General features: G+C 40.5%; 1 protein-coding gene across 1 annotated transcript; it reads left to right on the top strand.

Moving 5' to 3' along the window:
• Nucleotides 1–42,829: 42,829 nt before the first annotated feature.
• Nucleotides 42,830–108,431, top strand: IL6R (interleukin 6 receptor). The gene is made up of 10 exons (XM_007481993.3): nt 42,830–43,611; nt 68,083–68,331; nt 71,050–71,173; nt 76,034–76,209; nt 77,109–77,275; nt 78,695–78,833; nt 91,182–91,228; nt 95,624–95,699; nt 101,324–101,414; nt 107,567–108,431. The coding sequence occupies exons 1-10, from the start codon at nt 43,527–43,529 to the stop codon at nt 107,814–107,816; spliced, it is 1,404 nt and encodes a 467-aa protein (XP_007482055.1). The 5' UTR covers nt 42,830–43,526; the 3' UTR covers nt 107,817–108,431.
• Nucleotides 108,432–134,766: the final 26,335 nt, after the last annotated feature.

Below are 134,766 nucleotides of genomic sequence, written 5' to 3'. Positions count from 1 at the left end.
GTTGAGGAAATGGAGGCAAATAGGGTTAAGTGACTTGCTTGGGGTCACACAGCTAATAAGTATAAGAGGTCAAATTTGAACTTAGGTCTTCTTGACTCTAAGGCAAGGACTCGTTGTTGCTTGCCTTTTTAGGCACCTACAGGGCAAAGCTATGGGCTCCAGGGCCTTTAGTTAAGTAGAGCCCTGAGTCAGCACAGTCTTTTCTTCATTTCCCACCAACTACACTGTTTTTCAATTTCTTTTAGGAGTCTTAAATCACTCCACTTCAGCAGGTACCTCCTCTCTTTCCTTTCATCTCCTTTTGTGTGTTGTCTTCACTGTTAGATTGTAAACTTCCTGAGAGTGAGTACTGTATTTTTATTAATCTGTGTATCCCCAGCACTTAACACAGTGTCTAGTGCATAGTGAAATGCTATTTCTTCCTTTTTTGAATTTATTTGTATTATCTCTGTGCCAATACCTGATTGATTTTTGTAAAAGTTTTATGTGTTGCTAAGAAATATACATATTCTTTCATATTTCCATTTAGAAGATGTCATAATTTATTTATTCTAGTTTTTCTAGTGATTCATTTAATTTCCCTTTTGTTTATCTTTTCTGTTAGATTTGTCTAAAACTGAAAGAGGGAAATTAAAATCTCCTGCCAATAATTTTCTACTATTTTTTGTAAACAATGTATTAATTAATTAATTAAATTATGAATTTAGATACTAAGGTACTTAGAGCATATAAGTTTAGAATTATATTGCTATTGATTTATTGTCTATAGTTCCTTGTGCTTTAAAATTTTACCACTTTCTACTTATTTTTATTTCTCCTTTTCTCTCTATTTTCCCTATACATGGTAGACCCTTATCCCACAATATTTCTGCCCCCCAAATGAAAAGAAACTCTAAAGTTAATTTAATCCATTTCCTTCATCTTAATAGAGAAAGAAACTGAATTTAAATGACTAATAAAATAATAGGTAGGAAAGTAGCAGAGGTGGGACAGGGACTCAGAACCTTTTCAGATTTTTCCTTTGAATCACATTGCCTCTCCACACACACACACACACACACACACACACACACACACACACACCTTCTTTCTCAATGTGACAAATGGATCTTTCCCTCTAACATACATTCTCCTACCTCAGTATAGACTCTTTCTCACCTCAGACTTCCTATTATTCCTCTGCACCTGTCTCTTTCATCCTTATCTCTACTGATGGACCCTCTTCCTTGGAGGTCCATGGCCAGAGCCAAAAGGGAAGTGGAGGCCCTGGCCCTCACTGCTTCCCCTTTCTCCTCATCAACAAAGATTAGGCAATATTAGTCTCCCAGAAGTCCTCAGGCCAGAGCCTTGATGGGGCCATGCAGTAGCTCTGGTTCATATTATTTACTTCTCAGCTCTCCTAGTAACCCTGGAAGAAGCTGCTGCTGGATTGAGCAATCAATTTGTTTTCTTCTTCCTAGCTCTGAGCTCCAAATGTTCCCAGGACCCTTCTCCTCTGTGTAAGGGCCAGGGCAGACTATTCTATGAGTTGAGGACTCAGTTCAGGCTGGATCCTCAGTCCCATTTTCTTTTCCCTTTGATTTTATTCAATTAGTAAGAGGCTTTCCCCCCCTTCTTCTCCAAGTCCTCCCCCCAAAAAATTTGAAAGAAAAACAAATTCCTTCTCACAAATATTCGTAATCAATGAAAACAAATTCCAGCTCTGGCCATTTTACTTCTGTATCTTGAAGTCATCACATCTCTGTCAGGAAGTGGGTAGCTTGCCTCACATTAATCCTCTGGAATTGTGGGTGGTTATTGCCTTGATCAGAGTCTCAAGTCTTTCTAAGTTGTTTGTCTTTATGATGTTGTATATAAATTGTTCTCTGGACTCTGCTCACTTTATTTGGTCTTGCTTTAAGCAAATCTTCCCAGGTTTCTCTGAAACCACTCCCTTCAACATTTCTTGCTCTCCTTTTTTTAAAAATTGCCAAGTATTTATTTTTTTCTCCCTCATATCTACCCATTTCTCACTGAAAAAGAAAAGAAGAAAAATAAAACTCTTGTAATAGATTGGCAGCCAAACAAAGCAAATTTTCCTATTGGCCATGTGCAAGAATTCATGCCTCATTCTCTTTGTTAGGAGGTGAATAGCACTGTCTATCACTGGTACTCTCCAATCACAATCAATCATTGTGTTGATCAGAATTCTTAAGTTGTTCCCTTAATCATTTCTTATGGTACAATGGGTCTTATGATTCCATTACATTCATATACCATTTGTTCAGCCATTCCCCAACTGATGAGCACCCCTTTGTTTCCAATTCTTTACCAGAATAAAAAAAAACTGTTATAAATACATAGCTTGGGAATAGATAGGTGACTCAGTAGAGAGAGAACTAGGCACACACACACACACACACACACACCTCAGACATATACCAGCTATGTGACCCTGGGCAAATCACTTACCTCCAATTACTTAGCCCTTACCACTTTTCTGCCTCAGAACTAATGTGTCAATTCTAAGACAGAAGGTAAGGTTTTTTAAAAAATAAAAAATAAATATATACATGGCCTGCCTCCTCTTCGCTCCATCCTACTCCTTTTGCCTGACATGTTCTTCCTACCCCTTTTAATTTGGGGGCTTTCTGTTGATTGAGTTGGGGGATGTCTCCCCAAGCTTGGGACGACTTCCCTCAGGGGAATGGGCAGATGGGAATAATGAGTTTCAATGTCCATGAAGGGAGTTGAAGCAGGTGCTGTGGGATACATCAAAGGTCATCTATTGCATCCTGGGTCATGGCCGGTCATCCTGACTTTTAATTTTGTCTTGCCACTGGACTTTAATGACTGGAAGAGAGAGTGAAGCTGACAACTTTGTACAACTCTGCGTCACTTAAATCCGATTCATACACAAATCAATGACACCAAGATGTCTTTGAAAACAAAGGATGAACATTTCCTATTCACCCTTTATCTAGCTTGTTTGAACATAACTATTTTCCCCATTAGATAGTGGAACTGCTCCTTGGTATCCCCTTGGTAAGGGCAGGAATTTATCTTTTATCTTTAGTAGGTGTTTAATAAAACGTATTGACTGCCTGATTGACTAATTATCCTTTAGAACCCAATTCCAAGAAGCCATCTCCTCCTATGGAAAACTTCTTTGATTTTCCTAAACTTCACCTGTTCTAGACCAGTATAGTTGGTCAAATGTGACCTAAGATTCTCCCAATTTTCACCCCCAGCATTTTTGGTGGCCCTTGAGTTTCCTTTCAAGAACAGGAGCTTTACCAATATAAAATTTTGTTTTGCTTGACTCTACATGTTTGTAATGGGTTTAGTTTTCTTGCTTCGGAGGGGACAAAGAGGAGGGAGAGAATTTGGACTTCAATAGCAAATCAAATTTTAAAAAATAGAAGTCTTCCTTTAGGAAGTGGGGCTAAGGAACAGGACAAGTCTGTTTCCCGCTCTCCACTTTCTCCCATTTAATATGGAGTCATTAGATTAAAAAAAAAAACAAAACCTCTTACCTTCTCTCTTAGAATTAATACTATGCATTGGTTCTAAGGCAGAAGAGTGGCAAAGGCTAGGCAATAGGGGTTAAGTGACTTATCTAGGGTCACACAGCTAGGAAGTATCTGAGGTCAAATTTGAACCTAGGACCTCCCATCTCTAGACCTGGCTCTTAATCCACTGAGCCACCTGGCTGCCCTTGAATCATTAGATTTTAGAGACAGAATTAGAAATTCTCTCCTTTCTCTGACTCTAAGAATTCCGTGGTTGATGTCTGCTGTGGTGTGAGCACTTATTCCCAGGTACCCAAGAAGGAGGATCTGGCTGAGTGGTGGGAGAACTTCCTCAGAAGGGGTTGCCAGTTGGTGTTTCATACCAGAAAGCTTGGATGGCTTTGTCCTAAACTCCCAGCTTCAGCATAGATGGGAATCTGCAGTTCTAAAGAGATTGCTGGGTGAATTATGTCACTCTTCCCACCCCATTCCCACCCTTCCTTCCCTTGTGGCATTCACTGCTACAAACCAGATTCCTAACTTGGCTTGTTTCTCAACTTGTTTATGTCAAAATCTACAGAAGAGGGTGCAGGAAAGGGGTGGGGGAGCAGCGACAGGGCTCGACATCGTTAGGGGGAAGCTGGATTGGAAAGTCCCTGGGAGCTCCAGGTAGTTTTGCTAACCCAACTTCCCTCTGTCTGTCTAACTGACTGTGTGAAGACTCTGGAGGTAAGAGTTTGGTTTTTCTATTAATGAGGAAATGAAATTCCATTCCCCGCCCCAAAGTCAATGCAACTCAATTTGATTCTCTAAGCATCATTTCATTGACTCAATACAGAATAACATAAATGCTGTGCTAGGCATTATATCATCGAATCAGAGTTTTAGTCACAAAGGATCTCCATGGTCTCTGGTCCAACCCACATCTGAAAAGGAATCCAGTTGACATTTGGTCATGCAGTCTCTGCTGCTTGGAACATGTTGCTAAGTTGTTTTTAGTCATGCCTGACTCTTCATGACTCCAGTTGGGTTTTCTTGGCAAAGATACTGGAGTAGTTTGCCATTTCCTTCTCCAGAGTCCCCATCTTACAGTTGAAGAAATGGAGGTAAAGAGAGGTTAAGTGACTTGTCCAGGATCACGCAGTAAGTGTCTGAGGCTGGATTTAAACTCAGATCCTTCTGATTCCAGGTCTAGCACTCTATCCACTGAGCTACCTAACTGCCTGCCTGACACACAGTAAAAGTTTAATAAATATTTTATCTAAGAACATTTGGAATATTTCTGATGAATAGGAACCCATTACCAACCAAAGCAGTCCATTCCACTTTTGGGCAATTCGATTTTTAAGAAGTTTCTCCTGACCTCAAGCCAGAATTTTCCTCTAATAAATTTCCATCTCTTACTCTTGGTTCTGCCTTTTGTGGCCAAAAAGAAACAGTGTAAAGCCTCTTCCATATGGTAGCCTTTATTATGTTCCCTATTTAATTTTCTCTTTGTTAGGCTAAACATTCATAGTTCCTTTAACTTATGTCCTTCACTCTCCTGGTTGTCTTTTTCTATACTCTAAAACTCAGAAGGTCCTTAAATTATGGTGCTCAGAAATGAATACAATAATCCACCTGTCTAAAGTACAGTGGAACTTTTAAAAAACTTTTTTTCTAGAAGCCATGCTTCTCTATCTCTGCCTCTGTATCTCTCTCCTAGGAAAAAAAGAAAGAAAAAAGAAGAATAAGAAGATAACAGGAAGACACAATGTGATTCATCGCTACCTCCAATAATGTGAGCAATCTCAAGGAAAGTTGTACCAACATATTTGGAAGATCTCCACGTAGGATGGATGGAAAGGTGTCTGTTCACAAAAATCCTACAAGGGACTCTCTCTCTCTCTCTCTCTCTCTCTCTCTCTCTCTCTCTCTCTCTCTCTCTCTCAGAGAAAGTAACAAGGACTAGGCAATCAAGATTAAGTGACTTGCCCAGAAGAATCTGAGGCTAGATTTGAACCCAGGTCCTCCTGACTCTGGGTCTGACTATCCAGTGTGTCCTGTAACTGCCCTTTAAATGAAATATTTCTAAAGAACAGTGTCTATGCACAAACAAACAAACAAAAATTTGACATTTCTATGGATTTGATATTTCTTCATGTGGATACTCTTTCTGGAGATCAACCTTCTCATCTTGTGGAACTGTTATAAACAGATACCCTTCCACATATCATCCATGGAGATCTTCCAAATATGTAGGCAGAACTTTCCTTGAGATTAGTGGCATTATGGGAGATGAATCACAATGTGTCTGCCTGTTATCTTTCTTTCTGACTACCTGACTTGTTCATTACCTTCCCAATCATAAAATTCTCATGATAGCTTTTATGTGTATAATACTTCCTCATTGCTAAAATGCTTTAGCCTGACTATACCTATCATGCATCTCTTCATTGACTTCTTTGAAGGTTGTGACCTTCTGTTACTCAAACTCATATATCAATGCCTGAAGAGTCATTGTTAAAAAAGATAATTTTTTTTTTGCATCAGGGAGAAGTTTTGGAACATTAAAAAACGTGACAATTTCCCAAATGCAATGTAGCCTTCTTTTCCTCCCCCTATTCACTTCTGATCCCAATTCATTGCCCATCTTCAGGATCCTTCTTCTTCATTTACTTTATGTCTTAGCAACAACTCTGAAACAGAAAGACTAATCGAACAACTAACTACCTAATCTTTCTTTTTTCTTTTTTTTCTTTTCTTCTTTTTTCTTTTTTCTTTTTTCTTTCTTTCTTTCTTTCTTTCTTTCTTTCTTTCTTTCTTTCTTTCTTTCTTTCTTTCTTTCTTTCTTTCTTTCTTTCTTTCTTTCTTTCTTTCTCTCTCTCTCTCTCCCTCTCTTTCTTTCTTTCTTTCTCTCTCTCTCTCTCTCTCTTCTTTCTTTCTTTCTTTCTTTCTTTCTTTCTTTCTTTCTTTCTTTCTTTCTTTCTTTCTTCCTGCCTGCCTGCCTGCCTGCCTGCCTGCCTGCCTGCCTGCCTGCCTTCCCTTACTTTCCATCTTAGAATCAATACTGTATAGTGGTTCCAAGGCAGAAGAGCAGTAAGAGCTGTGTGATGGGGGTTTAAGTGACTTGCCCAGGGTCACACAGCTAGGAAGTATCTGAGGCCAGATTTGAACCCAGGTCCAGGCCTGGTGCTCTATTCACTGTGCCAACTAACTGCCCCTTGTATTAGAGGGTTGGTTTGGATATAATGGAAGAAAAGTAGATGATAAATGTCCAGAAGATAGAAGGAGGGTGAGATGGATTCCCCCCTTCAGTCTTCCTCAAATATGTCTCCCCACTAACCCTGCCTTTACTCCCTCTAATAACTGATTTTAGTGGGTGAACCTCTTCCCCTGGGGAAAGAAAGAGAAATCAGCTCTCTCCCTCTTTCAGTATGACAAAGAAGTCAATTTAGGATAACTGACAACTTTATTCTAACAAATTGTGATTAGGGGTAAAATGAGCAGGATGTCTGCAGGTTGGATTTTATAGGAAAGAGGGTAAAGGAAGTCCCTGTCTGTCTAAAATATCTTTCTACCTCCCTCCAAAGTTGAGAGACTCGGGCTTGCCAGCCTGGTCTCTGAGAGGTTCAGGGTTTGTCCCTCCTGGTCTATCCCAGCCAAGTCAATGTCCAGACCCAGGATGTCACAAGACCTGTGTGAGATCTTCTGATGCTGTTCTTATTCTTCTCAGGTTCTGCCGCAATTCTTGGTATTGGGGGTGGTGATGGTGATTAGGTTCATTGAGGGATTTGAATAGCTCAGGAGAGAAATCTCTGATCAGACAGTCACCTTGGTTGTCTCCCCTTGGAATCTCCTCTTCTCTCAAGCTTCCCAACCTTCTCAATCATTCCCCGCTGTGGATGAACCTTTGCCTGTCTTCCAGGCTGTCCTTCAAAGTCTCTGGATCATTCCTCGGTCACACCCTTCAGTACCCTTCTAAGACACGTGTACTGTAAATTAAACATACTGGGAATGGTCTTCTGAGCAAAATGGACTTTATTATGAATTTGCAAGTCCCACAAATCAGTGATCTGCAGATACACCCAGTATGGAAATATCGTTTTCCTTTCCACAGGTCTGAGACCCTGAACTTATCAACCAATCAAAAAAAATCAATTTTTACTTTATTCTAGACATTCAGATCACCCAAATTCACCCCAGACGGGGTCAGTCAAGCTGAATCTTCTTTCCCCTGGTGGGGCATCTCGAAGATAAGGCAGCCTGGCCTCTCTGTAAGGTAGATTACATAGCCTCAGTTTCATATGTGATGATAAAAAGACAACCCCAGTCATCTGTAGCTAAATGAGATATCATAAATCCACACCCTCAGCAGCATCTGGACCCATTCCAGGATGCTAAAGGCACGTGTCAACTCCCCTTGGCAAGGCTACTTTGCATTTTCATTTTATTCCACTACAATTGTTGATTACTGACTCATACATGGTTATTTGATTGGCTAATATCTGGAATGATTACTAATTATTAAATCTATAGTTACAATTTATCACTGAAATGATGAATATCTAATGGGATTACATGCAGTAGGAATAAAGCTATAAAAAGGCATTAAACAATGAAGTTGCTTAATTAAATCATCCTTTACATTTCTGATGGACCAGCTCTGTGGAATGCTCAACAGATGGGAAATGGAGCTATTAGGGTGTCGGGATAAGAGAATCTCAGACTCAAAAAGAACTTCCTGCCTGAGACAAGGAGCCCCCTCTCCCCCCATTCTTGCTTTTGTAGGGTTGAAATGCTGGTGCCTTCCCAATATTGATTCTCTCTCTTGATGTTATTCTCTGATAATTGTCTCCAATTTAGTCTGTACATGTCTTGTTTGTACATAGTTGTTTTCATGTTGTATCTTCTATGAGGTTGTGAGCTCTTTGAGAGTAGACTATTTTTTATCTCTCTTTGTATCCCCCAAGGTTAGCAAAGTTCCTGGCACACAGTAGATACTTATACTTATTGATTGACCAACTAAAGAATAAATCAATACCAGGGAAGCTGGGTGGCTCAGTGGATTGAGAGTCAGGCCTACAGATGGGAGGTCTTAGGTTCAAATCTGGCCTCAGACCTTCCTAGCTGTGTGACCCTGGGCAAGTCACTTAACCTCCATTGCCTACCCCTGATTGCTCTTCTGCCTTAGAACCAATACACAGTATTGATTCTAAAATGGAAGGAAAGGGTTAAAAAAAAAGAATGAATAGAAGGAAATGAATAGGCTCTTTTTGGGGGAGTAACTTATGTATCAGGTTAAATTATTCTTATTTTTTTTAGTTGATGGAAATGTTTTCTGTTCTGTTTGTATTTCCTTGGCTTTTGACATTTAGAAGAAGTTACTATAATAATAGCAAACATTAGGGGCAGGTAGGTAGCACAGTGGAAAGAACACAAGGCCTGGAGTCAGGAGGACAAGAGTTCAAATTTGGCCTCAGACACTTCCTAACTGTGTGAGATTAGTAGGAGCTAGTGAAGTAGCTCAGTGGATTGAGTCAGCCTTAGGGGAGTCCTGGGTTCAAATTTGTCCTCAGACATTTATCAACAGTGTGACTCTGGGCAAGTCATTTAACCTCCATTGCCTAGTTCTTACCTGTCTTCTGCCTTGGAACCAATATATAGTACTGATTCTAAGGCGGAAAGTAAGGATTTTTAAAAAAGAGAGATTAGGTAGTAATGTTGGATAGACTCTCTACCAAAGTCCTTGTTGTAGGCTGGAGATACTCAGTTCTTAGAATCTGTAATCTTAGAATTCTAGGGCAGACAGTTTTCATCAAGCCTAATCAGCAAATGCTTATCAAATATATGCACTGGGCAAGGACTTGTGCTACTCATTGGGCATATAGAGATAACGATACCTTCCAATAAACTATAAATCTACTTGGAAAGCATATAATGTACACAATGAATCAAATATAATGTAGGGACTCTTGGGGGCAAAGGTGAGAACAAAGGAAGAATTGCTCTAAGAAAATCTGAGGGGGCAGGAATCCAGAAGGATAGGGTAGTTAGTTAGTAAGCAGGAAAATTTGGACTTAAGATCAACCAATCAACATTTATTTATTTATTTATTTATTCATTCATTCATTCATTCATTCATTTATTTATTTATTCATTCCTCTATTTATTTATTTATCTATTCATCCATTTATTTATTTATTTTGATTAAAAGAGATTTTCTTTTCCCAATTAGATGTAATAACAGTTTTCCACATATATTTCCTGAAATGATAAGATACAAATTGTCTCCTTCCCTCCCCCTTCCCTGAGATGAGAAGCAGTTTGATCTAGGTTATACATGTATTAGCATGCAAAACATGCTTCCACATTGGTCATTCCAATCAACATTTATTAAGCCCCCACTCTATGCCAGGCACAGTGCTGGCTGTTGGGGATGATATAAAACTCAAAATGAAATAGTTTCTGTCCTCAGTGAGTTGACATTCTATCGGGGAAGACAACATGTACACAGAGAAATGTGGACAAAATGCCCATATATATTCTCTGTCTTCTTGCCAAAGGACATGTCCCACCAAAAGGGGTCCAAGCACATATGACTGGGTCCTTAGGAAGTACTCTAATTCACCCTCCTAATGTTAAATTTATGGTTGGACCTGAATATTTAATTGGTGATCTCCAGGGATTTAATTTCTAAATCCCAAAATGAATTACTCAAGTAAATGGAATTTATGGTAGTTTATTTTTTACAATAGATGGAAGATATTAAGGAAGAGAGAAAAGGGGAGAGAGAGAGGAAGAAAGCTCTGGCTTCCTCTGAGTCAGGTAGAAATTCTAAGGCACCAGTTGGGGAAAGGAGTCTCAAGACAATGGGCCTTTCTTGAAGGTTCACACCTCCAGAAAGGACAAGGAAAGAAGTCAGTCTTTACACTCCTACAGGAGCTCCTCCAGGGGTCCAGTTCCACAGCCAAGTGTCTTCACTCCAAGTCTGAGTGTCTATCTTCCAGTCTTTCCTCAAGTGTCTGTCTTCCCTCCAGCTTCAAGTGACTGTTCTTCACTCCAAGCTGGAGTGACTATCCTCCAGCCCAACTCTGAGTGACTGATTAATCTCCTCCTGCTCAAGTGACTCTTCCAGTTCAACTACAAGTGACTGATGAATGAATCTCTGTGTGTATCTGTTTTCACTATTTAAAGACCTTTTTCTCTTGTGTCACTTTCCCTAAATTTTTCATCTACCAATCACAGCAGATGCTCCTCTCCAGGACTGCCCACTCTTTCACATGTGGGTCACAGGTCTCCCACTCAATGTATGAAATGGGTGTTTATACTTTTTGTGGTTAGTTCACACCTTTTTGTAGTTAGTTCATACCTTTTTGTGGTTAAAATGGGTAGATCTACTTTAAATACTGGGTTTACACTTTGGGGATTAAAATCTAAAAATAGACAGGGGATTACAATTTAATCTTCACAATAAAGGAAGAGCTAAGTAGCTTCACTGTTACAATCAGGGGAGAGCTAAATCCAATCTTCATATTAATTATATAAAATGAATATTAGGCAATTTGTGGTGGGGGTGGGATTGGGGGGACGTTGAAAAAAAATCAGTGCTAATAATATACTCTGCAATATATGTTCAAGTTTGCCAAACAATATTCTTTTATATTTCCAAGCGTTTTCTACTTCAGAAAGAGAGAGATATTCAAATTGGTGTATGTTTCCCATCTGATGTGATTCTTTGCTCTGTGAAGATTTTGGGTAACCTTTGTGGGAATCTAGAATAAAGAAAAGATCATAATATGTTAAAATACAGTTTGGAGTTAACATTCCAGAAGAGTCACCATTCAATTCCTTCCTGAAGCATGTGCCCTTAAGAATTCCTTAAACCTTGAATTTCAAGAGACAGACATTGTCCTTATGTGGGTCTTGGCACCAATCACTCCAGGTGTTAGGGAGGCAATTGTACCTACCCTTGAGACACCATTTAAGTTTGCTTATCCCTTTGTTCCATTTCACAGAAAGGTCCTAGCCTTTCTTCTTCCTTATTATCTATAAAGAAAGATCTGGAAAGGATTTTAGGCTAGAAAAATAGTACTTGTTAGTGTTTCTAGAGAAATTAAAATGGAGGTTTTAAAATACGATTCCATAGAAAGCACTAGGAGAAATAAGGAGAAAATGTCATCTGGAGGTCAAGAGATGCTTAGGTTTGAATTCTGTCTCTGATGCTTGGAAGCTGAGTGATGCAAGGTGAATGATTTTATCTTTCTCAATTTCTTCATCTGTAAAAGAGGGAGCAAGATGAGTCAACTCAGCAACATCCAGGACAATGTGAGTTCCTCGTTCAGCCACGCCTGACTTATTGACTCATTGTGACATCCTGGACTGTACTATCTAGGGGCTTTTCTTGTGCTTTTTTTTTTTACTTCTCCTTAGTGACTTGCCTAAGGTATCACAGCTAGGAAGTGTCCAAGGCTGGATTTGAACTTTGGTCTCCCTGAATCCAGGCCCAATGCTCTTAATCATTGAACCACAGATACCTCTAATGGAACTGATTCCTTGTCAGAGACGCATTGCTAATGTCACAACAAATACCTGACCTGTGTTACTGTTGTTAATAAGGTTTTAACTTCATTAAGGTAGCATCACATCTTAAGTAGATGAGAGGGAGAGAGAGACAGAGAGACAGAGAGAGAGAGACAGAGACAGAGACAGAGACAAGAGAGACAGAGACAGAGAGAGACAGAGAGAGAGACAGAGAGAGGAGAGACAGAGACAGAGAGAGACAGAGAGACAGAGAGAGGAGAGGCAGGAGTCATCTGTGTACAAGTAATAAATGAGGTCAAGGTTAACAAAGGAGAATGGACCCAGGACAGAATTTTGGGGACATCCATGATTAAGTGGAATAGAGAACAATAAGCTAGCAAAAGGGATGCAAGAGGGGCAGCTGAGTTGCTCAGTGGATAGAGTCAGGCCTGGAGTCAGGAGGATCAGGATTGAAATCTGACCTCAGATACTTCTTACCTATGTGGGGGCAAGTCACTTAACCCCCATTGCCCAGTCCTTACTGATCTTCTGCCTTGGATCAGAACAGAAGATAGGGGTTAAAAAAAGAGAGAGAGACCCAAGAAAGAGCAGCCAGACAAGGAGGAGGAAAACCAGAAGGGTTTGGGGTCTGGGAAACAAAAGGAGGAGAAAATAAGCAGGAAGAGGGGAAGGTGAACAATGTCAAGTGCTAGCTTAGATCAATAGGGATGAAGACTGAGTAGAAATTTTAGGATTCAGCAGTTGCTAAAGGTCATTGGCAAATTTTCATAAGAACAATTTCAGTAGAATGATGGCAGGAGAAATTCTATTGCAAGATGTCAAACAGTAAATGGTGTTGAGGAAAGAGGCAACAAGTGGAGACAACTTTTTTTTACTTTCAGCAGCAAGAACAGAAGAGATTATGACTGGTAGTTTGAAGGGATTGGAGATTTAAAGAATTTTTTTTTTTAACTAAAGATAGAAAGGAAAGAGCAGTAGATTTGAATTCATAGAAGATGGGGTCAAATTCCAGGGGATTCTGCCATTTATTACCTGTGTAAATTACATAATCTCTCTGGAATTCAGTTTCCTCATCTGTAAAATGGAATAGGACTTAATGGCATCTATGGTCTTCTTTATCTCTAAACTGATCTGACGAATACATTCATAGGCAGGGAAGGAGGGAGAGACAGAAGCTAAGGGGATAAGGGAAGGAACAACATCTAGGGCAATGATAGCAACCTTTTAGAGATGGAGTGCCATGCCCCACCCCCACCCCACCCCCAAGACGGAGCTCCATGCCCACTCCTCCCACTTTGCCCCTCTGTCCCATCTCTTACCCTAGAGAGGGGAGGAAAGAAGAGCTTTCATTGGGCTACTAGGCAGTGGGGTGGGTGAAGTGAGGAATGTCTTCAGGTTCATGGAGAGGGGGAGGAGAACAGCTCCACCCTGAGTCCCTCTGGCTTTCCAGTAATGAACTCTGGCAGGTGACTGCAGATATGCCCACAGAGAGGGCTCTGCATACCCTTTTTAATATTTGTGCCATAGGTTCACCATCACTGTTCTAGGGTAAGTTCCTGGAGGAGACAGAAGGGAATGAGATCATGGATGACCGGGGATGGGGGGAGATTAGCCTTAGTAAAGTTGAGGGATGACAAAAGAGAAGTGTTTGAAGTAAGAAGGAAGGGAGATTAAGATGCCCCTCATGAATTTAGTCTTTTTATTAGAGTTGGAATTGAAATCACCTTCTGAAGGAGGGGATTTGGGGGGAAAGTTAGGGACTGAAGAGGAGAGAATTTTTGGAACAGTTGTTGTGGGGACCATGAAAATGATGATGTTTCTCTTTCTCCCTCCCTCTCTTTCTCTGTCTCTCTCTCTCTCTGTCCCCCTTTCTGTCCTTCTCTTCCTCCCCCTTTTTTTAGTGTATGTCTCTCTCTACCATTCTGTCTTTCTGCCTCTATCTCTCTCTGACTCTGTCTCTATCTCTCTCCCCTCCTTTCCATCTCTCTGCCATTTTGTGTCTGTGTCTGTCTCTCTCCTCAAGGCAGCAGTGGAAGATGAAGAAAAGGATTGCTATAGCAGCACTGGCAAAGATGTGGCACACATGCAGAGTCGGCACTCCAGGAGCTGCTCCATTCCTGCCCTTGCCAGTTCCTGAGGACATTTTATGCATGCCCTGCCCCTCTGTCCAGCTGCCCCAAAGCAGCACTTTCTTCCTCAACTCTCTCTGGTAATCCTTGGGTTTACAGACAGTTTGAATTTGCCCTCCAGGCACTCAGACTTGGAAAAGGTTCCTCAACAGGCACCATGTAGCAATGAGCTCTCAATTTAGATTACACAGTATACGTTTGTAGTGGATCTATTCAGAATAGTTTCCTGTCTTTCTTCAGTAGCATTTGGCTGGCTCAGGAAAAGGAGGGGCAGAAAGCAGATGCTAGGGGTGACTTGGGGTGAGGGTTGGGAGGGTGGGAACAGAGGAAGATAAAAAAAAGCAAGGATTCAAGGTTGGACACAACTACAGGATTGAACTTGAAGGGTGAGACCAGAAGCCGGCACAAGAGAAGTGGAACCGGACAAGAGAGAGGGATTATGGGACAAAGATCTTGAGTGGACAAAAAGCTGGTTTTGGAGGTTTGAGACCAGAGACTGGAATGAATGGTATACTTGTGTATACTTGCTACTTGTGGATCAGCCTACTATGTTTGGAGTGGCTCATCACCAGAAGGGTGATATGTAGGTGAGTAGGTGGTAAGAAATTTTTTTTGGCTATAGAAGCTTAAGGAGATAATCTACTAAAGTAAAACATAATGACTAATATTGTTGATCTAAGACCATGACAACAAAATTGTATATGTGTGATTTAATAATAGCTAGCATTTATATAAGGATAACTAGGTGGTATAGTGGATAGAGCACTGGGCCTGGAGGTAAGAAGCCTCATCTTCCTGAGTTCAAATCCAACCTCAGATTACTTACTAGCTATGTGATCCCTTAACCCTGTTTGCCTCAGTTTCCTCATCTGTAAAATGAGCTGGAGAAGGAAACAACAAACCATTTCAATATCTCTGCCAGATACTCAAATGAAAAATGACTAAATAACAAAGGTGTTTATATGGCACTTTAGGATTTGCAAAGCTTTATACATACCTTAACACATCTAATCCTCCCAGAATAGCCCTTAGACATAGGCACTATTATTTCTCCCATTTTACATATGAGAAAACTGAGACCTTGTGAAGAGAAGTGATTTGCCTAGGGTCACAGAGGCAGCAAGTGTTCAAAGCTGAATCTGAATTCAGGACTTCCTAATTCTTATTCCAGCACTTTATCCATGGAGCCATCTACTGCTTTCAACTATTTCTCACATGGCATAGTTTTGAATACAGCTGTGCCAGCTTCGTCTGGACATACTCCAACTTGTAATATCTTCCCTAATTGTTGTGTGAAAAACTGAACAGATGTGGTCTGACTAGGGCAGTGATAAAGTGACTTGCCCAGGGTCATACACTAATAGTGAGGGGTAGAAAAACCAGGATTGAAATTTGAGTCCTCTGACTGCAAATCTAACTCTCTTTCCCCTGTACTAAAATGCCCGAATTTCTAAAACCCAAGGTAGTCAGTGAGTTCCTTGTGACATTGGTCTTTTTAGGCAATTTCTTCCACTTCCACTTCCTTTCTTTCTTATAATCATTTTTGCTTGGGTAGTTAGAATTTCAGCTTTGAGAACATCCTAACTCCATTGAACTGATGTTCCTTAAGGAGCTAGATCCTGTTTATCCATTTTAAGACTTCTCAAAATATTTCTCAGGTACTCAAAGATGCTTTTACCTTTTTTATTTTAGACCCTTACCTTCTATTCTAGAATCTTTACTCTTTTGGTTCCATGGCAGAAGAGTGATAAGGGCTAGGCAATGGGGGTTAAGTAACTTGCCCACAGCCACAGAGCTAGGATGTGCCTGAGGCCAGATTTGAACTTCTCATCTCTGTTTGGTTTTGAGGAGAGAGACAGAGAGATAGACACAGCTGCACGGAAAGGCACAGAGACAAGAAAGGCAGAGAAAGAGAAACAGAGAGCCAGAGAGAGAAGGAAACACACACACACACACACACACACACACACACACACACACACAGAGAGAGAGAGAGAGAGAGAGAGAGAGAGAGAGAGAGAGAGAGAACTAGAGAGAGAAGAAGAAAAGACAGAAAAATAGGAAGAGAGAGAAATAAAAACAGAATGAGAAAAAGACTGAAATAAAGGACAGAGTGGGAGGTGGGTGAGTCAGGGAGACACAGAGACATGGAAATGGAGACTGAGACTGAGAGCTCTGGTGAATGTTTGCAGGCAGTGACTCCCTTTATCTCTGTTTCTGTATCTGAACCAGCTTCTCAAGATGCTTCTAGAACTCATCAGCCATTACTAGTTGATCATTTCATACTCTCATCATGATATCACTTTGGTTTTTTGCCTCTAATTGCAGGATCATACATCTAAAATAAGAGGGGACCTCCGGGACCATCAGGTTCAAATCCCTCATTTTGGAAATGAATGTTTTGGTTGAGTTGGCTCAGGGAGGTAGATGAAATTGACTCAGGATGGTTAGATAAATTTGCCCAGAACAGTAACCTCTGCCTCCATAGCCCAGACTCTTTTCATTTCTCTCTGGGACTTCTGCCCCTTCTTTTTGAGACTTTCTACATTGGCGTGTCTTTGTAATTTAGAGTTATATCCAGAGGGGACCTCAAAGGAAATCTAGACCAGTTCTCCTATATTACAGGTAAGAAGGCTGAGGACGAAGAAGGTGAAGGTCACATATGTGGTAATTAGCAGAGGTAGCATTTGAACCCACAACCTCTGACTTCTAGGACCAGTGCCCTTTCCACCAGACTATGCTGAATCTTTATGGCAAAAACAAACAAACAAACCACAACCACCTCTCCCCTAAAAAACAAAAACAAAACTCTAAGGTTTCTTCTTCCTTCATTTAGGAATAGATCTCTTAACACTACATTGTTCCTTTGATCTCCCTTAGTTCTTTGATTAAGGTTTCAAAGTATCTTCATTAGATCTTGAGCTCCTCCAGGGCAGGGAGTATTTTTGGTTTCCTTTTGTATCCCCAGTTCTTAACACAGTGCCTGGTGCATAGTAGGTGCTTAATACATGTTTATTGATTGATATCTTTAAATAATTTTTGTTTAAAGTTGTGTTTGACATTCTGCAACTCCATTTGGGGGTTTCTTAGCAAAGATCCTAAAATGGTTTGCCATTTCCTTCTCCAGCTTATTTGATGGATGAGGAAACTGAGGCAAATAAAGTTAAGTGACTTACCCAGGGTCACTCAGCTACTAAATTTCTCAGTCCATATTTGAACTCAGGAGGATGTGTCTTCCTGATTCCAGGTTTGGAACGTTCTTTCTTTCTTCCAAAGTACTTTGAAAGAATTTTTTTAAAGAGATGAGACATATACATTAGATTTATTAAATTAGTACATAATTATAAGACATACAATCCATGTATATGCACATTACAATGCTTAAATATGAAGTGTTGAGGCAGCTCGGTGGTGCTGTGGATTGAGAGCCAGGCCCAGAGATGAAGGTCTTGGGTTCAAATCTGGCCTTCCTAGCTGTGTGACCCTGGGCAAGTCACTTAAAACCTATTGCCTACCTCTGCTTTGGAACCAATACACAGCATTAATTCTAAGATGGAAGGAAAGGGTTTAAAAATAAATAAACAAATACTATGTATCTCAGTAAAAATAAATAAAAAGAAAAAATAAAAAGCTTTAATAGCTTAATTTAGCAAGGAACCACAGCCTAGTAAGCTTTCCTGATATCTGATTGCAGTTCTATTGGGAAGGTTAATCATTTCTTCACTTAAGGCCCTGTGCCTTTAGGATGACTACTGTTCTGAGACAACATTGCCCAGAACCCCTCCTGGGAAACAGCAAAGCAGACCAAAGAGCTTGTGAAATCTAGCTCCTGTTGCCCTTTCTGGTAAGCAGTAATGGCAGGGATGATTGGCCCAAGGGGCGTCAGTTCAGACAGATGTGGGATTACAGTTAGCAGGCAGAAGCATTTTAGAGACTTGAACCTAATTAACCAAATGCAATAATCTTTTAGGGCAACTCCTTTAAGCTAAGTCGGTGGTTTTCACTGGGAGAGATCATAACTCACATTCATTTTGTAGATTCTCAAAGTGGTCTGTGGACTCCTGGGGGGCCAAGGGTCCCTAAGACACCTTCAGGGGATCAGCAAGATGAGAATTTTTCCTCATAATACAAAGATATTTATTTGGTCAAGCCTGACTCTTTGGGACCCCATTTGGGGTTATCTTGGCAAAGATGCTAGAGTGGTTTGTCATCTTAGGCAAATACATGTAAAGGTTAAAATTAATGGTTAGATAATGATTATATGAAATTATGTGGTCACCAGTATTTATTATATCTTGAGTCAAAATTTTATTTACAAATATTTACAAATAGAGAGAAAACAACAAAGAAGAGAAATGTGAGGGAGATAGAGAAGTTATCTATCCTACCAACCTAAATGTTTTTGCCTCTGGGTCTGATTAATCCAGGCAGAGATTAATTAGCTCTCAACCAGAAAGGGTGGTAGTGAGTAACCACACAGACTCCACCAAGGTGGAAGCTAGTCTTTCCAGAAGCTAGGAAAGGGTCAGCCTTTTACTCACCCAACAAAGTAATCCAAGAGTCAGAGTCCAAGTAAAAGTCGAGCTCTGAGCCCACAATCCAAGCAGAAGTCTCCAGCAAAGCTCCCTAGAAGACCAAGACTATCTCCAGAAGACAATTTCTTCAGACTATCTTCTCAAAGACAATCTGCCCTCAAGAAGTTCAGGGCTTGCTTTTTATGGTGACTTCTCCCTTCTCCTTTTCACAGGGGCCAATCACATTTTCCAAATTGTCTAGCACTGCCCAGGGGGAGCAATATCTGTAGGATCAACTTCTCACCTTCTGAAGGTTAAATTCTCATCAAAAAGGTTCACAGTTTCCTGATTTGGTTGAATTTCTAAGAGTGTGAATTCTCTAAGTACCTTGCTAGCTTCTCACCTAGTACTAAGTAGGGTTTTTAATCTTTTGTTGATTCAATTCAAAAGTAGACAAGGGGGAGTTAATCCTGTCTTCACTCTAGTGAGGTACTAAATAGGGGCACTTAAGTTAATGTTAACTCAGTATAGAAAACAGAGTAAAGATTTCTCTTTCATACAGAAAATACTTTACTACTTATTACTTACATCCAGCTCATCTTGTAGGTGAGGAGACTGAGGCAAACAGGGTTAAGTGACTTGCCCAGAGTCACCCAGCTAGTAAATTTCTGAGGCTAAAATTTGAACTCAGGTTTTCCTGTCTCCAGGTCTGGTGCTCTATCCACTGGGCCACTATATAGTTATTTTTTTTAATCCATTCCCTTCCATCTCAGAATCAATACTGCATTTCATTTCCAAGGCAGAAGAGTGGTAAGGGCTAGGCAATAGGGGTTAAGTGACTTGCCCAGGGTCACACAGCTAGGAAGTGTCTAATCCATATTTGAACCCAGGACCTTCCATCTCTTGGCTTATCTCTTTATCCACTAAGCCACCTAGCTGCTCTAATTCAGGTATTTATGGAGTGAGTGCTTTTTTAAAAAATTATCAACAGTGTTTTTATTTATACCTACAAAAGAAAACAAGATGGCATCAAAAGACAATTTATAAACCAAGAATAGCAACATAGCCACATGGGTCAAGGCACTATATTAGGTGCTGAGGAGGATATAAAGCAAATACTATATATAGGTCTTTACTCTAAAGGACCTTATAGGGTGAGTAGGGAAAACAAGATGTGCATAATACAAATGCAGGGATCCAACCAACCTTCCTGCCAAAGTCATCTCTCTTACCCATTGTCCTGGTCGTGGCATTCCTCTGCCCAGAAACTTCCAATGGCATTCTATTGACTGCCATATAGAATTCAAACTCCTTCACCTCTAATTTAAGACAATACAACAAGGACAGTGAGGTGGCTCAGTAGATAGAGAGCCATTTCTGGGGCTGAGAGGACCAAGTTCAAACCTGCCATGACACACTTCCTAGCAGTGTGAGCAAGCCACTTAATCCCATTTGCTTAGACTTTGCCCTTCTGTCTTAGAGTTGTTACTAAGACAGAGTTTTGTTTTTTCTTAAGATACTACATTATCTTGATCTACTTTCCAGCTATATCTCTCAGGAATTGTGGCTACAAATTCTAAGTGCCAGTCTCTAAGTCCAGATGGTTCTTTGGCTCCTGAATATGTCCCGTATTCACCCAGATTCATGTCTTCTTCAAACTGTTTCCTAGAATATCTTACTTTCCTATATTCCTTTAAAGTTTGAATGCTACATCTCCTAAGGACACCTCTCATAACTTCTATTCTTGTTGTTGAGTCTTTTTCAGTCATGTCCAATTCAACCCCATTTGGGGTTCTCTCTTTTTTAAACCCTCACCTTCCATCTCAGAATCTATACTGTGTATTGGTTCCATGGCAGAAGAGTGGTAAGGGCTAGGCAATGGGGGTCAAATGACTTGCCCAGGGTCACACAGCTAGGAAGTGTCTGAGGCCAAATTTGAACTTAGGACCTCCTGTCTCTAGGCCTGGCTCTCAATACACTGAGATACCCAGCTGCCCCCTGCCCCATTTGAGGTTTTCTTTCTTTTTTTATTTAATTAGTGAATTTAGAATATTTTTCCATGATTACATTTTTCATGCTCTTTCCCTTCTTTCCCTCCCCTCCCCACTAGCTGATGTGCAATTCTACTGGGTTTTACACGTGTCATTGATCAAGACCTATTTCCCTATTATTGATAATTGCACCAGGGTGATCATTTAGAGTCTACATCCCCAATCATATCCCCATTGACTCATGTGGCCATTTGAGGGTTTCTTGACAGAGACACTGGGATAGTTTGTCATTCCTTTCTCTAGCTCATTTTTCAGATGAGGAAACTAAAGCCAACATGGTTAAGTGACTTGCCCAGGGTCACTCAGTAAGTATCTGAGGCCAGATTTGAACTCAAGAAAATGAATCTTCCCGATGTCAGGGCCAGTGTTCTATCCACTGAGCTATCTAGCTGCTCTAATACCTCTAGCAGTCTCCTATTGCCTCCAGGACCACACTTAAATTCCTCCATTTGGCTTTCCAGTCTTCTTCCTTTATTCCTCTTGCCTTATGCTGCTAACTAATGACAGGCACCAGCCCCTTCCACTCTTCCCACAAGACAGTCCATCTCCAGACACTGAGCACTTTCATGTGTTGGTCCTCCACGTGGGAAATGTTTTCTTTCCTAGCCTCCCAGCCTATACTGGTCCTGATAAATGACTAGGGTCTATTCTAATCATTCTGATTCCCTATTGCTTAGAATCAATGGAGAAACAGCCTTTTCTGAACCTGACAGAGGTTGTATTCTGGGCAGTTTTATTTTCCTTTCTTGCTGGGTAGAACCCATAACAATTTCTATAATTAGCAGTTCTATAAGTAGTAACTTTCCTGGGAATCTGAGAGGGGGGATAGAATGAAGGCCATTAGGCAGCCAGCCTCAGAGTAATGAGACCCAATGCAAACTATGATGTCAGGTAAAGGGGTAGCATTGTTTAGGTCCCTGTGGCCTCGGTCAGCTGGTGCCTAGTGAACATGGTGTTCTTCACTTCCCTGCCCCATGGCTGCCCTGGACAACCAAGAACAGCTGCTGGCTGAGGGAAATTAGATCACTGACCACTGATAGGTGACTATCACACACCTCCTAGAGATTCAGCATGTATTCTCTGTGCCCTGCTACCCCCACCTCCATTTCTCTCCAATGCTAACTGCTAATAGCAATTCCACCTCTAACAACCATTATATCATGTTTCTCAATATGTAAAAATTAAATTTAGTCTCTAGTAATAAAATATTATATTTTAAAAGGTTTATTAAGGATTATTAGAAATCAAGGAATAAAGAAAATATGCCATTAATAAAAACATGTGCCTAGGGCTGATTAGCCCATTCAAAGCTTACTTACTACATCTTGCAAATGGCCGTGCAAAGCGCTTGTGAGGTAGAGGGCCAGTTAAATACTCATTGTGATCTCCCCCAGGTGGAGACTCAGGTGAGATTATAGGGAATTCTGGGAAATACCAAGGACTTCTGGGGATTGAAGTCAAATCTCCATTTTACATTCCTCCCTGAGGCCCAAGGAAGACTAGTCTCTCCACTGGGTCTTGTAAACATACCAACTTTGAAATTACAATAATTTGAGGATAAGAGGGAAAGAGAACAAGACCAATAATTGCTAGACACATTGACAAAAAGCCAGTTAGGGGTCAGTTGCCTTTGGCATGAAAGTATACATACAAATAAATGTTCAATCAACCACACCCAAAGTTCATTCTTAATATTCTCTTGCAGCTTGTGGTCTGTGCAGGCATCTTCATGGTGTCTTCTCCAAACAGTTCACTTTCTGGATTCGGAGAGGTATCATGTTTCTTAACCTAAAATTTCTCTCTCAAGGAATTTAAACTTTGCAATTTAAAATAATAATAATTTTACAAATACAAATATATATTTTCTACATTTTTAAACCCTTATCTTCCATTTTAGAATCAATACTGTACTAGTTCTAATGTAGAAGAGTGGTAAACAATGGGGATGAAATGACTTGCCCAGGATCACACAGCTAGATAGTGTCTGAGGTCAGATTTGAACCCAGGACCTTCCATCTCTAGGCCCGGAGCTCAATCCACTGAACCACCTAGCTGCACCTAGCTGCCGCCTGGGTACACATTATTAGATTGTTGAGATCTCCCCCAGTGCCTTGTACATAGTAGATATTTAGTCATCAGTGAAATTCTTTATAATCTGGCTTCAGCCAGACTCTTCATCCATATCTGCTTCTCCTCACTCTATAGTGCATCCACATTCCCCCCACCCCTATCCCACCTCCAGCCATACAAAAAAGGTCAAAGGGCTGTGGACTAAAATTGATAGGGACTGTTAGCTCCTCTTGGTCTTCTAGCAGCAGATAAACAACTGAGCTCAGCACTTTAGTCAGCAAACCATAGCTAAATCAGGGAACTACTGAGTGGCATAGGCTCCCCTAATGAATTTACCTTCAATTGCTTTCCATATACTCTATGCTAGGAAAAGGAGACCACTCCCCAGCATGCCAACACAGCCTGCAGCCTCCTACTTTTGCATCTTTATCCACTTTCTCCCTTAGATTGCCATCCTACTAAGCTTTAAACACAGCCTCCACGAAGCTTTTACTATTCTTTCTCTCTCCTCCGTTCTCTTTCTCATTCTCATTTTCTCTCTCTCCCCTTCTCTTTTTCTCTCTCATGTTCTCTTTCTTTTTGCCTCTCATTCTCCTTCTCTCCTCTCTATTCTTCTTTCTCATTTCCTTTTCCTCTCATTTTCCTCCTCTCTCCTCTTTCTTTCTCGTTTTCTCTCTCTCCCCCTTTTTTCCTCTCATGTTCTTTCTCATTCTCCTTCTTTTCTTCTCTCTTTCTCATTTTCTCTCTCCCTCTTTTTCTCTCATGTTTCTCTCTTTTCTCTCTTATTCTTTCTCTCTCCTCCATTCTCTTTCTCATTTTCTCTCTCTACCCTTCTTTTTCTCTCTCATTTTTTCTCTCTCATTCTCCCTTTTTACTTTCTCTTCTCTTTCTCATTTTCTCTCTTCCCTTCTCTTTCTCTCTCATTCTCTCCCTTTACTCTCTTTCTCCTTTTCATTTTTCCTTCTCATCCTCTTTTTCTTTCTCATGTTCTCTTTTTCCCTCTCTCATTCTCTCTCTCCCCTCTCTTTCTTTTCCATTTTCTCTCTCTCCCTCTCTTTTTCCTCATGTTCTTTTTTCCCTCTCATTTCCCCCCTCTACCTCCTCTTTCTCATCTTCTCTCTCTTATTCTCCCTCTCTTCTCTCTCCCACTTTCAGTATTTTAATGATTAAAATTAATCTTGGAGATTATATTAAATTATAAATATATTAATAAAAGTGTGTGTGTGTGTGTGTGTGTGTGTGAGAGAGAGAGAGAGAGAGAGAGAGAGAGAGAGAGAGAGAGAGAGAGAGAGAGAGAGAGAGGTTTAACTAAAAAAATCTCCAAGCTGTGCCAGGCCTCTTTTGTTCCTGGGTCCCAGTTAGGCCACTGGTCTTCGTTCAGGTTTAGCTTTCTAGAGATTGTTCAGTCAGATAGGCTAAAGCCTAAGCCAAGTTGGGGAAAACCACTTGGAATTAGCCTCTTGCAGCCATACTGGACCCTCATGACTGGGCTGGTGGTACAGCTGAGAACCTGGAACAAAAGAGATGGAATGCAACTTGGAGACTTTTTAGTTAGATGTCTCTTTCTCTTTCTCTCACTTTTACTAATAAATAATTATTATTTAATGTAAAGACTCTAAGATTAATTTTAATCATTACATGATTAAAGCTTAAAACTGCAATAAAACTTTTGGGACAACTAGTATATATGTTGACTGATTTATTGAATGATATGTCTTTCTATACAGAGTGTTTGAAAAGCTTCAATAGTGTAAAGCTGCACTAAGACTTATTAGGCTGATTGGAGGAAAATAAGATAAGCACAGCATTAATAGACATCAAAACTGGCCTAGTCACTAAGTGTCACTAAGGTGACATCTATTCATTTAATAAAATCTATATCGTATCTTCATTTGTATTATATATGATATATACTAGGTGTCCCAAAAATTGCAGGGTAATTTTTTCCTTTAAACCCTTATCTTCCATCTTGGAATCACTACTGTGTATTGGTTTCAAGGCAGAAGAGCAATAAGGGTTAGGCAATGGAGGTTAAGTGACTTGCCCAGGGTCACACAGATAAGGAGGTCAAATCTGAATCCAGACCTTGTTCCCTATCCACTGAGCCACCTAGAGGCCCCACGCTGCTATAGTGGTAGTCTCTTGGTAACTGAGGATGACGATTGTCTTTGTGCGTTTTCATCTATGGAGGATAGATGAGTGTGCACAAAGACACTTGTGCATGAAGATTTAAGTGGAAAAGTCGATGCATAGAGACAGTCCTGGGTCCAGTGGCACGAAAAGTCGTTACACCTGGAGACTTCCTCAGCTGCATTGGATGGCCATGTTGTCTTTTGTGCTCCAACATGCCCTAAGCATTCCACAGTGCCTTGCTGCGTCGCCCTCTCAGCCGTTGAACCTTCTTATTGGTTGCCTCCGTCTGTTCGGCCGAAGCAGTCTTCACATGCTGGGTGAGCAAAGCCCTAGTTCACCAGGGGTCGACCCTGATAGCTACCCACACAAGGTTTGGCCGGCCTGTCGAAGCCGTTGCCCGGGGTGTGGCCGCTGCCGCATGTTAGCAGCTTCTGGGAGCCACAAGTGAGAGCTGGGTGTCAGGTGAGGGTCAGAGGTTGGAGAGCTGCCCTAAGAGGGCACGACAAGCCCTCCATACCAGAGATACTACCCCTAATTTTATTATTTAGTCTTTTCAGTTGTGTCTGACTCCTCCTGATTCCATTTTGTTTTTGTTTTTTTTGGCAAAGACACTGGTGTGGCTTGCCATTTCCTTCTCCAGCTCATTTTACAGATGGGGAAACTGAGACAAACAGAGTCCTATAGTAAATATCTGAGGCTGGATTTGAACTCATAAAAAAGAGTCTTCTGGATTCCAAGCCTAGTATTCTATCCACTGTGCTACCTAACTTAATCAATGGGAAATTTCCTTAGTGACATGTAGTGGCTTGGCCAGTTTTGCCCTCCTTTCTATGCTGTGTGCATCTCATCTTTACCTGATCAGTTCATCAGATGATGTGGTTCTCCTCTTCTAAACTGAAGCCCTCTTATAGCCTTGGAAATTCACCAGGGTTTGGGTGCTCAGTGGAAAAGATTGTTGAACATGGCCCATATAATTATGTGATCTTTCTCTTTTCCCCTTGCATTTAGCTGGTTTGCAGGATGCCAGAGGAATCTTGATCAGGTTGTCACTAGCTAGATAACAATTGGTGAGGGTCCCTTCACCATGGTGAGCCTCAGCTTCCTTATCTGTAAAATGGGGGAGGTGTAGGAGGAGAAGTCCTCAGGTACACTCTTGTTCTGGGATGAACCTCTTGTTCATCCTTGGGAAGGACCTCTTGTTCTGGGATGGGCTCAATTAGTTGATCTTTGAGGGTCCCTCCAGTTCAGAGGTTCTGACAAGCCTAGGGAGCAGAGGGGGAAACAAATCTCCCCTGAGGTACAAGGGGGATGGATAATAGCATCTCCTTTCTCAATCAACAAGGATTCATTAGGTTCCTACTAAATGCTGATCATTGGCAAGTGCTGCGTATTCAGATAAAGAGTGGTAAGGTAAGGGCTAGGCAATGGGGGTCAAGTGACTTGCCCAGGGTCACACCCGCTAGGAAGTATCTGAGGCCAGATTTGAACCTAAGACCTCCCGTCTCTAGGCCTGGCTCTCAATCCACTGAGCCACCTAGCTGCCCCCTATTCAGATAAAAGCAAAAGAATTCTTGCCCTCAAGGAGTTTATAATTGAATAGGGGAAACAACCCATGTACACATATATTCCAGTGGACCTTACTATATAGGTATACTCACTACAGGTGGATACACACACCTCAGAGATAGAGCAAATATGGCAATAAAGCAAGTCACACAAATTTGGGGTTTTCTAGTACATAGAAAAGTTATGTTTCTTCTATATTATACTGTAGCCTATTAAGTGTTCAATAGTATTAGGTCTAAAAAAGTAATATTATGAAATTAAATAATTAAATTAATCAACAAAATAAATAATTAATCAATAAAAATTAATTAAATTAAATATTATTAAGATAAAATAATCTAAAAATAATAACATTAATTTAAAAATACTTAATTGCCAAAAAATGCCAACCATCATCTGAATCTTCAGCGAATCAGAATCTTTTTGCTGGTGGAGAGTCTTGTTTTGATGCTGATGGCTGCCAATTGGCCAGGCAATGGTTGCTGAAGGTTGGGCTGGCTGAAGCTTGCCTCATTGATTGACTTTTCCTTTCACTTGAATACTGAGGGTTATGAATTGGCCTCATTCCAATATTATTATGTCTCAGGAAACTGGGAGGCCAGAGGAGAAGGAGAGATATGGGGAACTGCTGGCCAGTGGAGTGGTCAGAACATACACATTTATGGAATAAGTTTGCCGCCTTATGTGGAATATTTGGGGCACTTCAAAATTTCTTTTTAAAATCCTTACTTTGCCTTAGAATCAACACTGTGTATTGGCTCCTAGACAGAAGAGTGGTAAGAGCTAGGCAATGGGGATTAAGTGACTTGCCCAGGGTCACACGGCTGGGAAGTGTCTGAGACCAGATTTGAACCCAGAACCTCCTATCTCTGGTCCTGGCTCTCAATCCACTGAGCCACCCAGCTATTCCCCTGCTACCAAACAATTTCAATAGTAACACCTCAAATCTCTGATTGTAGATCACCGTAAGAGATATAATAATGACAAAGTTTGAAAGAATGTGAGAATGACCAAAATGTGACAGAGAGCCGCAACGTGAGCACATACTGTTGGGGAAATAGCATTGACAGACTTGCTCAGTGGAGGGTTGCCACAAACCTTCATTCTAAAACTCACAATATCTGCAAAGCTCCATAAAATGGCCCATTGGGGGGAGCGTCTGCTCTAGGGCTACCCTCTTGGGCACCACCGTCTGTCTTGCTGATATACTGGTTCCCTCCCTCATCCTGTTTCACTTTCAGCTGTTTCAGTTAGCCTGGGGTCATTCCAGGGGAAGGCAGCTGCCATGGGATGAGGGAGGGGAAAGGCACAGGCCTGGACCCAAGCTCCTACAGACTGGCAGGCAGGCGAGGGCTGCTGGGTAAAGGCAGTGGGGCAAAGGTCTCCTCTCTCTGCAGAGGTCCAGCAGAGGCAGTGTCAGTCTCTCCGCCTGCCAGTTCTTGTGCTTTCACTTGGAAGGTGTTTTGTTTTTTTTTTCCTCCAGTGGGGAGCCAGGAGGTGAGGTGCAGGAATGAGAGAGCCCACACAATACTATAAAGTTAACAGGTATTAAAGGTTAAAGTGAGGACTGTCCATGGTTTCAGGCATCCATTGAGGATTTTGGCACATAGCCCCCTCCGGTAAGGGGGTGCTATTTATACCTTAAAGACCATAGACCTTTCCTTCTGCCCTACAACTGAGCTCTCCTAAATAATGTTCTTTTTCTCAATTAGAATATGAATTCCTGAGAACAAAGGATTCTCTCTCATTTTTCTACTTAAGTGCCCTGGTGCTTGGCACAAAGTAAGCACTTAAATTACTTTTCATTAATTCACTATCATATATGTATATACAAAACCCATATAAAGCAGATCCAAAGTGGCTTCGGCTGGAGTGGGGTGGTAAGGGACGATGGAGAGGCACCAGAAGCTAAGGGGACCAGAAAAGGCTTCATGTAGACAGAGGTGGTGGAATCAGAAATCTTTTTAAAATTTTAGTAGTAATTTTATTCTTTTTTATTCATTAAAATTTTCTTTTTTAAATTTATCTTTATTTTATTCCAATAACAAATTTATACATAAGTTTCCCAATGTTACATGATTCATGTTGTATTCTTCCCCTCTTCTCTCCCCCTTCCCAGGGCTGACAAGCAATTCCACTAGGTTATACATGTATTAACACTCAAAACACATTTCTATATTATTCATTTTTGTAAGAGAATAATCTTATGAAACCAAAATCCCAAATCATATACCCACATAAACAAGTGATAAATCATATATCTTCATCTGCATTTCTATTCCACCAGTTCTTTCCCTAGAGGTGGATAGTATTCTTTCTCATAAATCCCTTGGGATTGTCCTGGATCATTGCATTGCTTTTAGTAGCAAAGTCTATTACATTTGATCGCCCCACAATATTTCCGTTACTGTGTACAGTGTGCTCCTGGTTCTGCTTATTTCACTCTGCATCAGTTCATGTAGGTCTTTCCAGTTCTTTCTGAAATCATCCTTGAACCAGAAATCTGGATGGAAATCAGGGATTCCAAGAGGCAGAGATAAGGAAAGAAAACATTCTAGGCATAGATTCACAGAATTGTAAGAATAAAATGAGAGAAGGTATGGAAAGCAGTTTGCAAACCTTTAAGTATTATGGTGGTCATTATTATTAGGAAAAGAACAAGAAGAATGATCACAGAACCCAAGGGAAGAGAGAATATGCATAACGTGTTGACCAATAGCATTATAAATTACAAGGAAGTCAAGTAAGATGAGGATTAAGAAAAGACTGGTGGATTTGGCAAAGAAAAAGCCAACTTTTAGGCAATGAACAGAAATAAATGAGCAGAAATTACTTCCCAATGTGGCCAAAGAACATTAACAGTTTTGGTAGTATTCAAAAGTCTCTTTGAACATGTAGCAATAAAAAATGAGGCATCCCTTCATTTTAAATACTTTTTAAAAAATAAAGTTTTATTGCTATCTGTTTTTATATCACCTATATTTCTCAATATAACCACTTAGATGTGTATCCTTTCCCTTCCATCCCCTGAGTAAACCTTATGTCAAAGAATAAAGAAAAGTGGGGGGAAATTCGATAAAATTAAGTAATATATTGAAAAATAGGACAACTTATACAGTGTTCCACACCACAGTCTACCATCTCTTCAAGGAGATGAAGGAGGTTCCTTTTCATCTCTTCTTTTCGTTGAAGGTTCATCATTATAATTTCATGGATTTTAGTTTTATTATTTTGTTCTTTTTAAAAAATCAACATTTTATAGTCATTGTGTTTATTGTTTCCCTGGTTCTGCTCATTTCACTTTGTATTAATTCATCTAAGTCTTCTCACTCTTCTCTATGTTTCTCATATTCATTGTTTTTTACTGGAAGCCTTTTCTCAATCCCTTTTAATTCTAGGGCCTTCCCTCTTTTAATTATTTCCTACTTATCCCATATATCACTTTCTTTGTATTTATTCATTTGCATATTGTCTCTCCTATTAGACTGTAAGCTCCTTGAGGACAGGGCCTATCTGTTACTTCTTTTTGTATCTCCAGAGCTTACTTAGCACAGTGCCTGACAAATAGTAGACACAATAAATGTTTATTGATTAATTGATTTTATAGCATAGTATACATATTCCATTACATTCATTGACCACAACCCATTTTACTATTCTTCAGTTGATGGATCTCTGCTTTGTTTCCAGTTCTTTGCTACTATAGAAAATTATGCTATAAATAATTTTTGTGTAAATTGGCCTTTTTTTCATCCTTGGTCCCCCTGGGTAATACACTTAGCAGTGGGAATCTCTAGATCCAAGGTATAAGGAAATTTTAGTCACTTTCTCCACATAATTCTCAATTGCTTTCCAGCATGTTTGGACCAATTCACAGCTCTATCAAAAGTGCATTAGTGTGTCTGCCCTTCCAAAACTATGATTGTTATTATTATTAGTAGTAGTAGTCATCTTTGTCAATTTCTTGGATGTGAAATGAAACCTTGGTGATATTTGATTTTCTTTTCTTTAATTTCTTTTATTTTCTTAGTGATTCAGATCTGTCATATAGTTTGCAATTTCTTCCTTTGAAAACTGATCATATAGGGCAGCTAACTGACTCAGTGGATTGAGAACCAGGTTTAGAGATGGGAGATGCCAAGTTCAAATCTGGTCTGAGGCCCTTCTTAGCTGTGTGACCCTATGCATGTCACTTAACCTCCATGCCTAGCCCTTACCTCTCTTCTGTCTTGGAACCAATAAACAGAAGGTAAGGGCTTTAAAAAACTGTTCATATTCTTTAGTCCTATTTGTTGGGAAATTTTGGGTGACTAAGTGGTACAGTGGATAGTGCTGGACCTATAATCAGGAAGACTTAGGAAGATATTAGTTGTGTGACCCATGACAAGTCATTAACCTTGTTGGCCTCAGTTTCTTCATCTTAGAAATGAGCTGGAGAAGGAAATGGCAGACCACTCCAGTATTTCTGCCAAGAAAACCCCAAATGGGGTCATGAAGAGCTGGCCAGAGCTGAACAACAACCATTAGGAAGTGACTTTTGGACATATATTTCTGTTAATTGGCTATATTTATTGGGTATATGAGTTCCTTCTATAATTGTAAAATCACATCATTTCTTAAGCATAAAGATGAGAAAGACTTTTACTAAAACTCATTTATTCCAAGAAAAGCATGAAACTGCTGATTCTGAGTTTTAATCAAGATGTTAACACAATGTAATGATTTGATTACTGAATTCAGAGCCTGCTGGAGGCCATCATACCCTCACTGGCTGATAAGGTCACAGTCTGGGGAAATGGGGTCTGCAAAGCTGTCCACAGAGAATGAGGCCTGCAAAGCAGCCCCCAGAGAACGAGGCCCCCACTGATCCCCCTCTGTGACTTTTCTCTCTTTAACTTCCCCTTAATAATGGATAATTATTGTTCTCTCTCCAATACAAAAGAAATATCAGCAAAGACTTATAGAATAAGCATATGTCCCCACCTTAATCCCCCCAGACTGTTACCCTAAAAGATTACATTTACAGAATTAAAACCTAGAGATCACTACCCATTGCCCCCCCCCCCCCTTTCCTTCTTCACAGAAGTTACATTTACTCCCATTACAAGCCAGGCAAACCAAGAACATCAATCACCTTCAAGACACACTCCACTGAATTCTGTTTATGGACAGAAACCAGGCAACATTGCCAAGTGCTTTAAAGTAACACAAGAAAAATAGAACTTGTAAATTGAGGGAAACCCCAAATTTGATCTGTCATTAAATTGCCCTCTAACCTTGTACCTAGCTATGAAATATTTTCTTACCCATCTCCTAAGTGATTGTGATTGATTGTGAAAGCTGACCAAAAGTAACAATGATTCTCCTTAGGTGAGGGAGAACTAATCTCTAGATCACCCTGTTTATGTCATTTATCTATAGCAACAATGTTTCATTGACTATCTCCTCAGGCTACGACATCTTTTTGTTAAGTTCCATGGAAACATGTATGTAGAAAATTGATTGTGTGCCAAAGAAGTATGTACTTGAAACTCTATATAATAAACAAACCTCCGTGCTATGGCAGAACACTGTGTGACACCTATGTACGTGGGCCTGAGCACACAGTGCTTCTCATCTCCATTATTCGACCAGATTGTCACATCTAGATGGAGTGAGCCCTCACCCTCAGGGAGACTGCTGGATGGCTCCCAAAGAGAACCAAGAAGATTTGGGATTTGAGGGAAATTGGGGAAGTCTAGAGGCTGAGATGAGAAGGGAGAACACTCCATGGATGGGGCACAGAGAAAATGGCCAGAGCCAAGAGATGATTTGTCCTGTTCATGGAACCTCCAGGAAGCCAGTGCCTCTGAATTGAAGAATAAGAAGGATGGTGTAAGAAAATTGGAAAGGTAGACCAGAATTAAATTATGAATAGCTTTGGACTTGATGACCTCTAGGGTCCCTGCTAGCTTTCAATGATTTTGTAGCTGATGGGGCAGAGAGATAAGGGGAAGCCTGGCATCATGGAAAACAGGTTGAAGTTGGAATCCTAACAATCTGTGTCAAAGTTCTGATTCCTACTTCCCAGCTGTGTGGCCTGATCAGTCTTCTTATTTCCAGAAGAGGCTCCAGATCATTCCTGGGAGAGAACTGAGAGAGTTCTAGCTGAGATTAGAGAGACTAAAATTAATGAAAGAGGAAGAGGGTCTTCTTCCTTGCTCTTTGAGGTTTTAGCTGACATCCAGTTATGGGTATTTTAATGATGGTCACAGGCCTGGGACATGGTGTTCTATTGATTCTTAGGACTGTTGGCTTAGGAATCATTGGCTGGCTCCTTGCCCAAATACCAATGACCCATCACTCCTCTTCTAAGGTCAGAAGGGATCAGGTAAAGGTTTTACTGATCCTATGACCTACTCTCTTTCATTACTGATTAACCACTAATTATAGGACATTTAGAAACATAAATAACTCAGTTGGAACACAAGTTTTAGGAAAGAAGTTGTATGTGTTTCTGTGAATTGTTTTCTTCCTTCTCTCTCTCTTCTTTCTTTCTTTCTTTCTTTCTTTCTTTCTTTCTTTCTTTCTTTCTTTCTTTCTTTCTTTCTTTCTTTCTTTCTTTCTTTCTTTCTTTCTTTCTTTCTTTCTTTCTTTCTTTCTTTCTTTCTTTCTTTCTTTCTTTCTTTCTTTCTTTCTTTCTTTCTTTCTTTCTTTCTTTCTTTCTTTCTTTCTTTCTTTCTTTCTTTCTTTCTTTCTTTCTTTCTTTCCTCCTGGCTAGGCAATTGGGGTTAAGGGACTTGTCCAGTGTCACAGAGCTAGGAAGTGTCTGAGGTCACATTTGAACTTAGATCCTCCCATCTCTAGACCTGGCTCCCTACCCCTAACCCACTCAACTACTTCCTAGTGTTATTCTTACAATGCCTTTTCCTGGATATTGTACTTTTTTTTTTCAGGCTGATTTAGAAACATTCTCTCATAGTTGTACAATAGTCAAGTGCCACCAGAGCCAATCTGGAAGGTAAAATGGTGAAATAGCCAAAACACAGAAATAGGAATTGGGGAATCTGGGTTTGTTTTTCAGTTTTGTTTTCATGACTCCCTTCATGATGTCAGGTAAATCACTTCTCTTCTGGTTCTCAGCTTCCTCATCTGAAAAATGAGTAATGGAGTAGATAATCTCAGAGGCTTAAAACCTGATGAGCCATATTCTGTTCCTACTCCAAGGCTGTCTCTAAATGATCAAATATACAAAAGTACAGATTTGAAGATCAAAGGTTAAAGAGAACCCTGATTGTGGGCAAAACTTGTTTGATCAAGGTCTAGGGACTCATGGAAACATCCTCCTCTGGGGGTCTTGAGTGAGGATTGTGCTCTGAAGATAATGTAGCCCTGTTACCCACTAAAGAAGACAGCAGGAAGCAGGGTCTAAACAACCAGCAGCTTTAAGGAGCAAAGTATAAGGTGAGAAAAATCAGTGGCTTTGGAGTCAGAAGGTGGGGGTTTGGATTCCAGGTCTCTAGGAATCTGTGAAGTATTTAAGGGCATTATCTCTATCACACAATTAGAAAATCAGAATTGGAAAGGCCACTGAGATCAATCCATATCTGAAAAGGAATCTTCACTCTAAAATTCCTGATAAGCAATCATCCATCCTCTGCCAGAAGGCATAATAATAATCATAATAAAAGGCTATTGATTTTATAACAAATTAATGTTTGTTAAGTGCTTTACATTTATCATCTCATTGGGTCTTCACAATGACTGTATACAAATCATTATTCTTGTTTTAGAGATGAGAAAACTAAGACAGAGAGAGTTAAAAGGACAGAATCACGCAGCCAGTAAGTGTCTGAGATAGGAATTGAACTCACACCCTCTGGACTCCAGATCCATTATTCTATCTATCACAATATCTAGCAGCTTTGACATTGGATTGGGAGAATCCACTATCTTCTGAGATACCTCATTCCGCTTTGAGGGAGCTCTAGTTGTTATCTCATTTCCTAGGAACATGGGATCAAAGATTTAGAACAATAAGGAACCTTAGATATCATCTAAGTCCAACCTTATTATTTTACCAATAAGTAAACTGAGACATACTGAGATCAAACAAGCTGTTGTAATGAGTAAGGAGTGAGGATGTGAACAGAGTTCAAAGCCAGTATTCTTTCCATTGTACCCTATGCTTCCTTTGATCTTTTTACTTGCAACTGTGAAGGAGGAAACCAGAGTATTGTCTCCCCAGTTGACAAATGAGGAAACTGAGGCCCAAAGTGTATGTGTGTGAGTGATAAAGTGAATAAGAGAGACAGATAGACAGACAGAGAGAAATGAATTGCTCAAGGTAACAACTAGTCAGTGGCAGAAAAGAAACTAGAACCCAGGATGATTCCAGAACTGGCATGCTTTCTAGAACACTTCATAGTTTAAAGAAGAAAGGATACTGGATTTGGAGTTAAAGGACCTGGCTTTGAACATGACTTTGGTCAAGTCACTTCCCATCCTTGACAGTCAGTTTCTTTGGATCATAGTTCTAGGGCTGGGAGGGACCTCACTGAGATCACATAGTATTGGAGCCAGGATTTGTGTGTGTGCTTTTTTTAATCTTTATTTTTCTGTCTTAGTAATCATTCTAAGGCAGAAGGGCAAGGGCTAGGCAAAATTTAAGTGACTTGCCTAGAGTCACACAATTAGGAAGTATCTGAGGCCAGATTTGAACCTAAGACCTTTGATTCTACTCTCTTTCTACTTTATCAAGTAAACGGAAAGTGCTAAATCAAATGATCTCTAGGTTCTCTTGCTGATCTTGATTTATTTTTATTATCATTATTATTTTAAACCCCTACCTTCCATCTTGGAGTAAATACTGGTATTGGTTCCAAGGCAGAAGAGTGGTAAGGCCTAGGCAATGGGGGTCAAGTGACTTGCCCAGGGTCACACAGCTAGGGAGTGTCTGAGGTCAAATTTGAACCCAGGACCTCTTGTCTCTGGATCTGTCTCTCAATCCACTGAGCCACTCAGTTGCCCCCCCCCCCCCATCTTGATTTATGATAGAACTAAATTCAGCTTGGTTCAGCATGGTTCAAGTGAATTCAGTAAATATTTTTGTGGAATTTGTGGAATATTCAATAAGTATTTATTGAGCACCTAAGGGTACTGTACATGATATTCAGGGAGGACTAGCACCTCTGGCATAAGGACTTGCTGAGCCCTTTTCAGGGTTGCTCATATACCTTTGGTATCCATCTGGCACCAGGCTTTCACCTGTGGCTTCAAGAAGGTTTAGCACATAAAGTAGCCACACCCTGCTAAAACCATCCCAGCAGATGGGCTAAACCAGCTTGAAGGTGACTGACCTCAAATCCATCAGTGAGTTAGGGGGATGCCAGCCCCAGGCACAGAAAATTCTCCCCCTCAGAGTGGTTGAATGAGAACAATTTTTTCCTAATGGCCATTAAGGTGGCTGAAGCAGTTGCTATGGACCCCTTAGAGCTGATTAGACATTGAAGATGTCAAGGTCATCTCCTTTATCCCAAGCCATCACCAGTCATCCTGACTTTTTTTTTAACCTTTACCTTAGAATCAATACTAAGAATTGGTTTTAAGACAGAAGAGCAGCAAGGGTTAGGCAATTGGGGTTAAGTGACTTGCCCAAGGTCACAAAGCTAGGAAGTATCTGAGGTCACATTTGTACCCAGGACCTCCTATGTCCAGGTCTGGCTCTGTATCTACTGAGCTGTGTCTTGACTTTTGGCCTGCCACAGGACTTTGATTACTCTAAAAGAGATAGTGAGACAGATCTTTCTTTTAAGGGAAAAAAAAAAGAATGAGGTTTATAAATTGTGTATCTCTGCCTCACTTAAATCCAATTTATACATGAGTCGAAAGAAAGCAGTGATGTCATTTTGGCCCTTTTTGGGAATAAAGGACAATAACCAACTATTGAGAACCTATTATGTGTCTGCATATTGGGGATATAAAGCCAAAAGGAAAAGTGTCTGGCCTCAAGGAGCTTTCATTCTATTGGAATGAGAGAGTGACTTTATCCAAATTTTCACCAATGCTACCAGTTTAAGAGCCTTCAAACCCCTCAGGTGACTCTTCCTCTTTCTGGATTAAACAAATTATAATAGAGGGAAGGAGCTAATAAGAAACTTGTCATTTCTCCTGCCACCCATGCTACCCTGGCAGGTGCAGCCCTGAAAATAATCAGTAAATGATCTCAGCAGCTGCAGGACTGAAACCGGAAAGTTGCTAAGGAAGTTCCACTTGGAGATCTGACAGAACTTACAAGAAGGGGGAAACAAGTTTCCCTAAAGCAGTTCTTTTGGATCTCTCACCAGAGCCCTAAATGAACCTCTCACCATCAAATGAAAGGAGACACAACCCACCAAGGAGCAGGCAGCATTAACCACTTTTAATCCTAGGTTCTCTTAGTTTTTAAAATAATTTTCCCTAATTTACATGAAAAAACAGTTTTAAAACTTTTTTTTTAAGTCTGAGGCAAATTCTCAGCCTTCTTCCCTCCCTCCCTCCACACCTCCCTCAGATGGAAAGCAATCTGCTATAGATTTTTCAAGGGTAATAGTGTAAAAAATCTTTCCACATTAGTCATTTTGTGAAAGAGAACTTGAACAAACAAAAGCGAAGAAATAAAGTGAAATATCATGTCTCTGTCTTCATTCAGAGCCATCAGAAAGAATTCCACCCGTTCTTTCTTTGGAGGCAGATGTAGTTTTTCATCATTTGTCCTTGAGGATTGTCATTCATAAACATTCACCATATATCATTGCTGTTACTGTGTACAATGTTCTGGTTCTGCTCACTTCTGTTTGCATCAGTTCATGTAGATCTTTCTAGCTCTTTCTGAAATCATCCTTCACATCATTTCTTTATAGCACGATGGTATCCATTAAAAACATATACCACAACTTGTTCAGCCATTCTCCAACCGATGGACATCTTCTTGGTTTCTAATTCTTTGCCACCACAAAAAGAGCAGCTATAAATATTTTTGTATAAACAGGCCCTTTTCCTTTCAAAAAAAATCTTTTTGAGATACAGATCTAGTAGTGGTATTGCTGGATCAAAGGATATGCACAGTTTTAAAGCCCTTTAGGCAGGGTTCCAAATCACACACCAGAATGGTTAGATCAGTTCACAACTCCATCAACAATGCATTAGTATCCCAATTTCCCTACATCCCTTCTAGCATTTATTATTTCCCTTTTCTGTCATATTAACTAATATGATAGAATGAGAGTTGATTTTTTGGGGAAAATTTTATTTAATTAGTCAATTTAGAACATTATTCCTTGGTTAAAAGAATCATATTCTTTCCCTTCCCTCCCCCCATCCCTGTCTTGTAGCCAACAAACAATTCCACTGGGTTTTTCATGTGTTGATCAGAGTTGGTTTTCATTTCTCTAATCAAGAGTAATTTGTTAATTTTTATGTGATTATCTATGGCCTTGATTTCTTCACCTAAAAGCTGCCTATTCTTATCCTTTGACTATTTATCAACTTAACCTAGGTTCTCTAGGCATACCTCAAGCACTACTTCCAAATAATGGTTGGGAAAACAGGAACCTAACACCCCTGACTTTTTGAGGAAAACTAATAAGGATCGAGAAAAACCACTACATTCTTCATTCTCACTTGGATTCTCTGCAGGGGCAGCAGCCTCTTTTAAGTGTGTCAGCTGTTCTGGCCCTTCTTCCTCAATCACAGGAGCAATGAGGGACATTAGAAGGACCATATTAACTCAAGCATATACAAAACACTTTGCTCATAATAGCTATGGGGTGTAGGTCCCCACCCTTCCTCCTTAGAAATTATATTATAGTTATTTGGTCAGAATTTAGTATTTGTTTATCTGGGTTTGAATACTAGCCGTGCCAGTTATCACCTGTGTGACCTTGGGCAAATACTTAGCTTCTCTGGGACCCAGCTGTCTCATCTGTAAAATAAAGGGATTAGACAAGATGATCTCCAAAGTCTCTTCTGGCTCTAACTACATGACACCCGATGGTTCTATGTAGTACCACCCTCTGGAATGGAAGAAGGGCATGGCTATTCTGTTTTTATCACAATAATACCTGCAACACAGGGATCAATGATGATGAATGAATGGATAAATAAGATTGTACAAGTATTCTTATTTTATAAATAAAGAAATCAGAAAGGCTGTGGTTTGCTTGGGATGACACAGTTAAGCATCCTCGTTTCTTGATTCTTCAGCCCTAATTATTATTGTCAGCATCATAAAAAATTATTAAGCATTTACTAAGAGCAGCTAGGTGGTATAGTGGAAAGAGTGCCAGGGCCTGGAGTTAGGAAGATTCATTTTTCTGAGTTCAAATCCAGCTTCAGACACTGACCAGCTAGGTGACCTTGGGCAAGTCATTTTATCCTGTTTGCTTCAATTTCCTCATCTATAAAATGAGCTGGAGAAGAAAATGGCAAACCACTCCAGTATCTATGCCAAGAAAACCCTAAATAGGATCATGGAGAATCTGATATAGCTAAACAAATGACTAAATAAGTAATTACTGTGTACAGAGACCTGGGGATCTTAGGCAAAAATATATTCCCTGCCCTCAAGGAGCTCACCTTCTAATGGGGAAGACAACCCAAAACCAGCTATGGATAGAAAATATATACATTGTAAGTGGGAGATAAATAAATTCAGGGTGAAGTTACTAGCATGGTTGTTTGAGTACAGAAAGAATGATCACCTGGTTTTTGAGGGTTCAGGGGACGGTGAAATAGGAAAGAACATATATTTTTTAAAACCCTTACTTTCTGTCTTGGAATTGATACTGCAAATGTCTTCTCAGTCTTTTTCCTGAGATCTAGTGTAGAATTGATATCACAAAAATTTGATACTGCCAAAGAAGAGAAATAAAAAGGCATATCTCCGCTGCTTTGCAGAAGTGGGGGATTAGAGGTAGAGAATTCAGTATAAAATGTCAGAAATTTTCAATACGTTGTCTAGTTTTTGCTTAGGAGTGTGCTGCAGAAGAGTGGTCAGGGTTAGGCAGTTGAGGTTAAGTGACTTTCCCAGGGTGACACAGCTAGGAAGTGGCTGAGGCCAGATTTGAACCCAAGTTCTCCAGTCTCCAAGCCTGCCACTCTATCCACTGAGCCAACCAACTGTCCCTGAGAAGAATGTCCAGTCAAACTGGACATTCTTTCTCTGATCTCATCCAGTCCTCCCCCATGAGAGGCCATCATCTCTGTGACTCTATGTCTTCTCTCCTTTAAGGAAATGTGGCACCATTTTCATCTCATTTCTCATCAGCCAAAAGCATGTGATGGCGACAAAAGAAAAATCTAGCTGCTGTACTGCCAAGAAAATCTGAAGAGGGAAAGATTAAGATACAAATAAATGTCTATGCCATTTGTATTTATTTGTATATTAAGGAGTACCAGACTTGGTGGTCTGAATATCTAGATTCAAAACAATTGTGAATGAGTCCCTTAACCTCTCTCTCAAACCAGTCTCTAAGGTTCTAAGCTGCGGAACTATCAGAGATCTCTGACATCTTGTTGATGCTGTGTCCATCCTATTAGATCCTTGAGGGTAGAAAATGTCATATGTCATTTTTGACCCCTTACCTTCTGTCTAAGAATTGATACTAAATATTGGTTCCAAACCCTTACCTTACATGTGTATTGGTTCTAAGGCAGAAGAGCAGTAAGGGCTAGGCAATGGGGGTTAAGTGACTTGCCCAGGGTAACACAGATAGGAAGTATCTGAGTTCAAATTTGAACCCAAGACCTCCTGTCTCTAGGGTTGGCTCTCAATCCACTGAGTTACCCAGCTGCCCCCTCCAGCAAAGACTTGAGGGTGTCTACTATGTGTCAGACACTGTGCTAATTGCTTTCTGGCATTGTCATCTTCAATGTCCACACTAAAACAACACGCCTACCATCATTCTAAAATTTCTTCTCCAATTTTCTGAGTTCTCAAATAAAAATTTCCAGGAATAAAAAGGACACAACTTATTCAGAACCTGACTTAACTGAGCTTGCAGAACATGTCCTTCCAGCAACTAAAAACCCAGTATGGCTGCCACTGTAACATTCTGTATGGATCACCAGAGGCAAAGGTCATTCTTACTGACAAAGAAATGAAGCATTTGAAGTACAGTGGAAAAATCACTGGTCCTAGAGGCAGAGGATCTAGGTTCAAATTTTGCCCCATCACTTATTTATTACCTTTGTGACTTGGAGCAAAACACTTCTCCTTACTCAGTTTTGGTTTCTTCATCTGTAAAGTGAAGGGGTTGAATGAGATAATCTCTGAAGTCCTTCCCAGTTCTGAATCTATTATCTATGGTCATCTTGGCTCTCAGTAAACACATTAGTTTTAATAACCTCATTTGTAAATCAGAGACAGTGATAATTTCACCATCTACCTCACAGGTGAAGAAAGTGCTTTGTAAACCCTAATGACTTGTTATTAGTGTGAATTGCTGATCCAGGGATCATGGGGCCCATGGAAGTGATAACTACTTAGGAAGAGAGAGGCTTGTCCCTTACCCAAACCCTAGAGCTGCCCTCCTGTCTCACTGTTCAGCTGCTTTCCTAATGGTGACCCAAGGGGCTAAATTCTCATCTCATGAGAAGAAGAGGTGGGCATTATTTTTTAAAACTTTTAGTAATATTTAATTCTTCCCTACTTACACATAAAAAGAATGAGAAGAGAAGTGGACATTGGGTTGTTTGTTTTTAGCAATATTTTATTTTTTCCCACTTATATGTCAAAATAATTTTGAGGGTTTATTTTCTCATATTTTGAGTTCCACATTCTTTCCCCCTCTTCCTTCCTTTCCCCCTCCCTGAGATGACAAGCAATTTGATCCAAGTTATACCTGTTATACCAAGTTATACAAAACATATTTCCATGCTCATCAAGTTGTAGAAGAAGACATATTAAAAAAAATAAAATGAAGAATGGTCTGCTTCAATCTGCATTCAGACTCCATCAATTTCTTTCTCTCCAAATGGATAGCATTTTTCATCATAAGCCCTTTGGGGTAGTCTTGGATCATTGTGTCTCTGAGAATAACTAAGTCTTTCTCAGTTGATCATAGTACAAGATTGCTGTACAGTGTTCTGGTTCTACTCACTTCAGTCTACATCAGTTCATGTAGATCTTTCCAGGTTTTTCTGAAATCCTTCTCCTTCGCATCTTTTCTCTGCCCCATAATGTTTTATTATATTTCCCCCTACTTACATATAGAAATAATTTTAAACATTTATTTTCTGACAGTTACCCAAATCTCTTCCTCCCTCCCTTCCCTCTCCCCTCTCTACATGACAAGTAAATCTGATAGAGGTTATACCTGCACTATCATGCAATACATATTTCCATACTCATCATGTTATGAAAGAAGACAGGTATCTCACATAACAAGAAAAAACTCATGAAGGAAATAAAGTGAAAAATGGTGTGCTTTGATCTGTATTCAGGCTCTCTCATGGATAGCATTTTTCATCATGGGTCCCTTGGAATTGTCTTGGATCCTTGCATTGCTGATAATAGCTAAGTCATTCAGGGTTGATAATCATACAATATTGCTATTACTGTATACATTGTTCTCCTGGTTCTGCTCATTTCATTTTACCTCATTTCATGTAAGTCTTTTCAGGTTTTTCTGAATTCTTTCTGTTGGTCCTGTTTATTATTTCCTATGGCACAGTAATATTCCATTACAAACATATATCACAACTTGTTTAGCCATTCCCTAATTGATGGGCACTCCTCAGTTTCCAATTTTTTAGGGCATTGTTTTTCAGGTTTTGTTCCCAACCAGAGCTCTAAGGGTTTGCCCCTCTACCCTTTTAAGAAAAGCACTACATGGAAAAATATTTTTAAAATAAATAAATATTAACAAATAAAACCTAAAACAAGAAAAGAAAAGCACTGACCTCTAGGTGACAAAAAGTCTAGACCTGGTGTCAGGGAGAGCCAAATTCAAATCCTACTTGTGATACTTAACTAGCTATAGGACACTAGGCAAGTCATTTAAACTGTCTGCTTCTGTTTTCTCATCTGTAAAATGGGATAATAATTGCACCGATTTCCCAGTGTTGTCAGGAGAATAAAACGAGATAATATTTGTAAAGCACATTCCAGGCACTATATAGTGTGTTTCCCCACAGTCAGCTTAAAGTCACCCTCTCTTGGGAAATACCCTATAAATACTAGTTGTTATTGTTTTTGAGGAAGAACTGACTTCGTCTCGGCTGTACCACTAACTTGCTGTAGGGTTCCGGGCAAGTCATTTGAACTCTCTGAACCTTAGCGGTCTTATCTGATAAACCAGATTTAATAATGACACTCCCCACCCCACCTCTTTTCCCTTTTCCACTGTTGCTGAGAAGAGACCAGTCTGTGAAAGCACGGGGCGCTCCTCGAACCAGAAGCTCTCCCGTCCCCTCCACGCTCAGGTGTGGAGGGTTGGCTGGAGCCCCGCCCTCCCGGCTCCCCTCTTAGCAGGGCTGTCTGTTGCTCAATCGGCTCCCGATTTCACAATCGCACATGGGTCGATAGCCGCTTCAGTGCTGAGTTCCTCAAATGTTTTCCTGTGTTTGCCAGGACCATCCACGACTCTGAGTCATGTGGATGTGGGAAGTTGAGCTAAGGCAGTCGGGGCTAGCTGACAGTGAACGAGAGAGGGAGTGAGAGAGGGAGTCCCGCGTCTGGGCGCTCGTCCGCTCACTCGCTCGCTCTTGCCCGGGCTCGGGCGGCAGAGGCAGGCAAGGAGAGGAGTGTGGAGCCCGGCCGAGCCGGGGGCACAGGGCAGCGCGGAACGAGCGCGTGGAGCAGTCTGGGGAGCCGAGCGGGACGCGGAGACAGGCGCGGTGGCGGCTAGGTAGCGGAGCTGGGCGCTGGGCAGGCTGGGGAGCGCAGAGTCGGCTAGGCAGCGGAGCTCCCCGGGATGGGGACTGGGAATGAACCTGACATGACGAAAGGACACAGGGAGGAGTGAGGCCAGCCAGAGGCTGGGGAGGGCCGTTCCCATTGGAGAATGGTGTACTAGAAGAGAAGTAAGCATGCTGTCTGCCACCTTGGGACTCCTGGCCGTCCTGTTCTTGGCTTTTGGAGATGGGCTGGTCCCAGAAGATTGCCCCAGACTAGGTAAGCTATTATCTCTCTTGGGAAATCTGGGGGTCGTGGGGCACGGATCGAGGGTGTTGCCTTTGGGGCTACGGATAGAAAAAAAACAGATTGACAGAAAAAGGTCCATAGTGGCGCTCCTTGCTTAAGCTGATTCCTAACAAAGTTCATCTAGTTTCCTAGAATACTCGGGACTTTTGACTTCTTATCAGACATTGGCCCCATCAGTTTCCTCATCTGTAAAATGAAAATGAGGGCGTTGGACTAGATGATTTCTAAGGTAACATCCCAACTCTGACGTTTGGTAGTTGTGTAATATATGCCAGGAAGTCCAAGAACCCCTCAGAGCCCCAGTGGAGAGACCTTCCACCTTGAAAGTTTTCTATACTGATCAAAATATTAGATTTGGACCCCCTCCTCCTCTATCCCTCAAAAATTTTCTGTGATATGTCTGATGGACATAAGGCAAGGGAAAGGTCTTGGATGCGTCCCCTGCTCCATCAGTGGCTGTTCTCTTATGGGGACAGGTCTCTGTACCTGCTTCACGTGACTTGGTTTCTCTCTGACAACCAAGACCACTTGGGGCCAGCCCTCAGTACTCTACTTTCAGCACCTGGAGCTTTGTCACCCTCTCCCTCAAACTTTCAGATGTCCCAGGGGCAAAGATGCTTGAAAAGTTTTCTTGTGGGCAGGGCTGTTTCCTCCAACCTGCCCCAACTCCTCTCTCTTCCCAATGGGCTGTCCCTGAGTTGCTCCCCCCAGTCCTCTGAAGCTTTGGGGATGACTCCTTCCTGAGTGTGAGGTTGACTGACATCAGCCATGCTGAGTCACTGACCCACTCTATTCTCCTCTTCTCCCCTCCACCCAGTCCTGGCAAGTCTAGAGCTTGTTTTTCTGGGAACCTACTGCCAAGATCTGGAGATCACCAAGTGACTAGAGCTAGCAAACCCCAGCCCCCACTCCCCCTTCCTGTCTAGGGTCGAGGGGAGATTCTGCAACTGAAGGGCCCCATTTGCTTGATGGTTGGTGATTCTGAATCACCCCCTGGGCAAATATTTCCATGAATATCAAGGCCTTGGCTGGATGCCCAGGCCATATACAGCATGTCTCAGTTTCTCTTCCAGCTTTGGTGGCAGTGCCTCTGGGGGTTTATTTTTAGGTTTGTGTGTGGCTGTGAGGATCTCTAGAAGGCAATAGGTTTGTTTCTTGCAAGGATCAATCAGCTATGGGGTTCCTTTTTCCTCTGGATTGTTAGCCCCAAGGTACCCCATTCTCACTGGGTCAAATACTGTCTAATCAAGTCTCTGGCCTCTAAGCAGGCAGAGTGAGTCAGGTGTGTACCCTTCTCTCTCTTTTCTGGTTTCATTCCCAAAGAGAGGGTGTAAATTGTTGGTCTGCTGTGTTTAAAAGAAGGTAGGGGTGCTAGTCTTGGCAACCTGTTGGGTTCTCTTCTAGATCTTTGAGTGTAGACTGACAAGACAACAAGGTTTTATAATATGGAAGAAAAAAGGAACAAGAAGGAAAATCCTGACACAGCTCAAAGTCATGCATTATCTTCTGGGGGCTTAGAGAGAAAGAGAAATGGAAAAAGAATCGATGATCCCAACTTGGTGTCCTGGGTACCAGCCAGGAGAGTGGGGGTGAGGAAGAAGAAAATAACAAGGGAGGAGACAGGATGAGTCCCCAAGAGCTGTAGTTGGTATAGGTAGAAATTCACAATATACAAACACTATTCCTAATTGTACCTTAGTTAGAGGGAGCCAGTAGGGAAGGTCCTGTGGCAGGTTTGAGGTATTTTAGGCAGGCTTTTCTTTCTCTCTATGCAGCAACTCTGGGCAAATAGAACTTGGAGGAAATATCAACTTGCCTAGCATCATAGGAAAATTCAGAGAATCAAAAAACATCCAGGGTCCAAGCTATATACACATGCGCACACACAGCCTACAAGCCTGAGAGTAAAAATAGAAAAATAAGAGAAACCAGGTAAGGTAAATGGATCAAATGACTTAGATGTTCACTTTCAGAGAATCAAGATGTGTTGGGGGGGGGGAAGAAATTAGAGTTGTCCTATTGGGGAAATGCCAACAGGTGCATGTGATCTGGTAGAATGTAAATATAAGACTGAGAGTCGAAAAGCCGGAGTTCAAGTTTTGCCCCTGTGGCCCTACTATTGATCTTAAATCTGTGAAATCTTATCTCTCTGGATTTCAATTTATTCATCTGTAAAATAAACAGGGATTTCTCAAAAAGAAAGAAAGAATCTTTACCTTCCATCTTAGAATCAATACTATGTATTGGTGCTAAGGCAGAGGAGCAGTAAAGGGCTAGGCAACGAGGGTTAAGTGACTTTCCCAGGGTTATGCAGCTAGGAAGTATTTGAGGTCAGATTTGAACCCATGATCTCTTCTCTCCAGGTCTGGCTCTCTATCCACTGAGCTACCTAGCTGCCCCCAACAGGGATTATTCAACATTTTTTTGATACTGGTGGATAAAAGTGCTAGACTTGGTGTCAAGAAATCTGGGTTAAATACTACTTCTATTCTTTATTAGCTCTGTGACTCTCAATAAGTCAATTATGTCTATGTGTTTCAGTTTCATCATCTATAAAATGAGGATAATAAAACTTTCATCAACTACCTAATAGGATTATTGGGAAGAAAGCATTTTGTTTTCTTATAGCTCCAGGTAAAATGCCAACTCTTCTTATGACTCCAGGCTTCTGTTCCCCTAGTAACTCAAAATATGTAAAACAATTGTTTTGGAAGTTTCTCCAGCTTCTAACATTCCTTTTATTATAATCTCCTTCTGCTCCATCCTTCTCTATGTCATCCCTACCCCACAGGTGTCCAAGCCTAGAGCTAATAGGACCCATAGACAGACTTAGTAACTACTTATATAGCATGATTTCAAGAACCAGTTAGATTTACTTGCCTCCCAAAATACTCAGTTTGGTTTTCTGATACCTGATATCTATAATTAGACATTCAATCCTTTGGCTTAAAACTTTAAACTTCTAGTAAAATGTAAAGACCATATAAAGGTAACTTCCTTCCTTCCTTCCTTCCTTCCTTCCTTCCTTCCTTCCTTCCTTCCTTCCTTCCTTCCTTCCTTCCTTCCTTCCTTCCTTCCTTCCTTCCCTCCCTCTCTCCCTTTCCTTTCTCCCATTCTCCCTCTACCTTCCTTTCTTCCATTTTCTTTGTTTCTTTCTCTTATGATTTCATTAGCAAAAGGAGGTTCTACCAAGGGACTTTCCCTCTTTGTCTTAGCTACCTGAAGCAGAAAGGTAAATAGGTTGTCACGGGTCACATAGCCAATCTGTGACTTAAATCTCTGTTCATCTCAGTTTCCTCATCTGTAAAACAGGGATAATAATAATAATAGTTGTACCTACCTTCAAGAATTGTTGTAAGATCAGACGAGAAATTTGCAAAATGTTTTGCAAACCTTTAAGTTAGATCTAAGTGCTAGCTATTGTTATTATATGGTAGACATGGAGCTGGGACCCAGGTCTTCCTGTCTCTGCATTGTTCTCTAGCTATTGGACCATGTTGCCTCTCTTATTTAGATCTCACAATTATTGACGTCTGGTTGGTCTATATATTCTTGAACTTGAAAGTTTCATTTTTTGTAAGGCAAATAAATATCCAAGGTAGCCACCGATTATGTAGTTATCCAAGCTCTTTGCTGGTTTTTGTAGAAAGGGGTGAGGCAAGGGCCATTTTGACCTTTCTGCAGCATGGTATGATAGAAAGAGCACAAGTTTTAGAGCCAGGAAACCAAGGTTCAACTCTTGGTTCTAAAATAGTAATGACTAGGGAGCAGCTGGGTGACTCAGTGGATTGAGAGCCAGACCTAGAGATGAGAGGTCCTGGGTTCAAATGTGATCTTAGACACTTCCTAGCTGGATGACCCTGGGCAAGTCACTTGACCCCCATTGTCTAGCCCTAACCACTCTTCTGCCTTGGAACTAATATACAGTATTGATTCTAAGATGAAAGGTAAGGGTTTAAAAAAAATAAAATAGTAATAATTAGCATTTATATAGTACCTACAATGTGTGAGACTATGATAAATGCTTTACAGATTTTATCTCATTGGATAATAATAGCTAATATTTATATAGTGTTTATTTACTATGTGTCAGTTACTGTGATAAATATTATCTCATTTGATTCTCACAACAACCCTGAGAGGGCGATACTATTATTATCCCCATTTTACAGTTGAAGAAACTGAGCTTGAATGATTCACCCAAGATTGGATTTGAACTCCAGTCATCCTCACTCCAAGCCCAGAGTTCTATCCACTGCACCATCACCTAGCTGCCTTTCCCCCATTATTTCCACTTTGATGAGTGACCATGGACAAATCATTTAACCCCTGTAGGCCTCTTTTTCTTTTATAAACAAGGGGTCAATAGAGCAGGTAGGTATAAGAACTTACCCATAATAAGTGGGAAGTATTGTGCAGTTGAAAGGCTTCTGCATCAGGAAAGGAAAGACCTAGAATCAAAAGTTGTGTGTTCAAGTCCTAGCTCTGCCACTTACTAGCTTTTATAAAATGAGGAGGTTTGGGAGTGGATCAGGAACAATGCTTCCAGAGCTAAAAGTTCCTAGAAGTCAATTTTGATTCATTTTTCTCAGTAAAACAGCCACTTGGATGACACTTTCCCTCAAGGCTTTGCCCATTTGAACATGTATACATACTGTATCTGTCCTTCCTGCTGTGTTGTCCCCATCTGACCACATCTGGAGCACATTGTTCTATTCTGGGAGCCGCACCATAGAAAGCACACTGATAAACTGGAGAGAAGAGGGTGACCATAATGGAGTTTGTGTCATTTGAGGAAGGGCTGAAAGAACTAAGAATTCTTAACTTGAAGAAGAGGCTTAGAGGAAACATAATAACTGTTTTCACATGTCTAAAAGGCTATCACTTGGAAGAGGGGTTCAACTTGTTCCCTTGGCCCCAGAGAGCAGAACTCTGAGCAATGCATGGAATTTAAAAAAAGACAAGCTTCGGCTTAATTTAAGGAAATTCTTCCAAACTTAGAATGGTCCCAAAGTGGAATGGACTTCCTTGGGAGATAGTGAGTTCCCCTTTACTGGAAAATCAGTTGGGAGGTATGTTGTAGAGGTTATAGTTTTATTTTTTTGAGTTGGGGAAGACTAGATGACTCCCAAAGTCTCTAATTCAGAGATTCTGTGATCCCAGAGTTACCTCCCCGGAAGACAAGGGGAGGGGTGGAGGTTTGAGGTTTAGTCAACAAAACCAGAGCCCCCAGGGCTCAGTCTTTCCCCCAGGGTTTTCCTTTGGTGGTTACCCATTTTTCATTCCACCTATCCCCTTCAATCACAAGTTCACAGGTAGGCATACCAAAGATGTGGTGTTTCAAAGAACCTTAGACACACACACACACACACACACACACACACACACACACAGATGCATATGTGTGTGTGTGTGCCCTGAAGGCAATAAAAAGGGTCCTGACCTCATGAGCTTGTAATCTAATTAAAGAGAGGAGAGTGGCATATATCTGGACTATTTCAAATGATTGCTAGAAAGCACACTATGTGTTTTCTCATTTGATCATCAAAAATTCCTATGAAATTATTATTGTAGGAATTATCCTCATTTTACATATGGGACCTGTTGATTAAAGTCCTCCTCTGATGTCTTCTTGGGGTTTGCAAGTGACTCCTAGTTTTTGCAAGCCACAACAGTGGTAGGACGTTGGGCAGATCTACCATGTTGGAAAAACTTCAGATTCAGGCCAGGGATATCTGTCATCCTTGGATCAACCTAGGAAAATGCAGAGCAGCTCATCCCCGAGGGGCTGGCTGCCAAGTGACAAATTTTTGTGATTCAATGAACCGGAGTTCTTCTGATTCCAAATGTAATGCTTTCCCCCCAACATCCTGATGCCTTAAAAACTCAGTCCAGGGGTAGCTAGGTAGTACAGTAAATAGAGTGCCAGATCTGGAGTCTGGAAGACCTAGGTTCAAATCTGACCTCAGACACTTCCTAGCGTTGTGATCCTGAGCAAGTCATTTAACCCCAGTGACCTAGCCCTTGCCACACTTCTATCTTAGAATTGATATTAAGACACAAAGTAAGGATTTTAAAAAGATGTTTTAGTCCACAGGCCTTTCTCCTAGATGCCGACTATTGAAGGAGGTAGTGTGGTTCAATGGAAAGAGCAGTGTAAGAGCCATGATATGGGGGAAAGAATACTGATTTTGAAGGTTGAGAACCAAACTCATCACAGGTCTTGGGGACAAGATATTTTATATCTCTGGCCCCCGGCTTCTTCATCCTACTGCTGAGAGATTTGTGGAGTCTTTGAAGTCCCTTCTACCTCAAAATCTACATCCTTTCACTATAAGACTAAGAAAATGTGAATTTGAGTCCCTCTTTTGCTAACTATCAGCTGCATGATCTTGGCAACTCACTACTTGGACTGAGTTTTTTCATTTATGAATTAGGGATAATTATTTACCTGTAAAACCAAGGATATTGGGAGGAAAATATATTGCAGTTCCTAAATTGCCCCTGGGAGCTATTATAGACTCTTAGATTTAGAGATGAAGGGCATCTTAGAGGTCATCTCATCTATCTTCCTTTTACAGCTGAGGAAACTGAGGCTTGGGGAAATGACTGATTTTCCCAAGGTCACATGGCTAGTAACTGGTAGAGCTAGGATTTGAACACACATCCTTTCATTCTGGATCTTTCCTTTCCTGATGCAGAGGTCTTTATATTGCACAATACTCCCCACGAATTATGGGTGAGTTCTTATAGCCTTCCTGCTCTATTGTCCCCTTCAGGACCATGGGGAGCTACTAGCTATAACATTCCTTTTTGGGTGTCTGAGGTTCTTTGTCCCAGGTTCACTCCTTATCCCTTCTTGTCCAAATGGTGCTGAATTCACAACCATTTATTTACCTCATCAGCTGAGTCCATTTGCCCCTTCTCTCTCCATTAATCTATCTTGCCTCTTCTGTTCAGTTTCCATAGTTACAGCCTTCCCTTTTCTCCATAAATGCCCTTTATCTTGTTACAACTCTCCCTTTAGCTTTCCCTATTTCCTTCATTGTTTACCTCCTCCTTTTAAAATAGGGGTTATACAGCAATACTGTGGAATGATCACTTATAGATGTAGCTACTCTCAGCAGTACAATGATTCAGGACAATTCTGAGGGACTTGAAACAAAGAGTGCTCTCCACCCCGGAGAAAGAACTGATGAAGTCAGAATGTAGATCAAAGCATTGATTCTTCCCTTGAGTTTATTTGGATTTTTGTTTGGGGATTCTGGCTTTGTATGATTATCTACTATTCTCTTACACAAAAGAACAATACAGAAATGTCTTTTGCATATCAGTACATGTATAACCCAGATCAAATTGCTTGCCAGCTCCTGGAAGGCAGAGGGAAGGGAAGGAAGGAGATAGTTTGAATTATAGAATTTCGGGAAACTTCTGTGGAAATTTGTTATTTCATCTAATTGGTAAAGTGAAAATATCTTTATAATAAAATAGGGATTATACAGGGTAAATTGTAAATATAGTGTTTCAGCTTCAACAATATAGTTTTAAGATTTAATAGCTATCTACTACACCACTTGGCTCCCCATAATACAATGTATGATAACACAATATACTAAAATATGATATCTGATATGATGATATAACATGCCATCTAATACAATATAATTTAATATAATATATTATACAATATACTTTAACACAAGATAGTGTGACATAATATTGGAATAAATGAATATACGTTATCAACTTATGCTTAAAGCAACCTCTGATCCAGGCCTAGAGATAGGAGGTCCTGGATTTAAATTTGGCCTCAGACACTTCCTAGCTGTGTGACCCTGAGCAAGTCACATACTCTGCTTATCTTAGTTTCCTCATCTGTAAAATGAGCTGGAAAAAGAAACAGTGAATCACACCAGTATCTTTGCCAAGAAAACCCCAAATGGGACAAAGCACCAGATAGCACTGAAAATTATTTAACAACAAATATAATAAAGATGACAATGCAAGCTAACCTAAGCTACACATAAAAAAAGAAAAGAAAACCTTTGCCTTGGCTCACCAACATCGTTCCCTACTATCCTACTCTCCCTGCTTTCCCCTATTTCTTTATAACATTTACCAAGTAACTTAAATATATTTTCTCATTTGATTCTTAAAATTACACTGCAAGGGAGATGCTATTATTATTCCCCTTTTCCATGTGAGAAACTGAGGCCACACAGATTTTGAGTTTCTGACACAGGATTCAAACCCGGGACATTCTGATTTTTTTTTTTTTTGACATCTCGATTTTAAGAGCAGCCCTCTATTTACTATAATATATGGTCCTTTCTAGGAGAAGGGATGTTATTGTGGAAGGAGCACAAAACCAAGTATTGGGAAATTGAAGTCGCTAGTCCAGGCCCTCCACAAGTTTACAGAAGTCAGAATTCTTTGGGCTTCAGTTTTCACAACCATAAAATGGGGGCAGTGATGGTGAACTCTAGGGATACTTACAGCTCTATTAGCGTGTTCTTGTGGCTATTTTGGAAAACCCATAAGTCTAAATTTATACTCTCTTTTGTGGAGACACGATTTCAACTGGGAATGGGGAAGTAGAGTAGGTATGAAGAATTCAGCTTAAGAGGGAAGTCTAAAGACAAACTTCTTTATAATTTTGTTGAAGTCTTTTCCTGCCCTTTCCACTTACATTAAAAACAACAACAACAAAACTTACCTTCCATATTAGAATCAAGACTGTGTATTGGTTTCAAAGCAGAAGAGTAATAAGGGTTAGGCAATGGGGGTCAAGTGACTTGATCAGGGTCACATGGCTAGGAAGTATCTGAGGTCACACTTGAACCCAGGACCTTCCTGCCTTAGGTCTGGTTCTCAAGCTACGGTGCCACTAAGCTGTTCCACTACTTCCATTCTTAACATTCTACTCTGTTGACCTTTGTTGTGGATATTGGTTGGTTGTATCCCACTCTTTGTGACTCCATGGACCATACATAGTGCACTAGGTCCTTCCATTCACTACTATTTCTCAAAATCTGTCCAAGTTCATGTTCATTGTTTCCTTGACACAGTCCGTCTGTCTCATCCTCAGCCATCCCCCTTTTCCTTTTGCCTTCGATTTTCCCAACACCTAAATTTAGAGAAGCCCAGGACTGGAGCCTGCCTAATAATAGTTTTCCAGGATGGACATAGTGCATGGATGGGGGGAGAAGTGGGGAATAGGGAACAGAGTTCTAGCTCTTCTGGAGGCTTAATTCTGTTTCCCCACTCCTCCAACATTAATCTTGGTGTGACAAGATGTGAACTCTAGTTTTAGTTCTATACTATGCGACTGTGGACAACTCACTTTATTTCTTTGAGACTTAATTTTCTCATCTGTGAAATGGGTATAATACTTATATTTACTCCCTCACAGAGTTGTTGTGAGGAAAACATTCTAAGTTGTAAAATGCAATGCAGGAGTGCCCACCCCCCTCTCCCTCACCTCCCCAAACCCCAAGTAGTGAGTCAGTAGAAGGAGGTCAATTAGGGTTAGGTAGGATTAGTGCTTGGGGAAATGGAGTTTATCAGAATAATCAGTCAGAAGTTTCCCCCTTATCTAACATCTTATTTTGGTGATATGGTAAAGAGAGGCTTGGACGGAGTCAGAAGATTGGGCTTCTCATTCCAGGTTGGCCACTAACTAGGTGGTGCAGCAAATAGAACTCAGGAAGACTACTCTTTATGAGTTCAACTTTGGCCTCAGACACTTCCTAGCTATGTGACCCTGGGCAAGTCACTTAACCCCAATTGCTGAACCCTCACTGATCTTCTGTTTTGGAACTGATACTTAGTATGGATTCTAAGACAGAAAAAAGTTTTTAATTTAAAATTCTTTTAAAAAATGAAACAGTAATCTTAAATAGACCCTATGATAATGTAAAAATGGGCCATGTCATATGAATAAAATGAAATATTATTGTATAGTAAGAAATAACAAATAAGAGGAATTCAGAGAAATGTGGGAAGATTTGTATGAACTGATGAAGAAGGAAATAAATATATATTAAAAAGAACAATATACACAATGAACTACAACAAATGCAAATCAAGAAGATCTCTGAAAGAAAACCTGAGTTCTGAGCCAAACACTAATAGTCCTAGAGCACAGATGGTGAAATATTATTCTTTTCTCAGAGCAGAGATGGGGGAAGGGACAAAAAAGTCACAACATTGTATATGCTGTCAGATATGGCGTTTTGTTTAATTATTTTCTTTGTTACAAGAAAATTTTGGAGGGGCTCTGTGATAATTTTCTCCAAGTATTCAAAAGGAAAAGATAATAAGTTTGTCCTATTCTCCTGTTGGGTAGAACTAGACATAATGGGACAGCTAGGGGGCACAGTGGATAGAGGGCTGGATCTGGAGTCAGAAAAATTCATCTTCATGAGTTCAAATCTGTGCTCAGACAGTTCCTAGCTGTGTGACCCCAGGAAAGTCACTGAACCTTTTTTACCTCAGTTTTCTCATCTATAAAATTAATTAGAGAAGGAAATCACTCCAGTATTTTTGCCAAGAGGACCCCAAATGGAATTACAAAGAATCAAACAATATTGAAAAATGACCGAACAATAAAACATAATGAGTAGAATTTGCGAAGAGGAAAATTTAGGTTTCATGTAAGGAAAAGTTTTCTAAGATTTGGAGCTATCCTGAAGTAGAATGGGCTCCCTTAGGATGTAGTGGTACCCCTGGTACCAGAAGTCTTCAAAGAATGGATGGAACCCAAAAAGGATACAGTTCCTGCTCTCAAAGAGTTTATATTCTATTGGAGGAAAACAACACAAACATTGATAAATAAATACAAATATATACAAAATAAATAACAATGTAATGTGAGAAGGAGGAAAGGATACTAACAACTAGAGTGAGATAATTAAGGTAGGAGGTACTATATGAATTGAGCATTGAAGGAAAGAAGAATTTTAAGAAGTGGAGGTGAGGGAGGCAGCTAGGTAGCTCAGTGGATTGAGAGCCAGGCCTAGAAATGGGAGGGTTCAAATCTGACCTCAGACACTTCCCAGCTGGGTGACCTTGGGTAAGTCACTTCACCCCCACTGCCTAGCCCTTAGGGCTCTTCTACCTTAGAACCAATATACAGTATTGATTCTAAGATGGAAGGTAAGGGTTTTTTTTTTTTAATTTTTAAGAGTTAAAAAAATAACAAAAAAGAAGTGGAGGTGAGGAGAGAGTACATTCTAGTCCTAGGGGACAGTCTGTGGAAAATCACAGAGATGGGCAACAGAATATTATGAATGGGGAACAGCAAAAAGTCCAGTTTAGCTGGAATATAATCTTGGGAAGGTAGGTAGAAGCCAGGTTGTAAAGGTTTTAAATGCTAAACAGACAAATGTGTACTTTATCCTGGCTACCACAGGGAATCAATGAAGCTTCTTGAGTGGGGGAGCCATGATCTCTGGCCGGGCTTTAGGAATACTGATTTAGTAAGGAGGATGGATTAGAGAAGGGAGAGGCTTGATGCAGGTCTCTTCCAACTCTAGAGCTTCAGTGTGCCAACATGACTTGCTTTTTATCTCATTGTAAAGTGTGTTGAGCCAAATTTCAAACCGAGGTCTCCTGAGTACACTGTCTTCTCATGACATTTCTCTGCCTCTTCCCCAAGGGCTCCTCCCTTGGCTTCCTTTCAAAGACTGTCATTCTCAAGCGGCTGGCTACCTTACATGGGGCTCCGGGAAGGACTAGAAGCTGGCCCTCCCCTCCCTCATCCCCCTCATTTAGAAAACTCTGCTTGTTCCTGTATCCAATCCCAATGTGCCTGATATTTAATCGCTAACATTTTCAGGGGAGAATTTTGGGAATTTCTAAAATCGGAGGAACCAGAAACAAATTAGGGATGCCTGACTCTCAGGATGTCTCCCAGTCACCACCTGTAGATTAACTTTGGTGGAGCTCACAGGAGCCACGATCTCTGTCTTCATGCAATCTATAATTTATTGGACAGATAGAACAAGAACCATGGAGCCAAGATAAATATTTATATGTACAAACTAGAGGATGTCCCAGGACGACAGACTCATTATTAGGGGAGACGCAGCCAGTGTGCCTTGGAGCAGGAGTTTGATTATTGGACTGGTGTTTAGGGAAGGGTTAGGCAAGTGGAAACTTGACTCCTGGAAGGTGTTAGGGGCATGGTTTCCAAACTGGGCTTTTGGTTTTCATCCATGAAAGAATCCTTTGCTTTCTGCTTATTCATTCATAGGATTTAAAGGTAGAAGGGACCTTAAAGATAATCTAGTTCAATTCCCCTCATTTTACTGAAAGGGGGGCAATGATTTGCCTAAGGTCATATGGTAAACAGATGGTAGTACTGTGATTCAGATAACAGTCTCTTAAATCCAAATGTAATGCCTTTTTTTTTCATTACAACATACTTTCTGACTATACCACACCCTTATTTGACAAATACTTGTTAAGAATCTACTGTGACAGGGGCAGCTAGGTGGCTCACTGGATAGAGCCAGGCCTACAGATGAGAGGTCCTGGGTTCAAATCTGATCTCAGATACTTTCTAGCTGTGTGACCTTGGGCAAGTCACTTATGCCTAGCACTTATGGCCTCTTCTGCCCAGAAACTAATACACAGCATTGATTCTGAACCATAAAGTAAAGACTAAAAGGAAAAAAAAAGAATCTACTTTGAGCAAGAGATCATTGAATAAACCTATTAGGAAACTTATGTCTGTTCATGACCCCATAGAGCATAGTATGTCAATGCCGGCCCAAGAGTTTTCTTGGCAATGATACTGGAGTGGTTTGCCATTTACTCTAGCTCATTTTATAGATGAGGAAGGAAACTGAGGCAAATGGGGTTAAGTGACTTGTCCATGGTCACATAGCTAGTGTCTGTGGTTGGATTTGAATTCAGGTCTTCCTGACTCCAAGCCTAGCACTCTATCTACTGAGCCACCTGGCTGCCACAAAGGTTAGGAACCTTAGATGTCATTTAATCCAACCCTCTCATTTAAAATGGGTCCCCTAGAAATTAACTGGCTTGGAGAAGGTCACCTGGCTATTTAGCAATGGAGTGAACTCAAATGCTTATTTCTTGACCTAAATAGTGTTGTTTCCACCATTCTGGGCATCCTGAAGAAGTGAAAGGGAAGCAGAAAAACTGACATACTGCCTCTGGGAGGGAATAAGTAGAATCAATTCATGGGTAAATCAAGAAACTTTTCTTAGGAGCCCTTTCTATGTGCCCGATGCTGTCTTAGGTGTTGGGGATACAAAGAAAAAAATGAATTTTTTTTGTTCCTTTTCCGAAGGAGAGAATCTGCAGAAATAGAACAAAGTATAAAATGGAACAAGAGATATGCAAAGTAATACAAGATGATGTTAGCTATGTAGGAGGCACTGAGGAGAAAGGAGAAGCTTCCTATAGGAGGTGGCACATAAACTGTGCTTTGAAGGAAGCTAGGCATTGTAAGATGGGGAGGTGAGGAGGGGGTGCATTCTCAGCATGGGGACAGTCTAGACAAAGGTATGAAGATAGGAGATGGAATGCAGTAGGTGAGGACGAGCAAGAAAGCAGGTTTAGCTATACTAGAGAGAGTGTGAAGAGTAAATATATATAGTAAGATTGGAAATATAAGTTGGAGTCAGGGGAGTGAAGACTTTTAAATGCCAAATTTAAATAATAATTAAAATGTTATATATAAAATATTTATGTAAATAAACAAATTTTAATTAATAAATTAAACAAAAAATATTTCTATAAATATGTTTGTATATAAATATTTATATAAATAAATATAAACATACTTATACATAAATATATAAATAAATAGAAACTATAAATTTATATATAAATAAATATAAAATACATTATATATAAATATCTATATAAACAAATGTTATATATAAATATTTAAATAAACATAAATTATATTTATATAGGAATATATAAGAATTTAATTAAAAATTTTAAATTAGGGGGCAGTTGGGTGGCTCAGTGGACTGAGAGTCAGGCCCAGAGATGGGAGGTCCTAGGTTCAAATCTGACTTCAGACACTTCCTAGCTGTGTGACCCAGGGCAAGTCACTTAACCCCCATTGCCTAGCCCTTACCACTCTTCTGCCTTGGAACCAATACATAGTATAGATTCTAAGATGAAAAGTAAGGGTTTAAACATTTTTAAATTTTAAATAAATAAAATATTATATATAAAAATATTCACATAAATATAAGATATACATTTATATGTTATATATAAATAAATGTCTATATGAATATAAAATATATCTACATATAAATAAATATAAAATATGTATTTATATATGAATAATTATAGAAATAAATATAGAAACATCATATACATAAATATAAAATAAATATTTCTATAAATAAATATAAAATAAAATAAAAATATTTAAAAAGAGATAACAGGGAATAAGTAGAGCTTATTTGGAATATCTAGGTGGTACAGTGGCTACAGCACTGGGATTGGAATCAGAAAGACTTACCTTCATGAGTTCAAAGTTGACCTCTGATACTAGCTGTGTGATTTTGGGCAAGTCACTTAACCCTGTTGTCCTCAGTTTCCTCATCTGTCCAATAAGCTGGAGAACAAAATGGTTAACCACTTCAGTACCTCTGTCAAGAAAACTCTAAATGGGATTGCAGAGTCAAACACAACTGAAATGACATAATAACAACAAAGTGCTTATTGACAAAGGGAATGACTAGTGAGTTTTGGACTTTAGGAAACAGAAGGAGAAAAGCTAAGAGACTTGCTTTCCTTATTACCCCCCCCCCCCCCGCCCACACACACACACCACCAAGATCTCTGTGGCAGCACTACTATGGGCATGGGAAGACCGTACCTCTTCCCTCACACCTCAGGACTCCGTGGGTGCTTTTTTGCAAGATTTATAGGCATGTTTAGAGGGCAATGATAAAAAGGAGGAGAAATTTGTAGAAAAGATAAGGATTTGTATACAGTCCTAAGGAGAAAGAGGACAGTAAAGAGCTGGGAGAGGTGGGGTAAAAAGGAAGGAGGAGAGGAGGCATAGTGGAGGGCTCTGCCCCTTCAGGGATGGATAGAATCACCCTAAATGTGTCCATTTGTTAACTGGGCCTGTGAGATGAAATTCAAACTGTTCCTTTCCCAACCTCAAAGAGAGCTAATCAGAGAAGTACTGGGTTTGGAACCTGAGGCCTGGTTTCAACTTCAGTGACCCTGGGCTAATCCTGGAACCAGTGTGGTCTTAGTTTCTTTGTCCAAAAAATGAAGATATTAGATTGGATTATATTAAAGATCCCTTCCAGTTCTTAGATGCTGTGAGTCTTTGATTCTGCTCAGATTGTTGGGTTTTATTGTTGTTCAGTGGAGTCCAACTCTTTGTGACCCCATTCAGGGTTTTCTTGGCAAAGCTACTGGAGTGGTTTGCCATTTCCTTCTCCAGCTCATTTTACAGACAAGGAAATTGAGACAAATAGGGTCAAGTGGCATGCCCAGGGTCACCCAGATAGTGTCTGAGGCTGGATTTGAACTCAGAAAGATGAGACTTCCTGACTCCAGACTACACTACCTAGCTGCCTCGTATTGCTGAGTAAAGAAGTCTACATTTAATTTTACAAACTTACTGATTATTGATTAGGAATCTGTAGTAGGTTCCATTGTGTGGCAGGCTCAGGGGATGCAAAGTTTACCTACGATATAATCCGTGCCCTAGCAGAGGTTAGTTACTTGAAAGAGCAGCTAGCTTCTTTAGCTTTAAAGTACATAAAGTTCTCTCATATATGCAAGGTGTCTGCCAAACTTTAGTGCAGATTTAAGATGTTCTAGCTTAAAACAGCACTAAGATTTTGGGGACACCCTGTGTTATGGCATTTTATCAACCCCAGCAATATAAATGATATTCTCAGATGAAGAAACTGAAGTCACTGAAGATAGAGATTAAGTGATTTGTCAAGGGTCAGACAGCTGGTGTCAGAGATATGATTTGAACTCAGGTCTTCCTGAGTCTGAGGCCTGGGTTCTATCCACTAGGCTACCTAGCACATGAAGAAATGGTTATGCTATTAATAAATATATGATAAATGTGGAAAAGAGGGACAAAGAAAGAGCTGTGTGAGGTCTGGGGATCCGAGGCTTCCTTCCCTTCCCTCCTCTCCAGCTGCTGGAGGCTTCTGTTCTTGGCACCCATCCCCTTTCTGATCAAAAGTTCTCTTCCTGAAATAAGACTCTTCCTTGCCTCCTCTTTGGCCACATCTCAAATCCTCTCAGGCTACAACCTGAGAGGATGGGAGGGTGAGGTTGCAGGAAGCTCTGAGGTCATTCGGTTGGTCCAGCCCATGATCTTAAGCTCCTGCTCTGGACCAAGGGGCTGCTGGGATTAGCAGCCACGAGCTAATGCTCTTGCTTTGGCCCAGTTAGCAGCTTACATAAATGGGACCGGGAATCAGAGATTTGTTTTTGTTGGCACAGAGCATAAGTGATCTGTGTGAGAGAGTTGGGAAATATGTGTTTGTGTTCTTCTCTAGTTTTGATGTTCACAAGTTTACATGGAGAGAGAAGACAAAAAATGAAGATGACTGCCTCCATCCCACTTTCCCCATTCCCCAAACCCACAACCAGAAGCCAAGAATGGGGAAGGTCAGGGCTGACCCCAGTTCTTTGGCCTTCATCATAAAATCCAAAGAATGTGAGGCATTTATCACTTGGCTGGGTGAATCCTGCCCCACCAGGGAGCTGGGATTCTAGCAGCTCCAGGTACAAAAGGCTAATTTCCAGAGTCTGATCCAAGTTCCTTGGAGCCATAGGCAAGGCGCTGGTTTCCTTTTCTTTGAGGGAAAACCCAAGGAGGTGGTGGAAACGTCCTTCCCTAGAGAGCTTGGGGAATCCAGTAATTGTTACGAGTCAGAGCTGGGCCAGAGCCAGGCCTTCTTAGAATCAGAGAGCCAGAGTTGGCCCTGCCGTTATCCCAAGACCTCGAAATGGAGTACCTGCCTTCAGCGTGATGTGGGATGTGCAGCTGGGGTTGAACCAGTCATTCTCTCTGCCCTCCAAGAGCACACAGGCTGAGAGCGACAATCCTGCCATGGGCAGGGAGAGATACCAGTGCCCAATAGCCAGCTGAGAATCAATGTCGCTGTATAACTTATATCAAATTGTTCACTGCCGCAGGGAGAGGGCTGGGGAAGGGGAGAATTTGGAACTCAAAATGTTAGAAATGCTAAAAATTGCTTTGGTATGCAATTGGGGAAAAACATGACTGGAGTTAGAAAGGAATTAATATTTGCTTATCTGCACAGTCCAATTGGATGAGAGTTTATTAAGCACTTGTTTCATACAAGGAATTATGCTAGATCCTGAGAACACGAGAGGAAAGCTGGGTTCTGCCCAGAAGGAGCTTCCATCCTTCTGGATAGAAAGAGCAGGTCAACAGGTAAAGAATAAACATGACCATTTGAGGACCCTGATTCTACCCCAATTGACTGGTAATCAATTAGACTGATAAGGGAAGGAGAGATTTAATTGGATAAAGCAGGGAATTTTGTCACTATACATATAGAAATGTGACATAATAATAAGTGACAGAGGCATTGAAGTGGCTCAGTGGATAGAGAGCAAGACCTGGAGTCCTGAGAAAGTCTGATTTTAGATGCTTCCTAGCTGTGTGACCCTGGATGTGTCCCTTAACCCCAATTACCTAGCCCTTACCACTCTTCTGCCTTGAAACCATACTTAGTATCTATTCTAAGACTGAAGGTAAGGTTTTAAATAATAATATATAATTTATTATTATATATAAGCATATATAAACACATAAATATATACTATGAATAATAATAATTGTGGCATAATAATAATCTGGCAATTATATCTCGTTTGTCAAGTGGCTCTCCTCTCCCAACATACATATGTAACTATCTTTTTCTCTTTTTTTAAACCCTTACCTTCTGTTTTAGAATTGACACTAAGAACTGATTTTAAGGCAAAAGAGCAGTAAGGGCTAGGCAACTGGGGTTAAGTGACTTGTGCAAGACCACACAGCTAGGGAGTATATGAGGTCATATTGGAACCCAGGACCTCCTGACTCTGAGCTTCCTGCTCTATCCACTGTTACACCTCATTGCCCTATTTCTATTTTTTCTTTGTTGTCTTTGCCGTGGAAGTTCCCCCTGGGTGAAAGATGCCCCTCTACCCCCATCTTGGCATGAGAAAGAAGGGATGTGACACTCCACCCTCCTCCAACATCCCCCCCTCCACATGCCACCCCTGTTGAGAGTGGTGGCAGGGATTCAACTGGACCATTCCTGGGGCCCTTAAGACCTGGAGAGTCAATGAATTCACAATTTAGCGAACATTTTGAGTGCCCCCTATGCATAAAACATGGTGGCAGGGGCTGGGGCCCAGGCAATGGTTAACAGGCAGGGTTTGCCCTCCTGGGGTTTAAGGCATGATGGGAACATGAGATGGGGTGACAGCAGGTCCAGCTTTCCCCTTGGGCCTGCTAGAGACAACGCTTAAGAACCAGAAGGGCTCTCAGAAGTCAGGAAGTTCAAACTCCTCATTTTAGAGATTTAGACAGATAATGACTCGTCTAAGGCCACACACACAGGGAATGAGCGGCTGAACCCAGAGGGAGAAAACGGAAAAGCTGTCAATACTTGTCTCCCCAAGTCTAGTGTTTGGGAAGGGGTGTGTGGAGGAATAAACAAACCGTCTCTAAGAGAGTCTGAATATTGGGATCTGCAGAGGAAGGTGGGACTCCATTCAAGCCTCAGAGGTTCATTTATGGGCTGTTTATTCACCGGAGGAACAGAATTCATCACCCTCCTCCCAGCTCTGTCTTCTTCCCTCCATCCCTCTCAGCACCAGGATAAGTTTAGAAAGAGGAATGTCTCTCCACACCTCCCCCCCCCCCCACACGCAGGGTGGAGGTGTTGGCGTTTGTGGGGACAGCAAACAGCAGTTCCCGGCCTCCCAGGCTGAGTGCTGGACAGAGCCACGAAGGGATGCTCGTTGAAGCATTCTCCTGGCCTCTCAGGCAAATATTGACACACACGCTTCCCCTCCCTTTCTGGGGGGGGGGGCACATTCTGGGAGGATCCTGGCCAGAGACTAAGGAGCAGAGAAAACATGCACAGATGGGAAGATCAATATCTGAGCTCTAGTCCACCCATAACAAGGCTTGAGAAAGCCCATCTTTAGGTCAGTCTGGCCAGAAGGTCAGTCTTGAAGATGAAATGGGGGGGGGGGGGCTCCAGGAGGACTCCATGGAATTATCCCATAGAGAGAGTAGCAAATCTGGAAAGTCAAAATTCCATCTGATTGGTCTAAGGATTCACGAGGGCTCTCTGAGATGGAGAATTTTGATTCTCCCTTTCCCCCTTTCCTGATCATTCACCTTCTGAACTATCCTCTAAAGGGGCAGCAAGCTGATGGTCTAGCACAGAATACAGGCCTGGAATCAGAGATCTGAGTTCAAATGTGGCCTCAGACACTTTCTAGCTGGGCAACTGGGCAAATTGTTTCACAGCTGTCTGCCTCAGTTTCTCCAATAATGAAATGAAGATAATAACTACCATGTTGGGTTGTTTTTTAGGGTCAAAGGAGATACTTGCAAAAAGCTCTTTGCTCTGTGCCTGGCACAGAGTATCAGATAAATGCTTATTCCCTTTCCATGGAAAAAGGAGGAAGGGCTACATTGTTTCTCAGTGAATGTTTGAAAGAAAAAGAGTTAAGTGTGTACTACATGCAAAACACTATGACAAGTGGTGAGGCTACAAATAGAAAAGAAAGACAATCCCTGCTTTCAAGGAGCTCACATTCTAATAGGAGACAACACAGCTGTGGGGTTCAGTAGTAGGGCAGATGGTAAGTCTCAGTGGTTTTGAGGGTGCAGAAGCAGGGAAGATGGTAATGCCTGGGGGTCTGGAGGTTGACTGCAGCAGGGTAAGACAGCTAGCTTCTTTCAAGAATGATCTTCATGTTTATGGTCAAGGATCAAAGGATCACAATACTAGACTTAAAAGGAACTTTAGAGATCATTTGATCCATCCTCCTTATTTTACAGATAAGGAAATAGAAATCCAGAGAAACAGAGAGTAGGTGGCTGAGAGGCCAACCTCCCTACAGAGGGGGACATTTAAGAGACTTACTCTGACCTACCAGATCACCTAGTGACTAGTATCCAAGTGTCCTCCTCAGTGCCAGGCTTTCCTAACTAATAAATAAGAAGAGTGGTATAGCGGAAAGAACTCTAGGCTGGAGGCAGGAGACCTGGGTTTAATACTTTCTAGTTGTGTGACCCGGGGAAGGTAACCCCACCTTTATGAGTCTTAGTGTCTTCTATAAAATGGAAGGGGGTAGTGGTAAGAATTATTTCTTGACACACTATTTGTGACAATAGCTCTTTGAAAAATTTTAGTGCATTTTTGGGGGGAGAGATCTGTGTTTTCTTTTTAAAAAACTTTTACCTTTCATCTTGGAATCAATAGTGTGTATTGGTTCTAAGGCAAAAGAGTGGTAAGGGCTAGGCAATGGGGGTTAAGTGACTTGCCCTGGGTCACATAGCTAGGAAGTGTCTGAGGCCAGATTTTAACCCAAGACCTCCCATCTCTGGGCCTGACTCTCAATCCACCAAGCCACCTAGCTGCCCCCAACGGACCGTGTTTTCTTTTGCAACATAGCTAATTTGGAAATATTCTGCATGACTGCATATGCATAATCTCTATCAAAATCAGGTGCCTTCTCAAGGAGGGAATAGAGGAGGAAGGGAAGGAGAGAATTTGGAACTCAAAGTTTTAAAAAGTGAATATTAAAATTTTTGTTTACATGTAATTATGGAAAATTTTTAAAAAGAAAAAATAGAAATCTTAGGGCAATGTTGAAATGTGAGTTGTGACTCTTAAGAGTAAATTTGGCAGTGGAGCAAGAGAAAGAAACAATTCAAAAATGCTATATAACTATAAGGTAACTTCAAGCTTGACTCAAGGCCTCCCTTCATTGTACCTGACATCCCAGGTCTATCTTTCACTGAATACAGAGTTGCCTCCAACACTGCTGGTCCCACCATAGATTAAGTTAGAGATCGTGGTCCCCATCCTAAGTCCTCCTTTGGCTTCTAGATGCCAAACTGTTTGATGTTCTAGTTTTGATGGCATGGAAGGACAGCCTAGAAGTGCTATTGCTGAAGGACACAGCTTTATGGAGAGATGTAGGGAGGTCTGTGTTGAGAGTAAACACAGATCCTCTCACTGGCTGGAGGCCAAGACACAGGTTGAGGTCCAAGGACATTGAAAAGTCAGCACATTTTGGTCAACAAGAGCTAGGGGCAGTTTCAGTGCCATAGAATAATAATAATAATGGCTCATCCAAAGATAGAATGAGATTGGGGGAGAGATAAAGGGAAGAAAGGAAGGAAGGAAATCTGGAAAGAAGAAAGAAAACTAGGACCAAGAGGGGAGGGCAGGACAGGACAGGATGCTGGAGTCTGTACTGAGTAGCCAGCACTTGGCACATGGCATAGAGCCCCCCCCCCCAAGGGGAAGTGGAAATTGCCAAAGAGACATCAGGGCTGCTTCACAATCTTGCCTAGGGCTGGCCCTGTAGCTGGGGGCCCTTCAGCACAGGTGTTTATAATCTTGTTTAGACACCTGGAAAACACCCATCCAAAACAGAGTTTCTATAGTCTTTGGAGCCCAGACTTGCCCAGAGACCTTTCTTCTAGCACGGATTCTAAAATCAGAGGTTAGGTTTTGTAGGGGCCTTTGGGTAATCCAAGGTCTTGCTTTGGGATAATAACATTTCTGAACTCCTAATAGGTCTTGCCACTTCTTGTCTGTGTCACTTGTCCAATTCATCCATTATTCACATGTCACTTCCTGAATCATCTTCCGAAAACACTGCTAGGATCATGTCACCCATCATGTCTACTCAAAAACTTTCTGTGTCTCCCAGAATTAAATATCAATTCCTGATTCTAGCATTCAAGGACTTCCATAATCAGGTTCCAGCTCATATTATTGCTTTTCCCATACCCCACCCTCTAGTAAGCAGGATTGCTCTCCTTCCCCCATTTTTGAATTATTATTGTGTATGTCTTTGTTCCCCATTTTAAAGAGAGCACTGTGTACAGGAGAACACATTTTAGGGGGTTGCCAGCCCTGCCCACCTCAATCTCAATCAATTTCCAAGAAGTTCCTCTTTTCCTTTAAGGCCAGCTCATGTACTGCCAATAAGTAGGGAAGGGGAGAGAGAGAGAGAGAGAAATGGATAGATGGCTATAGATAGATGGAGAGAGAGAGAGGTTCAAAGATAGAGATAGATGAAACAGACAGAAAGTCACAGACAGATATAGAGATAGATGAACAGATAGATTATATAGAGAGATAAATAGATGGAAATAGATATAGAAGGTAAGTAGATGAGATGTTCATAGATCTATATTTATATATATATCATATAGCTATATTTACATATACATCTTCTTATTTCCAGAAAATGCTCTACACACAACAGTTCTTGAACAACTCAACAACTCAAACTCTGGTCCTCCCAACTTCATATCTATTGCTCATTCGATTATATTGTGAAGGAGGTACCAGCTAGTATTACCAGCTAGCCAAGTCCCAGGTTCAACCAATAGCAACATCTTTCTGAATTTCCCGAGACATAAGAATGCCTCTGCCCCCTAGCAATATACCTAAATAGGATGCCCAGTTGAGGTGGAAACAAAATGGGGTAGCAAGGTGGCTCTGGATCAAGAGTCATTCCTAGAGATGGAAGGTCCTGGGTTCAAATCTTATCTTAGATACTTCCTAGTTGTGTGACCCTGGGCAAGTCACTTAACTCCCATTGCCTAGCCCTTGCCACTCTTCAGCCTTGGAACTAATACACAGTATTGATTCAAAAACTGAAGGTAAGAGTTTTTTTTTAAAAAGGATTTTATGCTAGGAGGGAAGGTAAAGGGTTTTGTTTGTTTTTTGAAAAGAGACTTAGCTCAAGTGTCCCTACTTCTACCAGGCTTCCCAGCTAGTTGCTAGTGTCCCTTCCTGTAACAGTTAAATTAGTTTCTAGTAATAAAAGTATTATATTTTATGAGGTTTATTAAAGATTATCAGAAATCAAGGATACAAAATAATAAACCACATGCCTAGGGCTGATTAGCCCATTCATAGCTTACTCACTCACTACATCTTGCAAATCCAAGTAGAGGAAGAGCTTGGGAGGCAGAGAGCCCATTAAATACTAAATTGTGACCTGGCCCAGGTGGAGACTCAGGTGAGATTATGGGGAATTCTGGGATGTACCAAGGACTTCTGGGGATTGAAGTCTGGGGTTCAAATCTCCATTTTAACATACCCCTCTGTGATCGTATTGGGAAACCAGTTTCCCCAAAAGGATCACAGAAACATAATCAACTTAAAAATTACAATAATTTGAGGATAAGAGGAAAAAAAAACAAAACCAATGATTACTAGGCGCAGTGACAAAAAGTCAGTTAGGGGGTAGTCTCCTTTGGCATAAGAGTATACATACAAAACAAATGCATTCAAACCCCACACCCAAAGTTCATTCTTGATCTTTCTTGTTCAGCTTGTGGTCTGTGGAGGCATCTTCATGGTGTCTTCTCCAAACAGTTCAGTTTCTGGATTTGGAGAGGTAGCATGTTTCTTAACCTAAAATTTCTCTCTCAAGGAATTTAAACTTTGCAATTTAAAATAATAAAGTTATACATACCCCCCCTGAAGAGGGTGATTGAAAAACACAGGGATCACTTAGGGATGCATGGCTGAGTTATGAGGTATATGAATCAATTGGCAAGAGAAATAAACATCAGAAAAATCCAAATAAAAAAGATAATTTCTGGATGAAATATAGACTATCAAAGTCTTATGTGTAAAAATTCCAAGTAAAGGAAAAATAAATCTATAACAGGTCCTTGAATCAGGACCCAGTTAAAATGATATAAGCAAGTAAGCATTTACCCAGTCAGTAGCCAGAACTACAGAAATATGCCACATTATGAAAGACTCAAAAGATATCCTGTGAAATATGCCATGCTTGTAACTTCCTGTTTGGAAAAGTCTCTTCCTTCCCCTCGTCTCCCCCTGTGGTCCCTGTAGCCTAAGGAAGAACACCCCCGTTTTTTTTTACCAGCTGGTGTTTGTGAGTCCTGAAGAAACTAGGACAGCTACCAGCAGACTAGGTCCTGGGGCTGGGCCTGAGGCGATGAGCCATCTGGGTCGGAGGCCAGACTTGCTGGGGCTGGGGCTGGGGCTGGGCCAGGGGCCGGAGCAGGAGCCAGGAGGGCAGGGCCGGGACTAGGTGAGCGATCTGAATCAAGAATCAAGAATCAGCTCAAGAATCAGCTTTGCTGAAAAGCCTTGGCAGGAGTCTGGAGTTCTATGATTCTCTATCTCCTCCCTTCTACAGACGTGCCCCGTGATATACTGACCCAGGTGCCTGGCGCCCCCATCACTCTGACCTGCCTGAATGAGGAGCTGAAGAATAATGCCACCATTCGCTGGACATTGGAGGACAAGCCTATAGGCCCACAGCTTGGTCAAAGGGAGATGGTGGGGGGCAAGCTATTACTGAGGTCCGTGCAGTACAGTGACTCAGGAAACTATACATGCTACGTGAATGGCAGCCTGGTGAGGACCTTACCTCTGCTAGTTGTTGGTGAGTAACGCCCCCAGCTTTGTTCTGCCACCATTTTTTAAATTGATTTTTATTTCAAAATATTTTTCCACATTTACATGATTCGTTTTCTTTCCCTCCTCCACCCCAGAGCCAACAAATAATTCCACTGGGTTATACAAATGTTATCACTTGATACCTATTTCCAAATTATTCATTTTTGCTATAAAGCCTAAACCCCAAATCACATCCCCATATATGCCTGTGATAAGTGATGTCATAGGTTTTGCTTTTGCATTTCTACTTCCCTAGTTATTTCTTTCAATGTTCTGCCACTATTCTTTTGGAAGATCCTTCAATACATTCTCCATTGCCTCAAAGGCCATGGAGCCTTTCTCTAATTAAATTTTCATAATGCTGTTGGGCTAAACTTCCTTAGAATTTAAACTAACTTCATGTCACACTCTTTTGCTTAAAACTCTTTGGTAGCTCCCTACTGACTGCTGGGTTAAATTCTGATTCTTTTCCTTGGCATTCAAGACCCTCCATAATCCAGGGCTACCTTCCACCTCACCATCCCCAGCTTTCCTGATTTATTTTACATTGCCTACTTCTACATTTCTAATTCCAGACCAAATTGGACAATTTCCCCCCATACCCCAATATACACCAACCTCAGTACTTTTGCCTCTTTGCCCCTTTCGCCTACCGAATTTCTATCTAGTCTCTAAAGCCCACCTGAAATGCCATCCCTTTCTGAAAGCCTTTAAAAAACTATCAACTTCCATCTTAGAATCAATACTATGTATTGGTTCCAAGACAGAAGAGCAGTTAAGGCTAGGCAATGGGGGTGAAGTGACTTGTCCAGGTCACACAGCTGGGAAGTGTTTGGAGCCATATTTGAATCCAGGACCTCCTGTCTCTAGGCCTGGCTCTCAATCCACTGAGCCACCTAATTCTCCCTGAAAAGTCTTCTTCAAACTCTGCTATCATTGCCAACCTTCTTTCTTAGACCTTACATGGAGAATTTTGCATGGCATCTTTCTAATGCACTTGTGTAAAATTTGGTTTTAGACTTATGTGTGTTTGTATTATTATATTCTCTTTCTAAACTGTATGCCTCATGAGGGCAGATACCTTTTCATATTTAAACTTGCCATCTTCCTCAGTGCCTCATACTGTGTATAGATATTTGTTGATTGAACACTCTCAGATATGTGCCATACCTGAAAAGACCTCTTTAATATCCTGTTATTTACTTGGACCAAGAAATTACAGGAAAAGCCTATTATATTTGCCAGCAAGTGACAAGTACTGGAGAATATTTTGGCTCTTGGCTGAGTCAGGTATTTTGTAGCTAAAGACCAAAAGAGCTCAGAACTCTACTCATATACTAAGTTAGTTTGTTTGGTCTCAACTGGTGTTGGAAATATATTGCCTCTTGAGGACAACTAGGTAACTCTGTGGTTTGAGAGTCAGACCTAGAGATGGGAGGTTCTAGGTTCAAATCTGGCCTCAAACACTTCCTAGTTGTGTGATCCTGGGCAAGTCACTTAACCCCCATTGCAGAGCCGTTACCACTCTTCTGCCTTGGGACTCATACACAGTATTGATTCCAAGATAGAAGGGAAAGGCAAAAATAAAAAAAGAAATATACGCCTCCTTCTCTTATGTGTTATCTCAATGACCTGGAAGATACCTTAAATAATAAAAGGAGGGGGACAGTTAGTTGGCTCAGTGGATAGAGATCCAGGCCTAGGGACTAGGTCCTGGGTTCAAATGTGACCCCAGACACTTCCTCAAGTTCAGTGGAGGCTTGGACCTTAGCAAAAAAAGATAAAAGTGGGCCTGTGACTGATTGATTGATTGCAGAGAACAATTAGAACATAAATAGAAAGGACAGTGGGGTTTGGAGTGAGGCTTGAACTGCTTATGGGCACCGATTATGTTATTTCCTAATTTGTAGGGCATTTCCCCTCTTTCATGTTAAGAATGAGGAAGCTGAAGATGTTCAAAATTCCTTTTCTTGACATTAAAGGTCAAACTATTAAATGAGGCTTAGATATTCTCTGAGATTTCCTCTATTCTCAAAGCTTGAAGAAAAAGAACTCATGATGCAGAATCACTATGGGAATGAGAAGATATTGATTCAAATCCTATTTTTTACTCTTGCTACAAGCTCATTTATTGTTGTTAAGTCATTCCAGTCTTGTGTGACTCTTCATGACCCCATTGGGGGTCTTATTGGGGAAAATACTGGAATGATTTGCCATTTCTTTCTCTAGGTCATTTTACAGACAAGGAAACAGAGGCAAATAGAGTTAAGTGACTTGCCAAGGGTCACCCAGCTAGTATCTAAGGCTAGATTTGAGTTAGAATCTTCCTAATTCTAGACCCATTCTCTCCACTGCCCATGGGCCCCCTTAACCTCTTTTTAACTCAGTTTCTATATCTGTAAAAGGAAAGTGTTGTACTAAATGGTCCCTTTCCAAATTTTCTAAATGTTCTTTAACCTTCTGATTCTCCTTCCTAGGAGGGACGTAAGCTCTCTGGCACCCCTGATTTTTACAAAGTCCTAATTAGAATGTAATGTACTGTTCACCCTTTGAGGAATATGGGAATCCCGTACAGGGTATGAAGCTCTGTGTTTTCCAGATTTCTTCTCTTTAAACTGCCTGGTCCTCTCACACCCTAGAAGAAGACTTTTCTTGTCTGTTACTGGGACGAAATTCCCTATTTTTCTCTGCCTTTCCTTTTCAGATCCTCCTGAAGAGCCTGTGCTTTCGTGCCATTGGAAGAGTTTCGTTAGCAGGATTCAGTGCGAATGGAGCCCCCAGAGGAAACCATCCCCACAGACGGAGGCTGTCTTGTTAGTGAGGCATGTGTAAGTGTCTTGGGACATGATCTCATCTTAAAATCAGACCATCAGGGGCAGCTTGGTGGCAAAGTGTATAGAGAATCAGGCTAGAGTTGGGAGTGCTCGGGTTCAAATGGTTTCAAAAAATCCTAGTGATGTTGGGCGAGCCACTTCACCCTAATTATCTAGCTCTTAGTATTCTTCTGCCTTGGATCCAATACTTAATGTCAATTCTAAGACAGAAAGTAAGGGCTTAATAACTAATTAATTAAATGCCAATTGGAATGGTCCCAACAAGGAGATACTGGGTATGAATAACTTAACCTCGTTAATTGCACTCTTGTCCATTAGCACCAAGGTCCTTTTATGAAAATGTACCCAACTAGTGGACTCACAATTAACAGATACCAATTCCCATAGTATTTCTCACTTTGTTGTTCATTTAAAGCCAATATGGCTCTGTTAATACTCTTGGGGGGCGGGGGAGGAGGCAGCTAGGAGGCACAGTGGATAGAGATGGTGAGGTCCGGAGACCAGAGATCCTGGGTTCAAATGTGGCCTCATATACTTCCTAGCTGTGTGACTGTGGGCAAGTCACTTAACCCCTTTTGCCTAGCCCTTGCTTTTTTGTCTTAGAATTGTTACTAAGAGACAAAGAGTTATTTTTAAAAATCAGATAATCCTGAGGAGGGGAGAGAGGGTATTTAGACGTCATGACTCATGAAGCACTAGGTGTTGAGGGGAAAAGAAAGAAAATATCTACTGGACTGAGGCATGGCATGCTCTGAGGAGCTCCAGTTAGGCCCCTAAAAATATCTTCCCCTCCTGGTTCACGATGATGGCAAATGTCAGAAGGCAGAAGTAGGAGTAACTGATAGAAGTTACACAGAGGCCAAATTTAGCTCAGTCTAAGGAACAACTTCCTTCCAGTTAGAACTGTCTGAGAATAGGCTGCCTCAGGAGGTGGTGAGTTCCCTGTCACTGAAAGTTTCCAGGGCAGATTATATGACTGACTATTTCTTACACTCTAGAGGTGCAGGTCAGAGGAGATGGCCTCTAAGGTTTCTTCAAACTCTGAAATTCTGATTTTATGCCTTGAAATTCCACCATCATGGAGTAAATTCTTGGGCTTATTATCATTATTAACTTATTTATAGCTAGCATTTACATAGATTTTAAGGTTTTCGGAAGGTTTTACATATCTTATCTCATTTGGTCCTCACAACAACTTTGGGAGATGCTCTCTTATTAAAATGCAAGTAAGCCAAGTAGAAATAACATATTGTCATGCCTGGCACATAGAAAGTACTTAATAAATGTTTGTTGACTTGACTTGAATGTGAGATGAGACAAGAGAGAGAGAGACAGAAAGAGAAAGAAATTGAGGCAGAGACAAAGACAGAAAGAGAGACAGAGATAGAGAAAGTGAGAAAGAGACACAGAAAGAGACAGAAAGACAGGCAGAAATCAAGGCAGAGAGAGAAAGAGATGGAAAGAAAAGAGAAATAGAAGCAGAGACTGAGTCAGAGACAATAAGAGAGACTGAAAAAGAAACAGAAAGAAGAAATAGAAGCAGAGACAGAGAAATTGAGGCAGAGACAGAAAGACAGAGATAAAGACAGAGAGAGAGATGAGAGAGAGAAGCAGAGAGATGGAAAGAGAGACAGAAAGAAGAGAGAAATAGAGGTAGAGACAGAGACTGAAAGACATAAAGAAGAGACAAATAGAGGCAGAGACAGAGACAGAAAGAGAGACAAAGGCAGAGAGACTGAAAGAGAGACCGAAAATGAGCACTTGCTGGAGAAACAAGGGGAGGGTAGACCTGGATACTCCAGCTAGGTAGGGTACCATGAAGGCACAGGGCATGTAGGGATGGGGGCAATAAGGGTGAGAAGGGGGGATGCCAAAAGAGGAAGCAGAAGGTGCCAAAGATACACTGGGCCTGTTTCACAATCTTGTCATTAACTGACAGCCCTGCAGCTGAGGCCCCTTCACTCCAAATGTTTTCCAGCCTAATCTAAACCAGATAAACACCCAGATCAGATTCACAGATTCTCCAGTGCCACACCGTGCCCTAAAATCTCCCCAAAGGATTTATAATTATTATTACCAGTAGTCTCCCAAAGCTTCTCTTGATGGTCCACAGGCTCAGGGTCGGTTTTATATTAAAATTTGCAATCCAAAATCTATAAATGAAGAGTTAGGTCTTGCCCCATTGCTAAAAACCACTAAAGATTATTCAAAGCTGTTGCTTATTTAAGAATCATTTCCCAAGAAAAGGATATAGACATCTCCTGGCTTATCTGATTTACTAATAATATTGTGTTTCAAGTCTTTGTTTGTAAATGGGCTACTTAGAACTCAGAGTTTATCCGTAGTCATATCAGGCCTATTATTGGCCCATAAGATAGATTCATCTTCCTGATAGACTCCCCTGGCCTCAGACAGTGGGTGACCCTGGGCAAGTCAATTCATCGTATTTGCCTCAGTTTCCTCATCTGTAAAATGAGCTGGAGAAGGAAATGGCAAACTGTGTCAGGATCTTTGCCAAAAAAAAAAAAAACCACCAAAATGGGGTCACAAAGAGTTGGATGCAACTAAACAACAAAGAAGCCCAGTGTGGTAAGATTACCAGGCTATAAAAGCATGCAAATGCTTGTTTATTTTGTGATGTGGCTGAAATCTTATATGTTCATTTGCAATGGGAAATAGCAGAAAACAGTGACAGAACACGCAGTGTACGTTATTTCCGCTAGAACTCTCTGCTTCAGCCTTCAGTATTTCCTGCGAAAGAATGCTCAGACTAAGCCTCTCAGGTTGATTCACACCAAAGAGTAACTGGATGCTGCTCAGAGGGAACAGCCAGAGAAGATGGAGAGGGAGCGGGTCATGGAACTTTTGGCCTGCCTAGCCTTTAGTCCCACCTTACTTTCCAGAGAAAATCCACAGAAAAGACAGGGCAAAGCATTTTCTGCTCAGGTAGTCATCACTGGAAGGGGCCTGTGGCCCAGCGTCCTCATTTTCCAGATGAGGAAACAGAGACCTGTGGAGGTAAAAGGACTGACCCAAGGTCTATCTCACAAATGGAAAGGACCAGAAGTAGGAGCTGAGGCAGGATCTTCTGAACTGAAAGTGGGGCCATATCCCAGGGTCCTGGATGTAGAGATTGCTCAAAGCACTTGTAGTACTTTATGTAACTACATTCGGACTGAGACCCTAGTATGCTCAATTAATTAAAATGAGAAGGTACAGATGGCCAGTGGCTAGAACACAGGGGCTGGAGTCAGGAAGACCTGTTCAACTCTGATACATACTGGCTGTGTGACCCTGGGCAAGACCCTGAGGGTAAAGCGGAAAAGCTGTCAATATCTCTTTCTTGGGGAATGAGTCTTAAAAACCTGCTTGCCTCCGTTTCCTCCTTTGTCCAATGAGCTAGAGAAGGAAATGACCAAACCATGCCAGCATCTTTGCCAAGAAAACCCCAAATGGAGTCATGGAGAGTCAAATTCGACTGGAATGACTGAATAGCAACAACATCTGAACCCATAGCCAGGGATTAATCTCTTGAAGCCTCTACTTTCTCATTTGCAAAATGGGAATAATATTTACAAGCAACTCACAGGGCAGTGGGGAGATGAAAATGAGAGAATAGAGGTGAAATAGGTTTAAACCGCAGGAGGTAGGGATACTGTGCAATGATTTTATTGGTAAAAGGATTTCTCAGATGAAAAAATTCCCTCTAGCAATGCAGGCTGTAACCTTCTTTGCCACTTAAACTCTTAGTTTCCCATATGATTTCTTACTTGTTTATATGGGTATAGGATTTGGGGTTTTCATTTTAAAAGATTACTCTGTTTTAAAAAAAATATTTTATTTATTTTATTTTATTTAAAAAAATTTTTTTCCATGGTTTCATGATTCTTGTTTTCTCCCTCCCTTTTTTCCTCCCCACTCTTGGTTGTTGACACTCTTGGAGTTGACAAGTTGACACTCTTGGAGTTGACAAGTAATTCCATTGGGTTATACATATGCAAATATGTATATATATACACATACATATATATACATATATATATCACTCAAATCCATTTCCATATTATTTATTTTTGTAAAAGAACAATCCTTTAACACCAAAACTCCAAATCACATACCCATATAAACAAGGGATGTCACATGTTTTCTTCTGGATTTCTACTCCCACATTAATTTTTAATTTTATTTTAAATTTTTTTCTGTGACTACATGATTCTTGTTGTCTCCCTCCACCCTCTTGGAGTTGACAAGCAATTCCACTGGGTTAAAATTAATGAAAAAAATAATAAAATCTTCGTTTCCTTAGAACATGGAGAAATTAGGTGACTCACCTGGAGACACACACACAGAGCCACTGGGTATTGAGTCAGGATTTTAAACCAGGGCTTCTTGGCTTCTAGGTCAGCTGTTATTTATCTTACTATTCTTCCTCTCATGTAAACCACAGAACAGCATAGAAATATCCGTTTTATTGTTGTTGAGTCAATGCAGTTGTGTCCAACTCTTTGTATCTTCTTTTGGGGCTTTCTTAGCAAAGATACTGGAATGGTTTACTATTTCCTTCTCCATCTCCTTTTACAGATGGGGAAACTGAGGCAAACAGGGTTAAATGACTTGTCTATGGTCACACAGCTAGTAAAGGTCTGCCTCTAGATCTGAACTCAGGACAGCTTTGCACTTTTATCTACTGTGCTATTTTGCCACCCTAGAAATGTAGTTATCATTTGCCAAATGGAATCTCTAGGTTTTTTTTTTTTTTACCACTTTTCACTTTTGGGTCTGTGCATCAGAGGCAATGCAAAGGGGATGCTGGAAATGAAATGTTTGGGGGTCTTGGTCTTGTGTCTCTGGCAGACAGAAGGAAGCGATGTTCCAGAAGCCATGCCAATACCTGCAAGGATCACAGAAGTTCTCCTGCCCCTTTCATCTTAGGCAAGAGGATGACTCGCTCTACTTGGTTGTCTTATGTGTCACCAATGGGGTCATGAGGAAGGTCAGCAAAGCCCAGCAATTCAGGGGTTATGAAGTCCGTAAGTATGCCCTGGCCTTCCCCAAGGAGAGCATAAGGGGGTGGGGGCTCCTAGTTAAACCCTTGTGGTGAGCCAACCATTTTTTAAAAAATCCTTCCCTTCCATCTTAGAATCAATATTGGTTCCAAAGCAGAAGAGAGGTGAGGGCTAGGCAATAGCCACACAGCTAGGAAGTATCTGAGGTCATATTTCAATCCAGGACCTCCTGTCTCTAGGTTGATGCTATGCCCACTGAGCTACTTAATGGTTCCAGAGAGCCATAATGCAAGGGTTGTGAGTAAGGGTATGCTGGTAAAAAATTTTTAAATAAATTATTTAAAAATCCTTACCTTTACCTTCCATCTTAGAATCAATACTAAATATTGGTTCCAAAACAAAGAGTGGTAAGGATTAGGCACTGGAGATCAAGTGACTTGCCCAGGGTCACACAGTCAGGAAAATTTTGAGGTCAAATTTGAACTCAGGACCTCCTGTCTTTATGCCTGGCTTTCAATCTAGGTACCACCTAATAAATGTTTAACAACAAGCTTTCTAGGGGTAAAGCAATTGCCCCCAACATACTTTTAAGTGCAGCTTCCATTTCCTAAGTATAGATGATCCACAAAACCAGAAAGTGAGTTCTAATCTGTAGCATTTTGCCAATTTCTGAAAATGGAAGAGACAGCTCTCACCCTGGGAGCCGGCACTTGCTGGCTGAGTTGGGGACTAGGGATACGGTTTATGTACCAACCTGTGTGGATGACTGTCAGCAGAGGCTTTCCAAGTTGGCTTTAGAAATGTTTCTTGATGGAATAAATGAAGGGGGAAGGTCTGTCCTAAGTACCAAGTTTGCCATTTTAGTAGATTCCCTTCTCATTTCTCCCTTCCTCTTCTTTCTCCCCCTCCCTCCGCAACTCCAGTTCAACCAGATCCTCCAACCAATATCACAGTCACAGCCGTGGACAAAAAACCCCATCGCCTCAACGTCACCTGGAAAGATCCGCCTTCCTGGAACTCCACATACTACAGGCTCCAGTTTGAGCTCAGATATCGGGCTGAAAAGACCAAGGATTTCACCAAGATAATGGTCAGTTCAGTCCCCCTCCCTTCGTGACCTAGGGGAGCGGAAAGTTCCTCTTTACAGTGTGACCACGTGTAGACACGTGACGAGACTCTGCTCTCCTCAGGATTGGGGAGGGTGAACGGAAGGGGAACTGGGGAGGGGCGGGATTTCCACCCAATCGGGATGGAGATATCATCCGCCTGTGGCTTAGTAGGTGAATCCCAGGGAGCTGGCTGAGTGACTTTCTCAGGGTCACACAGTTCCTGTGTGTCAACAGAGCGTCCCCCTCCCAACCGTTTTGTTTTTGTTTTAGTTACTGAGGTAGCAGCATCTGAAAGAAATCTCTTCAAAGGGAAGGGCAAGTGGGGGCAAGTAATGGAAACTGAATCCTATTGGGAACGGCTCCTGTAGAGCCATCTGGTTGGTGGTGTTCAACTGTTTCAGTACTGTCTGCTTTTTTGTGATCTCATTTGGGGTTTTCTTAGCAAAGATACTGGAGTGGCTTCCTATTTCCTTCTCCAGCTCATTTGACAGATGAGGAAACTGAGGCAAACAATAAATGCTGCTATTATTATTATCATTTTTACTATGATTTACTGATTCCTCAAAAGTCAGTGAGTAGTGGTGGCAGTAGCACCAGAGCTAGAATTGGGAAACCTAAACGGAAATAGCAGTTCCAACATTTACTTGCTTTATGACTCTGGATAAGCCATGTCTTTGCTTTTCTATTTTTTAAAATTAAGGAAAAGTTAAGTGACTTTCTCGGGGTCACACAGCTAGTAAGTGTCTGAGGCTGGATTTGAAATCAGGTCTTTCTGACTTGGATAAGTCATTCCTATAAACCTCAGCTTCCTCCCATGTAAAATAGGGGCAGGAGTGTGAAAATTCCTGGCAAAGTAAGGAGGAGAGAAATGTTCTGAAGGTTTGAAAGTGCTATTGAAATGTATTATTTATTATTATTATTATTATTATTATAACCCTTACCTCCCATCTTAGAATCAATATTGAATATTGGTTCCAGAGCACAAGAATAGCAAGGGCTAGGCAATGGGGATGAAGTGACTTGCCCAGGGTCACACAGCTAGGACATGTCTGAGGTCAAATTTGAAACCAGGACCTCCAATCTCTAGGTCTGACTGTCTACCCACTGAGCCACCTAACTGCCCCTGAATTGTATTATTTATCACCCAAATACAGCTGGTTAGAAGATGGCCCCATTAACTCATTTTAAGGATGGTATGGATGTATGTGTGCATGTGAAAAGAGTGTTAGACACATATGTGTTTGAAGACATTTTATCTTGTGTATTTGCATGTGAGTGGATGAATACTCATAGCTGTCCATTCATCCAAGTACATGTGTTCTGGAGCTTAGGTGCCCATGTGTGCTTGTGTCTGTGTGTGCACGTGCCTAATTCATCTCCTGTCTTTGTGCTTCTTTCAGAGTAAGGATCAACACTCATTGATTATTAGCGATGCCTGGATGGGCAAGAGGCACGTGGTGCAGATTCGAGCCCAGGAAGAGTTTAGTCTTGGCAAATGGAGTGAATGGAGCCAGGAGGTCACAGGCACCCCATGGACAGGTAGAATTGGGGAAGGGACAAATCCTCTTCCTTTAGTCTTGGCTTTTTAAAGCTTAACAATGTTGGATGACTTGCAGTAGTTGTGTTAAATGCAAAATAGAAATGGGGCCACTATACCATACCTAAGTATCCCTACAAGTGGCATGTTAACATTATATATGTTCTATTGTATTTTTAAATTTTTGTTAAATATTTTGTTAAATTTTTTTCTTTATTTTATTCCAGTATTTGTTAAATATTTCTCAATTACATCTTAATTCTGATTCAGGTGTGCAGGCCAAGTATTTGGATTCCTCTGACTTAGTGTTGGAAGGGTCCTTGATGTCCAGTACTTCAACCCTTCTAGAATAGCCTCAATAGGTAACCAGTCATCCAGCCCCCATTTGTCACTTCTTGTGACAGCGAATTTATTTTCTCTCAAGACAGGTGGCTAGATGTCCTACCACATAAATCCATGGGTCTAAAGTCAGGAAGACCCGAGTTCAAATCTAGCTTCAGACACTTTTTAGCTATGTGATCTTGGGCAAATGGCTTAAATTCTGTTTCAGTTCCCTAATTGTAAAATGGGTATAATTATAGCGCCTACCTCCTAGGGTTGTCATGAGGATCAAATGAGATAACATCTGTCAAGGACTTTGTAAATCTTAAAGTGCTATTTTATATATATTATATATTTTTACTATAAATAATATATTTCTATTATCTATAATTTATATATTATATACTATAAATGCTAGCTATTATTATTCATTGCTGTTACACAGTTCTTTTTCAGGTTAAGTCCAAATATGCCCCCCTCTCTCTGTTTGGGAGGCTGCATGGTTTAATAGAAAGAGCATTGGCTATGGAATTAGGGGATCTGAGTTAAAATCCTACCTGTGTGAATTGGGCATTTAATTGTCCAGAGCCTCAGTTTCCCCATAATTTAAAAGGAGAGGGCTTGACTAGAAGAGGTCTGAAGCCCCTTCCAATTCCAAATGTCTGATATGTCTTTTGGAATAACAGTACAAATAGATGACCTTTTCTGTATAACAGCCTTTCATATATTTGAAGATAATAGTCAATATTCTTCCCAGATACTCATCCCTGACCCATATCTTCTAATCCTAGTTCCCTGCCCACTTCCTTCAAACATATCCACCTCCTATAATTCTTACATGAAATGCTTTCTGTAATCCTTGCCAACCTGGATGCTGTCCTCTGAAGAGTCTTTGCTAATGCCTTTTTAAAAACATATGGCAACTGGTTGGGGACAGCTGGGTGGCTCAGTAGATTGAGAGCCAGGCCTAGAGATCAAATCTGGCCTCAGACACTTCCCAGCTGTGTGACCCTGGGCAAGTCACTTGACCCCCATTGTCTAGCCCTTACCACTCTTCTGCCTTGGAACCAATATACGGTATTGATTACAAGACGGAAGGTGTTATATATATATATTATACATATATATATGTATAATATATATATATATGGCAGCTGGGTGGCTCAGTGGATTGAGAGTCATGCCTGAAGTTGGGAGGGTCCTGGGTTTAAGTCTGGTCTCAGACACTTTCTAACTGGGTGACCCTGGACAAGTCACTCTTAACCCCCATTGCCAATCCTTACCCCTCTTCTGCCTTGGAACTAATACTTCTAAGACAGAAGGTAAGGGCTTAAAAAATACATGACCCAGAATAAAATAACATTTAATAAATGTGGTCTAAACAGTGCAGAGTTGGTAGAACCATTGCATCCAGGGATCTGGCTACTTCACTTGCATTAATACTTCCAAGGGCAACAGGAAGAATGTTGAATGGACGTCACGGGCCAGGGTTTACATCCCAACTCTGACTCTTACTGGCATGTAACTGTGGGCAATGCAATGACTTACCTCTCTGGGCCCTACTTTATTTCTTTACAAAAGGGCAATACTAATGCTTGTTCTGTCCAACCCTATCAAATGTTGGTAAGAAAGAACTTTGTAAATTGTTGCTTTCTGAGCTCTAATTTTTAGTGATTCCACTAAGACTAACTGCTTAAATGCAGAGGGAAAGAACCCACTAATCTTTGGACTTCTCTGGAGGATATAGACATGTGGCACGATCGCCACCTCTAGTCTGCCCTGCCAGTACACTCTGCCCTTGCCCCCTTCTCAACACATTTGTGTGTTATCTTTCCTATTAGAATGTAAGCTTCTTGGGGGGCAACATATGAGGCCAGATTTGGACCCAGGATCTTCTGATTCCAGGCCTGGCACTCTATCCACTATGCCACCCAGCTGCCCCCTAATAAATGCTTGTTGATTGACTACCTTCTTACACCTAGTTACTGAGACTTCCTCAAAGGCAGCTAGGTGCACTCTTACAACCTCCCTACCTGCTTTGAGGTTCAAATTCATATTAGTCATTTTTAGTTAGATCCCAAATTATTTTCTTTGGCAGAAAAAAAAAGAAACAAAGTAAAGAATTGAGCAGGTCAGTGTTCTCACCCTTGCCAGTGTTACTGTCCTCTCATCTGCCCCAGAAGTCAGTTCTTTTTCTTAATAATACTAGCCTATGACAGCTAGCATTTACACAGGACTTTTAATTTTGCAATACATTATGCCCTTTAATCTTTACACTAGTCCTAAGAGGCAGAGGCTATTATTATTCCCATTTTATAGATGAGGATATTGAGATTGAGAGGGGTGGAGTTACTTCCATCCCACAACTAAATAACTAACCAAAATAGGATTCCAACTTGGGTCTTCTTCATTCCAAGCACAACATTTCATCCCTTTTTGAATCAATCTTATTTTACTTGTTATAACTAATAAAAGGCTCTTTATTATCTTCCTTAGCTTTTCTCTTAGTCTTCTCTCTTTTTGATCTTTCATTCTCCTGATACTATTTTTAAAAAATCCTTACTTTCTGTCTTAGAATCAATACTAAGTATGGATTCAAAGGCAAAGGGGAATAAGGACCAGGTAGTGGGCATTAAGTGACTTGCCCAGGGTCACACAATCTGGATGCTATTCTCACAAGATGGTGTCTGGGTGAGTTGAGTTTGAGGTTGTGGAGGAGAGAATTTGCAAGGCATGCATGCAAGACAGAAAGCTGAGGACAGAAGCTGTCAGTCAAAATGAAGATTCCAATTGTAATATGACTGGGAGACAGTGGAAGTCAAGCCAACATGGTGGAACTGGGCTGAACTGGGCTTTTGGCTTGTGGCTTGTGGCTGATGGCGGTGATTGAAGAAGAGACTTTTGCTGGCTGGCTGATTTGAAAGAAAAAGAAGAAGAAAGACAGTTGTCCTCATATCTCTCTGACTGACTCTGTTTCACAAGAGTGACTGGATTGCTATTTCTTCCAATATCCTCCAAACCAAGGCTCCCTGTACCTTATCCTCCATCCTTGTCCTGTCTTCCCCAAATAAACCCTTACTTGAGAAAGAAGAGAAAAGAGTATTTCCTCGGAAATCTCATAGCTCACAGAAGAAAGGGGGGAGGGGAAGCTGAAAGGCTTCTGAAGAGCGGGAGGAAACCAGGAGGTATAGGGAGGAGGGTAGGCAAACCTTGATCCATGAGTTATTTAATGTACAATCAATATACACCCTCAAGTATCGATCTATTACAAGGTTTACCATTGCTGGTATCAAATGCTGTCAGCTTACAAACTGTCCCCTTAAAAAATATAAACAAAAATTTTTCTTCTATGATCACTTAATATATAACAATCAGATTTTCCCCCTTAATTTTTGGGAAGCCTTACAATTATTCAGTTTTCTCTTTATGCCCTGCCCTCAACATCTCTCATTTTTGCCTGCATAGAATCCACATTTTTTTTCAGTTGTGTCATTTCCTGGGCTTGTTGTTTTGGCTTTAGTTTTCATCCCTTTGCTCTCTCCAGTGAAATAATTCTGTTGTTTCTCAAGTCTGTTGTTTTGTTTATTTTCCTTTGGTTATCTCCAAACGGGAATTTTATTATCTTGTTCTAGAATTTCTTAGACCTTTTTACTTGACCTCTTTGCTTCTTTATTTTTTCTTTTGATATTTTTACTAATTCCATTTCCTCCTACATTCCTTCAGCATATCCATTCTGCATGATTTTGTATCTTCAGGAATTTTTCTCTTTTTAAGCCCTCATCTTCTGTCTTAGAATCAATAGTAAGTATTGGTTCCAAGGCAGAAGAGCAGTAAGGGCTAGGTAATGGGGAGGTTACACAGCTAGGAAATATTTGAGACCAGATTTGAATCCAGGATCTCCCATCTCTAGCCCTGGCTCTCTCCATCCATAGAGCCACCTAACTACCCCTAGTATTGATACTAAGAATTGATTCCAAGGCAGACGAGCAATAAGGGGTAGGCAGTTGGGGTTACATGACTTGCTGGACTCAAAGCCTGGCGCACTATCCATTGTGCTACCTAGCTACCCCTCCTCCCAAATTTCTAATTTCATTTTTTGTTCTTCTGTTGACAGTTTGGATGTAGTTTTCCTTCACTTTCTGTTTCTCCTGATCCCATTTTCCCCAAATTCTTCCATTGCTAGTTCTTAAGAACAATGTTTTTTTGAGAATCTCAAAAAAATGTGGGGGGTTTTTTTGAGTTGTATATTGAATTCCTATGACTTCTCAGTCTTCTGTTTTGCTGAGAGTCCATCCTTTATAAGTTGTAAAATAATATATTCATCCATTCATTCATTTGACTGTCATTTGTTAAACACTGTGCGCCAGTCACTGTGCTGGGCATGAGGGATACAAAGACCAGAATTAAACAGTCCCTGCCCTTGGAAGAACTTGTGTTCTATTAGTTCCGCAACTGTCAGTTTTGTTATCTTGCAGAGTAGCTTTGTTTGGAGCTATGTTGCCCAGTTAGCTCATATTAAGATTTATCATCTGAAACCTCTAGATTTTTTTCACATGTTATCCATCCATTTCAGTCATGACTCCTCATGATCCTATTTGGGTTTTCTTGGCAAAGATGCTGGAGTGGTTTGCCATTTCTTTCTCCAGCTCATTTTACAGATCAGGAAACTGAAGCAAGCAGGGTTCAATGACTTGCCCAGGGTCACACAGCTAGGAAGAATCTGAGACCAGATTTAAATGCAGGAAGATGAATCCTGGCCCAGCTCTCTCTCCAGTAGGCCACCTAGCTGCTAATAATAATAAATAACTGGCATTTTTCTATAGCTTTAGGCAAAGTGCTTTAAAGTCTCATTTTTGTCCTCATAATAACCTTGAGAGGTCGGTGCTATATCTCTCATAGCTATTCCCTTCTCTTTCCTTACTCATATAGCTTCCACCCTACCTCAAATCCTTTCCACCTCTCCCCTAGCCTAATTTTGTTTTAAAACCTTACCTTCCATCTTAGAATCAATAGCATGGATTAGTTCCAAGGCAGAACAGTGGTAAGGGCTAGGCAATGGAAGTTAAGTGACTTGCCCAGGGTCACACAGCTTATAAGTGTCTGAGGCCACATTTGAACCCAGGACCTCCTGTCTTCTCTAAGCCTGGCTCTTTATCCAGTGAACTACCCAGCTGCCCCTAGTATTGATTCCAAGTCAGAAGAGCTGCATGGGTCAGGCAGTTAGGGCTAAGTGAAGTGCCAGAGTTGTCTCTGTCCCCTGAGCTACCTCCCCTAGACTATGGCAACATTCTTCCAATTGGTCTTCCTGCCCCATGTACCTCCCCTCTCTTTTCTGTCCTCCATGTAGCTCCCAAAATGATCTCCCTAAATCACAGGGCTGACCATATTATTCCTTTGCTCAATAAATTCAAGTGGTTCCCTATTACTTCTGGGAACAAATATAAATTCCTCTGTCTAGCATCTCAAGCTCTTTGCAATCTAGGTCTGACTGATTGTGCCTGCTTTAGTTAGTGAGGACATCCCATAGAGCGTGCTGGGTGTTGCTACTACTGGTTCCAGCAGATGTTGTGGGAGCATCGAGGCTGGCGTCCAGCCATGTAGGACTCATCACTAAGGCAGTGTGAGATGACGAAGGTGCCCCAGGTTGGGTATTGAGCTAGAGTAACAGGTGACTCAGTGTATGTAGAAAAGATGGACATTTGGAATTCACCAAGTTGCTTCTTATGAGCATCCCAGACCATTGTAGGATAAGTACTCTTACGCCTAAAATCAGGAAAGAATAAGCCCCCAAAGGATAGACCCCAGACCCAGGCACAGGCTTGCCTAGGCAGGACATACGCTTCAGTAAGCCAGGAGCTCACAGTCACTTAGCGGTCTGGGTTGGGCTGGCCATCCCTCCGCCATCCAAACAGGTTAAAAACAGTATTTTCTTCATGTTTCTGCCCAGAAAAGCAGGGAGCTGCAGAAGGGCAGGCCAATCCTTTTGCACATACACTGAGTCATCAGCTTCTCCAGCTCTGTAGCCAGTTAACAAGACTCTTTGTCATCTCCCAGAACAAACCTCTTATCCATGAGTCATATGCTGGAAGCAAATCCCGAAGGTCCCAAGAAGTCATCAGGAACCAGAAAGAGCCACTCTGAGTAGGCTCTGTGGGATGTCCCTGTTACACGATTATATATTATTTCCCTTCTCTCCCCACTGCATCCGAGCCAGGCCGATCTCTTTGCTATTCTTCCCACACAGCACTCTCTCATTTCTCTCCTTGTCTTTTCTCAGGCTGCCCCACAAGCTCACCCTCTGTGCCTGGAATATACTCCCTTTTATCTCCAATTCTTTTTTTTTTTTTAATAACAACCCTTACCTTCTGTCTTAGAATCAATACTGTCTATTGATTCCAAGGCAGAAGAGTGATAAGGGCTAGGCAATGGTGTGTGTTGGGGGAGGGGGTGAGTGACTTGCCCAGGGTCACACAGCCAAGAAGTGTCTGAGGTCAGAGTTAAACCTAAGACCTCCCATCTCCAGGACTGGCTCTCAATTCACTGAGCCACCCAGCTCCCCCCATAATGTACTTTTCTTTTTAAACCTTTACCTTCCATCTTAGAATCATTACTGTTTATTGGTTCCAAGGCAGAAGAGTGATAAGGTCTAGGCAATGGAGGGTAAGTGGCTTTCCCAAGTTCATGTAGGTAGGAAGTGGTGCTCAATGATAATACTTGTTATTACTTTAAAAAATTATCTTTATTTTATTCCAGGAACAAATTTACACATTAGTTTTCCATGGTTACATGATTCATTTTCTCTCCCTCCCCTCTTCACTTCCCTTTCCCAGAGCTGACAAGCAATTCCACAGGATTATACATGTATTATCTCTTAAAACATATTTCCATATTATTCATTTTTGTAAGAGTATACTTGTTATTATGGATCAATGTAGGAAAGCCTACTAACAATTTGCTGTTGTTGCTCATCCATTTTTTCCAGTCATGTCTAAATGTTCATGACCCCATTTGGGGTTTTCTTGACAGGGATACTGGAGTGGTTTGCTATTTCCTTTTCTAGCTCATTTTACAGAAAAGGAAACTGAGACCAACAGGGTTAAATGACTTGCCCAGGGTCACACAGTGAGTAAGTGCCTGAGATCAGATCTGAACTCATTCCTGACTCTAGCCACTTGCCATTTAACCACCCCTGCTAATAACTTAGTACTATTCCAAAGTCGAATGGGCTGCCTCTGGTGGCAGAGGGATCCCACTCATGGGGGCTTTTTAAGTAAAGACTGGAAAGCTGCTTTGGGCTCTGCATAGATGAGATGTCTTCCAGGTCTGAGTTGGGATTAGAAGGTCGTTGAGGTCCCTTCTAGCTCTGAAGCTTTGTGGCTCAGTAACACTGACCCTGAGTTTAGCTCTGAGCTCTAACTGGCAGAGTGAATGGCCAGAGCAGAGGGTATCTTAGCTTTCTCCTGGCTGACTGCTTTCTCTGTCGCTGATGTCAGTGAAGAAAGAACAGCCATTTGATGCTAATAGCACATGAATGGGGATGACCCACACATAGCTGCCTAGCAACCATTTTCACAAAGAGATTTTATTAGGTTTTGCAGGAACACTCATTAAGTGTGGGAGCAATTTTTTTTTCACTTTAGAGTTTACAGAAAGCTAAAAGTAGGCAGTTCTATGGATGGATAGCCTCATAGGATCTAGAATATTTTATTTTGTTATTATTTTTTAAACCCTTACCTTCCATCTTTGAATCAATACTGTGTATTGGTTCTAAGGCAGAAAAGTGGTAAGGGCTAGGGAATGGGGGTCAAGTAAGTTGCCCACAATCACACAGTCAGGAAGTGTCTGAGGTCATATTTGAACTCAGGACCTCCCATCTCCAAGCCTGGCTCTTAATTCACTGAGTCACCTAGCTGTCCCCTACGGGCAGTACTTTTTAAAAAAACCCTTACTTTCTGGCTTAGTAATAACTCTAAGACAGAAGGGCAAGGGTTAGTCAAATGTGGTTAAGTGACTTGCCCACAATCACACAACTAGGAAGTGTCTGAGGTAAAATTTGAACCCAGGTTTTGCTATCTCTGGGCCTGGCACTCTATCCTCTGTGCTATCTACCTGACCCTAATATGCTTTTCTTTTAAAAAAATCCTTTTTTTCTTAGAATCAATATCTGTTCCAAGGCAGAAGAGGGGTAAGGACTAGGCAATAGGGATTAAGTGACTTGCCCAAGGTCACATAGCTGGGAATAGTCTGAGATCATTTGAACCCAGGACCTCTCATCTCTAGGTCTAGCTCTTAATCCACTGAGCCCCCTAGCTGCCCCTAACTCATTAGCATTTAAAGGGCTATTTGTGGCTTTCTCTTCCTCTCTCCATTCTCTTTGCTCACACTCTGTGTATACTAGTTTCTCACTACCCTCCCATCCTGGTTTCTCTCTCATTCCTCTTATTTTGCTTCCTGATTCCTTTCCTCATTGTTTCTTTTCATAATCTTCATAAATTTATAGAATTAAGGGGCAAAGCCAAGATGGTGGCTCAGTAGTGGAGAAAGCTGAAATTTCTCTGACAATCCTTCCAAGCCACTTTTTTTAAGTGCCTCAAAGCAACAGAAGTCAAAAACCAACAGCAAGATGGAGTGAGGGGGCTCTCCTGCTAAACACAACTTGAAAGGCAAGCAGAGAGTCAATTTTCACAGGATTTTCATGACATAAGGGGGACCCAGAAGCCAAACTGCATACAGAAGTGTGCTGGCCAACCACACCACACCCCACCTACTGCACCAGGCTCTGAACCTGGGCATAGGCCAACTTCGGGATCCCTGGACTTGGGCTACACCAACAAAAGAGTACCTCAGACTCATCCTTGAAATCTCAGGCCCTGGCACTAGCCCACAGTGAATCCTAGAAGTCCATAGTGTTGAACCCTTTCAAGCCTGCATTTCTGTGAAGACCTACCCCAGAGCAAAATAATTCACAGTACTAAGCCTTGCAAGCCAGCAGCACAGGAGACAGAATCATCAGCTTTCAGAATTTCTAGTTCACAGACAAAAAAAGGGCTGGTAAACTGAAAAAATAGCAAAAGAAACACCTAACTTTAGAAAATTTCTTTGGAGACAAAGAGTGAAACTCAGAGTCAGTAGGGGACTGTGAAATCCAAGCAACCACATGCAAAATTTCAAAGAAAAATGGAAATTGGTCTCAAACACTAGGAAAACTCAAAAAGGAATTAAAAAATCAGATAACACAGGTCAAGGAAAAAGGGGTGGGATTGAAACCAATGCAAAAAGAAAATAATTTAAAAAGCAAAATTGTTGAACTGAAAAAAAGGCACAAAAATCCAGTGAAGAAACGAGTTCCATGAAAAGTAGAAGAGATAAAATGGAAAAGGAAGATCAAAAGAAATTCATTCTTTAAAAATCAGGACTGAGCAAATAGAAGCGATTGACTTCACAAGACATCAAGAAACAATAAAAACAAAATCAAAAGAATGAAAAAATAGGAGAAAATATGAAATATCGCATTGGAAAAAAAAAAACAACTGACCTGGAAAATAGATCGAGGAGAGACAATTTAAGAATTATTGGACTACTTGAAAGTCATGACCAAAAAAAAAGTCTAGATGTCATATTATAAGAAATTATCCAAGAAAACTGCTGTGATATTCTTAAGTCCCCAAATGGTTTTAGTTTTTAAAAGATTACTGTTACAAAAATGAATAATTTGGAAATAGGTATTAAGTGATAATACATATAACCCAGTGGAATTGCTTGTCAACTCTGGGAGGGGAGGAAGAAAAAGGGGAGGGAGAGAAAATGAATCATGTAACTATGGAAAAATATTTTAAAATAAATAAAATTAACAGTTGTAGGAGAGGAGGAAAATGGTTGATGATCCAGCAAAAGAGACTGAGGAGAACCAAGAGAGAGTAGTGTCATAGAATGCCAAAGAAGGGTGCATTCAGGTGGAAAGGGTACCTGACGATGTCAAATGCTGCTGAAAAGTCAACAGTGATGAAGAGTCAGCAAAGGTTATTGGATGTTGCAATTAAAAGATAACTGTTGAGGCAGCTAGATGTCTTAGTGGATCTCAGAGATCCAGGCCTAGAGATTGGGGGGATCCTAGGTTCAAATCTGGTCTCATATACTTCTTAGCTCTGTGTCCCCGGGCAAGTCACTTACCATTCTTCTGCTATGGAACCACTACTTACTATTGATTCTAAGATGGAAGGTAAGGGTTTAAAAATAATAAAAGATAACTGTTAACACTGGAGAGATCCATTTCAATTGAATAGTATAGTTGTCTGATTGCAAAGAATTGAAAGGAGATAAAGTAGAGATAAAGAGGGTAGGAAGCTTTTTTTCTAGGAGTTTGACTATGGAAAAACAAAATGATATAGGATGATAGTTTGAGGGATGAAAACATTTACCCAATCTTCATTTTTGTCTATTCCCTACTGAAAGTTGTAATAAGAGCAGTGGAATATTTAATCATGATGTATGCTTCCTTCTGAAGGCAGTCATCCATTCCGATATCTCCTTAATTTATTGTCCTCTGCTGGCTTTATTTATGCTACATGTTGGGTCTCATTGCTGAAGGTCCCACTCTTCTGGGGCTTATCTCGTCACTATGCCCCCTACCTTCCCTTTTAGTGGTATTGAGGAAAGCAGCCGAATCTAAGGAGGACTCTTCTCTCTGTCCCATTAAATTTTCTCCCAGTTTTCTGAAGTCCTAACTAGACTATAAGCTCTTTGACATCAGTGGCTCTCTTTCCCCCTCCTCTTCCCTATCGTTCTGCCCCCTGTGCCTAGCACAGTGCCTTGTCTATAATAATTCTCAAGAGACTTCAATGGAACCATTTCTTCTCTTGACAATAAAAAACACTGGGCTACCCTCCATCTTATGGCTGCCATGTTCTCTGTCCATTTCTCTTGGCTCTCCCATCAAGTAATTCATATGGTCTTGGTATTGACATTCTTCACAAAACCTCACAATATTATTTTTAACTTCTTGATGTTGGGTTGATGAACTAAACAAGAAATAATAAATATTTCAAAACCCAAAAGGCATTCCACTCCATCCTAGTCATATTCCAATTTCTCTGTTCCACCCAATTCTCAGCCCTTTGTCCCCCTGCTGCCTGGAAAGATTTAGTTCCCACAGAGAATCTGAGAATGTTTAGAGAGGAAAGGGCTTTAAGAAATCATTTGGGCCATCCCTGACTTCTAACAAGATTCTTAAGCTGATGCCATAGGCATAAGAATTGTTCCATTTTTAAAGTCAAAGGTATCTTAGGGAATAGGCAGCCAGGTGGCACAGTGGGTACAGTGCTGGGCCATGAGTTAGGAAGATCTGAGTTAAAATCTATCCTTAGGCACTTGCTATGAGACCCTGGACAAGTCATTTAACTCTGTTGGCCTCAGTTTCTTCATCTGTAAAATGAGCTGGAGAAGGAAATGGCAAACCATTCTAGTATCTTTGCCAACAAAACCCCAAGTAGGGTCATGTACCATTAGACACAATTGAAGCAACTAAATCATAAAATGATCTTAGGCAAGAACCTGGGTAATTTGGTGGAAAGAATGATGGACTTGGAATTAGGAAGTCCTAGGTTCAAGTTTTGCCTCTGATATTTATTAGCCATGTGACCCTGGAGAAATCACTAAATTTCTCCAAGCTTCTCTTTTTGTAGCTATAAAAAAGGAAATAATACGTGTTTCATACAGTTAAAGAGAAATAATATCTGTAAAGTTTGTCATCACAGATAGCCAGATAAGTGATCTCCTGAGTATAGTGAGCTCCTGTTTGGAAACTCATTGTAAGATGTAGCTATTCCACAGTTTAGTTTTAGAGAGCTGCCTGGGGCATTAAGAAATTAAGTGACTTGGCAAGGGTCAAACAGCTAGTATGTATTAAAGGCAGGACTAGTACTTATATCTTCCTCACTCCAAGGCCAGCTGTCTACCCATTATGCCACAAAACCTTACAAAAACATGAATGATTATACTAATTGTGAAATATTCTTTTCTTAAATCTGCAGAAACCAAGACCACTACCGTTGGGACAGAATTATTCATCTCCACACAGGTAAGCTATGAAGTTGTCACGAGGATCTATAGCTCTTCTTTTTTGGTCCCTGATATTTAATAGGTAGCTTTGGGAAGTCTAGGAAGCCCTTGCCCCTGTGGGCTTGTGATATCATGATTTAACTGAGATTACAGTCAAAGCTGCTTAGCTCTCTCTCTTCCTTATTGAATAAACTAATTTCTTCCTCATCCTACTACACCTTTTATTTATTTATTTATTTGTTTGTTTGGTCAGTTTCAAACATTATTCCTTGGTTACAAAAATCATATTCCATTCCCCCCCCCCCCTTCCCATAGCCAACGTGCAATTCCACTGGGTATTACATGTGTCCTTGATCAGAACCTATTTCCATGCTGTTGATGTTTTGCACTAGGATGTTCATTTAGGATGTTCCCCAATGATATCCCCCTCAACCCCTGTAATCAAGCAGTTGTTTTTCTTCAGTGTTTTTACTCCCACAGTTTTTCCTCTGAATGTGGATAGTGTTCTTTCTCATAGTTCCCTCCAGGTTGTTCAGGATCACTCCATTGCCACTAATGGAGAAGTCCATTACATTCGATTGTACCACATTGTATCAGTCTCTGTGTACAATGTTCTGGTCCTGCTCCTTTCACTTTGCATCACTTCCTGGAGGTTGTTCCAGTCCCCATGGAATTCCTCCACTTTATTATTCCTTTGGACACAATAGTATTCCATCACTAACATATACCACAATTTGTTCAGCCATTCTCCAATTAAAGGGCATCCCCTCGTTTTCCAATTTTTTGCCACCACAAAGAGCGCAGCTATGAATATTCTTGTACAAGTCTTTTTCCTTATTATCTCTTTGGGGTACAAACTCAGCAGTGCAATGGCTGGATCAAAGGGCAGACAGTCTTTTATTGCCCTTTGGGCATAGTTCCAAATTGCCCTCCAGAATGGTTGGATCAGTTCACAACTCCACCAGTGATGAATTAATGTCCCTACTTTGCCACATCCCCTCCAACATTCATTACTTTCCTTTGCTGTCATGTTATCCAATCTGCTAGGTGTGAGGTGATACCTCAGAGTTGTTTTGATTTGCATCTCTCTGATTATCAGAGATTTGGAACACTTTTTCATGTGCTAATTAATGGTTTTGATTTCTTTGACTGAAAATTGCCTATTCATGTCCCTTGCCCATTTATCAATTGGAGAATGGCTCGATTTTTTGTACAATTGATTTAGCTCTTTATAAATTTTAGTAATTAGACCTTTGTCAGGGGTTTTTGTTATGAAGATTGTTTCCTAGTTTGTTACTTCCCTTCTAATTTTGGTTGCATTGGTTTTGTTTGTACAAAAACTTTTTAATTCGATGTAATCAAAATTATTTATTTTATATTTTGTGACTTTTTTCTAAGTCTTGCTTGGTTTTAAAATCTTTCCTTTCCCAAAGGTCTGACATGTATACTATTCTGTGTTCACATAATTTACTTATAGTTTCCTTCTTTATGTTCATCTTTATGTTTATCTTGGTGTAGGGTGTGAGATGTTGATCCAAACCTAATCTCTCCCACACTTAGTTAAAAAAGACTAGGAGGGGAAATCAGATGTATTGAGGAAAGTATTTGGGGGGCATGGAAAGAGAAAAGAGGTGCAGGCATTGGACTAGAGGGAGAGAAGGAAGGAAAGAGTTGAGAGTAAGGGAACAGTGTGGCTCTGGGGGGCTCATCAAGGAGGACTTATTCAGTGTTTCTTTGTGGCTGGGCACTACTTAGTCCTGGAGGCTAGGTTAGAGGCCAGGAAAAAGATGTGAGGTCTGATTCCTGATCTCAAGGGATTTTCAGTATAGTTGGGGAGACTTGATGTATATCTAAAAAGATAAATAATAATAATAATAATAAGCATACACGTCTTCAAGTTGGCATGTGGGAAGCAGCACAAATAATAAATGCTCTTGGGCAGCAGGGAGGGGCTTCCCAGAGGGTTGGGATAGTTGGCGATGGCTAAAGGGGAGAGGTTGGAATTGAGTTGGATCTTGAAGGAACAATCCAGAAGTTGGTTATTTGTGGTGAGAGGAGAGAGGAAGGTATCCTAAGAAGAGTGAAGATACAGAGTCTAGAATTCTCATGGAGCATTGAAGGAAGGTCAGAGATTTCAAGCTGGAAAAGACTTCAGAGATCAAGGAATTAAACCCCCCTCTTTTTATAGATGAACAAACCAAGAACCAGATAAATGAAATTACTTATTTTCCCAGGGCAGAATGTCTATATCTAATATCGATGGCTAAGGTAAAATTTGAACACAGGATTTTCTGAGTCCAAATCCAGCAGTCTATATAGGTGCTGCCTCCTGTTTAAGAAAAAAAATCCTTACCTTCTGTCTTAGAATCAATGCTAAGTATTGGTTCTGAGGCAGAAGAGTAGTAAAGGCTAGGTAATTGGGGTTAAATGACTTGCTCAAGGTCACACAGCTAGGAAGTATCTGAAGCAAGATTTGAACCTAAGACCTTCTGTCTCCAGGCCTAGTTCCCTCTCCAGTGAGCTACCCAGTTGCCCTTGTGCTTCCTCCTATTGGAGAACTAGAATGAAGGCAGAAGTGAGAGAAAAGACTGAAAAAAAAGAATTACATTTTAAAAAATTACCTTTTCTCACTTTCATGTAATAACAAATTTTAAAATTATTTAGAATTATAATTTTGGTTATAAATTCTCTCCCCTCCTTGAGGAAGTAGCAATTTGATATAGATTATACTTGTGCAGTCATGCAGAACATATGAAAAAGCATTTGAGACCAGACAGAGATGGTCCTTGAATGCCAGCCAGATCTTCCTTTTGGCAATAGGAAATACTAAAACAGAAGTGTGCTACTAAAAACTAATTACTGACTCAAAAAGGGGAGGGGGCAAAGGACACATGTTTAAGTTTAATCTGCAGTATTAACATTTTTTTCCATCATTTTTTAACCTATACATTCTGTCTCAGCAACAACTCGGAGACAGAAGGGCAAGGACTAGGCAAGCAGAGTTAAGTGACTTACCCAGGGTCACACAGCTAGGAAGTATCTGAAGTTACATTTGAACTCAGGACTGCCCATCTCTAGGCCTAGTGCTCTATCCACTGAACCACCCAACTGCCTCTCAGATCTATAGTATTTACTGATTTCCAAGGTGTGAACTCTCATGCTGAAAATGTAACAATCAGCTCTCTCCAGCAGATTGAGATGGCTCCAGTATACTCCTATTCTGAAGACTTGAGAAGTTCACATCAAGGAGGCAGTTAGAAATATAGTGCTCAAGCTCACAGCCTTAGGGTAGAGTTGAAGATTTGGGAGGCATTGAGCCTAGATAAGATCTCAGAGGGAGAGAAGATAGAACCATAACAGTGTTTCTGCCTTTGTATCTTCTAGCACCTAACACTAAGACATGGCTTACAGTAAGTCTTATAGTAATTCTTTTTTTTAATCATCTTTTTATTTTTATTGTCATGCAAAGCACACTTCCATATTGGTCATTGTTGTAAAAACAAAGTCATATGTAGCCAAAACCCCCAAATAAAACCAATGATACGCTGATGTGAAAGAAGACTCCAATAGTTCTTTCTCTAGAGGTGGATAGCATTCTCCATCATTAGTCTTTCAGGATTGTCCCAGATCAGTGCATTGCTGAGAGGAGCCACGTTTTCACAGATAATCATCATCCAATATGGCTGTTATTGTGTACCATGTTCTCCCGGTTCTGCTTATTTCACTCTGCATCAGTTCCTGCAGATCTTTCCAGCCTTTTCTGAAATCATCTTGCTTATCATTCCTTATAGCACAACAGTATTCCATTACCAACAAGTACCATAATTTGTTCATCCATTCCTCAAATGGATGGACACCCCTTTAATTTCCAATTCTTTGCCACCACAAAAAGAACTGTATAGTAATTCTTAACCTTTATTGTGTCAAGGACTTTTGGCATTTGTCAGTCTGGTGAAGCCAGTCATGTCTGACTCTTCATGACCCTGTTTGGAATTTTCTTGGCAGAAATATTGGAGTGGTTTGCCATTTTCTTCTTTAATTCATTATACAGATAAAGATTCTGAAGCCAATAGGGTTAAGTGAGTTGCCCAGAGTCATACAGCTAGTAAGTATCTGAAGCTGGATTTGAGCTCCTGAAGATGAGTTCCTGATTCCAGGCCCAAGCCTAGGCACCCCTCTTTAGAATAATGCTTTTAAATGCATAAAATAAAACACAAAGGATTGTTTTTAAATGCTTAGAATAATGTTTTTAGATGAATAAGATAAAACACAGAGGATTACAGAGGAAATTATGTTGAAATACAGTTATAAACAAAAATTAAAACATGTTTAGGGACCCTAGGCTGAGCCCTTGATAAGTAAGTGGTTAATAAGTGCTCCCTGGAGGCATGAACTTGTGGAATGTTCTTTTCAGGCGCCTACTACCCGGGAGAACTGCATTGAGAGCCTTTCTCCAGAGAACCCTGAAGGCATCACCAATACTTTACCAGGTAAGGGCCCAATGTTCACTTTCTAGGGGCTCTGGATTAAACTGTGAATGGAAAATGCAGCTAGAAAAGCCTTAATATTTTGAAAATGGACTGAAAACCACTCTGACAAGTTTGAACTGGAGAAGACCATTCAAGAAATGCACTCGAATCACTGTCCCCTCTTGTGCATGACTTGAAGCCAAGATGGAGCTGACTGCTGATAAAATAAGATGTTGATTTCAACATGTTCATTCCCAAGAGGCCCAGATTGTGTATCTCTCTATATACATGTAGATATACATATATGTAATACACACATATAAATATGTTAGATATGCATATCTAGTATATATATACATTGAGTCATTTTTCAATTGTGTCTGACTCTTTGTGACCCCATTTGGTGTTTTCTTAGCAAATGACACTGGAGCAGTTTGCCATTTACTTTGTGAACTCATTATGCAAATGAGGAAAGTAAGGCAAACAGGATTAGGTGACTTAGACTTGCCCTGGGTGACCCAGCTGGTAAATAACTGAAACTAGATTTGAACTCGGGAAAACACAACTTCCTGACTTTAGGCTTGGCATTCTATTGCCTGCACCACCTAGCTGCCGGAAGCACAAAGATACCCTTTCTGAATTAATTTTAAGAGCCAAGAAACTGAAAATCGTGTTGTGGGGGTCCTAAGTTTTTTTGATCTTTGATTTAGGGGAAAAAAACCATTTATGATGCACCCGCTATGTGCCTAGTACTTTGCAGATATTATCTCACTTGATTCCCACAACAAACCTGAGAGAGAGGTACTCTTATTACCCCTATTTTACAGATGAGGAAATTGAGGCAAACAGAGGTTAAGTGACTTTGTCAGAGCTATATAGCTAGTAAATATCTGAGGCTGGATTTCAACTTGGGTCTTCCTGGCTTCAGACCCAGTACTCTATTTACTGTGCCACAAAACTGGTTTTTGTACTAACTTATCCTCAAGGTACCAGGGCACTCCCTCCCTCCTCATCTTTACCTTTTGGAGTCTCTAGTTCCCTTTAAGACTTAGCTCAAGCACCAAAGCTGCTTAATATTTTTTGGCAATCTGGTAAGCCTGTGGACCCCATCTTGAGAGTTATTTTTAATGCATAAAACAAAATACATTGAATTGTTAAGGAAATGTAGTTATTGAAATATTTTGGGGGGGGGAAGTGTGTGGGTCCTACCCAGGTTAAGAATTACTGGGTTGTAAAACCTTTCTAGATACCCTCAAATGCCAGTGCCTTCCCTCCAGTTATCTTGCATTTATTTGGTTTATTTTCTACATATACTTGTGTATCTACATGTTGTTTCCCTGATGGAAGGTAAACTGTTTTATTCTGTGAATCTGTATTTGGTCTCTTCCCCCTGGTTCAGTGTTGCTGTTCAGTCATGTTCTATTGTTTTTGACTCCATTTAGGATTTTCTTGGCAAAGATACTGGAGTGATTTGCCATTTCCCTCTCCAACTCATTTTACAGATGAGGAAACTGAGGCCAACAGGATGAAGTGACTTGCCTAGGGTCACCCAGCTGGTAAATGTCTGAGGCTGGATTTTAACTCAGGAAGATGAGTCTCCCTGACTCCAGTCTGACACTCTATCCACTGCACCACCTAGGCGCCCAATACTTGGCACAAAATAGACATTTAAAAGCTAATTGGTTGACTGAACGTTCTTGTGAGGAAAGTACATTGGAGACCTTAACACTTCTTTGTGTAAGAAGTTATTGCCATAAGTTTGTTTGGATCTTATCAATTCATTAGCTAATTTACAGAGACATGGAAGGTAGGCTTGAGACCCATACTATCTCCAGGTGTCATGAAGATACATTTTTCCCTATAAGGAAGGTGATGCTAGGTGGTCATTGAGGGTCAGTATGGCACAGTGAGGGATTTTTTGGACTTGGAGTCGAGAGAGACTGGGTTCAAATCCTGTCTGACACATTCATGAGGTTTGGGACCATCAGCAAATTCTTTAACTAATAGTTCATCTGGAAAAGATGGGAAGCTAAGTGGCAGAATGAATTGAGCACTGGTTCTGGAGTCAAGAAGATCTGAGTTCAAATCTGCTATATGATACTTCCTAGCTGTGTGACCCCGGGCCTGTCACTTCATCCTGTTTGACTCATTTTCCTCATCCATAAAATGAGATGGAGAAGGAAAAGGTGAACTACTCCAGCATATTTGTCAAGAAAACTCCAAATGGGGTCATGAAGAATCAGACTCTATTGAAATGACTGAACAACAATAAACATCTGTAAAAGATTTGTGATAATACCTGTGCAGACTACCTCTCAGGGCTGTCAAAAGCTCAAATGAGATAATACCTATCAACTATAAACTTCAAAGTTCTGGCAGTTTTTAAAAAATTAACTACTTTTTAAATTTATCATTTTTGTTTATTTATAATATTTATATATTATATTATTTATTAATTTTCATTAACTTATCTATTATTAACTATTTTTTATTAGCTGTCATGTGTTCTCAAAGCTGAGTTATAATACTCATGGACCCCCTTCTCAGAATAATTTCTTAAATATATAAAATAAAATCTTAGGGGGACAATAGATGGAGTACCTGGTCTAGAGTCAGAAAGATCTGAATTCAAATCTAACCTCAGACACTAACTGTGTGACTCTGGGGGTCACTTCACCCTGTTTACCTCAACTTGCTCGTCTGTAAAAATGAGCTGGAAAAGGAAATGGCAAACAACTCCAATATCTTTGCCACCCCCCCCCAAAGGGTGAAGGGTAGCCACAAAGAATTGGACACAACTGAAACTACTGAACAACAAGGATAGTATATTGAAATATAGTTTCCAGAATGTTTATAAACAAGTTCACATATCCCAGGTTACAGAGCTCTGCTTTATGTGTTTATTTGTAAGCCAAAGCAGAGATCATATTTGACTGATGGTGTTTAAGAGAGCCCAAGAAGAAGTTAGAGATCAGCAGAACAGATCAGAATAGGTCTCTATCCAATGCAGAAGCCTTCCTCATCAGGTTGGCATGGTTACCCCTCAGCCATCAAAATGTAAGGATGCATTAGAAAACAACCTAACTTCCCATAAATAATCCACCCTGGGGCCATTGTGAGCAAACTTGGAAACTGTAATTCAGTTTATCTACAAAATGGAGATAAGGATTCCTATCTGTCTCTTTGTGACCCAAGTTGGAGTTTTCTTGACAAAGATACTGGAGTGGTTTGCCATTTCCTTCTCCAGCTCATTTTACAGATGAGGAAATTGAGGCAAATAGGGTTAAGTGACTTGCAAAGGATCACACAGCCAGTAAGCATCTAAAGCCAGACTTGAATTCAAGAAGATGAATCTTCTTGACTCTAGACCCAGGACTGTCTGTCCACTTGGCTACCTAGATGCCCCTATGATTGACTACAACTATCTGAATTATTTGTTGTTCAGTTGTTTCAGTTGAATTCAACCCTTCCTTGACCCCATTTGAGGTTCTTATGGCAGAGATACTGGAATGGTTTGCCATTTCCTTCTCCAGCTCCTTTGACAGATGAGGAAACGGAGGCAAACAGGATGGAGTGGTATTTACCCTATCTGTCTTTACAGAGTTCATGTGAAAAGTGCTTTATATAAATTAAGTGCCAAACAAATAGAACGAGTTGTTTATGTTGAATTGATCTTCTCAAACCACATCTGTGCCCTAACAAGGAGACTTGGTGTCTGTTAAAAATAGCTGCTTTACTAGCCTGTGCAAGACTGTGGTCAGACCTAAAAAGTCCATGACTGGTGGGGAGGATGGGTATGCAAATACTGGAAAGAAGCAGAGCTGGCATTTCTGTAGGGGCCCAAGATGGCTTAGACATTTTTGGAGTTGTGCTGAATAGGTTTTTTGATTTTCAAAAGCAATATGGGAGCAGGAGGGAGCAGCTAGTGTGTGGTGAAATGGATAGTGTGCCAAGCCTGGAGTCAAGAAGACTCATCTTCCTGAGTTCAAATCTGGCCTCAGACATTTACCTCAGCTGAACCTTAGAGTCCTATAATTTACAAACTAGGTGTGATCTATAGTGATGGAAGGAATTCCTGCAATGTAACCTTCTTATGTTTAAGTATTATTATATGGGTGAGCCGTCATCCTTGTCTTTATATGTGCTGCATGGCTCCTTCAAAATTTATAATACTTTCTACATCTAGGCATCCCTCAGAGATTTTGCAAATTCACTTCTAGACCACTGCAATATCAAAAGCAAATATCACAAGAAAGGAAATCACACAATTTTTTTGGTTTCCTAGTGCATATAAAGTCATTTACATCATAAATTGCCTATCAAGTGTGCAATAGAATTATGTCTAAAAAATGTATATACCTTAATTAAGAAATACATTAGGCGACAGCTGGGTAGCTCAGTGGACAGAGAACCAGGCCTAGAGATGGGAAGCCCTGGGTTCAAATCTGGTGTCAGACACTTCCTAGTTGTGTGAGCCTAGGAAAGTCTCTTAACCCCATTGCCTAGCCCTGACCACACTTCTGCCTTGGAACCAATGCACAGTATTGATTCTAAGATGGAAGGTAAGGGTTAAAAAAGAAAAAAAAAGAAATACTTTATTGTTAAAAATGCTAACCATCATTTGAGCCCTCGATGAGTAATAATCTTTTTGCTGGTGGAGGGTCTTGCCTCCATGTTGGTGACTGCTGAAGGCTGGGGCAACTGTGACAATTTCTGAGAAATAAGGCAGCAATGAATTTTGCTTTATTGATGGACTCTTCCTTTCACTTGGACACTTTGAGTCAGCCATTGAAGGGTTATTAATGGCCTAATTGCAATTTGGTTGTGTCTCAGGGAATAAAGGGGCCCAAGGAGTCAGGGTAGGGGAGAACTACCTGTCAGTTGAGCTTTGAGGATGCACATAATATTTATTTCTTTATTATTAATTAATTTAGAGTTTTTTGCATGGTTACATGATTCATATTCTTCCTCTCCCCTTTTCCCTCCCCCTTCCCAGAGCCAATAAGCAATTCCACTGGGTTTTTCATGTATCATTGTCCAAAACCTATTTCCATATTAATATTTGCAGTAGAGTGATCTTTTAATATCAAAACCCCAATCATCTCCCCATTGAACCATGTGATCGATCCTATGTTTTTGTTCTGCATTTCTACTCTCACAGTTCTTTCTCTGGATCACACACAGCATTTATTAAGGTCACCATCTTATATGAGTGTGGTTCATAGCACTCAAAACAATTAGAATAGTAGCTTCGCACAGACCACCTCAACAGATGTAATCATAACAAAAAGCTGTAAATAGTGGAAAATTACCAAAATGTAACATAGACACGATGTGAGCACTTGCTGTTGGAAAAATGGCACCAATAATGATCTTACACGTATGGCCTAGATCAGGTTGCTTGCCATCTCAGGGAGATGGGAGGGAGGGAAGGTGGGAGACAATTTGGAACTCAAAGTTGCAGAAAACATGTTGAAAATTGTTATTGCTTGTAATTGGGGGGAATTAAAAAAATTAATGGCACTGATAGACTTGTCTGGCAAAGGGTTAACTTGAACCTTCAATTTGTTAAAAGACTAACATCTCTGAAGGCAATAAAGTAAAGCCCGATAAAATGAGATATGCTTATACTTTCTCTTCTACAGGGCCTGACTCTCCTCATTCATCCTACACATTCTTGGTAGCTGGTGGAAGCCTGGTTTTGGGAACGATTCTATTCATTGGCATTATCATGAGGTAAGATGGCCTGCTGGGATAGTTCTATACAATTTGCATTCTTGATTTTCTTTGCTCACATGATTAGGTTACCTTAGAATACAGTTATCAGGTTCTGGACCACAGCTCTGGAATATTACACTAAAGATACAAAATCCTCCTTGCTTACATTTTGTAAATGTGTTTTTACAAAGAAGTAGTACAGAGGTAGGCACTGGAAGCAGGATTTTCTTTAAAAAAATGTTTTTTTTTAATCTTTACTTTTCGTCTTAGAATTGATCAGTTCCAGAATAGAAGAGGAGTAAGGGCTGGGCAATTGGGATTAAGTGACTTGCTCAGGGTCACACAGTCAGGAAGTGGCTGAGGTCATAGTTTAACCCAGGATCTCCCTTCTCCAGGTCTGACTCTATTCCCTGAGCAACCCAACTGCTCCCAGGATTTCCTTTTAAACCATCCCATCTCACTTTTCATGTAGGTATTTGTTTTTTGGCATTCATTCTGAATCTGCACAAAACTGAGGTTGGCATAGTTCCCTGGTTCATTTAACAAATGAATGACCATTGAGGAAACATTCCAGTTCTCTTGATTTAACTTTAGAAATGTGCAAATTGATGTGTGCCTGAGGCCCAAAATAAATTAGTCCAGGACACTTTGGGAGCACTTATTGTTTTTGATTTGAGAAAAGGAATTGGGTAACAAGTGAGAAAAAAATGTGATAAATTCACCTTTCTTCTATCATAGCTTCAGGTGTGATTTTCATGAGAACCTGTGTCTAGGGGCCAGAGCCATAATTAGATTTTTTTTTAAAGTCTGGAGTAGAAACAGATGAGCCAGGAGAGGGAGTTAACAGTGCTGAGGACAGTCAGATTGGAGAAGGAGGGAGGCACAAGAGACAATCTGATTATGGATGCATTCAAATTTCATTCTTTCTAATACCCTACGTCTTTAAGAGACCATTCCCTGCTTCTCCCATTCCCCCCTCTCCAGTGCCCTGAAGCCAAGTCCCATTCTCTCTCTACTAGTCCTAAATTGGTTATAATTCTGTCTGGATTTAGGGCTCACTTTAAGCTTGTTGAATACAGATAGATTACTGAGTTTTTATAGATAGCAGTGTTCCTGTCTTGCCAAAAGAATTTATCAATTCAGTAGGAAAAAAATTACATTGAATTGATACTTTTATATAGAAACACTTCTCTACTCCTCCCCCAAAATCCTGTTTTTGTGGGTGTTTCTTTTCCAGTTGTTACAGCAATAAGAAGCAACCATGGTTTAATGGATTTAGACCTTTAGATTTGGACCTGGGTTAGAATACTGGTTCCAGACCTTATTACGAGATCTCTGTATAATCTACTATGTTAATAGAAATTAACATTATCTCTGTTGCATTATATATATATATATATATTACTTATTTCATTAAATATATCCTAATGGATTGAAATAATTCCAACTACATTTTCATTTGGCTCAGGTGACACTCAGGAGTTTTGTTAGACTGCTTGAAGTTAGTGGGCTGTGACTTTGACCCTTCTGGACTAGATGATATCTAAAATTCTTCTCAGCTCTAAAACCTGTGAACTAATGGCATTACTGAATTAAGGAGCAGGACCCATTCAATGTTTTGGTTTGAATACTGCTAGATTGGCCTCTACAAAGCTTAAAGCAGTTAACAGTCCTACCAACCACACAATAGGGAACCTGTCTGCCCACTGTCCATCAGATTTGAGTTTCGCTGTTTTTAGCTATTCTTACTGCTGGGTTTAAGTGTTTGTTTTTTGTTTTTTGTTTTTAACCCTTTCCAAGGGCAGTTGGGATTAAGTCACTTGCTAAGGGCCACACAGTCTGGAAGTATCTGAGGTCAGATTTGAACCCAGGTCCTCTTGACTTTAGGCCTGGCACTCTATCCACTGTGCTACTTAGCTGCCCTACGTGTAATTTTTAGTAAATAGAGGCCTGGTCTTAGAATCAGAAAGATCTACATCTTGCCTCTATTGAGTCAAGTTGAATTAATAAAACACATCTGTGCAGCTCTGGGTGAATCACTCATATCTTCATGCTCCAAGCAATTTTTGAAGACTAAATTAGAGATGGTTTGCCCATCTGCCTTGGTGGAAGGAGTTTTAACACTGGGAGTTCCCTAAACTAATGAAATCACAAGACTGAACCTCTCTGCCCCATAAAAATAAAGAGTGGTTTTTACATGACTGCACATGTAGAATCTATATCAGATTGCTTACCATCAGTTTAACGTGTGCTATCATTTTTGCCATAATTTTCTTAAGACTAGAAATCAACAAAACAATAAATCAAGCATGGATTTGTATAGCATTTGCCTATTTCTGGAGCATAAATGCTTGTACTGTGACAATCTGCCCTTGTGAGCTGTTTCGAACTGGCTCCAGTACATTCCTGCTAGTGAATGTCTGGAATTTGAATCCAGATCTATCCTGATTTCAAGTCAAGTTCTCTTTTCATTGTCTCATATGATCTCAAGAATCTGTTTTTTTAACCCTTACTTTTTGTCTTGATATCAATTCTAAGACAGAAGAGCAGTAAGAGCTAAGAAATTGGGGTTAAGTGACTTACCCAGGGTCATATAGCTAGGAATTATAACAATCCGAGATTTCTGTTGTTATATAAAGATTTTCCTGTGGGTTATAACTTGAGAAGGAGAAGGGAGCCTGAGGGAAATGGGTGATAAATGAAGACTCAAAGACAAGTTAAAAGATATGGGGAGAGGCGCTATCTCCTTATAATGTCTTCCTTGGATAATCAATTAAAGGAAAACATGAGAAATAAGAAAACACGTGGGAGTAAGAGCTCCTAGATAGAAAGCATGTGGGCCACAGTGTCGCTAGGACAGATAAGAAGAAATTAGGAGAAAGAACTCTGAGGATGCAGGAATCAAGAAAGAGAATAGCTCTCCCTACCCCAGCATTTATTGTGGATTCAGAGGTGATCAATGAATAGTTACATAGCATAGGTCTTAACATTGGTTGAATAGGCAATGACAAGATCAGAGGAGATTCACCTGACATGCGCTTTTCAAAGGAATGTGGTTTGACCAGGTGAGAGCTAAGCCTTTGTGGTGGCTCAGGAATTCTGTTGCCCTTTGGCCTATATAACTTCCTATACAAAGATCATTAACTGATCTGACCAAGTATCTGATAAATGAATATATATGATACAATATCAATATTCAACAACAATACAATTCAATACAATAATCAACAACCATACTTCTCAGATGCCAACATGCCTGGTATGCTACAGGAATTGTCTGATTTGAGCCCAGGTCCTGTCAACTCCTGGCTTGATGCTCTATCTACTGTGCTACCTAGTTGTCCCTAGAATCAGTTTTGATGAGGTCCATAAAAATATACGTTATAGCAAGTATATCTGGAATGGATTAATTCTATTAGGCAAGAAGTTCCCTATACAAATATGTATTATAATTCTATCTCATAATTAAGATTGTGTCTGTGTGAGTTACCCATTGTAGTACTCCGAAAAAGATGGAAGGTAGGGAAGGTGCTCCTCATTTTGTAGATGGGAAGACAGGTCCACAAAGATTAGATTCATGAAATGTAAACACACAGTTTAAGGAATTTACAGTCTGTTCAGGGTTGTAATAACAGCATCTAGTCGTTGGACCAGCTCATTTCACTCTCAGGGAGCATCTACAAATAAAAATCTCACTGAGAGACTGTAGACTTGATTTTTTTCTCTGTGAGTCCAGTGTAAGGACAGAGGCTACTTAAGAGCCAAGTAACAACATGGATAAAGATAGCATGGAGAAATGAAACTCAAGAAAAATCCCCATTGCTTGTTTTTAGTCCTGATTGCAATCTCCTTCCTCAACCAAAGCAGCAAACATATAACCATAAATTTGAATGAGAGGTCCCAGCTTGGAATATTGGAAAGAGGACTAGAATTGTGATCAGTAGACCTGGATTTGATGAGTAGAAAGTGTGATCTAGAACAGCGGGTATTTGTTCTTCCACTTACTATCTCTATGACCTTGGGCAAGTCATTTAGCCTCACTAACTTCAATTTTCTCATGGGGGTTGGATTGATGATCTCTGAGGTCTCTTCCAGCTCTAAATCTATGATCCTATGATCTCCCTTGTCTTGCCCGCCTTCAGAAGAATAATAAATCAAGGGTTAAGTCAAAGTATGAGTAGAAGTAGGATCATAGGTCTGAGAAACATCTTAGAGATCAGTTTCTTCTGATCTAATGTTACCAATGAGGAAACCAAGGCTGAATTTCAATAAGCATTTATCGAGAACCTACTGTTTACAGTGTCCTGAGAGTTGCAGAAATTTTTTGAGGCTATTTGGGCAAAAAGTAGCAGAACTGGGATTTGAATTAGGATTTGTTTTGTTTCAAATCCATAAGGAAGAGAAGTCAAGGGGCCTGGACTGCCTAAAGTATCCATCATCTGTCTCAAAATCACTGGGACACAGCTGGATCCTGGATCATTGATAATGAACCTTTCTTTTGGGCTACCAAGCTGCTCCTCTCATTTACTTAGCTTTGGCATGAGGCTGTGGGGGCTGAACACTCCATCAGAAGCCGTGATCACAGAGATGCCTATCTCTTTCCTGTTTAACACTGTCTTTCCTGTTGAATGAGTCATTTTTGCCCAAATGGTGCCCACAGCCGGGCTCAGTTGGAGTGGTTAAAGCTCAGCATCCCTCCACTGAGTGGAGAGCCTGGAAGCGAAATCCACACATGGGCTGTATGGAAAGAAGCAATTGCTGATGGGGAGGCAGGAACCTCAGTGGAAGGAGAAGCAGAAGGGTCATAGAGGGAGAGTGTGGTGCAGTGCTTCCTTGCTGTTATCTTACTCCTGAATGCACTGTTCATTTGTCTGATGCCCCATTTTTTTTCCTCTGGTAAAAAGAAACCACCCTTATTTTCAAATTAAATAGTTTCAGTGCTGAGTATATGAATTTGACTAGTAATCTCAAGTACAGACCTTAAGGGATTATCTCAGTTTCCTCATCTGCAAAGTTGGAATGATAATAATTGCTCCCGTCCATTACATAGGGAATATTTTTGAAAAGAGTAATTCTTAAAAAATTATATACATATATAAATTATATGTACATTCTAATTTTTAAATTACACACACACACACACATATCCCCCTTCAATGTCAAGGGAGTTAGGGGTGTAGATTTTCTACAATCTGAAAAATCCATGTAAACATTTTTGCCTTCCCTTTGTACCAGAAAGTCAGAATTTTTTTTTCTTTTATGGAGTATTTATAATAAAAGAAATTGTGTATGCTTTATAGTATTAAAAAATAAAATATGTTGATATCATATGTTTATATTCCACATATATTTTATACATTTTTGACTTTTTAAAAAAGAAACCCTTGCCTTCTGGCTTAGAATAAATTCTGTGTATCTCTTCCAAGGAAGAAGGACAGTAAGGGATAGGCAATGAGGGTTAAATGATGTGTCCAGGGACATATAGCTAGGAAGTATCTGAGGGCAGATTTGAACCCAGGACCTCCCATTTCTAAGCCTGGCTCTCAATCTATTGAACAACCTAGATGCTCCCCATTCATGACATTCTAACCTTTTTCTGTTATCTGCTGGCCTTCATATGTTGTCTATGGCTTTCACAAAACTCCTAAAATAATTCCCATTTAATTTCTTATGCCCACCCACGATATGTCCAAGGGCTGTGATGGGACAGCTGCAATGTGGAAGAGATGCCTGGATGTATTTTTCCCAATTGTCAAGTATTTAAAAACCACTTTTAAAAGTATTTCTAAGGCCTTTGACTTTGGACCTTCTGGAAACAGGCAGCACTATTAAACAATCCGGTTCCTTTTGTTATATAGTTGGGTATATGGAGAGGGCACTAGATTGGGAGTCAGGAAGATCTGGGTTCAAATTCCACAGAAGGCATTATTTAGTTGCATGACCCTTGGCAAATCACTTAATCTTTCTGTGTTTCCAATCTATTAAATGAAGGGATTGGCTTAGTAGTCTCCATGATTATCTTGACCTAGGTGCTTGGTCACCCCAAAGTGATCCAGAAATAAATGTTTTTCATGACACAGATGAGCAGCTTCACTGAAGAATACTTTGGCAGTCCGTTTAACTATCTGGATTTCTTACTGTGTTTCTTTCTGTGTATATGTGTTTTCAAGGTACAGAAAAAAGTCGAAACTCACAGCTTTGAAAGAAGGCAAGCCAAATGTGCTCCCTCCATTTTCTTTGGGTCAACTGGTTTCTGAGAAGCCCCAATCTACCCCGGTGCTGGTTCCCCTCATCTCACCATCAGTGTCACCCAGTAGCTCTGAGCCTACGAATGCCCCAGGGCACAGCAGGAAAGACATCGTGGATCCCCCAAGTCCTTATGATGTTACCAACAGGGATTACTTCTTTTTCCAGAAGTAGACCCCCAAATGCATGGAGCATTTGGGCTTCAGGGAGGCTAAACTCCATGGCATGAAGGAGTGGATTACCAAGGAAGATGCTTCTCAACATTTCCCTTTTGATGAGTTGGTGCTTTAAGCTTCTCCTGCCTTATTGTTTCATTGGAGAAGCTAGACTGGGCTCCCTCAGAGAACCAAAACGTTCTTTGGGTCCAAGAAAAATCTCCTATGGTGAGGAGATGATAGGCTGGGAGCAAATAAACTCACTTCAGCAAGCAGGAAGAAGAGATCATGCATGGCTCATGATGCTCTGAGTAACTGGGTTGGGAAGCCTCCCCCTCCCAGAGAAAGAGACACATTCAAACACATATGGAGAGCCATATGTGGAGAGCTCCATAGCTACGCTCCCTCCACAGGATGTAGAAGAGGATGGGAATTAGGAGCCATCAAGTTCCAAATAACAAGAAGACTCAATGGACAAAAGCTGCTGGTGATCTGGATTCAACCATCAACATTCTCTCATACGCAAGGCATATCCCTCTCCTCTTTGGGCATGATAATTTCTAGCACATGCGCTAACTACCCTGTCACTTCCTATGGGCAAATATCCTTGCCCAATACACACTTTTCACCATCCTACCACAGTTCTTGGATACCTAGAATGGTTCTTAAAGAAATTCAGCTCTTCTAGGCTAACAACCCTCTTTCATTCTCTTCCCACCTATTTTTTTTTCTTTTCAAGATACTGCCTTCTTTTCCCATCCCAGAATGAGAATGGGTAAATGGGTCTCTTAGGCCCAAATTTTAAAATAATATCCATTCCCACCTCAACACACACACACACACACACACACACACACACACACACACACACACACACACACACACAGATGCACACACCCAAGGCTATTCTAATTCGTGTTTGATCAAAACGTTTTATTACTTACCAATTAATTACCCCACTTTTCCTATATGTGTATATGTATACATGCATATACTCTAAACACATCTAGTAAGTATGTGAAAGTCTCTCCTTGTCCTCTCTTTAGTCCAACCCCCTCTTTTTTACAGATGAGGAAACTGAGGCCCATAGACTTGCCCAAGGTCCTACAGTTCTTTGGTTCACAATGTTTCCCCTTCCCCCTCCATACAAGGAACAGATGCTCTCTTTTCTCCCTTTGATGGCAGCTAGGATGTAGTAGTACCCTTTCCTTCTAGTCCAATTAAGGCCAGCCTGGCAGATGGTTTCCTTTCATGTGAACTGTAAAGTCTCATTTTTACTATAGCTTTATATGGTTTTTTTTGTTTTTAACTGAACTCAAGTAAGCAGGGAAGACAATATTTATGTGAATAGGGATATGAAAAGAAAAGAATAAGTAAGAACATTCTTTTTATTTAGTTGCTTTTTTAAAAAAGCATGCTAACTTTCTTTTTCTTTGCCAGAGGAAGAACATCCAATATTAGGATAGTGGCTGTGTATAAATAACTCAGGCTAAGAGCACAATAACTTTGTATAGCTGAGCCAAGTTTAAAAAAAAGAGGAAGGAAGAAGAAAACACTTTTTTCTCCTTCCCATACCCTCTCCTTTTCCACAGAGAAAAAGATTCTAGTATAATTTTTTTGATGAATTTTCTTAAAAACCACACAAAAAATTCCACCTTCTCTTTGCCCTAGAATTGCTCATTTGAATTAGATCATAGAATTTTCAAGCTCAGAGGGACCTCAGAGGTCATCTAGTTCAATCTTTATCATTTTACAGATGAGGAACCTAAGGCTCAGAGATTTGCCCAAGATCATAAAACTTGTTAGTGGAAGAGCAGAAATTCAAACCCAGGTCTCTCGACTTCTTCTTCTTCTTCTTCTTCTTCTTCTTTTTTTTTACTATTTCTTTTATTTTACTTTTTTCATTTACACATAGAAACAATTTTCGACAATTGTTTTCTGACTTTTTGCAAACCAAATTCTCCCTTCCTTTTCCCCTCTCCAACAAAGAAAATAATTTGATATAGGTTATACCAGTGCTGTCATGCAAGGTATATATTTTTTTGTTGAACAGGTCTCTGGACCCAGAGATGGGAGGTCCTGGGTTCAAATTTGACCTCAGGTATTTTCTAACACTGACCTTGGGCAAGTCACTTACCCCCATTGCTATCTCTTACCATTGTTCTGCCTTGGAACCAATATATAGTATTGATTCTAAGAAGGAAGGTAAGGATTAAAAAAAAAAGATGGAAGAAATGGTAATGGATTCCTCTAGTGACTAAATGTTATTTAAAAAATGCCACAATTGCTAAGAATAGTCCCATGGAAAAACACCTTGTCATTAAGATTATTTAGAGTTCTTTAGGCCAATAGAGGCTCATAGAAAAATTCAGTACCTCTGTGTTCCCTCCTTTTTAAAATGTGTCTTTATTTATCCTCTCAGACAAGTGTACCATATTCATCAGCTCTCTCTCTTCCAACCCAAGTTTGCTGGACTGCCTCCTTTTTTGAGAATGGGTAGGAAAAAAGTACAAAATCTCTAATATCATTTTACCATTTGCCTGTAACACATTGTTGCTATTGACACCAGGTTAAGTGGGCAAGTTGACCTGTAGAACAAGGAAACCTGGGTTTTGGGCTGGCCTTGCTACTAATTAACTAATTATGTGGTGTTAGCCAAATCTCTGTCAGTCTTGGTTACCTCATCTGCAAAATGGGTCTGATTATGGGAGAAGTTGGACATGGCAGTTCCTTCCCTTCTCTTCCCTTCCCTTCCCTTCCCTTTCCCTTTCCTTTTTCCTTTCTCCCTCCCTCCCTCCCTCCCTCCCTCCCTCCCTCCCTCCCTCCCTCCTTTCTTTCTTTCTTTCTTTCTTTCTTTCTTTCTTTCTTTCTTTCTTTCTTTCTTTCTTTCTTTCTTTCTTTCTTTCTTTCTTTCTTTCTTTCTTTCTTTCCTTCTTTCTTTCTTTTCTTTCTTTCTTTCTTTTCTTTCTTTCTTCTTCTTCTTTCTTTCTTTCTTTCTTTCTTTCTTTCTTTCTTTCTCTCTCTCTCTCTCTCTCTCTCTCTCTCTCTCTCTCTCTTTCTCTCTCTTTCTCTTTCTCTCTCTCTCTCTCTCTCTCTCTCTTTCTCTCTCTCTCTCTCTCTCTTTCTTTCTTTCTTTCTTTCTTTCTTTCTCTCTTTCTCTCCTCTTCTCTCTTTCTCTCTTTCTCTCTTTCTCTCTCTCTCTTTCTCTTTCTCTCTTTCTCTCTTTCTTTCTCTCTCTCTTTCTCTCTCTCTTTCTTTTTCTCTAAGTTCTGTGATACCCAAGAGTTATTTGCAAAGCTATCTTTAAACTGTGAATTTGTAAAACCCTTGTTGCTGGCTAGACAGTGGATCTTAGTTCAGAAAAGCATCAAGTAGGTTTTTAAGGGTGGTTGGTGTTTTTTTTTAAATGTTATCTGAAGTTTCATAAAGGTTTCTGGAACCTGAGCACAGCAGAAATATCATTTAGAGGAAACTTCAAAATAAGCATTTGCCTCACAAAAGATTGTTTTGTGCCTTGCAGTTCTTAAAGTATTTGAAAGGTTTTGGGGTTTTTTTGCCCACATATAAGATTAAAAACTCAAGCTGAGCCAAGTTAGGCTGAGATGTGAAATTCAGATAACTCATTATCTCTGAGAGCCAGCAAGCTTTGATCTTAAAATTATGATTGCTTTCAGGATTACTGTAACTCTGAAGGTATTTTTTTCTAAGCAAAGAGCACTCCCCACCCCATCTTGTACTCTTGCTTCTGTCTTTGTCTCCCTATCTCTCTGTCTCTCAATAAGCTAGGAGAAATGAAGTATGTCAGTTTGAGCCTTCTTTTCTGAGGCTTGTGCCTTCCCTGAGAAAGTGCTGCCCCAAGTTACTCTTGAGAAGTGGCCAGTTCCCCATCACTGCAGAGACTCTAGCAGAGAATGAAGTGGATTACACAAGGGAGGATTTTGCTTCAGATTGGGATCTGCTGGATGCCCCTGGAGGTTCCTTATCATTCTTCCAGTGGACAGTCCAATATTATAAGCTAGCACTAAGATTCTCCTCCACATTGACTATTGATTTTAATCCATGAGAGGCCCCGGACCTAAGCTTCATGTGTCATCTTTCATCCATGATGATGGTGCTAGTGACTTGCTGTCAGCAGCTACCTGAAAAGTTGCTAGACATGAACATTTATAGTAAGAGGTGACATGTTAAGAATATCGGGTTATTCTTCTGACTAGGAAGAATTGGAAACCCGTCTTTATGTTTGTATTCAATTTTTTTGTGAAGCCTTGAGACTTTTTGGAATGAGGAACACCAAAGGATTTGTTCTGATGAATATTGGGAGCACCAAGCCACTAGTAACTCCAAGAAAACAATGAATTTGTGGCTTCAATTGCCAGGGAAAAGTTGGCAGATGCTTCCTGGAGGAGGTGGGGAATTATGCCTCTGATGAGGGTAGGGAGGAGTGAGACCTTCTTGGGAACCAAGCAAGGATAAACCAAAAGTTCAGGCCCACTGAATACCACAGTTTTTTCGATGTATTCAAATCCAGTGATTTGAAATGGAAGTAGAAAACCCGGTGGAGGAGCTGAGATTTAGACTTATAGGTGAGTACTAAATCAGGTGCCAAGAGATAGGAGGGCCAACCCAACTTGGAACTCCCAGGCACTGGTCTTTTCTGGTGCCTGTGACCTATTCTCCACCCTCCCATAGTATTGATAAGTCTTTTGGGTCATAGGACAGGTCTACCATGCTCATGTAGACCCAATAAGGCCCTGGAGGGACACCAGCATTCATTTTTGTATTTCTGTACTTTGGAGAAATGGACTACAGTCAGCTGTGGCTGGTGGCGTCTCCCATTCTGTAATGAGAAGGGTAATGGTTTCAGAATTCCTCAGTGAGTATTCCAGAACCTCATCCTCTTCCTCTTTCACACTGAATCAGAGCCCGTTTCTGGGTTTTGTGACCTAAAACCTTACTTCAGAAAGTATAAGTGTACACAGCACCTCGGAGACTGGAGATAGTCTGAAGACATTTTATTTTGGAGAAATAGTGAAAACAGATGATGGGGGATTTTGGGCAAGAGCATGGCACCCTGGCTTTCTGCTTGGGTCAGTGACCAAAATCGAGGGTTTCTGGAAAGTTTGTAGCAGTTTCTGGAGTAGGTAGAGGAGTTGGGGGAGGGGTCCTGAGCATAGCACTCAAAACAGATGTCTCCTCTAATTATCTAATGTCAATCTTTGCGTCACATCCTTGGGGTGGCTGAGAGCCAGTCATCCCAGGTTTCCATGGTAACATTAACATTAATTAAGGGGCATTCTTAGTTTCATGAATGTTGGCTCAAGCTAAGATGCCACCAGAGAAATGAGCCTGCTCCACATTGGAGAATTCTAGCAGGTGGCAAGGCAACTAATGCTACAGAATTTACCTGGATGTAAATCACTGGCTTGTTTTGCAAAATACCTCAACTCTATGTGATTTTGTTGACAGAAGTAATATTTTTCAACTGTCTACCTGATTTCCTGATGGCATTTACCAAAGGTTAATATCTGTATCAATAGGATATCTTTTCAATATATTTTCTATCTGCTGGGTTTTTTTTTCATTTAAAGAAAATATTTTTAATGTTTGAAATAAAACACATTTTTAAAACTTGTGTCTGCAATGAAATTGACTTTGAGGTTCCCAAACTATTTGGAAAGACTGTATGAGGGACAGGGCAGCTGGGTGGTTCAGTGGATTGAGAGTCAGGCTTAGAGATGGAAGATCCTAGGTTCAGATCTGCCCTCAGATACTACCTAGCTGTGTGACCCTGGGCAAGTTACTTAATCTGAATTGCCTAGCCCTTGATGTTCTTTTGTCTTAGAAGTGATACTAATATGTAAAGGTTTAAAAGAAAAAAGAAATACTAGGAAGGAAGTTCAGGGTTCAAGTTCTGCCTCTACTACCTACTAGCTGTGTGACCATGGACAAATTAATCAACCCCTCACTGTTCTAGGTAATTCTGTAAGATAACAAGCTATAGGGAAGTGACTTATCTGCATTGATAACTCTTACTTTCCATCTTAAAATCAATACTATATATTGGTGCCAAGGCCGAAGAGTGGTCAGGGCTAGGCAATGGGAGTTAAGTGACTTGCCCAGGGTCACCCAGATAAGAAGTATCTGAGGTCAGATTTGAACCCAGGACCTCCCTTCTCTAGACTTGGCTCTCAGTCCCTTGAGCCACCCAACTCTCCCCTCTTTAGACACTCATAGCTGTGTGACTGGACAAAACCCCTCTATACCTCAGTTTTCTCATCTGATCAAATAGAGATAACAATGAATTTTTTTGTGGATCAAAGAAAATCATATTGCTAAAGTGTGTTGCAAAACTTAACACATATATAAATGCCAACTATTAGTGTATTATGATTTTTATTTCTTTCCATCAATGCTTTATCAACACACCTCTGGGAGAAGTAGGAATGGGTGCAGATCAAGAAATACATAGGTGAAGTTCCTCAAAAAACTTTAATTCTAAAATATTTCCCAATTCAAGGCCTATGGAGAGCTCAAAAGAGAAAGGCTCCACAATTCTTTAGAGTCAGATGATATTAATCCGAGGCTGGACATTTAATTCAATAAGCATTCATTAATCCCTTTCAGTGTGTAAGACCCTGCACCATATGCTGGAGTGACAGACAGGAAAAACAACTTGCTGCTGGCCCTCTGGGACCTTACATTCCACTTTATATTCCTGGAGAGTAGCCTGGCCTGTGATGTTTGTCTCTGGATTCCCAGGACCTACTACATACCTTGTACAGAGTAAACGTTTAGTCATTGTTGAATTAAGTTACAGTCTAATGAGAAAGACAAGACATGTACACAGATAAATATAAAACAAGGGGCTTTATGAGAAAGATAAGGGAGTTTAAACAAATTCATTACCAAGAAAACCAGAATCTGAGTTAGTCGGAAGGTACATCAAGCCTTACCCTCCTCATTTTCCAGATGAGGAAAATGAAGCCCAGGAAAATGAAGTGGTTTATCGATGTTAGCTTGGGGGTTGAGTGATCAGGGAAAATTGCACAGATAAGCCCATGGTTTGGGCCTTGAAGAGAAGGATTTCATGGAGGAGCCCATGGCTTAAGCCTTAAGAGGAGGATTTCATGGAGGAGCCCTTGGCCTAGGCCTTAAGAGGAGGATTTCATGGAGGAGCCCTTGGCCTAGGCCTTAAGAGGAGGATTTCATGGAGGAGCCCTTGGCCTAGGCCTTAAGAGGAGGATTTCATGGAGGAGCCCATGGCCTAGGCCTTAAGAGGAGGATTTCATGGAGGAGCCCTTGGCCTAGGCCTTAAGAGGAGGATTTCATGGAGGAGCCCTTGGCCTAGGCCTTAAGAGGAGGATTTCATGGAGGAGCCCTTGGCCTAGGCCTTAAGAGGAGGATTTCATGGAGGAGCCCATGGCCTAGGCCTTAAGAGGAGGATTTCATGGAGGAGCCCTTGGCCTAGGCCTTAAGAGGAGGATTTCATGGAAGAGCCAGTGGCCAAGGCCTTCAAAATAAGGAGTTCATGGGGGAGTCTGTGACTAGACATTAAGAGAAGGATTTTAACAGGAGGGAGAGCATCCCAGGCAAAAGCACAGAAAGGGAAGAGGGCAGGACAAATATGGGAATAGCTAATAGTCCAGTTGGGCTGGAATGTAGAGAATGTGGCCAGACACATACACTTAGGAAGTCCAATTTGGTAGCTGTGAAAAGGGAGAGTTTGAAGGGAGCTCCTCCAGAAAGTGCTATAAGGTTAGATTTATGTTCTTTTCCAAGAGGGCATATATGACAAGATGTACATGTGAGAAAAACTTAAAGGAAAAAAGGGGAAATAATATAGAAAGAAGGGAAATGGTGTGACAAGAAGAAATAAGACTCAGGAGGTTTTGACCTCATATTACAAGGAGAAGAGGACATAAAAAGATTACAATCATCAAGGTTTATTTTTGCTTTTTCTGAGAAACTACTTGGTTAGGTGGCTAAGGAGTTGGAAGATGGAGGGAGAGAAGTCAGGAAAGCATTTATTAAGCACCTACTATGTGCCAGGCACTGTGCTAAGGGCTGGGGATACAAAGAAAAAATTTGACAGTCCCTGCTCTAGAAGAGTTCAGGCTAAGGGGGATGGAGGGGTGATATGCAAATGATTATGTAGAAACAATCTATAGACAGGATGAGGAGGATCCTCAACAAAGGGAAGGCAAAAAGAGAGAGGGAAAGGGAAAGAGACAGAGACAGAAATAGAGGGGAAAGAGGTGGGGGGAAGGGGAATACAGAGAGACAGAGACAGAGAGAGAAAGAGAGCCAGAGAGAGAGGGAGAAAGATAGAAGTGGAGGAAGAGAAGAAGAGAGAGGGGGGAGTGAGGAGGAAGAGAGAGAGGGAGACAGAGACAGAGAGGAGAGAGAGGGAGAGAAGAGAGAGAGAGAGAGAAGGAGAAAGAGGGAGGGAGAGAGAGGAGGGAAGGGGAGAGAGAGAGAGAGAAGTAGAGAGTGGTGGGGAGTGGGAAGGGAGGGAGAGAGAGGAGAAAGAGGGATAGAGACAGTCAGACAGAAAGAGTAAGAGGAAAAAAGAGCCAGAGAGAGAGGAATACATCTATCTTTGGGGCCTACTGATTTTGCATTTAAGAGTCTGTTTTGCTTTCCTTCTAATAATTTTTTTTCTGTGAGATTCTGAATGGTAGGCTTTAACCATCTAGAATGGCACAGTTTTTTTGGCTGTTATCTAGTGCACTGATCCAGTTTTCTGCTTTGGGAGCTACATGTACCCAGGCCAAGAGAGTGAATAAAACTACTGCTAATCAACTTTCAAGGACAGTGTCCCTGGGTTGGGACAGATGACTGCAACGTTTGTAGCAGGCCTTCCAATGAAGTCTAAGAAAACCATTTCCTCTGGTGTGGCCCCCTAAATCAAATTCTTCAAGACCATGGAGTGTCGCTGACCCCACTGGCCCAGTGGCTTCTCAGAAGGCTTTTAAATAATTCAAGATCTCAAATTTCTGATAGAGATTAGTAAAACAAACAACCCATTCTTTTTTCACTGATCCCCAAATCTATCTGGAAACCCCTTAAAAGTCCACACACCCCAGGTTACAAGCTCCCTTTCTGGACACTGGAAGGAATACCTAAATGCTGTTTCAGCCACATGGCTTGCATATTCAATTTGCAAAATATACACCAAAAGGAACATTTTTTTGAACGGATTAGGGGTTCAGTAAGCTCTACAAAGCCAGTATAAGCTAATTTAAGTGCTCCTCTATGTCCGCGGGTTGTTTAAAGCAGTCTCCTAAATTCCTCACCTAGAAAATTTTTAAATAATTTAATTAATTAAATAAATTTAAATAATATGTTTAACTTGGAAAAAAAAAGGAGGGAAGAGTGGAAAAAGTCACACACACCCCGCTTCAGGAGTTAACTTAGCTATGAGAGCCTCTGACATAAAAAGAATGGGGGGAGGCAGGGAGAAGGTTCAGAACATTTATTTGAAAGAGAACATTTTCTGGCAAAAACTGTTCTTGGAGCCCATAGAAGTCTATTGATGTTGGGTAGTTAAAGCAGTAGCCTAGGAGGGACAATTCAGAGAGCCTAGGGTGGTCCAATAGAAAAACCAAGGGGCCCCAATAGAGAAAGTTTGGGAATTAGAATTATGGAATTAACTCTCCAAAAACCAGCCTGTGGCATATCTAGGTAGCACAGTGGAACAGAGTGCCAGACCTGGAGTCGAGAAGACCTCAGACACTTCCGAGGCGTGTTACCTTGGGCAAGTCCCTTAACCCACATTGTCTAGCCCTTATCTCTCTTCTGCCTTGGAAGCCATGCTTCTACCAGTTTTAAGACAGAAGGGAAGGGTTTAAAAAAACAAACCAACCTGAAATATCAGTGTGTGACAGCTACAGACAACAGGAGGCAAAGCAGAAATAGGAGGGAAACCCCCAATAAAACCCTGCAGGGATGCCTGAAAGTTACAAGGCAGGCTGAAAACCGCAGGAGCGAGAATGAATGGCAGCATCCCTGTTTCCTTCAGGATGCCCACTTCTGTTTCTGAGGTCGGTGACCCCGCTCACTCCTAGCTACACAGGAAGCAGATGGCCCCAGAGCGGCCACTGGCCATGGAGAGGGGAGCCCAGGGGCCGGAGCCAGGGCCTTCCCTTTTTTCTGAGGCTCTCCCCATTCTCGTGGTGGGCCAGGCTATTCATCCCCAAAGAACTGGAGCCGGCAGATGGTGTTTCCAACCAGGGACACTCTGTTCTGGGAGCATTTTCTAAGCAAGCAGGATTCTTGCTATGGCCTCAAGGCACAGATACAGTCTGCCAAGTGACTCCTTCTCCCTTCTAGATCCGTGAAACAGGGCGGCTGGATGAGATGTCCTCGGGCAAGAAGCAGTTATTAATTATTAACCGAATTATTAAAGTTATTGAATAAGCCGTTATTAAAGCCTTTCTTTAGGACAGCGAGGTGGTGGGTGCAGCGGCTAGAATTCCTGCTCTGGAGTCAGGAAGATTCCTCTTTCTGAGTTCAAATCTGGCTTCAAATACTTCCTACGGGGTGACCCTGGACAAGTTACTTAACCCTGCCTCAGTTTCCTCATCTGTAAAATAAGCCAGAGAAGGAAATGGTAAACCACTTCAGTATCTTTGTCAAGAAAACCCCAAATGGGGTCACGAAGAGTCAGACACAACTGAACAAGGACTAAAAAACAAAGGGTTTCTTTGGTGACCGGTACTGTGCTCGGCATGAGGTTCTCTGGTCTGACACAAGGATTCTGTATGGTTAGAGATCAGTGCGCCATGAGCAAAGACACCTGGGCGTCTGACTTGGCACACGTGGATTGCCTTCTCTTGGCCTTTGGCTTCCTTATTTGTCAAATGAGGCGGCAGAGCAGATGAATTTCAGAGTGCTTTGCTAATAACTCTGGCACTCTAGCCATGCCAAAAAATCAGAAGCACCAAAGAGTTTTTTAGTTATTAATAATGCACTTAAAAAACCCCTTAACAAATATGAATAAAAGAAATAGGTTTTCAATAATAAGACATGTAAAACCCAGTGGAATTGCTTGTTAGCTCCAGGAGGGGGGAAGGAAGAGGGGAGGGAGAGAGCACGAATCATGTAACCATGGAAAAACATTCTAAAAATAATTAATTAAAAAATTTAAAAATAATACTCCTTAAAAAAAAAAAAAACAGGGGGCAGCTGGGTAGCTCAGTGGATTGAGAGCCAGACCTAGAGATGGGAAGTCCTAGGTTCAAATCTGGTCTCAGACACCTCCCAGCTGTGTGACCCTGAGCAAGTCACTTGACCCCCATTGCCTAGCCCTTACCACTCTTCTGCCTTGGAGCCAACACACAGTATTGATTCTAAGATGGAAGGTAAGGGTTTTAAAGAAAAAAACAAACAAACACCCTTACAGGTATTGGTTCCAAGGCAGAAGAGCAGTAAGGGCTAAGTGATCAGGGTTAAGTGACTTGCCTAGGAAGGGTGAGGCAAAAATTGAACTCAAGATCTCACATCGCCAGGCTTGGTTCTCTATCCACTGAGCCATCTAGCAGCCCCCCAGTAATGCATTTATTATTATTTTTTATAAACTCGTCCTTCCATCTTAGAATCAACACTGTGTACTGGTTCCAAGGCAGGAGAGTGGTAAGGGTTAGGCAAGCAGGGTAAGTGACTTGCCCAGGGTCATGCACACCTACAAAGTATCTAAGGTCAAATTTGAACCCAGGAACTCTCCTCTCTAGGCCTGGACTCTAAATCTACTGAGCCACCCAGCTACCCCAGTAACGCACCTTTAAAACAACTAACCATCGAATAAGTACAATCTTTTTTTTTTTAGGGATACTTGGCAATCCAAAGATATATTCTATTTTTAATATTTTTAAAAAATATTTTCCTGCCATTTCATGATTCGTTTTCTTTCCTTCCCCTTTTCCCTCTCCCCTCCCAGAGTCAACAAAACAATTCCACCGGGTTGTACAAATGTTATCACTTGATGCGGAATAGGTACAATGTTGTAAGAAAAAGGAAGAAAACGTCTCAGGGATTTACACTTCCTCTCTGGCCGCCTTGCCTTGTATTCCTATTTAATCTTCTTCCCCACGGGCAATGAGAAGCTCCTCCCTTCTTTTCAAATATTTCACCGCATCTCCCCCTTGTTTTCTTTCTGACAGTCCCTCCTCTCTCCTTCAAAAGAACTTTTTGACTCAGCTACTTCCTAACTGAGACCAAAATAGCTTTAGGTGGTGACCTAGAAGGTGATTGAAATCAAATCTTGTCAGTGAAACCAAGTGGCACAGCAGAAACGTGCGGGTACACTCATCTCTGTTGGAATGAAGCTGGTCTAAGGGGTTAAAAATAAAATATCTCCCCAGCAGGTGCTCAAAGACTGCTGGGTTGTTGTTTTTTTTTTAATAAAGCATATGTTGCATTAATTCCTAGCTGTCAAATGAGATATTGTCAGGTTCTTAGCCCAGTGCCTGGCACATAGTAGGTGCTTAATAAATGTTTGCCTTCCCCCTCTCCCCCCCCCAAATAAACTATGGGACTCTGGGTCAAGTTTAATGACAAACTTTTTCACCTGGGGCAAAAATTTTGGGGAAAAGTCACACAAAAAGGTAGTCTGAGAGGGTGGCTGCCCCATGGAGGATTGTGGGCAGGAGGGTGGGTTCCATCTCCATCCCTGAACCTTGCTTTAGCCATCACCTTCTTCTTTGACCTGCCTTCCTCAAGCCAACTTCCCGGATGTACAGATCTGTGGAGAGCCACAAGATGAGAAGCCCAAAATTAATGGTACCCTGGAGGGTCCTCTCAAGAGCTGGGAGATTGCTTCTCCTCTCTTCTCCCTCCCATGTTGACTCCTAGGAAAATCCCGAGATGCCCTGTGCTTGTGTCTCTCTCTCTTTTTCATCCTTTTCCCCTACTCCTTTTTGATGGAAAAAAAAAATAGAATTTACGGCCAGTCTCATAATTTTCCCTCTGACCGTAGTCAAACCTCTAGGACCCTGGAGGCAAGTTCATGAGCCACTGTGTACTTCAGGCAACTTCCTGGGATGCATCTACTAAGTCAGGGGTCCTTCACCCTTTTTTTGGTGACATGAACCCCTTTGGCAGTCTGGTGAAACCCATGGACATCTCAAAATAATTTAAACATTTTTTTCAATTTCAATTTAAAAATTAAAAATGTTTTAATTAATAAAAATGTTTAATGCTTAAAGTTGAAATTGCATAGGATGCCAAAGAAAATGTTTTATTAAAATTATTAAGGTTTAAAAAATACAGAAAAAACCCTTAGTTCAGGGACCCCAGGTGAAGAACCCATGGGAGAAGGCATGGAAATGTTGCTACCAAGACAAAAATCACAGACCTTTCTGTTTTTGTGTGTTTCTACAGACTTTTCTCATTTTGCATCTACACGAAGAGGGCTGGCACATGTGAGAGCTTATGCGGAAAAGCAAGAGAGCAGGAGGAAGAACTGGGTGGGGGTGGGAGGAAGACAGATGGGGCCAGACAGGTGACTTCTGTTTTCACTCGGAGGCTTTTTTTTAGGGGTTTTATTTTTTAGGGGGTTAGAAGATGGGAGCACAGTACAAGTCAAGAGGTTAGGAGTGAAAAGAGAGAACACAGTTGGGACTGAAACTCCATGGCCCCATGGACAGGTCCAGAGGATTTTCTTGGCAAGAGAAACTTCAGTGGCTTGTCATTTCTTTGTCCAATGTGTCCCCATTTTACAGATGAGGGCACTGAGGCAAAATAGGGGTTAAGGGAGTCACTCACGGTCTGGTCACACAGCTAGTAGGTATCTGAGACTGGATTTGAATTCGGATCTTTCTGACTCCAGGTCTGGTGCTCAATCCCCTGCCTGCACCCAGTAAAGCTAATATAGGTGGTTTTTGTAAAGTGGATTTCTTTCTGATGTTGGGTTTGTATATTGCAAATAGCATAGTTCTGTTTCTAAGCCACCTGGCCACTGTCCAACAGGTAGCATTTGGCAGGGTCCTTTTCAGTATGGCTCAGTCTTTCCTCTGGAGTGCTGATAGTCTTTTCCTTGGTGTAATATAGGCTACAGCTAACATAGATTCTATGGATCACTCAGTCTCTTAATTCTTGTGCCTGAGGGCAGCTGGGGGGCTCAGTGGATTGAGATCCAGGCCCAGAGATAGGAGGTCCTGGTTTAAATTTGATCACAAACACTTCTTAGCTGTGTGACCCTGGGCAAGTCACTTAGCCCCCATTGCCTAGTCCTTACTAGTAAGCTCTTCTGCTTAGAATCAATACTTTATATTGATTCTAAGACACAAGGTAAGGGTTTAAAAAAATTCTTGCACCTCCCTTCTGTTAATGATCTATTTGTCCTTTCTTTGTATATTTTTATTTTTAATATATTTATTTAAATATTTAATGATATATTTGTCCTTTTTTTGTATATATTTTGTTTGTTTATTAATATTGGTTGGTTCCCCAACCTGTTAGATGATAAAGCTCCTTGGAGCAAGGTCAGTCTTTTGTCTCTTTTTGTATTTCCCATCTCTTAGCAAATGCCTGGCACAAAGTAGGCACTTAATATTAATGCTGATTGACTGACTGATTGATTATTAAGCACTTCCTATGTGTCAGGGCAGCTGGGTGGTACAGTGGATAGAGTGCCAGGCCTGGAATCAGGAAGACTCATCTTCCTGAGTTCAAATCTGGACTCAGGCACTTATGAGGTATGTGACCCTGGGCAAGTCATTTAATCTTCTTGGCTTCAGTTTCCTTATCTGTAAAATGAGCTGGAGAAGGAAATGGCAAACCACTTCAGTGTCTTTGCCAAGAAAATCTCAAATGGGATCAGGAAGAACTGGACATGTCTGAAAAATAACTGAACCACAAAATGTGTCAGAAGTCATGCTAAGTACCAGGAAAAAAATATATATATAGGCAAAAATCCAGTCCCCTGTCATCAAGTGGCACATATCCTAATGAAGAAGCCAATATATAAATAATTATATATATAAAAAATATATAGTATAAATGGGCAGTAATCACAGATAGGGGTTTATGGGGTGCTCAGGGAGGGGTAGTATCTCTGGTATGGAGGGCTTGTCGTGCCCTCTTAGGGCAGCTTTCCAGCCTCTGACCCTCACCTGATACCCAGCTCTCACTTGTGGCTCCCAGTAGCTGCTAGCATGTGGCAGTGGCCACACTCCGGGCAATGGCTTCCACAGGCCGGCTAAACCTTGTGAGAGTAGCCATTGGGTTATCGACCCCTGGTGAACCAGGGCTTTGCTCACCCAGCATGTGAAGACTGCTTCGGCCGAACATACTAAAGAAACCAACAAGAAGGTTCAACGGCTGAGAGGGGCCACGCAGCAAGGCACTGTGGAGTGCTTAGGGCGTGTTGGAGCACAAAAGACAACACGGCCATCCAATGCAGCTGAGGAAGTCTCCAGGTGTAACGACTTTTCGTGCCACTGGACCCAGGCTTCCAATGCCGAGAGAGTGGGACTGTCTCTGTGCATCGACTTTTCCACTTAAATCTCCTTCACGCACAAGTGTCTTTGTGCACACTCATCTATCATAGATGAAAACGCACAAAGACAATCATCATCCTTGGTTACGCAAGAGACTACTACTACTACTAATCACAGATAGAAAGCAATAGCAGTTTTGAGGGGGGTGTTTTTAGAAATTTAGAAATGCCTTGTAGAGAAGGTGGGATTGGACCTGAGTCTCAAAGAAAACCAGACGTCAGAGAGGTAGATGAAAAAGAGTGAATAAACTCCCCATACACAAAGTTCCTAGCAGAAAAAAGGTGTCAATTACAAATATAACTATGTATTAATGTATATATAAATGCATGTTTTTCCATGTTTATAAATTTATCTTTATTTTTCATTTTTTTGTCATCATGCAAAATGCTTCCATATTGGTCATTTGTTTTTTGTTTTGTTAAGAGCAAAGTCATACATAACAAAAAAACCCAAATAAAACCAAAGATACACTGAAGTGAAAGATGACTCAAACAGTTCCTTCTCTGGAGGTGGTGCATTCCCTGGGCATAAGTCTTTCAGGATTGTCCCAGACTGGTGCATTGCTGAGAGGAGCCACGTTTTCCTAGATGAGGAAGGAAGAAGAAGGAAGGAAGGAAGGAAGGAAGGAAGGAAGGAAGGAAGGGAAGGAAGGAAGGAAGGAAGGATAGGTAGGAAGGAGGGAGGGAGGGAGGAAGGGAGGGATGGAGGAAGGAAGGAAGAGGAGAAGGAAGAAAGAAAGAAAGAAAGAAAGAAAGAAAGAAAGAAAGAAAGAAAGAAAGAAAGAAAGAAAGAAAGAAAGAAAGAAAGATAGAAAGAAAGAAAGAAAGAAAGAAAGAAAGAAAGAAAGAAAGAAAGAAAGAAAGAGGAAGAAAAGAAGGAAGAAAGAAAGATAAGTAGGAAGGAAGGAAGAAAGGAGGGAGGGAAGAAAGGAAGGGAGGGATGGAGGAAGGAAGGGAAGAGAAGAAAGAAAGAAAGAAAGAAGAAAGAAAGAAAAGAAAGAAAGAAAGAAGAAAGAAAGAAAGAAAGAAAGAAAGAAAGAAAGAAAGAAAGAAAGAAAGAAGAAAGAAAGAAAGAAAGAAAGAAAGAAAGAAAGAAGGAAGGAAGGAAGGAAGGAAGGAAGGAAGGAAGGAAGGAAGGAAGGATAGGTAGGAAGGAGGGAGGGAGGAAGGAGGGAGGGAGGGAAGGAAGGGAGGGATGGAGGAAGGAAGGGAGGAAGAAAGAAAGAAAGAAAGAAAGAAAGAAAGAAAGAAAGAAAGAAAGAAAGAAAGGAAAGAAAGAAAGAAAGAAAGAAAGAAAAGTAGGAAGGAAGGAAGGAAGGAAGAAAGAGAGAGAGAGAAAGAGAAAGAAAAAAACAGGAAGGAAAGAAGGAAGAAAGAAAGATAAGTAGGAAGGAAGGAAGAAAGGAGGGAGGGAGGGAAGAAAGGAAGGGAGGGATGGAGGAAGGAAGGAAGGATAGGTAGGAAGGAGGAGGGAGGAAGGAGGGAGGGAGGGAAGGAAGGGAGGGATGGAGGAAGGAAGGGAGGAAGAAAGAAAGAGAAAGAAAGAAAGAAAGAAAGAAAGAAGAAGAAAGAAAGAAAGAAAGAAGAAGAAAGAAAGAAAGAGGAAGAAAAGAAGGAAGAAAGAAGAAGAAAGAAAGAAAGAAAGAAAAGAAAGGAAAGAAAGAAAGAAAGAAAAGAAAGAAAGAAAGAAAGAAAGAAAAGGAAGAAAGAAGAAAGAAAGAAAGAAAGAAAGAAGGAAGAAGGAAGGAGGAAGGAAGGAAGGAAGGAAGGAAGGAAGCGGAAGAGGAAGGAAGGAAGGAAGGAAGGAAGGAGGAAGGAAGGAGGAAGGAAGGAAGGAGTCGGAAGAACTTGTCCTGGTTCCTTGGCTCCAGAGCCCAGCATTCTTTCCCCCTATGGTAGGATTTTGCTAACCTTGGAGTCAGGAAAGACCAGTTTAGAATGCTGTTTTTGCTGCTTGTTAGCTCTGAGACTGTGAACAAGTCACTTAATCTCTGCCTTGGTTTCCCCATCTGAAAAAAGGTCGTAGAAATTCCTGTAGTAACTACCTCACAAGAGTGGTGAGGATTCAATGGGATTCACATTAGGTAAAAAATTGAAAATGTAAAGTGTGGGAAACAATTGATCTATTGTATAACTTGGAGCTTATTTTAGTGTTTATTTTATTACACCCTCTCAATACTTAGCACACTGCTGGTTAATGAATGCTTGTTAACAGGAAAAAAAATATATTCCAGCATGGAAATAGGCAAAAATAAGTTAGTGCTCCGCCCTCGAGGACCACACGCAAGCAGGTAGTTCTGTACATCCAGGATATAGACAGTCTGAATGGGAAGTTGTTGTTCGACCTCTGTTTTGAAGAGGAAGGGCCGATGACAACATGGGGTGATGTCTTGACTTGCTTGTGAATTTCTGTGAGGATTTCACAGTCAGGAAAGTGATTTGGTAGGCAGGACAGTTGGGAAGGAGACCGGAAAGGACCTGCAAAGAGTGGGATTTGATCTCAGTCTTGAAGGAAGCCAGGAGATGGAGGTGAGGAGGGAGAGGGCATTCCAGGCAGGAGGAATGATCTATCCAAAGACATCAAAAGAGGTATGAACTGTGCACATAAGGGAGGAATGGCAAGTAGACTGGTAGGGCCTGGATCTTAGGAGTCTGGGAAGGGAAGCAAATTGCTAAGAAGACTGGAAAGTAGGAAGGGAGCCAGCTTCTAACAGGCTTTAAATGCCAAAAAAGTATATTTTATATTTTATTATTATATTATATTATATTTATATTGATTCCTGAAGCTAATAAGGAGCCATTAGAGTGCATATGGGCAGCTAGGTGGTGCAATGGATAAAGCTCTGGGTATGGAGCCAAGGAGACTTGAGTTCAAATCCAGACTCGGACAATTTCTGATTGTGTGACCCTAGGCAGCCATTATTAATATTAATATAATGACAAATATTATAGCAACATTACAAAAATAGTCATAGGATTATAAATAATATAATGATTAAAATAACACTAAAGTAATTATAAATAATACTAATATTACAAATATATAATTATAAATAATATTAATATTACAAATAATATTAATATAATTACAAATAATATTAACATCACAAATAATATACAATTATAAATAATGTGTTGCAAGTAATATTAATATAAATAATATATTTTGTATTTGTATATTCATATTTCTCTATATTTATTATATATTATATAATCTATATTTATATTATTTAAATACATATTTAAATAATATAATAATTCTGTTTTCCTTGCTTTCCTCATCTGTAAAATTGAACTGGAGAAGGAAACAACAACTCCTCTAGTACCTTCATCAAAAAACCAAATGGAGTCACACAGAGTCCAGAACCCAACAGAATGATTAAACAACCCAAGAGTTTGCTGAAGATGGCGTGATGTAGAGGATATGTTCTGTAGGAAAATCACTTTGACCTAGAGCAAAGGAGAGACTTGAGGGAGGCAGAGCAGTTAGTTAGGAGCTATTACAGTAGTCCTGGGGGAAAATGATGGTGGTCTGTAATTAGAGGGTGGCTGGGAGTGGAGGAAAAGGGGACATAGGAGAAAGAAGTTGGGAATTTAGAAATGAGTAATATTTGACTTCCTTCAAGACAATGCTATCAAGTGTATTATTCCCAGTTTGCAAATAAAGAAACTGAGGCTCAGAGAGATGGCATAACTTTATAATCCCATGAGCTTTTAGTGCTAGGGGAAATTTAGAGACCATCTTGTCTAGTTGTTCTCAAACCGAACCTCATTACACCTTTAAAGATTGTAGAAGATCCTCAAGAGCTTTTGTTTGTGTATTATATCTGACTAGACTATATTATAAATTAAATATTGTATATATTATATTAAATATATTACAAATTAAATATAAATTATATTACTATATTAGACATTAAAATATACATTTAAAATATTCATTAAAATAACTAATGAATTCAGTACATGGTGACATAAACATATGTTAATGAAAAATATATTTTCTAAACTGAACAAAATTTAATGAGAAAAGTGGCATCATTTTACATATTAGTGCAAATCTCTTTAATGTCCAACTTAGTAGAAGACAGCTGGATTTTCATATCTGCTGAGCTACTGATCTCATCCAAGTCCTGATTAGAGTAGGAAAGGGACTTGCCTCAGGTCACAGAGATAGGAAGTGAGAGCTAAGATTCAATGCAGGTTTTCTCATTCTAAACCTGGGTGCTTTCCCCCCACTACCCACTACTTGTCTCTGGATCCTAGGTAATAAGTAACAGAGCTGGAATTAAAATATACATTATATGTGGATGTCTATGTCTATGTAAATACATACACATAATATCCACACATACAGATATACACATATATGTATACATATGCATATGTGTTTTACAATTTTTATTATGGTCATGCAAAACACATTTCCATATTGGTCATTGTTGTAAGACCACACTCACACATATTTAAAACCCCCAAATAAAATTAAAAAATACTCTGATGTGAACGATGACTTCAACAGTTCTTTCTCTGGAGGCGAACAGCATCCCCTGTCATAAGTCTTTCAGGATTGTCCCAGATCCATTACATTGCTGAAATGAGCCAAGTTTTCACAGATAATCATCGTCCAGTATTGCTGTTATTGTATACAATGTTCTCCCGGTTCTGCTTATTTCACTCTGCATCAGTTCCTGCAGATCTTTCCAACTTTTTCTGAAATCATCTTGCTTATCATTTCTTATAGCACAACAGTACAACCATCACTAACAAGTACCACAATTTGTTCATCCATTCCCCAACTGATGGGCATCCCTTCAATTTCCAATTCTTTGCCTCTACAAATAGAGCTGCAATAAATATTTTTATACAAGTAGGTCCTTTCCCCTTTTTATGATCTCTTTAGTATATAGACCCAGTAGTGATATTTATAGGATCAAAGAGTATGCACAGTTTTATAGCCCTTTGGGCATAGTTCCAAATTATCCTCCCTAATGGCTGCACCAGTAATGCATTTGTGTCCCAATTTTGTTACATCACAACATTTATCTGTCCAGTTATCTGAATTATGCAATATTTACTGTCACATTGGCAAATATGAAAGGTGTGAGGAGGTAGGTACCTTTAAATGTGCATTTCTCTAATCAAAAATGATTTTATGACATTTTTCATATGATTATTGATGGCTTTGATTTCTTCATCTCAAAATCCTTGTTCATATCCTTTGACCATTTATCAGTTGGGGAATGGCTTGTATTCTTCTAAATTTGACTTAGTTCACTATAAATTTGAGGAATTATACCTTTATCACAGACATTTTTTATAAAAATATTTTCCCAGTTTGCTGTTTTTCTTCTAAAACTGGTTAGATTAGTTTTGTTTGTACAAAAGCTTATTGATTTAAGACAATAAAAATGATTCATTTTACATTTGATAATGCCCTCTATTTTTTTGTCTGGACATAAATTCTCCCCTTCTCCAAAATCTGCCAGGTAAACTATTCTATGTTTATTTACTTATGGTATCACTCTTTATATTGACATAATATCCATTTTGACCTTATCTTGGTATATGTGAGCTATTGGTTTATACCTAGTTTCTGCGATACTGTTTGCCAATTTTCCTAGAAATCTTTATTAAACAACTTTATGAGTTCTTATTCCCAAAGTTGGAGTCTTTGGGTTTATCAAACACTAGGTTGTTATAATCATGTACCTCTGTATATTGTATCTATTCCACTGATCTACTCTTCTATTAAGTAACTAGCCCAGGATCACACAGCTAGGAAGTATCTGAGGCCAAGTTTGAACCCAAGACCTCCCGTCTCTAGGCCTGATTCTCTAATTGCTGAGCCATTTAGTTGCCTCATCACATTCATTTCTTAAATTTATTTTCCCATTTCTCCACCCAACATGAGCCTTTCCTTGCAACAAAGGTTTAAAAAGAGAGAAAGAAAAAGTAGTTCTGCAAAACCAACTGACATAGTGATGGCATATTCAACATGCTGCTACTGTACATACCATTTTGCCTCGATTGGCAGATTTTCTTAAACTTTCCCTGGTGCAAAGCTCAGACATCCCAATTACTCAAGATTTCATTTCTTTTCTTTTTTCTTCCTTCTTTCTAACTCTCCCTTGTGGCAACCATAGTGTACCCTGTTTCCTGACTGTAGCAGTTCATGAAGTCTTTCTAGGTTTCTCTGAATTCTTCATATTCATTGTTTCTTATGGTACAGGAATATTCCTTTTATATTCATGTAACATAACTTACTTAGGCAAACCCTGATCACAGAATTACACAGAATCTGAAAGGAATTCCCAATATACCATGCCTGACAAGAGTTCATTTAACCTTCCCCTGTGGGAACTGTAAGGGGTACATTTTTATGGTTGGACTGAATATATATATATAATATATATATAATATATATATATATATTTTTTAGTTGGTTGCCAGGGATTTAAATTCTAAATCTCAATGAAATACTCAAGTCAGAATGGAATTTTATTTGAGAGAGAGAGAGAGAGAGAGGAAAAAGGGAAGGATAGCTGCCTCAGCCTGGTCCAGTGAAGCAGAATCCACCACCATTAAGGAAACTGATGAATACCTTTATTTCCAATTCTTCACTACCACAAAAAGTATTGCAATAAATAATTTGGTATCTTTGGGTCTTTCTTGGGGTAAAGGATATGGGCTTTTTTTTTCTTTAAGCAGAACTGCAAATTGTTTTTCATCATGGCTGAATCATTATCATTTACTTTTAAAAAATGAAGTCTATCCCACATACCATATTTTCAAAGTTTGATACGGGCAGAGAGAAATTATAAGTAACAGGCAGAAAAGGTCTAGAATGAATCACACGCCATTTTTGAACAGGGATACAATATGATGCAGAAACAGGGGCGAAGATAAAAACATAATCCCCCAAACTGTACCAACTGTGCATTTTGGAAAATGTTGTCTTTCATGATTATTTCAATTCTGAAAAAATATCTGAGATAAATAGAAAAGCTATGATTTTATTTGCCAATAAGTCAAAACTAAGATAAGTTTTGTTTATATTAAAAAATCAGGTGCCCGCTATATTCAGTGTTCCTAAGTGAAACCTAATTTGATTTTCTCCCATTGAATTGAGTGAATTTGTCTTTAGTATCAGTTAAACACCACTACATGGCCAGTGCCAAAGAAATCAGGATGGGCAGCCAGCCTTTGGTTTTGTGAAAGATACCTAAGATCCCATCATCTACCTGCAAACAATCTGAATCCTTCAAAATACTGCTTTCAAGTGATATTTTCTCAAATCAAAAATCCTACCCTTTGGCCAAAATAAGAGAAAAAACAAGTGAGCTCTCATACCCCCTTGTGGCCAGAATTATTCATGCTCAGTAGAACCTTATCTGGGATTGATGAATTTACTGAATAAAAGAATCGCTTAAAAAAAAAAAAAGACATTTTCCATCTTAAAAAAGGGGGTGGTGGAAAATTCACTTCTTTATGATCTATGCTATTTAGAATGAGTTTTAAGACATTTGAATGCTCATACCAAGAAAATCTAGTTCCATTGAAAAAACTTCTTTATTGAATACTTTCTCTGAAGAAACAAGGAAGGTAAAAGAAAGGTCGTTCCAGAGCATAGGCGGTTTGAAAGGATAGAAGTGTAAATATTAATTAGTTAGCTCACTAAAGAATAAGTCCTAAGTAGAAATAAGGATTTTAGGCTAGAGAAAGTTTTGCATTTCACCTCGGCTCCTTTATCCAGCCAGAGAATTTTCAGGGGGTCAGGGGTAAAGAATTCCTAGCTCCTCCTTGGAAGACGCAGTTAGGAATACTGGTCACTCTCTAGATTTTCCTTGTTGGGGAAAGATGTCTAGGGAGTTGGCTCTTTGAATCTTGGACGCGTTGGAGGCTGTTAGCCTGGGAAAACATCTTGATAGCCCAGAAGAATCTCAGAGAGGTTTCAACAGTGAGAGAAGCTCAGGCTGTTCCCAGAATCCCCACAAGGGGGCAGTAGAGAGCAGGAGGCTAAGAATGCTTGTGAAACCTGTCAGTGAATCCTGGAGCTGAGGAGACAGAAAGACTTCTCTTTCATCTGTGAATATTTATTTAAGGAGTTTTACAAATAGTTTAGTAAATCAGAAGGTATTTTATTAGACAGAATAGTTAAGTTAGCGCTGACTTATAAGGGATGAAGAGGTCTCTTGGCTCTGGGTTTTTAGATAGATATCTTAGATTTAGGGTAAATAGATCCATAATCAATATCTGGATTTCCTTTTCCCATCCCTACTCCTTCTGATTGTTTAAATAAATAGGTTTCTTTTTGGGACTAGTCTGTCTCCTGCTAGTGTTATCAACTGCCATCAACTAAAGCTCTCTGTCAGTGATAACTATAACATCAAATCTGTATCAACTGATAATCAAGATCAGGATCAATATTGACCAAAACAGAAGGCAGGCCAGATGCTCTGCTCTGGTTGGGTAACTTTACATCCATTTCCCACAGAAGCATAGGATCCTAACTCTGAAGCTGGCCCTGAGGCCAATTAATCCAACCCTCTCATTTCACAAGGGAAGAAACTGAGGCTGACGAAGACTTGCCCAATTTCAGAAAAGTAGTGTCGGGGGTGGGATTTGAACCCAAAGTTTTCTGACACCAGAGCAGTCTTTTTCCCAGAAATGTAACTTTTGGTTTTCCTTGCTGCAGCTGCCTCGGTCAGACCCTTTGCCATGTCATGGTACAGTAGATAGAGCAGCAGGACCCAAGTTCTAATCCAGCTTCAGACACTTACTGACTGTGTTCCTGGGCAAGTGACCTAAACCTGTTTGCCTTAGTTTCCTCATTGGTCAAATAACCTGGAGAAGAAAATGGCAAACCACTCTAGTATCTATCTTTTGCCAAGAAAACTCCAAATAGGATTATGAAGAGTTAGACACGACTGAAACATCTGAATGACAAAATTCCACCTCATGCAGAAAGTTCCAACAAAGGGAGAAGATATTGATTTAAATTTAAATAAATGAACTAAGTCATCATCATTCCCCAATAATTAAGTGGTCAATGGATATGAAGAATTCTCAGAAGAATTGCAAAGTATTAGCAGTTACATGAAAAATATTCCAGATTATTTAATAGTATGAGAAATATAAATTAGATTTCATATTGCACCCTGCAAATTGTTCATTTTTTAAAATGGTAATAGTTAATAGGAGGGGGTGAAACTAGGTGGTTCCATGGATAGAGTCATTCCTAGAGATGGAGGACATGGGTTCAAATCTGATCTCAAGACACTTCTTAGCCGTGTGAACCTGGGAAAGTCACTCAATCCTATTGCCTAGCCTTTAGGGAACTGACCTTTAGTATCAATTTTAAGATAAAAGGTAAGGGTTTAAAAAATAGTTAATTGGGGGGTCCTGAGAAGATGGGCACACATTCATTGTTGATGGAGCTACAAATCAGTACAACCATTTTGTTATATGTATATTTTAAATTTTTATTTTAAAATATTTTTCATGGTTACATGATTCATGTTCTCTCCCTCCCCTCTTCCCTCTCCACTACTGGAGCTGACAAGCATTTCCACTGGGTTATACATGCATTATCCAAGATTTATTTCCATATTATTGATTTTTGTAATAATCTTTAAAAACCCAAACCCCAAATCATATAACCATATAAACAAGTGATAAATCATGTTTTCTTCTGGATTTCCACTCCCACAGTTTTTTCTCTAGATGTGAATAGCATTCCTCCTCGTAACTCCCTCAGAATTGTCCCGAGTATTGCTTTTGGTAGCAAAGTCAATCACATTTCATCATCACACAGAGTTACAGTCTCTGTGTATAATGTTCTCTTGGTTCTGCTCATTTCCCTCCACATCAGTTCATGGAGGTCCTTCTAGTTCTTATAGAAATCCATCGATTCATCATTCCTATAGCACAATAGTATTCCATCACCATCATATGCCACAATTTCTTCAGTCATTCCCTAATCAAGGGACATCCTTTCATTTTCCTATTTTTTTGCCACCACAAAGAGCTATAAATATTTTTGTACAAACAGGTCCATCCCCATTTTTGGGGGATGGGATACAAACCCAGCAGTGGTATTGCTGGACCATGGGGGCATGCAATATTTTAAAGCCCCTTGGACATAATTCCAAATTGCCTTCCCGAATGGTTGAATCAGTTGACAACTCTACCAGCAATGCATTAGTGTCCCCGTTTTGCAGCATTCCCTCCAACATTTATTTTCCTTTTCTGTCATATTGGCCAGCCTGCTAGGTGTGAGATGGTACCTCAGAATTTGATTTGCATTTCTCTAATCAGAAGGGATCTAAGCCATTTTTAAAAATATGATTATTGATAGTTTTGATTTCATCTGAAAATTGCCTATTCATATCTCTTGACCAGTTGTCAATTGGGGAATGGCTTGATTTCTTGTAAATTTGACTTAGTTCTTTGTATATTTGAGAAATTGGACCTTTGTCAGAGAATTTTGTTACAAAAATTGTGTTCCAGTTTGTTGCTTCCCTTCTAACCTTGGTTGCCTTGGTTTTGTTTGTTCAAACCCTTTTTAATTTAATATAATCAATTATTGATTTTACATCTTATAATATTCTCTATCTCTTGCTTGGTCTTAAATTTTTCCCTACCCCATATATCTGACAGGTATACTATTCCGTGTTCTCTTAATTTATTTATGATTTCACTTTTTATATTTAAGTCATTTATCCATTTTGAATAACCCTAATGAACTGGAAACAACTGAATAACTCAACAAAAGAAATGATGAATGTGTCAAACAATAGTAAGGAAAAATAGACACGAATGGATACAGAGTGAACTTTATCAACATGGTTTGCAATTGTGCCAATATTTTCTTCATTTCCTTTTTTTGTCTTAAAAAGTTCTATTGGAGGGGGCGGTTGGGTGGCTCAGTGGATAGAGAGCCAGGCCTAGAGATGAGAGATCCTGATTCAAATCTGGCCTCAGACACTTCCTAGCTGTGTGACCCTGGGCAAGTCACTTCACCCCCACTACCTAGCCCTTCTAGCTCTTCTACATAGTATTGGTTCCAAGGCAGAAGATAAGGGTTTAAAAGATATATATGCTATTTAAACTAGGAGAGGGATACTAATGAAAACTATGATGATCTAAAAAAGGCATCAAATAAAAACCAATTAAAAAAAATTAATTGAATGAAATAAGCCCAAGAGGATGGTTTGCTTGGCATGATATTTATTTAAGTTACATTATTCGGGGGGACGTGTAGCCTATGCAGGCTAGCACAATACATTCAGAAATTGTACACAATATGTCTGCATTATAAATACTAAAAATGAATAAGATAGGCAGTTGGTTAAAATACATTTTTCATTAAAAAATATAAGTTAAACCTACATACAGATCAACTGACATTTTTAAACGTCAGAGTTCTCCTTACCCAGACAGCGGAACAATGAAGAATTCTGGCAAA

Source organism: Monodelphis domestica, chromosome 2 (genome assembly GCF_027887165.1).
Source record: "Monodelphis domestica isolate mMonDom1 chromosome 2, mMonDom1.pri, whole genome shotgun sequence".
Taxonomy (NCBI): domain Eukaryota; kingdom Metazoa; phylum Chordata; class Mammalia; order Didelphimorphia; family Didelphidae; genus Monodelphis; species Monodelphis domestica.
The sequence above is the reverse complement of the archived record's forward strand: the minus strand, read 5'-3'. Positions and strand labels throughout refer to the sequence as shown.

What these genes read in the sequence shown, in the direction of transcription:
- IL6R (XM_007481993.3), top strand. Translation starts at nt 43,527, where the DNA reads ATGCTGTCTGCCACCTTGGGACTCCTGGCCGTCCTGTTCTTGGCTTTT. An exon ending in CATCACCAATACTTTACCAG is followed by an intron (nt 95,700 to 101,323) that starts GTAAGGGCCCAA and finishes TCTCTTCTACAG; the next exon opens with GGCCTGACTCTCCTCATTCA. An exon ending in TTCATTGGCATTATCATGAG is followed by an intron (nt 101,415 to 107,566) that starts GTAAGATGGCCT and finishes TGTGTTTTCAAG; the next exon opens with GTACAGAAAAAAGTCGAAAC.